Consider the following 121,896-nt stretch of genomic DNA (forward strand, 5'->3'; position numbering starts at 1 on the left):
TCAGATGACAGCTGTATGTAGCGGTGCAAGCTAGCAGTGGCTTCTGTAAAGCATTTTCACACTGATTTGTGGCAGTTGATACTGAATATTTGAAACACCAGTCTAATGCAATATTAAACAATTGAAATGCTTTCAATGCTTCATGTTTCTTCTAACTTGACATAGAAAGTTTTGTTTTGATTGGTTTTACTATTGTACTTTTACAATTACTGATGTAAATAACTATACAAAGCCATTTCAGAGTGATAGCAGGTTCTCAAGTTTTTTCAGTTTTGCTACCACGGCAACCTTTTTCTGTTTATTTATTATTGTTTCGTTGTGAATCTTATTCTAGTTGAAAGCTGGAAAATCTTATTGGGTTGTCAATCATTATTAAAATTCAGAAATGCAAATATTTTCTCTAACAGCGGCTAAAGTATGATGACCCTCTTTGTCCTGTGACTGGGACAAAATGAAGACCTCAAACATCAAGTCAAATACAGGTTTTTTCCACACAAATATTTACCGCGTTTTATCTTTTATTTTATAACGATACATTCAAGAGAAAGGCAGCATGTGAAATATAATTATTTGGGTGGTGAGGAGGCATCCTCCTGGTTTGGGCCGTTCCGCAGGCTGCTCGGATGGATGGTGTTCCCTCTGTAACATCCGCAGTACTGCATCACCACACAGGCTTAATCCCTAGCAGAGCCTTTCCGTTTCACATCAGAAAGATACTTGTGTCAAATAACATGACGCAGGCTTCATTTGCTATTTGTTCCCTTCGACTTTGGGCAGTCCATCCTTGCTGGACCTCAACTGCCCCATTCTGAATACAGCTCTAAAAAAATCACAGGTTAAGCTCCATGTTATACTGATGTCTCTTATAAACACCACAGCTACTGCATGTGTCTACTTGTAATTCCAGCCTGTCCTCCTACAAAAAACGACCAAATAGGTCGATTGTTTAAGCACCAGATTACGACCCATAGCCACGTTTTAAAGTGTAGCACCTCTAGTGGTCGTGTAAGAAACAACATGCTCCCGTTTATTTACAAATAACCCTCTCTGGAAAATCCTAAATTGTAGAACAGTTTGGCCATTAAAATGCTTTTTGATTAGATTTATAGCGAGAAGTGTATATTGTACTTTTATAATCCACGTCCAGTGGAAGTGTAGGATCTATAGTTTGATAGATATTACGAAGATGATTTGAGGTCTCGCCAGGATAACGTGTATATGCGGCAGCTTCCATGTAAAGTTAGCGTGGGTGAAAACAGTATTTCCGGTCTCGAAGTTTTCATAATAAAACCGGATATATTCCCCTCACTGTCAAATGATTACACAGTGATATCTGCATTACTCATCCACTAAAAAACATCAGTTTATCCTTGTTAATTACACAATATTGATTGGTTTAAATGGTGTACAATGCTTTTGTGTTTTTAACCTTCGAGTCAGAGAAACAAATAGTTTTTTAGGAGTTTAGACACTACAGTTTCCGAAGAGACTACACTACCCAGAATCCCCAGCTATCGTTTGGGACTACAACATCCGCCTTGCTTTACAAACCCCGTGATTAGTCATCAAGCCCTGTGATTGGATGTTGGAGTGGCAGTGCGACAAGGTTACGCTGTCAAACAGCTCTTTGAAATGGAATGGAACCACGGCAGACTTTCCAAAACTGGAATTGGACGGGTCCAGCCCCCGGCTCCAGCTTCCCTCCCCCCCCCCCCCCCCCAGAACTACACATGCTGGCTATTGTGTGTTTCGCAATATTTGGCACGTCTCTTTATAAGACGTTTTCGTATTTCCCACAATTAGAAGTTGGCAGTATTAAATGTGTACACCCTGGAGGTTTAGGGGATACGAAACACAGTGGTGTTATCAATTGTAAAACATATAATTAATAAATGGTGAAATAATATACCCACATGACACCTAAGGTCAGAAGAGCTTTATTTAACAGATGGTTTTATGTCTACCCCTCCTGTTGTTCATTGATAAGCCGGAAACATGCACTTGTCAAGGTTCAGAGGCAAATTTTGCAAATATGGCAGTAGCCATCGATCATCTTAAGATAAGATAAGATATACTTTATTGATCCCAAGTTGGGAAATGTTTTTGTTACAGCAGCATGTACTACTTTGTTCTACTCCACTACAATTCAGAGGTTAACCTGGTATTTTTACTCTACTACATTTATTTTTGTTACTTTGCAGATTCTGATTAATGATGTGAAATATAAACAACCCTTAAATCAGACTTTAGTTACACCTGAGTAAAATTCAGCCTTATCAGTTTGTCTGTTTTGCACATCCTCCTGTTAATATCTTTGGACGTCCTGCACTAAACTGTTTTATTGTAGAGATCACTACAGTATCTTCTAGATATTTTCCATTCTATATTTCTATCATTGACCCCTATTTTGTATGTAGGCTACTCTTAATATTTAAATGTTTTCATCAATAACTAAATAAATATAACTTATTCAACAACTACATTCAATAACGTGCTTTAACCACTAGGAGGTGCGGTTTAGACCAGTGGTCTAGTTAATAAAACATAATAATATCGTACATAATATGACTATTCACTTTATTGTGAGTTTAAAACAGAACGGTAAAGGAAAATACAGTTTCAGTCTCTCGATGTGAAGCTTATGCATTGTACCATGAACCTGTATAGACCTGTAACAGTCAACTGCATGAGGAGTTGGAAAGGTAGTTCAGAAAATCAGTAATATCTTTAAAAACTACAAAAAAGTCCCTTTCTATCAGCTGTGCACCGTTATGGTGTAAATACAGACTATCTACTAATTGGATCAAATATAAAAGTCAGCCGAATTAGTGTTGATACTGCAAGGAGACGTATTGTGTGAAAAGAAATGGAAGATGTTGTTTAATTGTTGATATATTTATGGTTCACGTCACGTATTCAGTTTTGGCGGCATCTCTTCCAGTTTGTCAAAAGGTCTTCTGATCAGGGCTCCATAAATAAATATCTACGGCAGATATGTAATATTTAATGCAGCCGAACCGTGTATTGCAATGCCGTTATGTGATGACTTTCAAAGAGAAAAGCAAGAACACTCGGAATAAAGTATTATTATTATTATTTTTAATGTTTTCCGATTTCATATCACATAAACACCATATCCCGACGTGCATTGCGGCGTGATCAAAACCTCTGAAAAAAGAAATGTGTCTCTCAGAATCGAAAGAGAAAAACCTATGGGAAAAACACAAAAGCATTGTACACAATTTAAACCAATTAATGTCGTATAATTAACTAGGATAAACTGATGTTTTTTTAGTGGATGAGTAGTGCAGATATCACTGTTAAATCATTTGATCATTGGTTTTATTATGAAAACGGCGAGACCGGAAATACTGTTTTCAACCCGTAACTTTACATGGAAGCTTGCCGCATATACACGTTCTCCTGACGAAATCTCAAATCATCTTCGTAATATCTATCAAACTATAGATCCTACATATCGACTGGACGTGGATTCTAAAAGTACAATATATACTTCTCGCTAGAAATCTAATCATAAAGCGTTTTAATGGCCAAACTATCCTACAATTTAGGATTTTCCAGAGAGGGTTATTTGTAAATAAACGGGAGCATGTTGTTTCTTACACGACCACTAGAGGTGCTACACTTTAAAACGTGGCTATGGGTCGTAATCTGGTGCTTAAACAATCGACCCATTTGGTCGTATGAGTTGGAGGACTTGTTGTGTAATTCCCCTACTACTCTCAAAAGCCCTCCAGAAGTGTTTGTGAAGATTGCAACCAGATCAGAGTCTTTTCCTTCTTATTTCACATGGCTTCATATTCTTACCATTTATAACATTAACATTTATCAAATGTGTTTTATGGACAGCATGCTTTCAGGTAAAGGGAACATTCACAGGTTCATTGTATGCTACTCATCAGATCTCCATTCCCCGGTGTCTCACTTCCCATCAGATGTAGGTGTACAAATATCTGGAATGGCTTTTCCCACGTAACAAGATACTGCGCCTCTATGGAACGCTACTGAGAATGTCTGAAAGATCCTGTATCCACTGTTCGACAACTGCTTTTTCATTTTCCATATATACAGACATACTCATAAACGTTTCATATTCTCATTTCCACATGTTATTTAATTTATGTTTTAAGTATTTGTTGTCCTTAACGTTTGCCATCATTATTGAATGTATAGTTTGTATATTGATCTTGTGTTTTGTGTACAATGTTGATCTTTGACATTATGTAGGTCGAGGCTCCAATGAGCCGTAGCCTGTACTGTTTTTCATTTATGTTTCTGTGTTTTTAAATTGTGCAAAAACAATCAAATAAAAAAGTGTAACAATAAATGTATTAAAAAGGGAAAGTGGGTATTTTATTCAAATGTATTGTGTGTGGTGTTTTTAGATATGTTGTATGTTATAAATAAAACTGTCTGCTGACCCTTAAAACTGTCTCTGGCCGTGGTCCAAACGGACCTGAATGTCCTGAGCAGTGTTAGACCTAGTCTTCATCATTTCCTGGGGGCGAAACTCCCCCAGGTGGCGGCCGACTTTAAACACCTACCTCACCACTCTGCCACATATGGTGTTAGAGGGAAGATATGATTGGTCAATTGTCCCGTCATTTGACATTACTCTCTCGTTGAGTTACGATAGCGGCCCTCTGTGAATGTCCAGCAGGACCACCGCGCTCTCCCGTCTTCACAGTGACTCGCAGAGACGAGCTTCTTTCATTTAACCCTTCACATTCCAACAGAAATTGAACAGGCAGATTTGAAGGATTTATTTCTTTAGAAATGTTATTTTAAATACAATTAAATCAAGTTATTTTGGTAAAACTAATGAAAAATATAACAAAAAATATATATTTTTAAAATATATTAAAAAAATGTTTTTAATTTGTTTTAAATATTATTTTGTAGAATATCTTACATCTGACATGTTACTGACGGCTCACCACTGCTCTACCGTACATTTCACCTGCTCTTTGCTGTACACCAGGAAGCAGTTTTCTCTTCTCCTGTGTAATGATGCAGGTTATAACAATATGTTATTGTGTTACCCATATCTGTTTTATTTATACTCCATCCAAATGTGTTCAACTGACACATCTTCTTTGAGGAAGTGACAGAAACCCACAATTATAATGAGTCAATGTAGCATTATGGGGGCTGTGGTAGATCTGTCTGTGACAGGACATGGTTATGATACCACATGTCTCTGAGTCTCCGTGAGGCGCTATGTAGACACATGTTCACCATCTTAGGCTACATCCTGACTTATGTGTGTTCACAGACGGTCTGCGTGTGAATGCTGTGGGAAATGGGACCAGATTCTGGTATCGGAAGCTTCCTGCTTTCTGGTTGTCGACTTAAATCCGAGCATTATTAACCAATACCTTTAGTACTTGCAGGTTAAAAGTCTGCATGGGGCCAGACAGGAAGTAACCTTGGCCAGAATGCAGTCTCAGAACCCATCAGCTCTCGTCTGACATTGATTTAGCTTTTAATTGTCTTAGAATTAGCTTGTATAAACTGGCTATTTGAAGATAGAAGATAACCCTTTATTAATCCTCAAGGGGGAATTCAGTGTTTCGCTGTATTATTGTATACACACAGTACAATTACACACATGCATGCCCTAAACACATGGTCTGAATACACTTATAAACAGAAGAGCTGCCAGATGAAAGAGGCTGCCACGTTTCCCAGGTAGTAGTCCAGCATGTCTTTGTTTTGGTACAGTGAGCACATGAACCAGCAACCCTTCCGTTCCCAAGACAAGTCCCTACAGACTGACTTACTGCGCCCCCAAACTACTTGTGATCAAACCAGTCCTTAATGTAATCCCTCACCTCCCTTCTTGAGCCCAAGTTGCTTTTGTTGACTGAAAACAATGAGTACCGGACAGAAACTGAGGCCTTGTCCCAGATATCCACTGGCTACCCCACTCTCCTGGTAATATAGCCCCTTGTGTCCAGAGCCATATCAATTTCCAACCGAGAGCATCACAACATCATGTGAGAAATGACGCTCAATATCTGGAGCGGCCAGGTCGTCTGTCAGGAGCTACAGCCAGGAGAATATCATCTAACTGGGTAACCCACTGGAGAACCAAGGTTACAAGGTTCTTGTATTTTGTTTGTTAATAATTATGTATTATTTAATTAGTTATTTTATAGTATATTTTAGTTTAATGCTCAACTTTTAAGAACAAAGCTCATTGGTTCATAACGCAATCATAATTGCAGTTGGACTAAAAGTCCCGCCTCCTCACTCAGGCTAATGAGGGCACGTTGGGAAAGTGTGTGAGGGAGCAGCGTCACGCGGGAAGAACGGAGACACTTGTTGTGATCATTAGATGCACAAAACAGCGCACATTAAGAGTTTGACCGGGACGGCGGTTGACCAATCTCTGGGGCTGTCGCCGCCTTGGAAAGCGGGAGTTTTGATTATTATTTCATCTCCCTCGGCTGGGTTTCTATGTTACCCTTGGGTAAGAAGATTCTGGATGTTCTGGATTGTGGATTGTAGACTCTGGATTTTCTCCCTGACGAGGGGAAGGCGAGCTACCAGTGATAACCTGAACACCCCATCTTTCCGCTACCAGTGGTAGGACTTTGAGAGGACTTACAGGAACTGAACAGCAAACCATTTTCTTTTGGGGGTTTATTTTCTTTTATTTGGGGTGTACCCAAAGCGCTTTAAAAACTATTGAAAATATTTAGACTGTTGTTTATTCCTGTGCCAATATATATATATATATATATTTTTTTTTATTTATAAAATCTCAGAGTTCACTCCATTGACTGGTGTACGACTTCATTTATTACCCATCCTTTTAGAACCTGGAATACTGGTCCAGTTTTCACACACCTGACAGACTGGTTACATGCATTTAATATCATATCATATCAATTTCAGCAATTTGATCGTGAATGTTTGGTTCAAAGTTTAGCTCTGATATGAAATGACCGAGGTTCTTGTTGCTGCCATTGTTTTAAATTCAAGTTGTTTAAGCTTTGGACCCAGTTTCTCTCTTGTAGCTGCAGCAACAATTATCAAGAGTTTGGTTTTTCACAGCCATCAAATCTAAAATACAGTTTAAAAGGGCATCAATTAGTCTGGAGTATTTACATTGCTGGGGACGCAGCAATGTAAAGCTGTGTGTCATCATAACTATGGAAACGTATGTCGTGTCTCCTGATGACATTTCCAAGTGGAAGCAAATATAGATTAAAAAAATGTAGGACCTATAATTGAGCCTTGGAGAACACCGTAATTCATTTTATATCTCTTTAAAGAACATTCATCCGCATGTACGAAAAACTGTCAGAATGGTAAAAGCTAAGAAAATTAAAACTGTATCATAAATGCCAACACGATTGTGAACTTTACTTGAAAGAACAATCAAATAATTAATTAAAAAACTTAAAAACTTTTTTTTTGTAAAACCATGTTGGGAAAATACTGAAGGTACTCTTTCAAGGGAAGAGGTGCACATAACAACAAAGGCCCAAGTGTTCCCGTGTTCATGACAGGATGTATGATTACCAAGAGAAGCATCACACACTGTTTGAGGCAGATGATAGCGTGTGATTAACATGATGACTCAGCCTCTATGGAGAGAGACATCAAGCATGCTCATTTCTGACGTGGAGCTGATCTGAAGTAAACATTGAGTACTGCTTTCTACTCCTCCATCTTGTGACTGTGTGACTCCCTCTCTTGGATATCAGCATGTGAAGGACACTGCTCAGGAACTAGTCTCTGTATGTGATGACTACTTCCCTTCAGGAGAGGATCACAGACACATGGATCCTGAGGCTCAAGCCGGGGACACTTTACATACAAATTGCAAATGGGACCAACATTTTAGGCATCTCATTAGTTTTGTTTCAGAAGGGTTTTCACCATGTCATGTTAAAAATATCTTCCATAACATAGTTACATATTTATTTAAAAAAGATGTGGGAATGGGATTTAAAAAGCATATTGGTCAAACTTCATTCACACAAAGTCAGCATACATGTTCAGTTCACATGAAATCATGCGTGTTGTCCTCAATCCAAACGAGAGTCATTGTATGAGCTCAAGCTAGTGTTGGTGTGATCAATAATACATGGGAGGCTCATGATGGCATCCTCATGAATTGATCATATGTGACATTAGTGTTACATAATAAGGATTAATATTTCACATGTCATATGACAAGCAGGCTGTCAGAGCGGTGCTTTCTGCCCATCTGCTCACAGACAGATAACAATATGGTAGTGGCATGGTATGGTGTTTCCACACATGCACAGGGGTTCAGAGAATAAAATACAGACATGATAAATACATTTCTCTATACATATACATACATGTGTGTGTGTGTGTGTGTGTGTGTGTGTGTGTGTGTGTGTGTGTGTGTGTGTGTGTGTGTGTGTGTGTGTGTGTGTGTGTGTGTGTGTGTGTGTGTGTGTGTGTGTGTGTGTGTGTGTGTGTGTGTGTGTGTGTGTGTGTGTGTGTGTGTGTGCGCGCGTTATAAGTTAAACTTTCCCAGTGGTAAAAATAAAATATATTTTTTAAATATATTTTTTTATTTATTTTAATAACAATCAAACATGTGGGAAGAGGGGGGGCGGCGCCCCTAGCACCCCTATGGGCCGGCCGCCACTGCTCCTGCACAATCTAATCGGATCCAAATATGGTAATTTCCTTTGTATCAGCAACCAATCGTGAAAGTACAAAGGGGTTTTAAACCAAGAAACAAAATCTCATTGGCTGGTGTCTACTTCTGACAACGTGATTCGTTCAGATGCGTCACGTGGTGTGCTAAAACACTTCCTGGTTAGCTTTCTCCTACTCTGAGTTCGAAATGTCAACTTCAGTAGCACGTAGAGACACCAAACCTTCCAGTTATATTCCTATCAATATTATGAAGGCTTTTACAGAAGGGTTTGTTCATATATCATTCATAGCCTGAATTATATAAGATTGTATACCTAAAAACACAATCGCTTCTGTAAAAGCCTTAGATGCTAATATCACTACAAAATGAAACAAGAATTTTGAACCTGGATTTATCCAAAGTTCAGATTTCGATTCCTGAAATGTGTTCAAATATGCGGATATTTAATGAGATAATGGATCATTTGCATATTTAAATATGCTGTTTCAGAAAACTTGTAATACAAAAAACAATTGCTTTATTGTAAGTAATTAACTGGAGAAATGTCTAGCTAATATCTTTAAGTTAAAAAAATTACCCTATTCACCTGGGGTGTCTCGCCTTAAAGATGCAACTTGTTGTTTTGCATCGTGATATCAAATCGTTGACAGGATAATTGTTATCGAATCGTGAGACCAGTGAAGATGCAGAGCCCTAGTAACTGTAACGGAATACATTTTTAAAGTAACCCTCCTAACCATAAATATAAGCTAGTAAGAGCTAGGTACATACAAAAGATGTAAGAAATAGAAAGAAAATGTTTTTCCAAATAGGTTACATCATTTGCCTGTTGAATTCTTCAGAGATGAGGACTGAGTGGATTCTTCATTCAATAGATCCCAATGTATTTTGAGACTTCACACATAGGCCTACCCACACATTCATAAAATAAGAGATGAGAGCAGCAACATGAGCTTTCTTCACAAGCTTCGTATCTGAGGGGAGACATATCTACACACAAAACCAAATATAAGAACTGATATTCTCACCATTATTTCTCCTTGAAACACGTAGAAACACTTTATTACTCACTGTGTATTTACTGAGTGATAATACTGAAGCTAAAGATGGAAATACATGCACGACATAACAGATGTTATTGATACTATATTGGCACCATTGAGTCTTTGAAACACCTTCAATCTTTTTATTCATTCTTGTGAATAAGTTCCTTCCTGTCTTCTTCTGCTGTGAAAGACTGTAAAAGACTTGGAAGGCAATGTTGTGCATATGACATTTTTAATTAATAATGCAGTGAATCTGTTTATACATACTACTGTGTACTGGTATGTTATAAAGAGGTACAGTATATATACAGTCAGTGCTAGAGCGACACCATTACATGTTACAAATGTAAATATATACAGTATATTTATAAATTAAATGTGTGGCCTGCAAAACTAAATGTTTTTCTTATCTTGGTTAAATTGCTTTGGGCCACTCTTAGTCTGTTCGTAAGATAAGAGCAAAAATAAGAAAACATTGATGACTTGTAGAAATAAATGTGTTCTAACAAATGTGAATAAATGATAGTTACAAACACAAATAAGAGTTTTTTTTTTTCGTACAGTATGTTGCTTCGGGCATAACTGTAACAATGTTTCACTCAAAATCTGTGAAAATATATGAGAGCTCAGATGTCTCTGAATGAGCCCTTCCTTCGTATGTTCACCTCTGCGCAGCCTAGAGCATCTTTATCAACATGACGTCTACAAATGTGTGAACGTTGGCAAACATTTGGATTAAGCCCAGGAACATGAAGTCAAATATTTGATTATGCCATCAGGAAACTATAAAAAGGCCTGACACGTCATGAGATCACCACAATCAGAGGAAGGGATCCTCTGTGCACCATGACTGAGAGTAAAACCTCATGGCAACTGTAAGAAATAAAATCAATGTTGATATGGCGTAATTTAAATGAAATATACTATTTTAATTTAAAGTAGTTTTATTCTGAAAAACCGGAAGTTCACACAACGACTTCCTGCGAGTTTTTTTTTTTTGCTTCAGTTTTAGGTTAGCATTAGCATGTGGCTAAAGACTACGTTTTGAAACAGTGAATTCAAGGTTAAATGACACAGTGTTGCACACTAAAACACTGTCTTTAACTCTCACTTATTGACGCGGCAATACTGTTATTAGGGATGTTTAAATTACATTAGAATATTATAAAATCAAAGAGAAAAACGACAGGATTTGCATTGGACATGCCCCCGTCAACGCCGGCCAATAGGAGAAGACCACAGATGACAACAGGAAGAGCAGGCCAAGATTCGCTCTCTTCCACTCTACAACACGCGCCAGGCAATAGCTAATGCGGAGAGCACCTCCAAGCAGAATCTCATTTGTATATCATCGCATCATTTTGTTTAATTAAATGCTGTTAACTTTTATAAGCTTCCTTGGATTCTTTTCAGTTTATCCTGGTCTCGGGGTTTAAGAATTCCTAACACAACCCATCCAATAGATGTAGACATGGGCGTCACAGCCATTATATGAGGGTGGGACAAGTGGGGGGGGAGTCCCCCCCACTTTTTCAAATGATTAGTTTAGACCCCCCCACTTTTACCATGTGGAATCGGTCTCTCCACTCGCCTCACTTTGTAGAGCGCTGTGTCAGTGCTTCACTATCAAATCCATTCCACTTGCTTATTGAGAGAATGCCCAAATCAATGAAACTCCGTACCATGTTTTCACTGCTGCTTTGCACCAAGGCAGATTCTCACATGGCTCGCTCATGTTCAAGGAGTGTTGTCATAGTTGGACAGCTCAGACCTGTTGTATGAAGCGATGCTGGTAGCGGAGGTAAGGCAGTAAAAGGCACACACACCAAGTGTTCAGGACATTGTTAATACAGCGAAAATCAAAGCTGACGATCTCTTGGTTTGATATGTTTTCTTCCCCAGACAACATGGACATAAGAACAGAGTCAGTTGTATTTACATTCAGTATGACTTGTTATGATTCAATGTGAAAGAGTATACTGCTCAATAGATAATGATCACTTCACCACCTCTCTTGACATCTAGGCGCTTGAGAGAGAGTCAGAGGCAGAACAGGGACAGTGGAGAGAGGTCCGGTGCTGAGGTGAGTGATGAAAGGGAAATGACAGTTTAGAATGTTGAGGAAATCAGTGGGATATTGAACAGGAAGCATTTCAGTCAAGGGGCATCATGTGACCAATATAGACTGAAGAGCAACATTTATTTGAACAAGTCAATGAAAGCATTCCTAGGTGAACTTAACATCTGTATGGAGTCAGATCAGTCTCAATATTAATAAATGCTCACAGAAGGATTCACAAATGTATTTTGCGATTTATATATAAATGACTCTCCACAACAATATCTCTCAATGCACTCACAAATATTTATTGTTGTATATAAATGTACAAAAAATGGGCATTTAAACTGCTTTTTATTAATTCAAAGACAGCTCTGAATTAATAATCAAACATGTTTCCTTTCTTTGCTACTGGATTAAATTACAAAATGTACCCATCATTTTCCTCTTGCAGTATAGCCACATGAAAGTATCAAACCACCTGTTAAAATGCACCAGAATACAGGACATCTATTTTTTTTACGTGGGGGAGGACCCCCACACCCCCCGTTAAAAAGTTCCCCCCCAAAATCAGGATGCTTCCTACGCCTATGGATGTAGACATATCAGTCTGGAGCAAAGTGGCAGATAGGAGCCATGGAGCAATACAGCCATATTGAAGAAAATAAGCTTTGTTGCAAACACACATTCATGATACCTACATGTTTTGTTCTACAGGATAATCTCTGCATATTAACACCACTTTAAGATTTGATCAATTTAAATGCAACCTCCAGAAGTACTACATCACGATTTTTAATCAATTTTGAAAGCTGTTTGTTGGCTTTCTCTAAACGTTTTTTATAGTCAATAAGCTATATAACTTTAAGATCTGCTGCTTAAAAATTTTCAAAATAACAAAAACATGTTGATGTGATTATATAACTGATTATTTAAAAATATTTGTTACGATAAACTGATGCATTTTCTTTAGCCACAGTATAAATGTTTAAAATGACAGTGAATATATTTGTGTATATATACCCAGCCTTCCTGTTCATTGAGGAGGTGTTCCTGAGCTGTGGCGTGTAACTGTAATGTTACAGACACATTATTTTCTCTGAGAGGAAAAACAGCACCAGTCTGCACTGTGCCTTCCCACTCACAGCACTCACCTCAGAAGGGGTCATTAAGATTCAGGGCACTGAGCAGACGACTGAAAGAAAGGACGCTCCTAACGGTACGTCCACACAGCAGCTTTTCAAAAATCTTGAAAATCTTGGAGCTGGTCTGACAGCTTGGGGATTTTTTGCGAGCAATGCGACCAACAACCAATCACATGATTCTCCCGCCCCCGACATACAAAGCAAAAAACCCCGGGGATTTTATGCGAGCAATATATATATATATATAAACTCCCCAAACAGGCGAAAACCTACCAGTTTCACCCACTGTCTCTGCCACCTCCCTCCATGCCTGGTTCCTCCGGTTTGTATCCCGTTAATAGTTCTGGTCGTAAAGAACCGGGTGATTTGCTACCGTAATTTCTCGTTTGGAATATGAGGAAATGAACTGCGGTCTGGTTCTCCCTGCTTACACGCGGTTTGATTGGCTAGCGCTTCTACTGTCAGATTTGCATAAACGTGTTTGATTGGCTGACGCTTCCAGCTCAGCTTCAAAAGTTGAACATTGCTCAACTTTTGAATCCTGGAAATCCTGGAAATCTTCGCTTCGCTCCCCCACAATGCAGTTCGGCGAAAAACGAGGCAAAGTGACGTCATCCCCATTCAAAGTCAATGGGCAGAGAAGCGTTGGAAGCGGTGGAAGATTCATCTAAAGCTGCTGTGTGGACGTACCGTAACGGCCCCTACACACGGCGGCGTGCGTTGCCGCTTGGCGGTGGGCGTGTCTTGAGCTTGGGGAGTCAACGCGAGCAACGCGACCAACAACCAATCACATGAATGTCCCGCCCCGGACATACAAAGCAAAGCATTCATGCTACATCCATGCTGGCTAAATATACTGTCTATGCTTGCTAGCTGTCCATTCAAACGAAGTACACTGGATATAAACTCCCCAAACAAGCGAAAACCTACCAGTTTCCCCCACTGTCTCTGCCACCTCCCCCCATGCCTGGCTCCTCCGGTTTGTATCCCTGTATGTAAATAGGGACTGGTCATAGAGTACCGGGTGATTCCCTACCGCCACGATCATTTTCTCCTCCTTTTGTTGACATATGGGAAATAACTGCGGTCCGGCTCTCCCAACATACACCCGGTTTGATTGGCTAGTGCTTGTACTGTCAGATTTACATACGAGGGATTTGATTGGCTGACACCTCCGTCGAGGCGGCAAAAGTAGAACATTGCTCTACTTTTGCAGCGAGCACCGCGAGAGAAGCTACGCTTTGCTCCCACAATGCAGTTCGGCGAATCGTGACGTCACCCCATTCAAAGTGAATGGGCAGAAGCGTTGAAGCGGCAACGCCCGCCGCCGTGTGTAGGGGCCGTTAGAGCATTCAGAGAACGGTTGAGATGAAGGTGTTTTAATCCATTCCCACTGATGACTGTTTTGGAGGTGTCTCACAGATATTGATGCATGGCAATGAGAGTGGTTGTGTAAGGGCTCTATCTAGGTAAATGTGTCAGAGGTGGGTGACATCCTTTTTTGTTTTCCCTCTTGTTGCCAGACCGGAGAAGAAGCTCATTATGCAGCAGGGAAATGTTGCCTCTCGGCTGCAAACTCCCACGCGTTCAGTCACTCTGCAAATACGCAAATACACACACACACACACACACACACACACACACACACACACACACACACACACACACACACACACACAGACACAGACACAGACACACACACACAGACACACACACACACACACACACACACACACACACACACACACACACACACACACACACACACACACACACACACACACACACACACACACACACACACACACACACACACACACACACACACACACACACACACACACACAGTGAGTGTCTAACTGTGTCCATGCATGTTTGACTGTGCATGCAGGTGAAAACGTATCGATACCAATCCCAAGTGAACCTGCTGCTACACAATCTGCAGGGGAAACATTGATCCCGAGTACCACAACACAGTCTGCAGCACGTGACGCCACAAAGGCAGCAGCTGTTGACCCTGCCGACTGGCCATCCATGTCTGATAAGGTAAGAACAGAGTTTGTGAGCAGAAGACCCTATCGGGCAAAACCACACTTCATTTTTCCAAAAAGACAGGATGGGAGAAGCTGCCACCACCAATACTTTTATAGAAAACTGGTAAATGGGGAAAGAATCAAGAGAAGCTGGCTGTACTCACAGAAAAACGACAGCCTTTACTGTTTTTGCTGCAAGCTGTTCTCCCAGAAGGAATACAAATTAATCAGTGCAGGACTAAGTGACTGGAAACATTGCCACCAATTACTGAAAACACACGAGAACACTCCAGAACATACTAAACACATGGAATCATGGAAAGAGTTAGAGTTTCGATTACAAAAGGGGCAAACTATGGATAGGACTGAGATGGCGCTTACAGAGATAGAAAGGAAGAGATGGCGTGAGGTGGTAACAACGTTGGTCGCCATCATTCAATCATTAGCTGAGAGAAACATGGGCCTCAGGGGAACATGTGACACACTCAACAAACCCAACAATGGCAACTTCCTTAAAGAAGTGGAGCTGATGGCAATGTTTGACCCCCTATAAGCATGTCTATATAACCTCTCACACCTTGTACTTGTTTTTAAGGTTGTCCCATTTTTTTTTGGCTTGGACAGTTTATTTTGTACAATAGTAAAAATACAATTTAAAACAGTCACACAGGGCTATATCCAAAAGGGAGAACTAACAAGGGGGCTGAAGCTTACCAGTGGGGGAGAGGGTCAACGAATGAGTGGAGAGATCCCGCAAAAACAAACCCCAGTCACACGTGTTCCACACTCACACAATCACACGGAGAAAAGATCCAAAAACCCGGGGGAAGCACAGCACACGGAAAGGGGGAAGCCACCACCTCGGACACACCACCACCTTCAGCTCTCAGTAACTAAAACAGGAAAAAAGGGAAAACACAATAAGTGGGAGGCAAAAGCACAGAATAACTCAAAATGAAATAAACCAAAATTAGTCGCAGCCATACGGGAAATCATGCGGCATAAGACTATGCAAAAGCAAAGAAAGAAAACCTAAAACAAAACAGTTTTCATCAATAAACAACAAATGAATTAACCAAAGATATATCGACACTAGATGTAAATAAGCCAAAAGTAAAGAAAGAAAATAACGAAAGAAAATAGGAATAAACTAAATAAACTATTAACCTCTTCTACACTGCACCCCTGATACCGGGGGGAAAAAACCATAGACTGTATATATAAATGGACGTAGGGTCCGTGACGTCACCCATAGGATTCTGCAGAGTTGCCGAGAAGCCCTTAGTAGGCGGAGTCGGCCACTAATGGCTCAACAGTGACGTCAGAGTTCAACTCCCGCCTTCTCCAGCCAGCTCCAAATAAGGGCAAAGAGGCGGAGCCGAGGCGGGACCTGCTGCCACCGAGCTGGAAGTTCCAGAGCTAGCTGAAGCTACCAAGCTAAGCTAACATGCTCCCCATCTGCACACTGCCGTCGCATTTTACGTTTCTAAGGTAAGCGGACATGAAACTATTCAGCAAAACTATAAATAATAATCTAAGTTATTGAGTTTTTAGCATAATACTTCAGAATCTTAAAACCCCTTAACGTTTGTATGCAATTGTGCTAAATTCAACACTGGAATCAAGCAAATATTAATATGTTTGTATGACATTAGTTATTTATATTTTGATATCACTTAACTATACGTTTAATACATTTAAGTCAAGCTAAGGTACATGTGATGGTAGCTAGTTAGTGCTCTTACCTGTGAGGCCTCCTCCAAACAGCATAATAACCAGACTGTATCATTAAAACTAAGTACCAGTTCTAGATCCTTGACTTTAGACAAACAATTCAAAAGACAACATGTATTTAAAGACCAATCTTTATTTTAATGTGCCTCTTAACCTGAGATATTAGTTATACAGTAATAGTATTGACAATCTAAAAAAACTGAGCAACTCAACAGTCAACTTTATGTTTCTTATTGTCTAAAGCATTTATTATTTTAATTTTCCCCCTCTCATATGCAGTGTGGACGGATTGAGACAGCGTGGTGTCCAGAGAGCAGCAGAGACTTCAGGGAGAAACCTCCGTGTGATGGACGTCCTGTCTGTTGGTGTGGAGAGGACTGAGGGTCTTTCCTCAGCGAGGAGGACCAGGCCTGATGGAGGAGCCCATGCTGGGCACAGCTGATACCAACTGCACAGGCCTAGTCTGTCACTTTATTTGACTAAATGTGTTTACTTATACATTTAATAGGTTTACACCTTCTGTCCATATGTGCTTTTTATTTAAAACATGTTTGATTAACTTTTGGTTCACATTTCAATAAATTGTATTTGTATTTGCAATTCCTTTCGTCCATTATTCTTACTGAAAATGTTAGATTACACGTTCACATCCGACTGAAGATTGGCCCCATTTCAGTGTGCGAAAAAGTACACGTCCCACCGTCCGGGACGTGTTATTTAAAATATCGGACAAGTAGATCTTTCAATTGACTTGTCCGGCGGACAAGTGACGTTTTTCGGCCTGATTTATTGACAAATTATTGATACATTCAGTTTACAAAAGGCAGAACTCATTCGCAAATTGTCCGTGTCCACCATTGTTCGTTTAGAAGTGTTAGTTTCGGTTCTGCTTGTCGATTCCTAAGGAAATGCATCTCGCCGCTTTCTGTACAGTTAGACGGGGGCGGGGCGGAGCTCGGCGGGAAGTGTAGCACAGTGGCCGGGTTGGGAAGCAAAACTCTGTTCCGAGTAGGAACAAATAACAATTGTCCGGTACCGGGATTAAGAAGAGTTGTGAGGACAGGAGGCCGAGCCCCGCGGACTGCAGCTCTCTCTCTCTATGCTCCGTATCAGCTGATCGCTGCGCGGTGCCGCTCAGCGTCTCTCTCTCTCTCTCTCTCCACACAGCAGATCCGCTGCCCGTTTAACAGCCTCATCTTTGTCAAACTTTCTTATGTTCTTTCTCTAACACATAATGAAGGTTATTAAGCGTTAATGTTGTTAATATTGTCCGCCATTTCCTTTATGAAGTAAAGCAGCCTCCCTGTCTGTGTCCTCGCGCTGTCCTCACATCCCCGGACCCCCAGACTCGGAGGAGCACAGGGATGTCAGTATTGTTTATGAAGCAGGGTATAGAAAGTACATTATTGAAATGAAAATACTATTTATTTACTTTTACAAACAGTGAGCAGCTGGGCAGCTGCTGCATGTGTATTGCAGGACATGTGTAAGCGTGCAAGTGTCTTTGAGTTGTAGAAAAGCGCTAGGCCTATAGGCTATAAATATAATGTATTATTATTAGGTTTTGTCCTATGTGTTGGAGATGTGTAGTTGGACTCTGTCTCACAAGCAGGTTGCAGTGTAACATCAGAGGAGACTGGGCCAATTGTACATTCTCAAACTGCACCGCTTAGAACTAACTAAACAATGCAGAGAGTATTTTTATATAATTGTATTCAATAACCGTAAGAAATTCAACAGTATGAAGTGATTTGTAAATAGGAATACAGATTTGACTTAATGTTTTCATAAATATATTTTTCTCCCAGTTTGTCATGGGACTTATTTTTACCCTCTCAAAGAACCGGAATCGAGAACCAAAAATAACCGGAATCGAAAAGCAGAACCGGAATCGTTAAAATCAAAACGATACCCAACCCTATGTGTGATGCATTAAAAGCTTACCGCTCACTTACGTTAGCGGTGTCGTAAAAACCGTGGGAAAATGTAAAATACGATGACGAAGAAGAAGATTCCAGTGACCCCAATTTTTGTCCATTCTGGACAAGTGAAAAATGTATTCGGAGAAGTACATTGCCAAACTCACTTGTCCATGGACAAGTACTCTCTAAAAACTTTTTCTCACACTGCATTTATTTGTGACGTTGCAAACTCTGCGGTACAAGGCATAAGTGATGTGAAGCTCATAAAGCGAGGCAAATAGAAATAATCAGCTGATGGAGTGTAGATGTGGAAATAGGTGCATTCGATCAGCTGACTGTGTATTCACAATAAAAGTTTTTAGTTTCTTAGTGAATGTCCTGTACTGGTCTTAACATATCATAGCATCAGCTTTTAATGTTCCTCTTGGATGTTCTTCTTGACCCTCAGAGAAGGAGAAAATGTCGTGTCTTTCAGGCATGTCCTTTCCTAACAAAGATGACAGGAAACATAAAACATATTATTGCAGAACAAGTGTGTTATTTATGAAAGCGGTGTGTTTGTGTGTTTAGGGGCTGTAGATACAATTATTTTGTAATTGTAATGTTTTTTTTTATTTCAACAGTGAGCTACAAAGACAATCAGATTATGAATGAACAGTATGAAGTTCATCAACATAGAAATATATGTTATTATCAAAATAATATTTAACTGTTATCAAAACGTAGTGCAACTGTAGAAGCTTGCTCTGTTGTCTCACTGAAAGAATAACTTTTACCACGTTTTTTACAGACAATATTGAGAGATAAATAGTAGCAGTTCTCACTATGTGTTAAATATCTTTGCCTTCAATACATTAAATTAGAAAGCTGACAAGTCATATTGCTAAATATCTAAATGTAACCTTTTGCATGGAATAAACCCTCAACTTAAGTGATGTGCAGTGATGTACCTGAACGCGTTCAATGAACGATCGTTCATGAACGCGTTCATATTTTGGGCGAACGTGAACTGAACGTACTGTATTTCCGCTAGATGAACGTAATTGAGAACGCGTTCATTCTCAGCGCTGTATAACGGCGTTCAAAAGTGCGTTCATTCTCAGCACTGTATTATAACGGCGTTCAAAAGTGTGCCAGATTTCATATGCCTTTCAGCCGAAAACCCAGTTAAAACACACCGTAAACAGGCTTCAAAATAATGCGGAAAACCACCCAATCTGGCAACAGCAAGCTGCCTGTGACGCGTACGCGCCTGTCACCCCTGGCTGTCGCACTAAAATATAAATATACTAAATATATCAGACTCCTCACAACAAACAATGTGGAACCGCGGAACCGGCGAGCATTGAATGAATGAATGAATGAATTAGTATGGACGAAGCCGAGAGCAGCTGCAGCAGCACTCGCTCAGAGTGAGACTCTACGGCAGGGGTGGGGAACCTCCGGCCTCCGTCCGTATACGGCCCGCGAGACAATATGGTACGGCCCTCGAGGTAATTTATAAACACACGCAAAAAATGAAAGAAATCTAGACCGCAAAAAAATTAAACAAGCTAGTGCCTGTTTTTCCTGGCCAAGGTCAGGGTCCTTGAACACAACACGAGCCTAACGTGTCATCACGTGGTATATGTCTCGACTGACAGGGGTGCAGTTCTGACGGAGAGCACCAGAACGCCACTCCAGCACTTCAGAAATTGCAGTACCGATAAGTCCATACACATGCCGCAGTTTCTGCGTGTCTGTGTCTTTAGTTGAAAGCCCAGAGGCGATCTGCTCATCTGTCATACTGATCAGACAGTCAATAACTGTGTTGTTATCATTAGCATCTGGTTAGCTAGCTATGCTAACGAATATAAGAAGCTTTGTCTACAACCAGTGAGGTAAAGGCACATCTTTATATGATCATTATAGTTATAAAAAAAACAAGAGAATAAAGTAAACAGGTATAAAATACTATATGACAGTTATTAATAAAGAAGAATACAGTTTCAAAAGGGAGTGATTTGTCAAATATCCATAAATTAAAAGAACATCTGCTTCCAGTTGTGTTTGGGTGTTGAGAGATGTGTCCATAGATCTCCTAATGTTGCTCTCATAGTGCAACAAATCTTGCCAGGGGAGCATGCCCCCCGGACCCCCCTAGAGGAGGTTAGGTCCCCCCCACTTAAATCATGTTCACATGGATAGGAAACTAAATACATTTGCACACATCTTGTGTCCATATCTTTCTGTTTTGGTGGTCACGCCACACCCTGCACGTGCATGCATACGCGAGTCATGGTGATATCTGGATTAAGAGGTTGCTTTTTCTTTGCACAGCATGAAATGAATGGGCTGTGATTTTAGTTTTTTTAAGCAGAGGTCAATAACTTGTACGGCCCTCTGAGGATATTGTAAACATTGAAATGGCCCATTAACATCGTACAGGAGACAAATAATAGCTCGCAGCAACGTATTGAAAAAATAACTATGAACTATAAATTAGTTCATTTTTGAAACCATGAACTTTAGTTCAAAATTTTGAATTATGAACTATGAACTGAACTAGTTCATTTTAAAATGTGTGAACTGTGAACTGAACTAGTTCATGTAGAAAGTGAACTTTCCCAACACTGGTGATGTGTAGGTGATCTAGTATTTAGTATTGTTTAATGGAATGTATATCAGTGTATTCAAGTCAATACTTCATTTATTTAAACCAATATCTTTCTTGATTCTTTGTACAGTATGAAAAAAAGAGTCTTTGTACCTGTGCTGAAGTTCACTGCTGTGAGGAGTCCAGTTCTGTCTCTCACTCTCTGGTCCAGCCTGTCTGCATCACCTGGACACCTTAAACAAACAGATATATATGTAAAGTACCATGTGTACAAACAATATAACTGATTCTCTTCTGTTCAACATGTTGGATTGTGTATTGTCCGAGTCAGGGTCCTTTTTATTTTACTGTAACTTTGGAAGTTGTGTTACCAATGCTTACTGTTTATTTGATACCCATTTGGTAATGCAATTTAAAAAAAAAAAAAAAGGTTTGGGTTCGTTCTTCAGATGACTGTGACGCTCAATAATGAACTCCAGCTCAACCAACCATATTGTAATATCTAAGTAATCATCTTGGTTAGCTTGTCTACATACTTGAGCATAGCCAATTTAAATTAACCCTAGCGATGCATACAGTTCCTCCTACATAATAAAATATCTCTAAGTTACAAGGATGTAACCTTATTTTATCAACCTCAAACAGAAGCCAACAGTCAACAGTATTATCTCACTTAACGCTTAACACTTGCCTATTTCGTTTTAACCTTTATATATACAGTCTATGATTTTAACTTGGAGGCTACGATTAGCATCGTTAGCACCGATGTAGCTACCACTTGCTTACACGTTAACCCAAGCCTTAACATTCATTACGTAGCTGATTAAAATCATTAACACATAAATAAAGCACTCGAATTTCACTTACCGCAGAACCGCATTCATGCACCGTCTGTTTTAACCGCAGAGCGAGTCACAATAGTCCGATATATAAGCATGAAGAACAAACAACCACGGCCGGCTTCAAGTTGTGTTTCCTGGATGAACTGACCAGGCAGAGTCCCTGTAGCTAACTTCACGGAGCAGCTAGCAGAGAGACAAGAAGCTAACAGCGGCAGGCACTTGACAGAGCCGTCACTCAATGTGACCACGCCCTAATTTATGCAAACACTTTAAGACCTAATATAAATAAAAGGGTCGTGTTAGAAAACAATTCACTCACAGATCCATAATCATGAAGGTGGAATCTAACTATATTCATAATAATATGTATTGCAGCCAGGGGTAGAAACATGTTTTTTTCTGCTGTAAAGTTGGGCATTTTAACATGGGGGTCTATGGATATTGCTCCTTTCTGCAGTCAGTCCCTATCGGCCAATATATGAACTGCAGTGTGTGGCACTTCCGTATTGCCGCCTGTCCATAGGCATGTGAAATGCACTCGCAGAGCCATCCTCTCAGGCGTTTCTTGGACAGAGCTTTACCGGCAACACCATCCCCAAAGCACACTAACAGCTGCTCAGTGCGCCCAATGGAAGCTGTGCGCCCTACATAACATGCCAGCACACGCAAATTAGCCTCCCTGTCCCCAATATGGGGTGGAAGACTAAAGCATTCTAACTGTATAGCCCTCGACCTGAATAAACTCCTTAGGTTCTAGGGAACAAAGGAGGGGTTCGGTCTGAGTGTCGCCCCGCTACGGTCACCCCGAATCAAAAGGCAACTCGGGTGCCCCGACAGAGCGGTCAGCTCGCACACTCTCTTGGCCAAAGTCAAGGCAAGCAGCAAAGCTGTTTTCAATGACAGAGCCTTCAGGGAGGAGAGCTCAAGAGGCTCAAATGGTTATGTGACCAGAGCCTCGAGCACCAACGGCAGATCCCAATGCGGGGTGGAGACATGCACCACTGGGCGCTGTCTCCTGACCCCCTGCAAAAACCGCGCCATAAGCGGTTGACTAAAGGCTGGCATGCCACCAAATCCCTCATGGCAGGACGAGATGGCTGCTGCATACACCTTAATTGTGGAATGAGCAAGCCCCCTGTCCACCAGTATCTGTAAGTAGGACAGAATAGAGCCCAACGTACATGACAGAGGCTCTAGACTCCTTTCTACACACCACCGCTGGAATCCCAACCACTTTGTCCTGTAACAGGCTGTGGTGGATTCTGCTCTTGCTGCCTGGATAGTCTGAATAACTTTGTCAGACAGTCCCTCCCGTCTCAGCCTGTCCCTCTCAGGAGCCAAGCCTGGAGAGATTGGCCCAGAGTGGGTAACGCCCCTATTGCACCTGCTTCCTGAGACAACGCCCCCCAGACCTGAGGAACCGTCCAGGGCTGTCCCACCATCATCTGTGTCACCTCTGCGTACCACGGCGCCGAACGGCAACCTGGGGCTACCAGGATGACTGACAATCGTTCTTGTCTCACCCTCTCCAGGAGGGGGAGAATGAGACGCAGCAGTGGAAAGGCGTCGAGCATGTAAATAGGACAGAATAGAGCCCAATGTACTGGACAGAGGCTCAAGAGCAGGTGTCAGCAACAGGCGGACCGCGGTCCGATCCGGACCCGGACCTATACGGACCCGGACCTATTGTTACGGTAGAGCGAAGGAGGCAGGTAGGACCCAAATGCAGATTAAAGTCAAAATAATTCCTTTATTTCAAGGCTATATATATATATATATATATATATACATACATACAGGCAGAACAGAACACTCACCGAGGACAAGCCAAATCACAAGACAACCCGACCAAGAGAGACAGAAAACCCAGAACTTAAATACACCCAGGACTAATCACATAAACACGAGACAGGTGAGGAGGGAGGAGAAAACACATAGGTACCAGGTGAACACAATTGGGTAATCAGAGAGGGAAACCGACAGAAAGCAAACAGGCAGGAAACGGGGGTGAACACTTTACAAAATAAAATAGGAAACCCAAAGATAGAAAAGGACAAGAAAAATACTAACACAGACAAATCCTAACAGTACCCCCCCCCCTCAAGTGACGGATCCCAGACGTCCCAAAACAAAAAATCCAAAAACTCAAGCAGGGTGGGTGGAGGGGGTCCGGAGGAGGGACGCATCACTAAGCCACCAGGGTGGGAGGAGGGGGTCAGGAGGACGGGACTGAACTGACCGCCCAGGGGCAAGGCAGAGGACCAGGAAGGGGTCTCGGGCGGACGGCCCGGGGTAAGGCAGAGTCCAAAAAGGGGGACTCGGGCGGACGGCCCGGGGGGCAAGACAGAGTCCAAGGTGGGGACCATGGAGGGGCGAAGGCAGCGGCAGGAAGAGTCAGGGGGCCGGGCCCGAGGGCGAGGACCGCTGCACTCAGGGGGCCGGGCTTGAGGGCGAAGACCAGACAGCTCCGCAGGCCGGGCAGGAAGGCGCTGACGGGACAGTGCCGGAGGCCGGGCAGGACCCGGTGTCGGAGCTGGTGGGACAGGCCTCGGCAGGATCCCCCACGGAAGAGGACCAGGACACGGGATTGGCAGGACCCCCGGCAGGAGAGCAGTCGGCGGGGCTTCCAACAGCACAGGACAAAGGGTTGGCAGGACCCCCGGCAGGAGAGCAGACGGCGGGACCCCCAACGGGACAGGACAAAGGGTTGGCAGGACCCCCGGCAGGAGAGTAGTCGGCAGGGGCCTCCAACGGCACAGGACTAAGAGTTGGCAGGACCCCCGGCAGGAGAGCAGTCGGTGGGGCCTCCAACGGCACAGGACAAAGGGTTGGCAGGACCCCCGGCAGGAGAGTAGTCGGCGGGACCTCCAACGAGACAGGACAAGGAGCTAGCAGGACCCCCGGCAGGAGAGTAGACGGCGGGACCCCCAACGGGACAGGACAAAGGGTTGGCAGGACCCCCGGCAGGAGAGTAGTCGGCGGGACCTCCAACGAGACAGGACAAGGAGCTGGCAGGACCCCCGGCAGGAGAGTAGACGGCGGGACCCCCAACGGGACAGGACAAAGGGTTGGCAGGACCCCCGGCAGGAGAATAGTCGGCGGGGCCTCCAACGGCACAGAACTAAGAGTTGGCAGGACCCCTTACCGCAGAACCGCATTCATGCACCGTCTGTTTTAACCGCAGAGCGAGTCACAATAGTCCGATATATAAGCATGAAGAACAAACAACCACGGCCGGCTTCAAGTTGTGTTTCCTGGATGAACTGACCAGGCAGAGTCCCTGTAGCTAACTTCACGGAGCAGCTAGCAGAGAGACAAGAAGCTAACAGCGGCAGGCACTTGACAGAGCCGTCACTCAATGTGACCACGCCCTAATTTATGCAAACACTTTAAGACCTAATATAAATAAAAGGGTCGTGTTAGAAAACAATTCACTTACAGATCCATAATCATGAAGGTGGAATCTAACTATATTCATAATAATATGTATTGCAGCCAGGGGTAGAAACATGTTTTTTTCTGCTGTAAAGTTGGGCATTTTAACATGGGGGTCTATGGATATTGCTCCTTTCTGCAGTCAGTCCCTATCGGCCAATATATGAACTGCAGTGTGTGGCACTTCCGTATTGCCGCCTGTCCATAGGCATGTGAAATGCACTCGCAGAGCCATCCTCTCAGGCGTTTCTTGGACAGAGCTTTACCGGCAACACCATCCCCAAAGCACACTAACAGCTGCTCAGTGCGCCCAATGGAAGCTGTGCGCCCTACATAACATGCCAGCACACGCAAATTAGCCTCCCTGTCCCCAATATGGGGTGGAAGACTAAAGCATTCTAACTGTATAGCCCTTGACCTGAATAAACTCCTTAGGTTCTAGGGAACAAAGGAGGGGTTCGGTCTGAGTGTCGCCCCGCTACGGTCACCCCGAATCAAAAGGCAACTCGGGTGCCCCGACAGAGCGGTCAGCTCGCACACTCTCTTGGCCAAAGTCAAGGCAAGCAGCAAAGCTGTTTTCAATGACAGAGCCTTCAGGGAGGAGAGCTCAAGAGGCTCAAATGGTTATGTGACCAGAGCCTCGAGCACCAACGGCAGATCCCAATGCGGGGTGGAGACATGCACCACTGGGCGCTGTCTCCTGACCCCCTGCAAAAACCGCGCCATAAGCGGTTGACTAAAGGCTGGCATGCCACCAAATCCCTCATGGCAGGACGAGATGGCTGCTGCATACACCTTAATTGTGGAATGAGCAAGCCCCCTGTCCACCAGTATCTGTAAGTAGGACAGAATAGAGCCCAACGTACATGACAGAGGCTCTAGACTCCTTTCTACACACCACCGCTGGAATCCCAACCACTTTGTCCTGTAACAGGCTGTGGTGGATTCTGCTCTTGCTGCCTGGATAGTCTGAATAACTTTGTCAGACAGTCCCTCCCGTCTCAGCCTGTCCCTCTCAGGAGCCAAGCCTGGAGAGATTGGCCCAGAGTGGGTAACGCCCCTATTGCACCTGCTTCCTGAGACAACGCCCCCCAGACCTGAGGAACCGTCCAGGGCTGTCCCACCATCATCTGCGTACCAATGAGCACCTGCATGTGTATGAGAATAGCCCTGACACCATTTCAGCCCAGATCCAAACTCCTGGCAGGACAAGCTCCAGCTCAATTCTCGCACTGAATAAAACAAAGTGAGTGAGGGACTGCAATATAAGAGGGAAAGAAAGAGAAACTTTAAAACTGTTCGATTGTTATGATGTGTAAAGACTGATACTGTTCTATAATCGGCTGAAACTGTTAAGTCATGATGTGAAACGGTTAACAAAGAAAAAGGGAAACTCAAGCTGTGTCATAGTCTGCTCCATCATTCACCAGTAGTTTTCCATTTACCTGTCTCACCTGTTTTCCACACCCACTCGTTAGCTCACTCTCTTTCTCTTCTGCACCCATTAGCTTCTGCCAGTATTTAAACCCGCACCTTACACACACTCTTTGCCAGATTGTACTTTGCCTCATGCTTGTCTTTCCCGCGTTTGAAACTAGATTGCCTACCCGGTTCCGACCCTGCCTGTCCTCGATCTGCCTGCTCTGCCTGTTCCCTGATCGATCGAGCTCTCTCTCTCTCTCTCTCTCTCTCTCTCTCTCTCTCTCTCTCTCTCTCTCTCGTCTCTCTCTCTCCTGTCTCTCTCTCTCCTGTCTCTCTCCTGTCTCTCTCTCTCTCTCTCTCTCCTGTCTCTCTCTCTCTCTCTCTCTCTCTCTCTCTCCTGTCTCTTTCTTACCAAAGCTGAGCATCGACTGACGTAGTCTTTTCATTATATCTGAGTCAGTGTAAAAAGAAAACAATAGAGAGAGAGAGAAAGTGATGGAAGTCAGAGAGAAACTGGAGTCACACAAAATAATGTAGGCTTAATAAGCCCATCTATTTATCTATCTATCTATATATCTATAACAATAGTCTTCATTTACAATAGGCATAATTTTAAAACATACATCTATTGCAGTTATGATGTCATAATAACATACAATTGTATAAACACAATTTGCTTACATCTTTGTTCTCTTTTGAGAATCAAACAAAACAGATTTAAATAAAAAAAGAATGCAAACAAACAAGTGAAATGAACTAAATGGCTGAATTGCTTTTAATTCACTGGCAGGAGCAACAAGTGAGGAGGAGACAAGTGAGGAGGAGACAAGTGAGGAGGAGCAAACAGTGAACAACGAGGGAGAGGTTGAACAAAGAGAAATGGTAGAGGACAGAGAGAGTAGTGAACAGGAAGAAGACAGAGAGACTAAAGAAGATGGAAGAGAGGCTGCAGGTTATGGAAAGGAGAGAGACATGGAAAATGAATGTTGACAATGTGTTGTGATCATTTTAGCCTCTTCTGCATGTCCAGATCATTAAGAGTAACAATCAACTGATTCTTATGCATCACACTTTCAAAATAATTGATGCTCTGGGGCCCACAACCACAGGTTCTCCGCTGCGCTAAACAAGGCGGCGGAGCTGACTCCGTCCTGCCTGTTGATGAAAGCCTCTGGTGCGGTTGTCGCTCCGCACCAGCACATGTTTGCCCTGTAGTAAGGGTTTGCAGTGCTCTAGGAGCAGTACTACTGCCCATAGCTCTAGAAGGTTGATGTGCAGAGTGTCTGTCAGAGGTCAGCCACCACCTATAGCTCTCTCTAGGCAGGCCCCCCCCCCTTCCTGTCACGGATGCATCTGTGAACACCGTGATGTAGGAGGTCACCCGCCCCAGTGCAGTTCCCCTCCGCAGATGCTTTGGGGACCCCCAGTATCGGAGGTTTCCCTCCACTGAGGGGGGGGGGGGGGGGGGGTGGTCACCAGACGTCGTTTGTGCCTCTTGGGATCTAAACGAAGGCCGGCAAACCACCTCTGCAGGCGACGCATACAGTGAGCAGTAACCCCAGCGGTACCACGAGGTGAGCAGCCGCCATGAGACCCAGAGTCTGCATGATGGTCAATGCTGTCACCGTTGTCCCCTGTCGCAGTCTGCAAACTGCCTGAAGCAGGGATGCCTGTCTGTTCTCTGACAGGGTGGCACGTAGTCTGCCTGCATCGAGCAAAATCCCCAGATACCCCACCTGCTGGTGAGGTATGGGACTGCTCTTCTTCCAATTGACCGCAATCCCCACTTGGATCAATTGGGCTGTGTTTGCCCCTTCCCTGGACCTGGCCATGACTATGAGGTCGTAAAATAAAACCCTCATGCCATGGTCGTGAAGCGGCTGAAGCGCTTTGGCCACACATTTGCTGAACGTGCGTGGGGATAGGGAGTAGCCAAACGGCAGTCTGTTGTACTCGTAGGCTATACCCTGGAAGGCAAAACGCAAATACTTTCTTTGCTTTGGAGACATTTCGACATGAAAGTAACTTTACTGGAGTTGCAGCTGGGTGGCAAGTGTGGGACAGTGTTCTCTCCTCTGAGGATGAGCAAAAAGCAGCATACGGCTAAGCTGCGACTTCTCCTCATCCACGTGACCGAGGAAATCGATCCAAAGAGCCCTTCCGTAGACACGGGGGCTCCCAGGAGATCATCACGGTCTTTTTTTGGAAAGTGCCACGCGGGGTGATCCCACTGTGGGCAGGGACATCACACTGCAAGCAGCGGCGCCCACACCGTGGACCAGGATATTCATTTGGCCGATGCTGCGGCCAAATAATCACTCTGACCCGGTGAGGTGGGGGCATCTTGCGCAAGAGCAATCACCGAGACGCCCAACACACCCGTGTTATTTGCAGCCGCCCTGTCACGCGGCAGCGGGGCAGAGGTTCTCCGTCCAGCCTGCTGCCTGTGGGAGCAGATGGGCTGCCAGCATACTTGCCAACCCTCCCGATTTTCGCGGGAGACTCCCGATTTCATTGCCCTCTCCCGGTTTCCTCCCGGGGTCATATTTCTCCCTTATTTCTCCCGAAATCAGATTTACTCAGGACTGTTTCCACTCGGACCTTAATACAGCTACACCATTGTTTGGTTTCCATGGTAGCGCGTCTCTTTAGTAGCGTGCGCAACTGAAAGTCTGAGAGGGTGAGGCAGATAGTCACATAAAACAGAACAAGAATCGACAACTCGACCCTCTGCTCACTCCTTTCCTGTAAAATACAGGTCCAGCCCACACATATGCTCCATCAAGGATGGTGCTACAGGCTGCAAGACATTGCACTAACCACTACAATAAGCATGTTAATCTAATACAGCTCCGGCGATCCACTACCCACCCCCCCTCCCCGCGGTGGTTTTGAAATGCTCCCGATTTCTGAGGTCTCAAGGTTGGCAAGTATGGCTGCCAGGCTCTCATCAAGAAGGGGGCTGCCAGGCTCTCATCAAGGGGGGGGGGGGGGCACTGCACCCTGGGTGGTGGACTTCCATGGACACCGGACCCGGAAGTGCCCGACAACAAGAAGTCCTCATCATCCTCCTCCCCGGAAAACGTTCGCCCGTTGAAATGGCGAACGTGAATGGCACCGCCTCGGCCATAGCCTGGTCCCCCAAACACTCGAAGCAGAGGTGGTGGGGATCAGCGCCTGCTATTAAGCCAGGGCACGAAGGACAGGCCCGGGTCTCTAGAAGTGGCGACTCCATGAAGGTATTCTACTTTCAAACGTTTTACTTTTCTCTGTCAGGTGTTGTCCTGCTCGCTGAAGAGAAAGGGATGACAGTCAGGAGGCGTAGCCGCCTTATATACTGTGTGCGCATTCAGGTAGGCTCGTAGTCTTCTGCTCAAAAGAAGGACACTGAATGTCCTGACGTGGTAAACATCACAAATATGACTTAAGTCGGAACACAGCAGACCATATGTGCCCAGATATCCGCTTTCAAAATACTACAGATGTAGCGCTTCGTTTCAGACGCCTACCCGTGCGGGTCCGTGATCGGCACGGGGTGGGCCCCTGCTGATAAGGAAGACCCCCCCGCAGGACTTGAAACGCCCCCTTGATAAATACATTTAATTATAATGAAACCAGCTGCAATGGATCATGGATCCACCAGGGGGAGCCGTGAAAAGCTGCCACACTGAAACTCATGTGAAATAAACAGCTGATCTACAGGGATCTGATATAGCGGATATTTGTTAAGATCCATATATGTCACGGATAGGATCATATTCTGTGCTAAATAAGAGACATGTAATCATTTACTAAACATCACCATGTTTTTATTTAACAAAATAATGTTTAATTCACGTTGGCGTAAGTACAAAACCATCGCTATGTTTTTAGATCAGGAAATGCATCCAGGGTCAAACAAACGATGTTCGATCGTCATCCTCGCGATCATTTAATGTATCATATGTTCGCGAGTTGAAATGAATGCACTAAATTTAATCCACGTGAGTTTACAACAATAATCGCTTTGTTTTTATATCACATCCGACGGAGGAAAATGCAGCGGCTCTCACTACCGATCATCCTAATCCCACGGGCAAACAATAATATGTACAGTGTTAATAGTGTACTGTATTATTAGTGTCTAATATTACTGCTATAATAATCACACATTGAGTTGTTGAAATCAGACCGTCGTTTTTTTTAAACGCTCTGAATGAAACGGCAGCTCTCAGGGGATCAGCTGTGTGTTTACACAATAACATATGCATAGTAATTTAATACCTTCCAACACACATTGTAAGAACAGTTCTGTTTCATATGAGTGTTGAGAGCCGTATCCACAAATCTACTAATTTTGCCCTCAGTGCACCAGATTGATGCATTTAACTTCAATTTAAATAAGAACATCTTCTGTTGTAACAACAATAACATTATAAATAGTAACATAGCATGGTATTGCACATTTACTGTAGCTTTGAGTGTTACTGGCCTGAGATTTTGTTATTACATGAATGAAGGTGACTGAGGCTTTTTAATATAGACTTTTCAGTGTCCCACATTTTGCACAGAACTCTCCCACATTAAGAAAACAGATTGTCTGAGACAACTTGGCACTAAGAGTACTAATATGTCTACCATTTCTTGTATGAGTTTAATATCTGCATGTTCTCTTTTGGTTTGATTAGGACACATCCTGGGGATTTCAGAATGTTACTGGATTTTGATTTATTGTATCGGCTTCATGTCGCAATATATTCCCGAAGTCTGAAATGCAAAAATGTTCCACATTAGGGCAATTCACCCTACATTTAATCATTTTGTTTATTTTTAACGAAATAAATGTGGTTTAATCCATCGTGAAATTAATATAGGCTATTTACTTAGTACATATCTGACATTAACGATTAACACACTGTTCATACTGCTCACAGCTGATATCTAGTGTATTCATACCCCTCACTGTTTATTCATCATTCAATTCATTATATATTTTATTCTGTAGATTGTGAACATTACTTTCCACTTCACTGCTTGTTGCACCTGGTTAGAAGCTAAACTGCATTTTGTTGTCTCAGTACCTGTAATCTGTGCAATAACAATAAAGTTGAATCTAATCTTGAGCAGGAACTAATGTAGGCTATTTACTTAGTACATATCTGACATTAACGATTAAATACGTTTGTGCATTCTTTATGAATGCAAACCGAGTCATTTCGTTTATTTTTAACGAAATAAATGTGATTTAATCCACATAATTTACTGTGTTAATTGTTTACTGTACAGTAGTATTGTTTAACTTGAAGGTGCCTGATGTGAACATTTCCAGAATGTATTGTCTTCACTTTTTAAATGCCTCTGTGATGTGCTGCAGACCAACCCAACCCCCCATGTGTCCTATATGTATGTTGGGGACCCTTTGTTTAAAACGAATTGGCCATCGGAATGTGTGTCACATTCCACAGCTCTCCCCCCCCCTCCTGTGATCCCCCGCACACAGAGAGGACAACACACTCTCACTCCCTAAGCGTCCAATAGCGACGTTTGGTCAGTGTCCGTGGCGTCCAATTGTGACGCTCCTAGGCTCCTTCAGCGTCATAAAGAGACGCAAATAGCTTTCAACTGATTGCAATGTATTCCCATCTGCGTCGGGATTTGACGCTCATGGAAGCACAATTCGTTTATGTCGGCTGCCCTTAAAGGTAATGTGAGCGTCCATTCCCAGGAGTAAAGGATGGCAGAAGACACTACACTACCCAGACTACACCATGTGCTCTTGACAAACCCCATGATAGTCCTCAAGCTCTGTGATTGGAGAGTGTGCTCCGAGGGTTAAGCCGATTCTCGAACAGCACTTGAAATGGGATGGAACCACGGCAGACTGTCCAAAACTGGATTTGAACGGGTCCACCGCGTCCCCCCTCCCCCACCCCGTCCCCAGAACTACACATGCTAGGCTTGTTTGAGACACATTGCGGCTCGCCTCGAAAGTAGACGAGAGTAGCCGATCGCAGCCGGGGGAGGTGTCAAAATGCTCGTCTTAAGTCGGACAGCTCGGACTCGGAGTCGGCTTGACTGGCTGGGTTTGCAATGGCGGAAATTGCGTTGGCGTTTTTCGTTGCAGATGAAGTGGATGCAATAGAAATCCCACATGTATTGTATGGAGAATGACATGATCTAAAGGGACTGTGATTGAGAGAAAATTAAATATTTGTTTACAATAAACATGAATATGTCATTTGTTTGATTTGCATTAAAAGACAATACCATTTTTGATTTAAATGATAGATTACCTTGTGCATTTGTTGCAGCCCTTGCTTGCTGCATAAGTGCAGCTGCTAAACTGTTATGTGACAAATAATTTACATCATTTAAAATCATATCCAGATTGTTGGAATGCAATTTAGTTGTTTACTCACCATTTTGTAGTCTTTGGGAAATGTCTTGTGAGACTCTTACAGTGATGTCTCCCTGTCCATCACGCAGTGTAAGCACCACAAATTCCATTTTACCCACTGTAGACAAAGGTGATCTCCATTGCTTTATATAGGTTTGTTAATTCAGTCATGATGAGGAACCACACCAGTGACTGGGTTCCATAATTAGAAATGCTCCTCCCTCTTAATGTTTGCAAAACTGATAGGTGGACAGGCTACAAAGGATCAGTCCTTCAGATCCGCACACATGAAGCTTCATGAGCATGAATTGAACAGACCTGCTGCTGTGTTAATTCTTTAGCTGCCACTTTAAGCTTTATGATGTGTACAACATGGATGTAATTTGATTTAATCTTGCCATTTTAAATGATGTATTCAATAAATAAGGTTAAACCAAATCATTACATTACAATATATTTTATTTTAATGATTTGGTTTAACTTAAAGAGAAACTTCATTGTTATTGCACATATTACAGGTACTGCGACAACGAAATGCAGTTTAGCTTCTAACCAGGTGCAACAAGCAGTGAAGTGGAAAGTAATGTACACAATCTACAGAATAACATATAGAATGAATTGAATGATGAATAAACAGTGGGGTATGAATACACTAGATATCAGCCTGAGAGCAGTATGAACAGTGTGTATGAATATGCTAAGATATATAAAGTATGAAAACGGTAAGCAGTATAGTATAACATATATAGATATTAATTTCATGATGATAAACATTGTGGAACAATGATGAAAAATGGGAATGGATGTGGCGACGTAAAACTGACACAAAACAACAACAAACTTTTGCCAGCCAATTGGAGAGTTTCATCAGCAGCACGTGGTAAAAACCACCAATGAGCGCTCAGCTCGAGATACCAGCGAGCCGTTTCCCATCAAGCATTTCGCTTCCGCAGCTCGTGGAGAGCAACTGCGCCAACTCGCCTCACTCTCAAGGCTGCGGGCGTCTTTGTCCCGCGAGATTTCAAAGTCTCATGTGGGCGAGCCTCCAGAGCAAGTCGGACAAAATGACTAACCATCATGCAACGCACTAGCAAGACGTTGATCGCAACTGCGCAGGTCGTGCTTGTCTCAAACAAGCCTGCTGGCTATTCTGTTTCGCAACATGTTCTCTATGGCACGTCTCTACTGGGAGTTGTAGTTTTAAAAGACGTTTTCGTATTTCCCATAATAAGAAGTTGCCAGTATTAAACTGTGTACATCCCTGGAGGTTTAGGGGACAGGAAACACTCACATTTAAAACATATAATTAATAAATGGGTGAAAATGGCTTGTGCCCATTATGGGCAGTATTACTATATATACCCACATGCCAGCTAAGGTCAGAAGAGCTTTATTTAACAGCTGGTCTTATGTGTGTGACCCCTGTGATAACATTACATTACATTAATTGATAAGCCTGAAACATGCACTTGTCAAGGTTCAGAGGCACATTTTGAAAATATGGCAGTAGCCATCGATCAGCTTAAGATAAGATATACTTTATTGATCCCAAGTTGGAACATTTGCGTTACATCAGCATGTGTAACAGTTAAATATGCAGTTGTGTTTATTTGAAAATCATTTAGTATAATCACATAAATTCTGTGTTTTGTGTCTTAGTCCGTCTCGTCTCATCAACGAAAACTAAATATACATGACATACTTTGTTTTAGATTTCGCATGAGAGCAAAAGGAGAATATCCGTGTGTAAGAGTGAAAATGTATGTATGTAACATGAGAATATATGTGTGTAAGAGTGAAAATGTATGTATGTAAAATGAGAATATATGTGTGTAAGAGTGAAAATATGCTGCATTTTGAATGTCCGATAGTCCACCATTTCCACCGGAAATATCAAACATTTAATAAAAGTGAAAAACAATGAACAAGACTTAAGGTATTCATCATAATTAATTATATTTATTTCGTTTGGATGTAGGATTTTTGACTTTGTTTAGAGCAGTGATCTTCTACTATATGAACATTTTGGACCCAAAATCACAAAAAAAACGTAAAAACAGATTTTGAAAATGATTTTATTCTTCATAACACAAACATACACAACGAAACCATTTAAAAGCTGGAAATATATACATGGGATGTGACTATGATAATGTGAAAGTTTGATTGAGGTAGCATGGGATTTCATTCTGATAAGGCAAAAGTGTTATTATAAATATAATACAAATATATATATATATACACATTATGTACAACAATTTGTTTTTTCTGTCTTTATCTGTGCCACGCTTCAAAGCGATTTCTGTCAACTACATCACAGATTCCTCCTCCTCCATGTCAAAAAACAAGCTTAAAGCTTGACTCACGTTCAGAGTTCTCTTCATCATAGTTGAGTCTTCAAAACTCTAAATCTATCTAACTATATCTAAATTCTCAATGTTTGTCAGTCACTTTACTTCAATCGCAGTCTCCCGCAGCCTCTCTTCGGTTCCCGCCGTCCCTCTTCGTCTCTTTTCGTCTCGTTTCGTATCACTCCGTTTAACTGATTACCTCACCCCCTCCCTGGTAAATACATCCTGTTGAGCAGAATCTACAGTTTCCAGTATTTTCCGTTTCGTAAAATGATAAAATACGGCGAAGATATTAAAATATGTGCTTCCATTATTCATACTTCTGAAATATATCTGTATTAACTTTATATCATTGTATGTCCGTGTGTATTGGGTATTTTTGCATGAAACAAAGACTGGCATATAGTTTCAAGCCAGTACTTTCGACAGAACTACACATATACACCCTGTTGAGCAGGATCTACAGTTTCCAGTATTTTCCGTTTCGTAAAATGATAAAATACGGCGAAGCTATTAAAATATGTGCTTCCATTATTCATACTTCTGAAATATATCTGTATTAACTTTATATCATCGTATGTCCGTGTTTATTGGGTATTTTTGCATGAAACAAAGACTGGCATATAGTTTCAAGCCAGTACTTTCGACAGAAATACACATATATATATCCTGTTGAGCAGGATCTACAGTTTCCAGTATTTTCCGTTTCGTAAAATGATCAAATGCGGCGAAGATATTCAAATATGTGCTTCCATATTTCATACTTTTGAAATGTATTAACTTTATATCACCGTATCTCCGTGTTTACTGGGTCTTTTTGCATGAATCAAAGACTGGGATATACAGTAGTTTCAAGCCAGTACTTTCGACAGAAACACACGGCAATGTTGTCCGGACTGTTGTTTTTATGCGGCACCGGCTTGAACAGGTCATGTGATCTGATCACGCCGGCGTGACGGTCAACTCCAAAGGGTTAATATTAAATACATATAAGTATTTTTACAACTTGTATTTAGAAATACTCTGTTGTAATTATTGATGCATACATGTGTTCATCCATTTAATGTGGCATCTGCTATAATGGAGTTAATGTATGATATTACTTAATAATACAATACATTATAATATATGATATGATAATTACATTTTAGTTTTATTCATTTCTTATTTCATAGTTTCTCATTATTATTATTTTTATCGCTTATCTTATTTTTGATTTTATTAATCTGTGTGAATCTGTGCTGTCCTGTTTTTCACTCTCATCCTGTTGCTGTTTGAACTACTGAATTTCCCCACGGGATTAATAAAGGTCCATCTTATCTTATCTTAATGTATAAATTGATTTACTTCAATCTACTGTACAATATTACAAGAAATATACTGCATAAAGAAAACTATATACTTTATTTGATCTAAAATATTGATGTTTCTACAACGCCCATTGTGTATTTTGTGAATGAAGCGCCATCTCATGGTTAAATCCTGTAATTGAACAAATGGGGAAATTGGGCAACGCCCTCTAGCAATTTGGTAACACCCCCAGCCACTGGCATCCGCTGGGCTTTTGACTGGGACACACCCATTTGAGTCTGATCTGGAGTGCTACATCTGTACGTGTGTTTTGAATGACTTGCTCTTGATTTTCGCCTCCCTCCGCCATTTTTGCACAATCCCCGGTCTCCCACTATTCAATGCGACGCTGCTACAAGGAAGTTATCTGGAACAATATAACTTTATCGTCCAGCTTCGGCCGTAAAATCAAGAAGCAACATTACTACGCTATAATCCTATATGTTTTGTCAATGCATCGATGCAGAATCGTCCACGTCTGCATCGCGATGCATCTTAGAAACGATCACTTTAATCACCACTAACAGTTACCTGTAAAAAATGTTAATCTGTAACCTTATCTGAGTATCTGTTGTAGTCAAGATCACCTTAACCGTGACCAAGACAAGACCAAGACCGGAGTGCACCAAGACCAAGACAAGACCAAGTTAAGACTGGAACCAGACTAGTGTCAATCCAACACTACATAATACACTTACAATAAAATGTGGAAGATACCATAGTCAGTTAGATCAGAAAGATCCACATCATCATAAAACGACCCACATACAAACAGTAAGATATCAATTCAACTTCATCATATTTATTCAAAAAGTCATTATTTTCATTTCAAAACTGTAAATTAGTAAATTAAAATGTTAGAATCAACAACTGCCCCTGTCTCCTCTGATGTTACACTGCAACCTGCCTGTGTCAGTTGGTGACCTTCCAACACATGTCCTGCAATACACAGCTCCAGCTGCTCACTGTTTGTAAAAGTAAATAAATAGTATTTTAATTAAAAAAATGTACTTTATATACCCTGCTTCATAAACAATACTGACATCCCTGTGCTCCACAGAGTCTGTCTCACAGTCCGGGGATGTGAGGACAGTGAGGACACAGACAGGGAGGCTGCTTTACTTCATAGAGGAAATGGCGGTCAGTATTAACAACATAGGAGCTAAAACGCCTAATAACCTTCATTACGTGTTAGAGAAAGAACATAAGAAAGGTTGACAAAGATGAGGCTGTTAAACGGGCAGTGGAGCCACTGTGTGTAGAGAGAGAGAGAGAGAGAGAGAGAGAGAGAGAGAGAGAGAGAGAGAGAGAGAGAGAGAGAGAGAGAGAGAGAGAGAGAGAGAGAAACCTGCGGTCCACGGGGTTGGCCTCCGGACCTCACAACTCTTGTGAAATGTTATTTGTTCCGAATCGGAACCGGATTTCGGTACCCTAATGCACATTAGCCTCCACAGCCTTGGTATTGACCGGTCTTCACATAAGATCTCGAGACCTATAGGTCAGAGACCTATGAAGCACTTTCATGAAGCACATGAGTACATACTGCAGTTTAAACAAGCAGGAATAAAATCTGAGCCGACATAAAATGCTCCGTTTTAGTTGAATACATACTGAAGAATATTTAGCTTGGTAAGGATAATTGGTTCAGGGATAAACATCCAACGCAATGGATTTACAGATGAGCACAGGAGGCAGGGTTTTCAGGTCTAGTTTTGTATTGGGTATTGTGGATAGTTGTTTGATGTAGATCATATACGCAGTCACCCAATCTGAGGTCAGGAGTCTACATGAGGCAAGTCAGCTTTGTTCAGGGAAAGGACATGTCACAGGAGGTGAGCTGGCTGCCTTTATTGACTGCTTAGCTCCGCCCCTCCAGGGTGGCAGGAGGAGGGAGCAGGCAGAGGAAGATTGGAGAGGGATATTCTACACAGTTAAAATCACAAGCACTATTTTATGAACATATACTGTATACTTACCTACTGAATAAAAAATTAACCAAAGAAAGTGTAAACAGATTCAACAAACACAATGCTCTTTTCAGGTATTGTAATCCTGCTAGTTATCCCCAGTCTTTAGAAACGTAACAGTTATCCGATTGGCCCCTTAAACGTTGCTGTGTAATATGTTTTAGGACACCACTGAATGTGACATGAGTTCATCATGTGAAGCCTTTTAGTGGATGATGGTTTTTGGACTAATATAAAATAAGAAAACTTTTGCTAGAAAGACATCAGTTGTTTGTTTTTTTACGTCGGATGTATTTTCGAATTCACACTTGAAGAACATCTACTGTATAGTTTAAGAATAGGAAATACACTATGGCTAATGGATGGTTATGGTTGAAGGAGGTTGGGGACATACCCTTGGAATTGTTTTGAAGAAAATATGAAAAGAAGAGTGTTTGGTCATAAAGGGACTCCTGTTTCAGGGGGGTTCACCTGAACCAATCCAAATCTGTTAAACCACCCAACACTTGCTGTCACAGAGACATCCCTGCAGCAGGGCAGCTATCTCTGTACAAAGACAGTGTGCTGCCCTACTTCCGCCAAAATAGGTCAGATCAAATCACCATAGGCCATAATCTGCATCTCAAAGTGCTAATTATAAAACCCCTCCTCTCATTTTAAGCTATTTCAGTACAATACAGAGACGCTGTGCTGCAACATGTTCACACTGTGCAGACTAAATGCTTTATATATATATACCAATTAATGTAGGGGAAACTGGTGGAGCTGGTGGGTGGTGCTGCACAAAATGAGTACGTCTTTGTTATCTCTGGGAGAAGGCTGAAGAACGCTGTGAAGGAGAATGAGACTGTATTAAGTGTATTATCTCGATGCCCAAGACACATTTCTCCTAAGGGAGACAATAAAGTTTGATCTTATTTCTGTTTTTAAATAGTTTTTATACTTTTATTTTGTATGGTTTTTTTTGTTTTAAAACTCAAAACAATCTCAGAGTCAGAAAGCTATATAGTTTCTGTGTAAGTGTATGATCATAATGATTGGTGCTGGGGAAATTAAATAAATAATTGTTGCCAATGTTGAACAGCTGACTAGTGTTTGAGTTTAGCTGCTGGATGAAAATGATTTTCATTTTTCTTAATAGCTTAAAAAAGCTACATTAAGTCCACCCCCAGGGCCGCACCGTCCACTAAGGCTAAGCTGTAGGAAGTAGTGTTAATTTCGTCAGCTATTTTTTTATTTAGTTTTAGTCTTAGTCCTGTGTTAAATTTTCTTTTTAGTTTTAGTCATATTTAGTCACCTTCATCCTGTTTTTATTTAGTCAAGTTTTAGTCGACTAAAAGTCTGAGCATTTTAGTCTTATTTTAGTCAAAGAAAACTGTTGAGTCTTTTTTAGTCATCAGATTATATAGAACATTTCAGTCAAACTAGTCTAGCCAAAACCAATAATTTGTCATTTTAGGATATATAAATAAATAAGATTATATCTTGTCCTTATCTGATGAAAAACACAGGTTGAATGATTAAGAAAGCAGCTTTGCAGAGAGTATCTGGTCAGGTTTGTGGTGTTTGTACCAGCTGTGTTATGGCCACATTGCTTCCCTTCTGATAAAACAATGCATTCACTTTTTTTCTCCGCCTCATTGTAGCGAAAATGGGCCCAAATATCACATCGTTTCTTTCTCCCAAGCAGTGGTGGCTTTAGACTTTTTCGTTGTCAGTCATTTTGACGGACAGGATCGTAACATTTCCGTCATAATCCATTATTACCCGTCGAGTGCACAATTTATCACTCACTCGCGCTGACGGGGGGTATTCGGTTAACGCGAGTGCGACCACTGCTCCCAAGCCCTGTTGTTGCCAACTGTTAAAAAACGAACTATCAGAGATGTAATGTTATCTTTGATAATATTTAGTCTCCTCATTTTTCGTCAACGAAAGTAAAGAGAGATGTTGGCATAGTTTTTATTTAGTAAACTACATTTTCGTCTCGTCACTTTTCGTCAACGATATTGCATGATGATTTCGTTACAGTTATTGTTTACTGCCGTCGGTGCCGTCTCGTCATCGTCTCGTTTTCGTCATGGAAAAAAAGGTCGTTGACGAACATATTTCGTCATAGTTTTAGTCAACGAAATTAACACTATCTGACACAATACCTGTTTTGCAAACAGGGCGTGTCCTCTCCTGTTATTAGCATTTCAAAATGTAGTCATTGAAGTATGGTACCAGGTGAGGCCCTATAGCTCAGTGGTCAGAGCACTGGTCTTGTAAACCAGGGGTCGTGAGTTCAATTCTCACTGGGGCCTGGAAGCTTATTTTTCAGTGCATGACCTCAGAGCTTGGTGAAAGGTGACACTGTGCCGTGCTGATATGACAGTATGAACTTGAGACTCTGGTCTCAGAACCAGTTGAGCCTCTGCAGCTCTCCTCCCTGAAAGCACTGTCGTGGAAGACAGCATTGCTACTGGCCTTAACGTTAGCCAAAAGAGTGTCCGAGTTAACCGCTCTATCGGTGCACCCGAGTTGTTTGATGGTCCGGTTGGCACTGACAGAGCCAACTGGTAAGGTTGCTCTGACACTAGTGTTAATTTCGTCAGCTATTTTTTTAATTTAGTTTTAGTCTTAGTCCTGTGTTAAATTTTCTTTTTAGTTTTAGTCATATTTAGTCACCTTCATCCTGTTTTTATTTAGTCAAGTTTTAGTCGACTAAAAGTCTGAGCATTTTAGTCTTATTTTAGTCGACTAAAACAGTAAACATTTTAGTCAAGATTTAGTCGACTAAAAGTCTGAGCATTTTAGTCTTATTTTAGTCAAAGAAAACTAATTATTTTAGTCTACTTTTTGTCAATGAAAACTGTTGAGTCTTTTTTAGTCATCAGATTATATAGAACATTTCAGTCAAACTAGTCTAGCCAAAACCAATAATTTGTCATTTTAGCATATATAAATAAATAAGATTATATCTTGTCCTTATCTGATGAAAAACACAGGTTGAATGATTAAGAAGCTTTGCAGAGAGTATCTGCTCAGGTTTGTGGTGTTTTTACCAGCTGTGTTTTGGCCACATTGCTTCCCTTCTGATAAAACAATGCATTCGCTTTTTTTCTCCGCCTCATTGTAGCGAAAATGGGCCCAAATATCACATCGTTTCTTTCTCCCAAGCAGTGGTGGCTTTAGACTTTTTCGTTGTCAGTCATTTTGACGGACAGGATCGTAACATTTCCGTCATAATCCATTATTACCCGTCGAGTGCACAATTTATCACTCACTCGCGCTGACGGGGGGTATTCGGTTAACGCGAGTGCGACCACTGCTCCCAAGCCCTGTTGTTGCCATTTTATTTTCTGTTAAATAAGGTTAGTTAGACCACGAGTTAGACCATGAGTTAGACCATGAGTTAGACCATGAGTTAGACCATGAGTTAGACCCGAGTCTTTCAACAATGTGCCGCTGCCCGGTGTAATTCAAATCTACCGCCGCGCGCAGCACAGACACACAGCTGCTGCCCAGCCGCAGCACCAGAAATGGAACTGCTGGGAGAAAAACTGACTGATCAGAAATGTAACGTTATCTTTGATAATATTTCGTCTCCTCATTTTTCGTCAACGAAAGTAAAGAGAGATTTTGGCATAGTTTTTATTTAGTAAACTACATTTTCGTCTCGTCACTTTTCGTCAACGATATTGCATGATGATTTCGTTACAGTTATTGTTTACTGCCGTCGGTGCCGTCTCGTCATCGTCTCGTTTTCGTCATGAAAATGATGCATGTTAACTATGAAACAGTTGCTGGGGCTTGTGCAGCCAGGCGATTGGTTCACCACCATCGACCTGAAATACGCGTACTTTCATGTAGAAATTGCTCCAGAGCACAGAAAGTATCTGCGTTTTGCCTTCCAGGGGATAGCCTACGAGTACAACAGGCTGCCGTTCGGCTATTCCCTATCCCCGGGCCACGCACATTCAGCAAATGTGTGGCCACAGCACTTCAACCGCTGCGCGCCCACGGCATGAGAGTTTTCTTTTACCTAGACGACCTCATAGTCATTTTCACCTCCGGAGGGGGTCTCCACTGGGACGGGTGACCTCCTACATCACAGTGTTCACGGACGCATCCAGAACAGGATGGGGTGGGACCTGCCTGAAGAGGGCTCTAGGTGGGCCCTGGTCTCTAACAGAGTCTCGACACAGCAACCTCCTAGAGCAGGGGTGGGGAACCTCCGGCCCCCGGGCCGTATACGGCCCGCGAGACCATTTGGTGTGGCCCTCGAGGTAATTTCTAAACACATGCAAAAAAGAAAAAAAGAAAAGAAATCTAGACCGCAAAATAATTAAACAAGTGAGTGCCTGTTTTTCCTGGCCAAGGTCAGGGTCCTTGAACACAACACAAGCCTAACGTGTCATCACGTGGTATATGACTCGTCTGAAAGGGGTGTAGTTCTGACGGAGAGCACCAGAACGCCGCTCCGGGACTTCCAAAAATTGCAATACCCATAAGGAGCTGTACACATGCTGCGTCTTTAGCTGAAAGCCCAGTGGCGATCTGTTCAAGAAAATCTGCTTCCAGTTCTGTTTCATCTGGGTGTTGAGACAGAGATGTATCCATAGATCTCCTAATGTTGCTCTCAAAGTGCACCAGATTGATGCTTTTAAATTCAACATTTAAAAAAACAAATCTTCCCGGGGGAGCATGCCCCGGGAAGGAGGTTAGTTCCCCCCCACTTAAATCATGTTCACATGGATAGGAGTCTAAATACATTTGCACACATCTTGTGTCCATATCTTTCTGTTTTGGTGGTCATGCCACAACCGTGCACTTGCATGCGTGAGTCATAGTAAGATATCTGGATTAAGAGGTTGCTTTTTCTTTGCACAGCATGAAAGAAAAGTGAAATGAGTGGGCTGTGATTAAGCAGAGGTCAATCATGTGTACGGCCCTCGGAGGATGTTGAAAACATTGAAATGGCCCTTGAGAGGAAAAAGGTTCCCCACCCATGTCCTAGAGCAGGCCCATTCAAATGGCGGCCCGCGGGCCAGATGCGGCCCAGAACCAACTCGAGTGGCCCAGCGTAGCCAAATTCATACACTAGTACAGACCATGAATGCAACACTCCGCGTTGCATAGAATCCACTAAACCACAACGCAGCACGTTTTTTGAAAGTGTATCTAGTGGTGCTAGTAACGGTGGTCATATGATAGCAACTCTAAAACATGTCTCTCGGAACTCTGAAGCGTAAACAAAGACAAATCGGTCATTGATCTTGTGGAGCAGATGCGCGAGTCATTGCCCAAGTCAAGCTGGACCTTTTCGCGACCGACTTGAGTACGGGTTGGATGCTGCATTTTCCGACGCTCCACAAACACATCACATCCCCGGCACAAATCACGGATGTGATGACAGATTTCATTGCGAGGTTGAAAGAGAACTTTGCCGGTTGATTGGATGGACTTGGTCTGCCCACAGAGGTGATGGGCTTTGTCAGAGACCCCTTCACTGTTGCAATAGAGGGGGACGTATCAACCAGAGCAAAGGAAGTGGTCCCATGCATTCATCCGTAACCATGGCACAAGAGCAGCGCACTAACGGCCCAGCAAAGTTTTGGAGTGATGTCAAAAAACAGCAGTTCCCTAACGTTCAGAAAGTAGCGATCTGTGTGCTCAGTATGTTTGGATCAACATACAAATGTGAATTAAGCTTTTCACACATGAACTCAATAAAAAGTAGCACTCGCTGCTCCCTGACTGACAGCACTCTTCACCAATGTCTTAGGATTGCATTGACATCCTATGAGCCAAAAATCACTGCTCTTGTTAAAAAAAAAAAAGTCAGCGATGACAAATCACAAATTGAGATGATAGTAAGCACCTAGTTTACTATAGTAGACGTGTAGTGTAGTATTCATTCATGTTATTTACCCTTATCCCTTGTTATGGGTTTGTGCAGGGTTTGACAGTTATTTTTGTATTCATTTAAATGAACTTTGTAATGTGTCTGGGTCAATTGTGACCAAAACGTATGATTTTTTTTGTTATTACTTGAAAAGTGAAAAAATTATAGTAGGCTACTACCTCTTTTTGTTACATTGGAGCTCTTTAACTGTTTGTTAATGCACTTTTTGATGTGCATGTGTCATATGTATCCAATTTTATTTTGTATGTGAGGACATTTATTAAGACTGCTATTATTGTATTCAGTTAAATGCACTTTGTGATGTGCCTGGTTAAAAAAAAAAACCCTGAATATTTGACTTCTAAAGCAAACAAATCTCATGCTACAACTGTGCACTTTTTTTCAGATTCTGTTAAATTAATGCTACTTTGTTGTGTTTTTATGCACTTTTTGATGTACCTTTGTTAGATGAACAATGAATAAAAATTGCATGTTTTTCATCGCAGTAATATGTGTTGGTTTAAAATGTGTCATTACCCGCTTTTTACAGGCCGCTGAATGTCTGGCCCAGCTGAATTTTGTAGTTATAAAATCTGGCCCAACTGAATGTGTAATTGAATAGCCCTGTCCTAGAGCTACGGGCGGTAGTGTTAGTCCTCCAGCATTTCATGCCCCTAATTCAGGGGAGACATGTAATGGTCAGGAGCAACAACAGCACCACAATGGCTTATATCAACAGGCAGGGCGGAGTCCGCTCCGCCGCCTTGTTAACCACAGCGGAGAGGCTGTGGTTATGGGCTTCAGAGATGGTGTTATCTCTGAGAGACCTCCACATCCCGGGACTGGAGAACAGGGGGGCCGCCCCTCGACATGAGGTCGGCCCCCCTGTTCTGCCAGGCGAGTGGGTGCTTCACTCGGAGGTGGTGAAGCAGATCTGGGCCCCGTTCGGGAGAGCTGAAGTGGACCTGTTCGCAGGGGCGGACTGGCCATCGGGACGTTCGGGACGAATCCCGATGGGCCGGTACTGAAGTGGGCCGGTCGGACGATGTGGGCCGGCCGGTAACCGGCAGGGCTCGACATTAAATGGCCCGCTGGCCCGGAAGCACTATTAAGACACCCCGGGCCAGCATAACGTACTTTCCACTTGCCCGCTCGGGCCACTAAAAATATTGCTTTAAAAAAATTGTCCTGTGGTATTGGTATTTTGACTAGCAATTTAGTTAAATTGTTTCGTTTATCAATGCTACAACATAGCGTTCCGTGAGTGGCTTGTCGTTGTTGGGTGAAAAGCAAACAGCTGTTTGCTGCGGAGCGCAGCTCAAGCAGGCTCCTGTGAGCGCGCTCCTTCACTACAGACTATCGCGCCACCTAACCATTCGCCAAAATGTGTTTAATACCAGTGGTAACTGGCCAAGCGCCGGGCAAAAAACAATCTTCAAATAAAAGAAAGTCACCGGAGGAGTTAAAGGAGAGTGACAGGGAGCATGAGAAGAAGAGGGAGAGAAAGTTTCAGCTTGATCGATGGAGTTGGCTTCTAGTGGTGCAGTGACGCGTCCTAAAACCCTTTTATAATCTATCGATTAGATTTATGATTAGAAAATGATAAAAGTAGGGTAGACATGTGGGCCAGTGGTTACAATGGTGGGGCCAGTCATAATACAAGTCTACCTCTGCGGTAAGTCACTAGCACCCCCCCCCCCGTCGACAATTTACTAGCGGTATTTACTTGCGTCCCGGGCTGATTTGTAGTCCCAGTCCGCCCCTGCCTGTTCGCCAGCCGGCGCAACAACCACTGTGCCCTGTGGTTCTCCATGGCCCTGAGCGACGACCCGCCCTTGGGGGTGGATGCGTTTGCACACGAGCCATGGCCAAGGAAGCTGCTATACGCCTTTCCATCGCTGCGTCTCATTCTCCCTCTCCTGGGGAGAGTGAGGCGAGAACGTCTGTCAGTCATCCTAGTGGCTCCGGATCGCGTTGGGGCGCCGTGGTACTCAGAGATGACACAGATGAAGGTGGGCCAGCCCTGGGCGGTTCCCCAGTTCTGGGGGGCGAGGTCTCAAGAGGCAGGTGCAATCGGGGCGTTGCCCACTCTCGGCCAACCTCTCCAGTGGCTCCTGAGAGAGACAGGCTGAGACAGGGTGGATTGTCTGACAGTGTTATTCAGTCTATCCAGGCAGCTAGAGCTGGATCCACCACAGCCTGTTACAGGCACACTTTCTGCGAGGTAAGCGCAGCAGAGTGTGCTCTGTCAGCCCAGACTTCTCCATGGTCAAAACCGGGTGAAGGGAGAATGTGGGGCAGCAGCTGCTGACCAGCAAAGCCGGTCAGGGGCAGTAGGGTGGAATGCAATTGTTGGACGACAGTGTGCGTATACATCAGGGCTCCACCCACTGTACCCATAGAGTCCAGTAGAGGGCGGAGCCTGTGAGAGATATAACGCCGGGTTACGTATTGTAACCCTTGTTATTTTAACACAGACGGAGCCCTCTACTCAGGGCACTGTCTGTCCTATTCTGCTCGCTGAAGAGAGGTGTAGGATGATAGTCAGGAGGCGAGGCCTCCTTTTATACGGTGAGATGGACGCGCATTCAGGTAGGCCCGCCCCAGGGCCGGCTACGTCTATAGAAATCTCAGTAGGTGAATGCTCGCAGGATAAGGTAGTACCCATAGAGTCCAGTAGTGGGCTCCACCTGTGTTTAAATGACAAGGGTTACAATACGTAACCCGGTGTTTCACCGGTAGGATTTCTACGCTCTTGGAGACTCATATGACTCAAAGGACTCGTATGATCCGGATCTCTTCAATGACTGACTCAGAAGACCTTGAGTCCGTAAAAGGATCCGAATTTGCCATCTCTAACGATCAGTATTCCTATATTAATAATTCAGAATCAGAGAATCAGAATCAAGTTTACTGCCAAGTAGGATTACACCTACGAGGAATTGGCTTTGGTGTTTCATGATGCATACATAAACTCAGTAAGAGGAATAAGTTGTAGAAAAGGTAAAAACAATATTATTATTGTAAAACATATTTTTAAAAATGTATAACAAATGAAAAAATAAGATATTTTTACACAAATACTGAGATTTAAAGTGGAGAACTGCACAGATGTTAAAAGAGTAAATGTGCAAAGGAAGGATTCACAGTATAGAAATGAACAAGATCTGTGCACATGGTGTGCGTTGATGTAACGCATAGTGTCTATGGGTAAGAGTCAGTGGTGGTTACAGGCTTATGGTGAGGATGACTGTGTGTGTATGAAAGATGTCTCAGTAACAAACCCACAGAGAATGATCAACATCAGTGCACTCGCCCTCAGATCTGCAGTGTTTAACATCTCTCAGCTCATAGCTTTTGGTTGTTCAACTTTACTGTTTTGCTTCAGTTTGACTGCTCTCATCAGCCTGTGTTGTCAGTGAAAAAGCTCTGGTAAATCCCCCGTACACTACTGCACCAAACAGCAGCTCAAATCCCTACATGAATGTGGAATAGGCAACACGGTTACCAAAAAAACATAATAGAGTAAAATGCTTACACAAACCATCATAAAAATAAGCAAGGTAGCGTTCTCTGTTAGCAATGTATCCTTGAACATGAACAGTGCTCTCCTGGGAACCTACCATATGCAGTCTTTGTCACTTCCTGGTTCAAACGTACAGTACCTAGAACACATCAAGTTGATACAGGTGGAAGCTCTGCCCTCGGTGTCGTGCACCGCTCAAAATTGTCACTGAGCGCTGCACTCAAAGTTCAAATTATTTCAACTTTGACCTTGTTTACTGCTGACCTGTATGTCAGCTGAATGTAACTGGAGGTAACCATAGACACACAACTAGCTGTTTTCACTTCAAGGCCAACAAAGAGGGCAAAGGTGAGCAGAGAGCCAATCATGTATCATGTGCAGGCAGCTTAACTGGTAAGATCCATTTAAAAATAAGATGTAGAAAGTCTAAAATGATTGAGGCCTCATCACAGAGAGTAGCAGGAGAAATGAGAAACAACTGAAAATATCATACTGGTATAATGTTGTGTTTACTTTTCTCTTTACTTCAGTGAAGACACTTTGATTGGCATCTACGAAGCAATGTACACATTTGTACACACACACATGTTTACACACTGCTTGACATAGATCAAATCCTGAATGAGCAAAAATGTCCTTAACCTCAACGAGAGCAAGACAGAGGTAATCTTTCTTGGACCCCAGCCTCCAGCCTCTCCGGTTGATATTCTGGGCTCTCTCAATGAAAACATCTTCCCCTCTGTCATGAACCTTGGAATGACTTTCAATAGCGCTTTTAAATTCGACAAGCAGGTCAGCTCCGTAGTCAAAACTTGCTTCTTTTTTAAAATAAGACTATTGGCTAAGACCAAGTCGTTTTGATCTTTTAACGACCTAGAAGGGGTTATTAATGCCTTTGTCAGCTCGAGAGTGGACTATTGCAATGCTCTGTATGTGGGTATGGACTAGGCCTCAATTAGACGCCTGCAGCTCGTCCAGAACGCAGCTGCGCGTCTTCTGACTGGCCACAAAGCGTGACAACATCACCCCAATTCTGGCCTCACTGCACTGGCTTCCAGTTCGGTTCAGAATAGATTTTAAACTCCTTTTATTTGTTTTTAAAGCCCTAAATGGGCTGGATCCGGTTTATATAGCCGAACTCCTCCATCGCCACACCCCAGCCAGAGCCTTAATGTCGGCTGACCAGCTGCTGCTGATAGTGCCCAAGACCAGGCTCAAAACCCCAGGAGAACAGGCTTTCGCAGCAGCTGGCCCTAGGCTCTGGAACAGTCTGCCCCTCCATGTGAGGTCGGCCCAGACCCTAGGGGTTTTAAATCTTCACTGAAGTCACACTTCTTCTCTCTGGCCTTTTAGTCAGAGCGGAGTACGACACCTGACATTTCCCTGTGTTTTGTCTTTATCCTTCGGTTGTAAATTCTTGTCCTTTCTATTTGTTGTTTCTTATGTTATTGTAGTGGGCTTTTATTACATCTACAGCACTTTGTCTCGTTTTTAAATGTGCTTTATAAATACAACTTTATTTAATTTTTGAACGGACTTCTTTAGCTGAATCTGATAGATAGGTATTATGTTGCACCCACCTCTCTCAAGAAGACAATAATTGCAGATCAGCTAAACTTATAGTTATATTAGCGTAACCTATATAGTTTATATGTTATACTGTGTGTATGTTGTATACATCTGCTCTATCTTATACTGTACTTGTGTGTGTGTGTGTGTGTGTGTGTGTGTGTGTGTGTGTGTGTGTGTGTGTGTGTGTGTGTGTGTGTGTGTGTGTGTGTGTGTGTGTGTGTGTGTGTGTGTGTGTGTGTGTGTGTGTGTGTGTGTGTGTGTGTTTAACATGTAAGGGCTGCCAGGCTGTACAGCCATGAGAACGCTCCCCGCTGCATCGAAATTCAACGAGCGCATTCCGTTCTCAGCTGAAGCGTATGGTGCGAGACGTCATTGCAACACATTATGCTCTTTATATATAGTTTATAAAAAATGACAAAATTGTAATGTTCATACTCTGTGATAGGCCTCGGCGACAGTTAGGCAAACATAATAGGCTTATAGGCATTTGTTTCTCTTATGTGAAGTTGAGATGATGCATGCTGGGTAATGAATTATTTACATGCATGTACGTAATATAGCCAGAAATTGTGTCTGATTTTTAATGCATCACATTTAACATGGCATGACGTAGTATAACTTTTGTACAGATGATCAGTCTTCCTGAAACTTTTTTTGGCCGGCTTTTATAGAAATGAATGTAATCGTAGCTGTCACTGCCCGATCTGTACTGCGCATGTGCGAGATGGTCTCCGGACGGCAACCCAAGAAGGACACTTGACACAGTGGCTTTTGGCAAAGCTGAAAAATAAAACGAGAGAGAGATGAGTTATTGTTATTACAACGTGACTTCACTATTATTTAACAACTCTTTTTATTGGGTTCTTTTATTTGGGTTAAGTACATTGTCAGAATAAGTGAGAAATGGATTTAACTTCTGTTAGACAGCTATCATACTGAATAAATATTTACTGTGAATCTATGCAAAAATGTATGGCACAGATGGGGGAGGGGGACGGATCGGGTCTGTTTTCGGCGCGCACGTGTGACGTCATCTATGCGAGGATTTTAAAGCACATCACGATTTCCAGCCAGCAGGTAAGAAGCACAACAAACATGTGACAGAAATCAAGAAAATCATTCAATATTCAGCACAAGCAGCCTTATGTCGGCCCAATAAGTCATTGTTGGAACATTTGCAAGTGCAGGGTAGTCGTCTTTTTTGCCTGTAAATCATTTTAAGATATTAAAAAAAAAAAAAAGTATAACTTACTAATGTGCAGAATGCTAGCTAGCTGCTACTAGCTATTAGCTAGCACCGAATATGTTGCCTTTGAAGTAATGGGGTTATTTATTAAATGAATGACAAAACAATACAAAAAATCATAAAAGTTCACTAATGCCAAGCCCCTTAAATATTAGGTGACCTGTATTTGTCAGATATGATCTTACAGGTTACAGTCATAGGGAATTGTATGGTTGCCATTAATAATGTATTTCCAGTTACCTATGTTACCATAGCTCAAAACTGTCTTTTTGTAATCATGCTATGTTGATATTGTTCATTCTTTGACAAATATAACGCCACTTTAAAATGTAAGGTGTTCAATTCCTAATTGGTTAGTTAAGTTATTCTGAAAGCCAAACTCCATTACAAGCTATATTAGCATCAAAACAAAGGCACTTTTAAGAGCCACGTCCCATTCGTTTCCCTGTCCTTGCTGTTGTGAAATTGTCCTATCTCTGTTGATGTCTGTGTACCTGTGTATGTGTCTCATCTGTCCATCTTTCTGTTGTTAGTCCCTTTCTGTGTTTTTGTCACCATGAGTGATTCAGAGCACCAAGATCCATTTAAGAGCCTTGATGATTTTCTTGATAATGAAGAAATGAAAAATTAGATGGAAAGTCTTGAAGACTTGATTGGTGAGCTTCAGGATGAGGAAGTAGCAGCACCAGTCCAGACAACTGAACATAAGGTGGACAAAAAGAGATATTGATGGAAACATAATATATTCGGGCCCAAGATCAAGCAGGAACCAGTCAAATGAGGGTCAGTATTGTTTATTATTGGAGAGGGCAGGGGCCCTAACGAGGGCGAGGGCACCCCCACCGGGGGCGGGCCGGAACGGGCCGTCGTAAGGGGGCCGCAGTAGGTGTCGCGGAGAACCTAGCAGGAAAGAGCGCAAGCCGGCCGCAGGCAGACGCACAACGGCGGCAGGCAAGAAGTCCTCGGCAGGCATCGAGGCATCCCCGGAAAAGAGGAGCAGTCCCCCCGGGAGGAAGGAGCGCAACCCGGCCGCAGGCAGACGTGCAACGGCGGCGGGCACGAAGTCCTCGGCAGGCGTAGAGGTATCCCCGGGAAGCAGGAGAGCAACCCGGCCACAGGCAGACGTGCCGCGGCGGCAGGCATGAAGTCCTTAGCAGGCGCTGAGGCATCCTCGGGAAGCAGGAGAGGCCAGACAGTGTCCCGGAGCGTGCCACCCATGGGCCGATGGAGCATGGGCGACGTCCGGAACTGTCGAGGCGAGAGGGGGTCCAGGAGTGCGCCACCCAGGCGCCGATGAACGTGAGTGGCGTCTGGATATCCCCGGAAGGCAGGAGAGGCCAGACAGGCTCCGGAGCGCGCCACCCACGCCCATGGGCGACGTCCAAAACCGTTGAGGCGAGACGGGGTCCAGGAGTGCACCACCCAGGCATCGATGAAAACGTGAGTGGCGTCTGGAACCGCCATCGAGGTGGTGAAAAAGGTGAGAGTGTCCACATGAGGTCAACCGGCTGGTCGAACCTCCTCTCCGGCACCAGAGAAAAAACTCAAAAGGGCCGATAGCCGTTAGCACTAGCCGTCGTTAGCCCCACGTGGTTAGCCGCTAGCTGGCAGCCATGGGTAGCTGCCAGCCGTCGTTAGCCCCACGTGGTTAGCAGCCGGGACGTGCAGCCGCACGCCCCGAAGAACAAACCCACGAGGTAGCAATGGGGTTGCTGGTGGACCCAGCAGGTCGTGCATCGTCCCCCCGTTGGATAGAAAGCCGATGCGGGAATGGCGAGCAACGTCTCCAGCCTTCTGCGGAGCGCGCACCGAGCCTCAGTCCGCGTGCCGGTGGCAGCCACGGACGTCTCCAATCAAACCCCGGCATTTCGAGAAAGGAACTCGAGTTCTTTTTGCCGTGTTCGGCTCCGTCCCGGAAACTTATCAGGGTCACCAGTGTAGTGTCGAGAGATATGGAGTCAGAGGCGGTGTAAGGAAGGTGCAAGAATAGTAATTTATTCACAAGCTGCAAAGGACATGTTGTCGGGTCGCAGCCCGGGTCGACAAGAGAGAGAGCCAAGAGGGCACACACTATTTATAGGTAACCCATAACATGTCCGTGTGGGAACAATAACCGCAACTGTAGTTCCAAGTTTGAATTATGTCCCAGTGGTTAAATAGGTGGTCACCACAACCTTGATGTTTAGGTATCAACATCAAACTAAAACCAATGATAACAATTTTTGACAATCAAAGTCAATTCATTATGATTATGGAGCCTGAACTGAAAATATATGACCGCTTGTGCATTGTGCAGTTATGGGTAACAGGGACAATTTTAATTTTAATCTTGTTGATTTGTTTTTGGTACAGCTGGTCCTTGTCGGAGAATTGATCCTCCCTTGGATGCGCCTGACACTCGCCATGAGTTGGCCTTTGCTCCAGAGACTGTTGGTATGTATTTTGTGTCTATCTAAGCCCTAAACAGAATATTTATATATTTGTATCTGATACTGAATCGGAAATGTAATGTTTGTAATCATAATATATTCATTTTGTAATAATAATGAGCAAAGCCGTTACACCTCTCAAAGCCAGTACACTTTGATATTTTATAAAATAATATTGATTTATCATTCTATCTTTTTTAACAGAGTGTTTTCTACGAGATCTCCAGCACTCATTGAGCGATACCTCAGAGGATGTCCGGGAAGCATCAGGCCGAACTGCTCCTCTCATGGCTTCCTTGGATTGGGCAACTAGAAAAAGTCTCTTTTCAGAAAGGTGGATGACAGAGAGGCCCCGTCTGGTGAACAACACAGTGGAACAAGAAAATGTGGCAAACCACATAATAATAATAATAATAATAATAATAGATTTAATGTGTTAGCGCTTTTACAGGTGCTCAAAGACGCTTTACAGATATCGTGAAGGGAAAAGAAAAGGAAGGAACAACAAATAGCGTAGCATGTGTTGGGGAGTCTGATCTTACAAACTGCTGTGCACAGGTAAATTCACCTCCTGTGGCAAATCAGTTCCCGTTGCATTGAGATTGTACAGCAGACTTCTTTAAATGTTCCAAAAGAGCAACTCACATGTGGAAGATATTGTATAATGCCACTGTCTAATTATAAGCCATGTTTCTTCTCCTTAAATCAGTTTTTTTTAATTTAGGAACCTTTACACTGCTTTATATAAAATCCATGTTATAATGTGGTTATTTGCTTTTGCATCATCAATGTATGAATAATGTATTATACTGATTGCAGCCGTACACATTTCAGTGTCGCAACAATCACTGAAAAACCCACACAAACTGTAAAAATGTCAATATGTCAAAACTTTAGGTCAAAATGTCACTTGGTCCATCAGTTTTGTTTAGGACCAAATACCTGCCAAACTAATGATACTCCCATCAGCCTCAGGGATACTTGTGAATGTTAGCATCCAAAAACTGCTTTCCAGTTTATGGCCACTGACCAATAGCAGAGCGTCATGACAGCGATGACATTTAAGGGAACAGGGAATCATAAAGTCCAAAGCAAAGCAAGTTATCACCGTTACCCATTGTCTGTATTGCACCATCTACATCTATAGGCCATAACACTGCTCTGTTGCAGTATTAACATTCAGTCATCAGACAAGGACCTCTGCAGTCGCCTCTACTTCAACTCACTCTCGGGTTTATTCAACAAATGTAAGTTGTACTTTTTGTGGTTGACAGTGACGGTACAGGACTACGAGTTGATGATCAGATCATGAAGTTACCACATGGTCCAGGTATTAAACTGTCAACATCAGACAAAGCATTAAGAAAGGTGGAGAAGATGGACTCCAGCTACAATCCTGAACACACGGAGCAATGTTGGATTATGGGTCAAATCTGTAGTGCCCAGGAAAATTGCAATTGGTGCGTTTATTACAATAATAACATTGACATTTCGTTCCTCTAACAGCCCTGTCCACGTCTATCAGTTTGATGGAATGACCATTGATGTGTAACAGAGTTTTCCTACTCTGCAATTCTCTCAAAGCTGTAATTCAGGTCAGTTTCCTGCCTGACTGAGTCTGGCAGTGGGTTGGTTGAGTCACCGTTGAACCAGACGGTTCATTCAGCATTTATGAATGTTTATTGACTTGCATATCTATAAAGGGAATCATGTTTGAAAAAGCCAGGATGCAGGATCTGTGTTTAAAGCTGAAGGAAAAAAAAAATCACCTGGGGCCTCATTTATAAAGCCTTGCGTAGGATTGGCGTGGGAAGGTTGCTTACGTAGGACAAAGCAAATAAATACGCACCGACACTTTCCAATTCATAAAATAATGCGTACCGGCGTAGGACTTGCGTACGGCACATCCTCCGCCGGTTTCCCTTTATAAATCACAATCAACTCGAAATGCGGCGCAGCTTTTGCGGGCTTCACGTAACGCCCATATTTGCCTATAAATAGTGAAAGAAACGTCCATTCATTCATTTTGACTGACTGCATGAAGAAGATCGCAGGAAATGATGACAGAACAGCTAAAAAAGACGTCTCACACCGTGTCAGATTGTGGTTCTTTTGGGGAGGTCGAGATAAATCATATTGTCTGGTGGATGCAGTTTAGCAGCATGGAGGTCGGATCGTCACCAACATAAATAAATAAGTGGTCCGAAAAAAGTTAATGACAAAATAAATACACATAGCCTTCCTCAGGCAGTGTTTGTACCGGGGACAGGAGACCCCCCCCTTGATGAGAGACCGTAAGAAATGATCGGGGAACCCTCCGGAGTGGAGTCATGACCAACCTGATCTCACCAGAATGCGTGACACCACCACGACTTATTAACACCACAATGCGTGGTGGAGTCACGAACTTTGTTACATTTACGTGTCGGCACCACGCAAACAACCCCAATGTAAAGTGAATGAGGCTCCTTTGTCGTGGTGCACACACGCATTTCTACAACGTCCCGCAGTGAGCTTTTATTCTATAAAACGTTTTTTAAATCTACTTTATAGCTTGTAGTAACTCACGGGAGGCTTCTTTTATTTTTATTTTTATTCATAATTATCTTTATTTTTCGTCAGAATGTAAAAATTACATTAGTTACGAATTTTTGTTCTCAAAAAACTGCATTGTGTGTAATACAACTGTGATTTTTATTAAATTAGTTAGTTTTTAAGGAAGGCCAGAGCTTCAGCTGTGTCAAATAGATTGTTCCCTTTAGTTAACGTTATTTAAAAGATAATGATCATGTCCCTTCTATTGTATTACGAGCGTCCATTGGATAACGGAGAATTGTACACCCGGAAGTGTATTCTCCTTACTGTCGATTGATTTTACAGTGATATCTGCACTACTCATCGACTAAAAAACACCAGATTATCCTTGTTAATTACACAACATTGATTGGTTTGAATTGTGTACAATACTTTTGTATTTTCCCCCTTCGATTCGGAGAAACAATTGTTTTTTCTGAGTTTTAGGATGGCCGAAGACACTACACTACCCAGAATCCTCAGCTATCGTTTGGGACTACACCATGTGCTTAGCTTGACAAACCCCGTGATCAGTCCTCAACCTCTGTGATTGGATGTTGTGCGCGAAGTTTACACAGAGCGTCAACAAGGACTTTGAAATGGAATGAAACCCATCGACGGCACACTATTCAAAACAGGAATCGAACGTGTCCTACCTCCCCCCCCCTCCTCCCCCCTTAGGTCACAGGCTCCTCCAACAGTGCTACGCAATAAAACAGATACACAGAAAAAATAGTGAAATAGTGCAATAAGAGTCTATATACAAGTGATTGGAATATGATATATTAGATAAATAATTTCAAAGTAGCAACCAGATGAATGTTATGGATGTTGTTTCTAAGTTCAGGTCTTTAATAATCGTATAGCCTGTGGGATGAAGCTGTCTCTGTGTCTTGTGGTTTTAGTCCGGATGCTGCGGTACCGCCTGCCAGACGGCAGCAGACAGAACAGTTTGTGGCTGGGGTGATGGGGGTATTTTATAATCCTGAGGGCTTTCTTTAAGGTTAACCTGGTATTTTTACTCCACTACATTTATGTTAGTTACTTTACAGATTTGGATTAATGATGTGAAATATAAACAACCCTTAAATCAGACACCTGAGGGAAATTCAGTGAAGGTGATTGTCAAGTGCCAACAATCAGGCGAGATATTTGATAGTTGGTGCTTGAGAAGACTAAATATTTATCTGCAGATCCGTTTAAAGCATATTCATTACTCGTTATTCTCTAATAGTTAATTAAAGACTATAATTGCTATTTTGTACATCCCTTTCAAGATTTCAAGATTTTCTAAGTTTTATTGACATATCATATACACAACAGTGTAGTTATGCAATGAATGAAAAACTTGGGTCACAGGTTCCTCAACAGTGCATTACAAGACATCTATCAATATGTGTGTACCTCCACCATTACACTGTCGTATTCTGCACGTTTCTTATACTATCTACATACATAAGATTATAATTAATGTGTATAATATCAGTTAAAATAAGTTCTTCAACATAGTTAACATTGCAGGAAAGTTGATTGTCAAGTTCCTAAACAAACCATGCAATTTAGACTTTGTCAGGCTTAATATTTATCTGTAGATAGATACCCCCAAAGCTTTTTTCCTATTTAAGAGAAGACCTTAACCTAAAGTATTCTTTAATGTTTAAATAAAGCCTTATTAGTTAGCACATCCTCCTATCGGGCACTACACTGTTTTATTCTAGATATCATTTGAGTATCTTCTTAATATTTTCTATTCGATATTTATATCATTGACCTTCTACTTTCCCACAATTTTGTATGTACTCTTAATATTTAAATGTTTTCATAAAATATAACATATTCAAAAGTGCTTTACAAAAATGAAAGACATTAAGAAAAAGGCATTTTAAACAGTCATTAAAAAGCAACACAATCTTCCTGCATTGCAATTACTCTAAACGTGCAATAACGTGCTTTAACCAGTAGGTGGTTTGGGTTAAAAAGCTGTCAAGTTTACAGTGTTAACAAAATAAAATATACTGCTGTTTCCGGTTTAGTTTACGACGAATATTATTTTGTTATTGTTTTGATATTTGTAACACAAAAGCGATGGAAAAAACCCATAGCAACACAGAAAAGATGGCCTTAACATGACCCAGCGGTCTAGTAGTTAATAAAAAACAATAATATCAAAACAAAATATTACTACTAACTTTATTGTGAAATTAAAACAGAACTGTAAAAGAATAGTTTCCGGTCTATTCTGATGCCCGATCTCTGGAGATAAATAAAGAACTACGACAGATGTGTAATATTTAATGCAGCCAAACCATTTATTTAGGGCTGTCAAACGATTACAATTTTTAATCAGATTAATCACAGCTTAAAAATTAATTAATCATGATTAATCACCATTCGAACTATGTCCAAAATATGCCATTTCTTTATGTATATTGTTGTGGGAATGGAAAGATAAATGAAAGCAGGTGGATATATCCATTTAACATACAGTATGTATGTTTATTATAACATTTTTCATGAAAGACAACCCACACACCTATCAATCATCAAACCGTGGGGTCTTAATTCATTACGTGTTGATTTCTATCAACGGGGGAGTACTTCAGGAAAGTCGACAGAGGGCGGGGGGGGGGGGGGGGGGGGGGGGCTAGTGGAGTACTTTGTGACCACGGAGTGTGAACGTTGTGATCAGCTGTTTTAGCGCAGTTCTCCAGTGATGGGGGGAGTCTCCCTCCGCAGCCGGTTGGCGTAGTTTTGGCACAGTTCCGTTGTACAGACCGATGTTAACAGCAGCCTGTCTGCGCACACGGAGACCGACTCTGTCGTCCGGTGATCTAACCGCCTTCTGGAAAAGCTTCACAAGTACGTCGGTACGCAAATGCGCTTTGTGACACAAGTGACGGTACGCATTTCAGATTACGCACATAACCTGCGTACCAGTTATGTGCACCCCTGTACCAGAGCCATATTATTACTATTATATGGCTCTGCCCTGTACTACAGCAAGAGTATTCTCCGTCGGGACTTCCTGCAACAACACCACGCCGTTATCAAAGATGTTCTATTGAGAAGACGATCACTACGTGACAAAAGTTTTCAAAACCGTGGCTACTGAAATCAATCTTACTAACTGCTGTCTGTGCAATTTACTCCGCGCGAGTTGGCAGACTTTATTTTGCTTACTTTAACATCATTTTTCATGGTGGGGCTAAGCCATTTCTTTGTACGGGTGTAGCCTACCCCAGCCATACCCTGGCGCTGCCACTGGTGGCATGTATGGGGCGGGCCATTCTGCACATGCGTTAAATGCGTTAAATATTTTAACGCAATTAATTCAAAAAATTAATTACCGCCGTTAACGCGATAATTTTGACAGCACTACATTTATTACAATGAGATGTAATGTGATGACTTTCAAAGAGTAAAGCAAGCACTGCTGAATAAAGTATGATTTTCTCTTTTACGAAACCTTTTTTTTTCCATATGGAATGCAGTTGGAGGTCAACCAATCAAAGAGCTTGAGGACTGATCACGGGGTTTGTCAACACTGTAGTCCCAAAACGATAGCTGAGGATTCTGGGTAGTGTAGTGTCTTCTGCCATCCAAAAACTCCGAAAAAATATTTGTTTCTCCGAATCGAAGGGGGAAAATACAAAAGCATTGTTCACAATTCAAACCAATCAATGTTGTGTAATTAACAAGGATAATCTGGTGTTTTTTAGTCGATGAGTAGTTCAGCGATCACTGTAAAATCAATCGACAGTAAGGAGAAAACTTACTTCCGGGTGTAAAATTCTCCGTTATCCAATGGGAATGGACGCTCGTAATATCTTTTAAATAACGTTAACTAAAGGGAACAATCTATTTGACACAGCTGAAGCTCTGGCCTTCCTTAAAAACTAACTAATTTAATAAAAATCACAGTTGCATTACACACAATGCACTGTTTTTTGAGAACACAAATTCATAACTAATGTAATTTTTACATTCTGACGAATAATAAAAATAATTATGAATACAAATAAAATAAAAGAAGCCTCCCGTGAGTTACTACAAGCTATAAAGTAGATTTAAAAAACGTTTTATAGAATAAAAGCTCACTGCGGGACGTTGTAGAAATGCTTGTGTGCACCACGACAAAGGAGCCTCATTCACTTTACATAGGGGTTGTTTGCGTGGTGCCGACACGTAAATGTAACAAAGTTCGTGACTCCACCACGCATTGTGGTGTTAAGAAGTCGTGGTGGAGTCACGCATTCTGGTGAGATCAGGTTGGTCATGACGACTGGATCTGAATTATTTTTGTATATTTGGTGGTTTGTGTTCCAGCTGTCGTTCAGCAAATCTATATCCATAATCTACCAGTTCAAGGAAATACAACTAATGTGTTGTGTTATATTAGCTGTACAATTGACCACATATGGTGTTCTTAGTTTCCATACCTCCTGTGTTTTACGAGCGACTTATCAAGTCTTAGCAAACGGCATAAAACACGATTAAACATGATAGTATATAAAACCATGCTCGTATCTACAACCTATAGAAATGCAAAACGGCGTCAGTTTAAAGTAAGTAATGGAATGCTGTGCCACAGCATTCCACTATAGTTCTTCGAATCTTTAATCCCCTTATTATTATTTCAGCCAATACTTTGGCTCTCCATAACTTCAGCTTATTTTCAGCTACAGAAACCATTCGAATATTAAACTATTCAGCCTTTTCAGGAATCGATGGGAAACCTTCAACTTTTTCAAAATATGTTATACTTTTTGAAATATTCAGCTTTTTAAACTCTTTTTTTAACATGGAAGTCAATGGGAGATGCCTTCACATCCTCTTTTCCTACACCTTGCGCCAAATACTACTCCTTCCACATACTTTCAGCTAGACACTTCATTCCAACTTTCAAATGACCACAAGACATTCAGCTATTCAAACTTGATTTTTCTTTTTGATATCTTTTAAACTCTTTGAGATATTGAATTTAGTTTGGAGCCTGGTAGAGAGGCCTTTTTCAGATTTTAACATTGGAGTGGATGGAGCAGCTCGGTAAGTCTAGAGTGCTTTGATCTCAAAACAGAGTGCAGGAGTGCTTGAAATTCTCCCCCAAAAATGTTTTAAACCTGCCATAATTCCCAAACCCTACACTCCTCAGACATATTTTTTCACGAAAAACGTAGGAAAACCTCTCCTAGGTTGGCAAAAAATAAATAAAAAATTAAACAAAATGCCTCTTGAGGGCATGAAGAGACAAAAAGTCCACCTAGCTCCCAATTGATTCCCATGTTAAATTGTTCCGGATCTTTCTTCAGAGCAGAGAGAAGTACACTTTAGACAAACTGCTCCCATCTCCACATTTTACACACAAAACCAAAAAAACAAACATATATCAGTTCATTGGGGTTCCCTGATGCTCACGGTCTGGTAATTTTTTTATAGGAGCCATAGTTTTTGAACAGGTGGCAAAATTGTCAGATATAATCCTCAATGCATTCTTAATGACACTCAGTGCTGCAGCTGGTAAATCGTCATAAGTCGTCACCATGGTAACCTTTGATCTCTGGGTTTACACCAAGCGGCAAACTCTGGGGAAGAGCCAGGACGCCAATACGGAAGTGCCACACACTGCATTTCATATATTAGCCGATAGGCGACGACTGCAGAAAGGAGCAATTCCCATAGACACCCATGTTAAAATGCCCAACTTTACAGCAGAAAAAAACATGTTTCTACCCCTGGATGCAATACATATTATTATGAATATAGTTAGATTCCACCTTCATGATTATGAATCTGTGAGTGAATTGTTTTTTAACACGACTCTTTTATTTATATTAGGTCTTAAAGTGTTTGCATAAATTAGGGCGTGGTCACATTGAGTGACGGCTCTGTCAAGTGACTGCTGCTGCTAGCTTCTGGTCTCTCTGCTAGCTGCTCCGTGAAGCTACAGGGACTCTGCCTGCTCAGTTCATCCAGGGAACACAACTTGAAGCCGGCCGTGTTTGTTTGTTCTTCATGCTTATACACTGAACAAAAATATAAATGCAACACTTTTGTTTTTGCTCCCATTTTTCATGAGATGAACTCAAAGATATAAAACATTTTCTAGATACACAAAATAACCATTTCTCTCAAATATTGTTCACAAATCTGAAAAAATCTGTGATAGTGAGCACTTCTCCTTTGCCGAGATAATCCATCCCACCTCACAGGTGTGGCATATCAAGATGCTGATTAGACAGCATGATTATTGCACAGGTGTAATACTAATACGTATTACACCTACTAATACGTTTGCACTGTGGACCAACACTATACATTGACGGGGAAGGGGGTAGCAATAAAGATAACACCATTTTACCCAACATAACAGAAATAATATCGATAGCAGCGTCTCTAGCAACCACCTTGGTAACAATGAAAACGTTGTATAGACACAATTTCTTGAAGTAATCTTCGTAATAACTAGCAAACTAAAACGTATTTTAATGGCCAAACTAACCTTAAAATAGGCATTTTCCACCGAGAATAAAACGAATGTCGGCCATGTTTTTTTTTTCTGCAGGGAGAAATGTGAAGATCACGTGACATAGACGCCAGCCATTGGAATGAATGGTGAAAAATAACGTAGGCATCTCACAATTTCAGAGGCGTTTTTGTAGAAATACTACGTCCTACGTCAGGGATCATCAACTACATTTGTCCAAGGGCCAAAATGTATCCAATAGACACTATCGCGGTCCAGCGATTTTTACATAGCCCAGAATTTTGAAGTTGTTGACCGGGGGGGGGGGGTGCTAGTGGAGCACGCTCAGGCACTGCGGACCGCAGAAAGCTTAGCAGACTCTTCACGCTAACGAAGGATCACTTCTAGTCAGGGTTGGGAGGGTTACTTTGTAAATGACGTCAGTTACTGAATACTGAATACATGCTCTGAAAGTCATCAGAATACAGTTACAGTTATGTGTCTTAAAAAAGTATTCAGATTACTTTTAGAATACTTTTGGAATACTTTCTTTTTACATAACAGATGGGTATGTTTTGGTGAACAGGAGACACGTATTTTACTGTTTTAATGGCTTATCAAGAACTCAAACACAACATCTTGGTGTCATTCTGGACAGCTCTCATCTGCACCCCACATAAAAAACATCACCCCGACTGCATTCTTTGTACTGTCTTAAAACCTTTCCTTGGAATATGTTATGAATTGTAAGGTGTCCTTGGGTGCTTTGAAAGGCGCCCCTAAATAGAATGAATTATCATTATTATTTATTATTATTATCTGAAACGATGTAATAACTTTTAAAACTTTTCCAGTCACTTGCCCCATGCATTCAGCAGCAGCAGGCCATTCACTTTGATTTCATCCCGTTATAAATGTCATCATTTCGACAATAAAGAAATGCTACATAAACGTTATCTTTCACATTTTATCTAACCATATCCGTTTCTAACTTTCAATATATTTTAAAAGAGATCTCTCTCTCTCTCTCATCTGCGTGTGGGGGCGGGGCCTCAAAGACACGCTGCATCTCTCTCTCGCTCACAGACATGCTGCAGCGCTGTGCAGTGTGGACACAGTTCTGCCGGTAATGAATATTACATTTTGTGAGGAACCTTTTCCACCAATAATTCCAATAAGTATTCCAAAATGTATTCACTTCAGGTTTACGAAAGTAACTGTAATCAGATTACTCGTTTTTCAAATGTAACGCCAGCTGAATACAGTTAGCCTACTTGATTTTTGTATTCTGATTACGTAACGCCGTTACATGTATTCCGTTACAACCCAACCCTGGTTCTAGGCTACTGTCCCGCAGCTCCTGCCTCTCTGTTGGACTCTGTCGCAGCGGGGCTACTGCTGTGGTGTGGAGCGCACAAAGCAGACTCTTCACAACGAAGGATCACTTCTTCTTCAAGGCAGGGAAGGTTTCGCAGTACGCAGTCTACTGTCCCGCAGCTGCTGCCTCTCTGTTGCACCTTACTCACGAGAACGCAGTAACCACTCCGCCAACGCCACAGTCACCCCCGTCGTGCGGGCCGGATGACAATGTCTGGCGGGCCGGATGTGGCCCGCGGGCCGCCAGTTGGTTATCACTGTCCTACGTTGTGGACCAACGTAGTTATTACACGTTTTTTTATGAGACTGGTTTGGTGGAGACGCTGCGTACAGCTGATCGACAGCTGGGACACAAACCACCAAATACAAAAACATAATTCAGATCCAGTCGTCATGACTCCACTCCGGAGGGATTCCCCGATCATTTCTTACAGTTTCTCATCAAGGGGGGGTCTCCTGTCCCCGGTACAAACACACTGGCTGAGGAAGGCTGTGTGTATTTTTTTTGTCATGAACCTTTTTCAGACCACTTATTTATTTATGTTGGTGACGATCCGACCTCCATGCTGCTACTCTGTTCAAACTGCATCCACCACACAATATGATTTATCTCGACCTCCCAAAAGAACCAAAATCTGACACGGTGTGAGACGTCTTTTTTAGCTGTTCTATCGTCATTTCCTGCTCTTCTTCATGCAGTCAGTCAGAATGAATGAATGAATGTGCGTTTCTTTGACTATTTATAGGCAAATATGGGCGTTACGTGAAGCCCGCAAAAGCTGCGCTGCATTTTGAGTTGAACGTGATTTATAAAGGGAAACCGGCATAGTGCTGTACGCACTTTCCTCGCCGGTACGCAATGTTTGGGGAATCGGAGAATGTCGGAACATTTCTGTACCTATTTTTTGGATGTCTACTACGTAAGCAACCTTCCCACTTGAATAATGCACGGCGTTATAAACGAGGCCCCAGATCAGGACTGCAGCAGAGTACCTCCACCGGAAGAAATACTGGCAGTGTGCTCATGAGAGGTGGACAAATGGAAAACCTTTACTTCAGCTAAACTGGCATTACAAAAAGAGGAAAATACTCAATTATAGGTAAATGTCTGGCATTTAAATATTTTTTTCAGAAGATGATTCACTGATTAAAACAAATCAGTTAATCTCAGCTGACTCCTGCATCATTGTCACTGACTGAATCAGGAGCTTTTAGCAGTGCAGCTCCCCTTGCTGGTGACTGACAGTGACACTGTCAGCTACCTTTGACAGTGACCACTGACACTACCAGCTACTTTTAGTTTTATGTAGCCTAATGCAACTGTTATCGCTCACTTTGATGACTTTGGCCATTATAATATGATCTGGATGTATCTGCCCAACGATCGAATTAACCGGTGTACGTATATGCAGTGTGTGTGTATTTTGGTCTAACATCAACCTTACTTGCTGTGTCGGGGCCACCACCCCTCACCTGGCTGCTTCCGCGGCGTGAGGCCCATCCTCTAGCCAAACATCACCGACAACTATGTGGATCAACGAGCTGTTTGTATGGTCTGTTCTCATCTGGACTGCCCTGTCGTTCAACCTAGCGACAGCGGCACTCCAATACACAGCTGCTGAGCTCCTCCGACTACGATTCCACCTGGCCGACACATCACCGGCATTGCACCTCTTTCTGGACATCACTCGTCATCCCCGTCGGAAATATATCCACCGTGGTTCCCGGCGAAGATTTTACATCGATGACTCCAAACCCATACAATCCATCTGGTCTTCAACTCGACAACACCCAAGAAACTCCGCACGCAAAGTTGACCACACTGTCTAAGCCAGCTTAGCCAGGTCGGCTAACGTTAACGTTAGCGCTAAACATAAACACGACCACACTGATGTCAACTTTGGACTATTCAATATCCGTTCTCTTACGACCAAGGGTCCTCTTCTCCAAGATCTCCTGACTGATCGTAAGTTTGATTTTCTCTGTTTGACAGAAACGTGGCAACAACCTAATGACTTTTCACAGCTGAATGAATCTACTCCTCCTGGGTTTGTTTACATCTGTCAACCCCGTGCCACCGGCAGAGGGGGAGGTCTCGCGATGATTTACCGCCAGAGTTTGAAAGTCTCGTCTGTATCTGTGCCTGTTCACGGCTCATTTGAATCAATTGCCTTACAACTCAATGGGCCTATCCCTACCATAGTTGCAAGCGTCTACCGTCCACCTAAGCTTAATAATAAATTCATAAACGAATTTGCTGCTTTCATCACACATCTCTGCTCACTCTCACCTAACATAATAGTGCTGGGAGATTTTAATATACATATGGATACTGTCAACAATGCTCTCACAAAAGACTTCACATCTTGCCTGGACAGTTTTGGATTACAGCAACATGTCGATTTTCCGACTCATTCCAAAGGACATATTCTGGACTTAATCTGCTGTTCTAGTGTCACTCCTCTTAAATGTACTGCAACTGATCTTCCCATTTCTGATCACTCATTAATATCCTTTACTGTCACCTTAACACTGTCCAAACCAAATCTGTCACGTGTTATTTCCTTCCGCAACATCAAGGATATTAATTTAACTACACTCTCCAGTGGCATTGACAACCTCCCCAGCATAAATGGTTCATCCCCGCCTGATGAACTGGTTTCTCATTACAATAACAATCTTCATAAACTGCTCAATACCCTGGCTCCTTTAAAAACCCGGTCTGTTTCCTTCACCCATTCTGCTCCTTGGTTTACACCTGAACTACGCCAACTCAAAACAAAAGACCGTCGATTGGAACGCCTCTGCAAAAAAACTGGACTTGTCGTTCACAAAGAGATGTACAATAACCACAGTCTCCACTACAAGGACACTCTCTCTACAGCCAAATCATCATACTACGCAGTTCTCATCAGCTCTGGTGAAGGGAACACAAGGGTCCTGTTCTCTACAGTGAAGAACATACTACGACCACCGGACTCTCTTGCACCTCATCAGTATTCAACTGTCTACTGTAACTCCCTAATGTCATTTTTTAATGACAAAATAGAAAACATTCACCAGCAACTAACTCCTAACACCACCTGCAGTATATCTCTCCCTGTTTTCACCGACCATCTCTCTCATTCTCTTTCAAGTTTCACACTTCCCTCTGCTGTTGTAATATCTGACCTCATCAGTAAATCGAAGCCATCTACCTGTCAGTTAGACCCTCTTCCTACCCCCCTGGTAAAAGCCTGTCTACCTTCATTGTCCTCCCTTATAACTGTCATCATACACTCCTCCCTCATCTCTGGTCTTGTTCCCTCACTTTTTAAATGAGCCGCCATCACGCCCATACTGAAGAAACCTGGTGCAGACCCCAACAATTTTAATAACTACCGTCCCATATCTAATCTACCATTTCTCTCTAAAATCCTGGAAAAAACTGTTTCATCCCAAATCCATACCCACTTGTCTGACAATAACCTGTACGAACAATTTCAATCTGGTTTCCGCCCCCATCACAGCACAGAAACAGCACTGGTGAAAATCACTAACGACCTCCTCATGGCAGCTGACTCCGGACTATTAACTATCCTCATCCTCCTTGATCTTAGTGCAGCTTTTGACACCATTTCCCACAGCATCCTCATTGACAGACTGACCTCCATCGGGATCACTGACACACCCCTCCTCTGGTTTAAATCATATCTCTCTGGCCGCACTCAGTTCATCCAAATCAAAACCTTCAAATCACAGCCACTTCCTGTCACAACCAGTGTTCCCCAGGGCTCTGTCCTGGGGCCTATTCTTTTTATCATCTATTTACTTCCTCTTGGCAATATCTTCCATAAACACAACATCCACTTTCATTGCTACGCGGATGACACCCAGCTCTACTTGTCCTCCAAACCAACCTCCATCCTCCCTGTCTGACTGCTTACAGGACATCAAATCCTGGTTTTCCTCTAACTTTCTCAAACTTAACGACAGTAAAACCGAGGTTCTCCTCATTGGCACAAAATCCACCCTAACCAAACCTGACAGTTTCTCCATTACTATAGACAACTCTTCAGTCTCCCCCTCCCCTCAGGTTAAGAGTCTGGGTGTCATCCTCGACGGCACACTTTCATTCAAATCTCACATCAGTAATATCACTCGGTCTGCCTATTTCCATCTACGCAACATCAACCGCCTCCGCCCGTCCCTTAACCCTAAGACCACCGCCATTCTTGTTCACACCCTGGTCACTTCCCGCATCGACTACTGCAACTCCCTTCTCTTTGGTCTCCCTCTCAAATCCATCCACAGACTTCAACTGGTTCAGAACTCTGCCGCCCGCATCATCACCAGAACCCCCTCCATTAACCACATCACTCCTGTTCTTCAGCAGCTTCACTGGCTCCCCGTCAAATCCCATATCGTTTTTAAAATTCTGCTCCTCACCTTTAAGGCCATCCATAACCTCACTCCTCTGTACCTCTCCGACCCCCTGCACATCAACATACCCATCCGCACACTCGGATCTTCTGCTTCCCTCAGCCTCGCTGCACCCCCCTTCCGTTTAACCACCATGGGGTCTAGAGCCTTCAGCCGCTCTGCACCCCGCCTCTGGAACTCCCTCCCACCTGACATCCGCTACACTGACTCTCTCCCCATTTTCAAATCACGCCTCAAAACATATCTCTTCACACTCGCATATCCACCCTGATCATTATCCATCACACATCCTCTGTTTTTATTTATTTGGTTATTTGATTGATTTATAAACTGCATTGTCTTGTTTATGTCTCTTATGCTGGTGTTATGTATTGTGTATCTTGTTTTTTATGTGTTTGTACGGCGACCTTGAGAGCTTTGAAAGGCGCCTATATAAAATAAATAAATTATTATTATTATTACTGACAGAGCAGCTGGGATTCACGCTACTTTCTTGAAAAACAAAGACTGCAACAGCCACATAATCAATCAATCAATGTTTATTTATATAGCCCAATATCACAAATGTTACATTTGTCTCAGTGGTCTTCACAGTGTGTACAGAATATCAGTATTATAATACGACACCCTCTGTCCTTAGACCCTCACATCGTACAAGGAAAAACTTCCGAAGAAAACCCAGTTTAAAGGGAAAAATGGGAGAAACCTCAGGGAGAGCAACAGAGGAGGGATCCCTCTCCCAGGACGGACAGACGTGCAATAGATGCCGTGTGTAAACAGAAGCAATCATAATCTGTTAACTAAGCCATAAATAATAGCTATAAGCTCATAAAATGACTTCTGAACTGAAGGCAGTCACAATCTACACTGTATGCAGGGCTGTATTTATTGTGGCACATGACCGTGATCCCTTCACTCGTATGTAAGGAAACATTTAAAACCGTGGTGTGACCACTCAGTATTGGAGAAATTCACAATGTGATTGTATGTTTTGCATTTCAGTAACTATTTGCATTTTAAATGAGGGAAGTTTCATATGATTTGGCTAAGGTCGCATTCACACTTCCGCTTCTTTGGTACACACCGCGCAGACGCGAGTTTGTTACATTGTTTCATTTTTCAGAAGGTTCGGTTTGCACAGGCAAACCTCAGACGGACTATAAACTGTAAACAACAGTATGGAAATGCTATTCAACAATTGGTCAGACATTAAGCGGGTAAAAACGCAAATTCCGGCAATTTTTACCGTAGCCTCCACCATGGAGCATCGCCAGGTTATTTTCATGCTGCTGTTAATCTGGAGAGCATATCAACCGACTCTAGTGGACGGCGCATAGGATTATATAATCAGACACGTAAATAGTACACTTACTTTGTGAAAGCTGAACCTGCTGCTCCTCACAGAGAGAAGAGGGAAGAGGCTGTGAATGACTTTACATTGTGGATAAGGGTGGATAGCCCCCATTGTTCTGTGTGTCAAAATGAAAGACAGCCCACACACCTATAAATCATCAAATCGTGGGGTCTTATTTCATTACGTGTTGATTTCTATCAACACGTAATGTTGTATTGATGTATATAGAGATGTACTACAGCAAAAGTATTCTCCGTCGGGGCATCCTGCAACAACACGCGTTATCGTGATTCCGATTGGCCAGAAGACATTATCAAAGATGTTCTATTGAGAAGACGATCACTACGTGACAAAAGTTTTCAAAACCGTTTCTAGTCTTCGGTATTTCCAGACAGGTGGCTACTGAAATCAATCTTACTAACTGCTGTCTGTGAAATGTACTCCGCGCGAGTTGGCGGACTTTCTTTTGCTTACTTTAACATAATTGTTCATGGTGGGGCTAAGCCATTTCTTGGTATGGCTGTAGCCTACCCCAGCCATACCCTGGCGCCGCCACTGCTGCCCGTCCCTGAAACCCCTGTTATGGCGCATTTCCACTGCAGTGGGGTAGCCCCGTTTAAGCGTCCCTAAGCGTCCTCGCTCAGGCCTCAGGCTACCTCGCTGGCCGTCCGAGGCCGTGGCGCATTTCCATTACAGTTTAGGACCTGGGGTAGCAACGCAGTGTAGGCGGGGCGATCGGCTTTTTGGGCGGAGCGACGCTGGGTAAAACTGCAGTGGCGTCATCTTCAATGCGACACAACTCACAAAACACACACAACAATGGAGAATGTGGAAGCGATCGTTTACTTGTTTCTGGTGAAATCCATGGTGCTGACATGCTGTGCTCTGCATAACCTCTGCGAGAGTCATGGAGAGGACTATGATGATGGGTGGAATGCACCAGCAGCAGCAGAGCCAGGGGTAGCAGTGGCACAAGGTGCAGAGGAGGAGGGCACTGACATCAGAGAGGGTTTGATGCGCTACCTGAATACCTAAATATGCATTGTATTGTATTCATTGTATTGAACATAAATAAATCTTTTTTTTTTCATATACATGTGTTTGTCAAATGTTTTAAACAAATGTTATCTGAATTGAATATCTAGTAATTTTTTGAATTTCAAGCACCAGTAAGTACTGCCCCATAATAAGAACATTTGAGGAAATATCAGATCATGAAAAGAAAATCTTTCTAATAAATTAAGCGAATATCAAAGCTGACTATAAACATAAATACTAAAGTATAAAACACAGCAAAACTATATTCATAAATGCAAGTGTAAAATAGTGTGGACAATTGTAAACATGGATGGAGGCTAAAGTATCCACAACATAAAATAATATATTAAAATATAACCTCAATCTTTCTTCTAGACATGTTAAAAGCTTGCTTGAATGGGTTATAGGTGTCTTTTGTTCTCTCGTCTTTGAAATATATAAGGAATGTGTTGTTTGAGTCTAGTAGAACGAGGGTATTACAATTGAGCAATTTCTACATGTATTATGTATTTATCATGTATTCTTAATACTATTACAAAATAAACATGTAATAATGTTTTAGAGGAGGACCTCAAGCTAGCAAACTCAATTTCTTGCTTTAAATCTATTAAAAGTAAGGGGCTTTTTCCTAACTGATGGTGTTTCTTATTGCTTTATAAATTCATGTATGTTTATATCTTCTCTAAATCAAGATTATGTGAATCTGATTTTTTTCTGTTGGGTGCCATTCATTATCAACAAGAGATAAGATAAGTCAAATAAGTACTTTATTGGTATAAAAATACAATACAAATGGCATTGTAAAAATAAATATAAAATGAACATTTTAAAGAAAATAAATAAACAAGGAAGTACAAATGCATTTAAAAATTAACTAGATAAAAAAGATATAATATGTACAATAACTATTAAGGTTTTTTGAAGTATCACGGAGGAGACGGGCCACGTCGGCTGCCCAGTCATGGTGCCGTTCCTGCTGGGCCCGATCCTCTCCTCCTCCTTTCCTCTTGCCTGGGTGACAATAAGATCATAATTAGCAATAAGGAAAAAACACTGGACAGGTACAGGTCACACAAGGATATAAGAATAACGTGTATAAACTAGTGCTGTCGCGTTAACGGCGGTAATTAATTTTTTGAATTAATTGCGTTAAAATATTTAACGCATGTGCAGAATGGCCCGCCCCATACGTGCCACCAGTGGCAGCGCCAGGGTATGGCTGGGGTAGGCTACACCCATACAAAGAAATGGCTTAGCCCCACCATGAAAAATGATGTTAAAGTAAGCAAAATAAAGTCTGCCAACTCGCGCGGAGTAAATTGCACAGACAGCAGTTAGTAAGATTAATTTCAGTAGCCACGGTTTTGAAAACTTTTGTCATGTAGTGATCGTCTTCTCAATAGAACATCTTTGATAACGGCGTGGTGTTGTTGCAGGAAGTCCCGACGGAGAATACTCTTGCTGTAGTACAGGGCAGAGCCATATAATAGTAATAATATGGCTCTGGTACAGGGGTGCACATAACTGGTACGCAGGTTATGTGCGTAATCTGAAATGCGTACCGTCACTTGTGTCACAAAGCGCATTTGCGTACCGACGTACTTGTGAAGCTTTTCGAGAAGGCGGTTAGATCACCGGACGACAGAGTCGGTCTCCGTGTGCGCAGACAGGCTGCTGTTAACGTCGGTCTGTACAACGGAACTGTGCCAAAACTACGCCAACCGGCTGCGGAGGGAGACTCCCCCATCACTGGAGAACTGCGCTAAAACAGCTGATCACAACGTTCACACTCCGTGGTCACAAAGTACTCCACTAGCCCCCCCCCCCCCTCTGTCGACTTTCCTGAAGTACTCCCCCTTGATAGAAATCAACACGTAATGAATTAAGACCCCACGGTTTGATGATTGATAGGTGTGTGGGTTGTCTTTCATTTTGACATGCAGAAAAATGTTATAATAAACATACATACTGTATGTTAAATGGATATATCCGCCTGCTTTCATTTATCTTTCCATTCCCACAACAATATACATAAAGAAATGGCATATTTTGGACATAGTTCGAATGGTGATTAATCATGATTAATTATTTTTTAAGCTGTGATTAATCTGATTAAAAATTGTAATCGTTTGACAGCCCTAGTATAAACAGAACAACAGTAAGGTGAACTAAAGAAAGTTCTGGCCCTAGATGTTTACAATGATTGTGAAAGTGAATTACATTATGTCCAGCCTGTTGATAATGAATATAAATATATGTATATGATTGGATGTCACACACAACTGTACTAGCTGCTTACTAGCTAAGACTTTACTTGTAACAGAGCATTTCCACACAGTGGTATAGCTTATTTTAATTACTGACGATGGATGATCCAAGGTTTAAAAAAACAAAACACAATTCCAGTCGTTTTGCCATTTCTATTTCTTACCTAGAACCACACGCTGCGGTGTCGTGATGGCACTCGGTGTTGGTGGTTGAGTCGGGTTAGGGTCTTCGGCTGGGGTCCGTTCTGGATTCAATGACGATGTGGACGGAACACTGCCATCACCCGTTGTTCGGGAATGTTCCTCCTCACGAGTCCCAATGTAATCATCTAGAACAGCAAAATGACTTGTTAATTCCACAAACTACTGCAGCACAATACTAAATAGCAACAACAACTATAGAAAATAAAAACTGAACATAAACAATGGCACATATGGTGTTAGCAAACAATAGCTCTAGCTAAGGCTATCTGCCTTAGCTAGCGATGGAGCTCTTCGGGGCTCCATAAAAGCATGGGTTGTCGAACATTAATGTAAGGATAAAATAGACTTCTTTGTTAGAAGTGAGCGTACCTTGCAGGGACTCCAGTAAAGCCGTTGCAGAGTCCAGGCCTCCTTCCCTCCCAACGTTGGCCGGTCTATGGCCGTAAATCTGGTCCAACAAGTCGAAGCACTTCCATTGTTTGCGACCCGCACCACTCGTTTTGTTGTTGTCCTTTATTATGCGATATTCACTCTTCATCTTTTTCAGTTTTTCCCTACACTGCAGGAAAGTCCTCGAAAATCCGCGTTCGGACATCTGTGCAGAGACATCCTGGAACACTTTTACATTTCGCGTTGTTCCGTCGAGCTCCCGCTGGATTTTATCATCCCCAATGAGATGAAGGAACGTCATCACCTCCTCGGTCGACCACGGTGTGCTTTTCTTAAAAAACGTAGCCATTTTTGTAGCTCCTCCGTTTACAAAATGCTGTTTATAAAAATGCTGCAAGCTTGCTTCTAAATATATATGCGACGCAAGGGATGAACTCGCGCGCGATCTTGTGACGATTCTCTCTGACCAATCAGCAGTCGAGAGTGTTTACGTCACAGCCCTGGCCTGGCCTGATAGAACTACGATTTTATGGGGCCGGAAAAAGAGGGGAAAAGTACCCGCTAGCCGGTACTAGGCTATATGGAAAGGCCACCGAAAACTGGCCTGGCCGCTTGAGGACGGTTAAGGACGCTTAAACGGGGCTACCCGCTGCAGTGGAAATGCGCCATTAGTGTTTGTATGTGTTTGTTTCTACTGTGTGTCTCTCCCTCCCCACCCCCTGCCTGCTGGTCTGCTCTACACGGCTGGGAGCAATCTCCAATCAACCATTACATTGCATTGAGCTGACGCTTTTATCCAAAGCGACTTACAATAAGTACATTCGACCAGGTTGACACAACCTTGAAGAAAACAGAATCATATAAGAACATCAGGTGTCATAGAGCTAAACATTTCAAGTGCTACTCAACTGGCTTTAGGTAAGCCAGCCCTTTATTATATTATTATATAATATTTATTATATTATATTATTATAAGTGCTTTGTTAATAGTTCTATCGCTCGAGGTGGAGTCGAAAGAGATGAGTTTTCAGTCTGCGACGGAAGGTGTGTGAGCTTTCTGCTGTCCTGATGTCAATGGGGAGCTCATTCCACAATTTTGGAGCCAGGATAGCAAACCCACGTGTTTTTGCTGATGGGAACTTGGGTCCCCCTCGCAGTGCGGGTGCAGCGAGCCGTCTGGTTGATGCAGAGCGGAGCGTACGTGCTGGGGTGTACAGTTTAACCATGTCCTGGATGTAGGAAGGGCCAGATCCATTCGCAGCATGGTACGCAAGTACCATTGTCTTGAAGTGGATTCTAGCAGTTACTGGAAGCCAGTGAAGGCAGCGGAGGAGCGGAGTGGTGTGGGAAAATTTAGGAAGGTTGAAGACCAGACGAGCCGCTGCATTCTGGATGAGCTGCAGAGGTCGGATGGCACATGCAGGTCGACCAGCCAGGAGGGAGTTGCAGTAGTCTAGGCGTGAGGTGACGAGAGCCTGGACCAGAACCTGCGTGGCTTTCTGGGTCAGCTGGGGACGCATCCTCCTGATGTTGTAAAGCGTGTATCTGCAGCAGCGGGTTGTAGCAGCGATGTTTGCAGTGAAGGACAGGTTGAAGAACGTTCTGGGAACCAAAATAAATCTTCCCGCTGAAAGCATTCCTAGAACAGTGAATGGTAACATTCTCAGAATGTTTTTAGAACCAAACATTTCTAGCTGGGAAGGTTCCTGTCTGTAGTGGTGCTTACCACAGATCCTGATGCACAGAGAAAACATGACTCCCCAGCAGGAAGTCACTGATCCACAGGTGACCGTGCCTTTATGGGGGCTGCTTGATGTGCTGCTGTTATATTGGGGCATCAGACGGTGGGTTGCCATAATGAAGAAGCTCACCTATCATCTATCACAAATAGAACTGTCCTAACACAAACAGGAAACATCCAGCTAATCCATGACTCCTTCCATTTTTATACTCCATCTGGATATGATTTGGCTGTAGCGGGGAGAGACATGCCACCCCTACCATGCTGAGCCAAGAAATACTTTTCCTATTCGCAGGAAAAACTTTTCCCTCCTTGGGCAAATATTCAAGACCTTTAAGTTTTCAGGGGGGAAAAAGGAGAGCGAGCTGAGCAATGAAGAACAGACCACAGAGAAAAAACCTTTGGGATAGTTTAAAGAGAAAAACCTACAAAGTATGTTAGAAAGCTGTCTTCACTGTCCAGGGTGTCCGCGGGGTCTTAAAAAGTATTAAAAGTTGATAAATCAATTTAGCGAAAATTAAGGCTATTAAAAAGTATTAAAAAGTATTAAACGGCATTTTCCAAGGTATTAAGAAGGTCCACAGCAACGACAACATGAAACACCCTTTAATTTACTGAAACAACATGTCGGGAAACCCCCTCAAGGCGGCCCCATGCATAGCGTGCCATAAAATGCTGCTTCTTATTTGAAGTTTCGTTGCCTTGCTCCGCTCTGTGGGGGGGGGGGTTAATCTGCTGGTGGACTACCTGAGAAATATACAGCAGGAGAACACGCCGTCCACCGCGGAGAATAAACAGAAGGGCGACCATGACAACCATGCTCCGGGGTCTTCTTCGCTGCTTTTGGTGTATTTTGTGGCGGCAGCAGCGCCACTTACAGGCCTGGCATATGTACTACATACGTACTACTTTTTGCATTTGCATTTTTCTGTATGAGGCCCCTCGTGGGGCCGGGGTCTAAGCCAAACTATATCCGGTCACAGAGATCTGCTATTTTAAAGTAAGGTCAACACATATCTATATCTACCCTAAATCCGCAACAGCGGTTATTAAAGTGTAAAAGTCTCAAAATGCAACAACTACTGTCACAGACTGGATGAATGATGTATTTTGTTAAAGGAGGATGAAAGCGTAATTAAGGAGCACTATTGGAGCGACTTTGATGGATATTGGACTCAGGATTCATTCATTTGGATTCCCGCTGTATGAAGAAATGAAAGGACGGCGCAAGTGGAAACAATTCACAAAGGGATTAAACTGTTTGAAACACATGCTCAAAGTAAACCGGATTTTGCCGATGTGTTTATGTGGATTCAAAAGTCGTAAATAATCTACAAAATGGAGGAGACCGATCTGATCAAATAATCCAACTGAAACCGGCATGGACAATGACTGTTTTAAAAATGCGCTTATCCAGACAAGCCTGGTTTGGAAACTTTACGCGCAGAAGAAACATTTATATTAAAGAAATAATTATACATTTCTGTGTTTGTATGCCTATAATAGCTACTAACTTGAATTTGTATTCAAATTAATTAATCAATTATTTTTTATATTTTATTGTAATGTAGAGACAAGGCTTTTAGTGACAATCATGTATTGCATTACAATTATATGTAATTGTATGTATTTGGCCTCAAATCATCTGAGGCCCTGCGATCTTTGGCGCCCCCCAGGTTGCGAACCACTGCTTTACACGATATTCGCCAATTCTGAAAAGATGTTTCACTTTTGAAGATTTGATATGTATCTGTTGTTAAAGTGTTGAATGAACTGAGAGATTTGAAATGGACTGTTTCTGTTAGTAAAGCTGTTATGCTTGCAAGCTGAAGTCTGCTAAATGTTTTCCTGAAGGAAGGGGAGAAAAGAATAAAAAAAATAAGACGGAGGGGAAAAAGAGGACATTTGGAAGGAAAGGAAAGCATCTGGTTGTGATTTGCATGGAGAGGTATCTCCTCTGCTTCTCTCCCACAGTATTGTGCTTTCCTCTGACAGACTGACGGAGCTGCAGGAGGTGAGCGCTGCCAGGAAAAATAAAAGTACAGCAGCGTGTTTGGGAGTGAAGGCTGAGAAGCAGGAGGGGGAGACGAGAGGGGTGAGGGTTGGGGGTGGTGCCGGGATACTGTGAACAAAGGCAGTCAGTCAGGCCAGCTGCACAGAGCTTGAGTAACATATAGGGCGAAAACAGGACATAACATAAACACAGGACCAGAAATGGATGTCTGGCTGGCACACACGCTCGGACCTACATCTGGAGGTCGAAAGAGTTTCTATCATTAGACATCATTACCGCTGCTCCTCCCTGCATGCTGAAAGCTCCACTGTGAGGGACAAACAGGAACATCAGATCGAGTCTCTCTCTGGGTTTCAGGCTGTTACTCTCTGATGATATGTGTGTGCTTGTTAGTGACATGTTTAGCCCTGCTCATTAGCCACAGAGAAGCCTGAGTAATTGAGAGTAAATCCAGCGGCTGCCTTATTTATGTCCTCAGACCCGTTTCCTACCCAGGCCAATTTGTATTTTGTTTGCTACCTAATGCTATTGCAACGAGATACGAACATTATTCATGTCATCATTAGTGGCAAAAACACTCAGCTACTGATGTGGTGTACACTACTGAGGTCATCATTAATGGTTGAAGTTACCAACAGCTATTGACCTTTACTCACTTTCACCCATACTGCACGTTGTCGTCTCACTGCTTCTTTGCTTCTTTCCTCCCCCTTTCCCTGGGGGAGGAATATACACATGCTTATCCTGGGCTAAGGTATCAGTATCTGGGGATGCCTAAACCTCAAATTCCTGGATGGTTTGGTTTGACTGGACTGGACTCAACGCAACCCACTTTGTATAGTGTTAGTTTATGGAATCAGATTTGTTCCAATACAATCAGGCAAACATGTTTCAGAATCACGCAAAAATAAACAATTGCGAGAAAAAAATAATCAGGGAAGCAAAACAAATCTCAAAAGTAAAACGTATAACTTGCAATCCAAAAATGTATGTAATAATTTAAACTAGTTTTTTCCTTTTTTATAACTTATCTTTTTGTTTACACTTCCCTTTGTTTCGTTCTCACTGAGCAGACTTTTGCAAGCTTTTCGGTTTCGCTGCATCTCTCTGGTCTGCGCTCTGTCACTTTTTGTTTGTGCTTCTGCAACAAACCTTTCATGTGGCCAGGTTTTTCTGGGGTGTATTAGCTTTGTTCGTTATTCTCGCATCCAGGGGAGAAGCTTTCAAAGTAAGGAGACCAATGGAGTCTCTGAGAAGGTTCAAATTGGTACTTTAATTCAAATGGCGCGGTAATGTTACAAGCAGCGATATGGTTCAGAGAGAGGAGCTGCAGCTCCCTCCAGAAAGAGAGTCCACAAGGCTCATTTGGCTCCGCCTCTTCAATGGCGGCTGTGGCGTAATCTTCCGCCCTCCTTTCAGCAATGTCCAATATCGCACATAACAGGATTTTGACATTGTACATTCAATACATAACTAAACACGCCTTTCCTCCTCATATTGTCTTTCATGACTTTTTCATTTATTGCATTTTAAACGTTTAATCAACACTTTAATAATACTGGAAATACTTTACGGCAGTTATCATTTACGGTAGTCCCGGATGTTGTCATATGCTACCCACGTCTGTAAACAAAACGTATTAAAATAAACTATAGCCTACCTTCATTTGATATTCAGCAATAATGATATCTCGACGTCTATAGTTGCAGTGTTAAAATCAGTAGGTTTCGGTGTGCAACACTCAGAATAAAAGCTTGACATCAAACATTGTGCGTGAGAACTTCTGGTTTTTCAGTATAAAACAGCATTTAAACTGATGGTATGTTTAAACTAAATTATGCCATAAAACATTGATTTCTAACAGGTGCGCCCCTATTGGCTACTCACATTATGAGTGACAGCCCTGTACCCCAGAGATTGTTCAGTGCAAATGCTGGTGACCTCGCTGCCGTGTTTATGTTGGTCCTTTCTGGGGAGTGTTGAAAATATCAGACTTATCTTATGGTTTGCTGTGAGGTTAAAACAAATCGTCCATTGAGGCTGTTACATATATGTTGGCTATAATTATTTTAGCTAAAGAATATAGCATTGGGTTAGTAGTCGAGCAAAACGCACGTCTGTGCTCACGATGCTAATGGTTGCACCAGGTCAACTGTTAGATGTTAATTCCTGCATTTTAAGTAGATACTGTGCAGTTCACGGATACAGACTATTAGTTTAGATGATTTGTCATTATGTGTTATCCACTGCATGCAGTTTTTGTTACCATTACAACAAAGCCAAGTCATACTGGCATGACAACATCTCCAACACCGCAATTGCTGACTCCTTTCATCAGCAACCAAATAGAAGAGCATCTCTCCGATTGTACAGCAGCACTACAACTCTATTGCTTAGTACAAGGACACCATGTTCCCTTGAGAAGTGCCTTAATGTGTAAGGTTATGGCAAAATGCAGCTATTCTCAATAAATATAACAGACAGCTCCCTAAGATGCAGCCACCTGAAACGTCCCTCCAAGACGACTGCTTTAAAAATCCCAGTAACTGGGAGTCTTAAGAATGACAGGTCAGATGGTTAAGCTCAATACATGTGTTTGTTATGCTATAAAAAAACATTATCCTATAGCACACTACACGAAAGGGAAAATCCCAAAAAGCACAACATGGTCTCTTTAACATTGTTTAGCAGTCTTATTATAATATATTATATCTTATAAAATCTTATTAATACATAATAACTGTATAAAACATCTTCTTAGAGCTTCCAAGGGCTTTATTACCCATACACCAACTGTTATTACATGGACCTTGAGACAGGGTGCGAACTGGAGGGGAGCAGGGGGAGCTATAGCTCCCCTAGTGGTGACATGAGCTCCCCTGGGAACATGGTTTGTGAAATTTGGGGGAGCTCTCTAAAATACTGATATGATGACCAAATAAATTCCATTTTGGGCATGTTTTTTTTTCAAAGGTGTAAAATAAGTGAAATGAAATTATATTTAGAGTTTATGATTCATGAAAAAAGTGTCGCCTGCTTGCACCGTGCACGCTGCCCGCAGCTCCACCCACTACCCACTCACTCACAAGCTCGTTTAGTTGGCACTGCATGTTTACCAGGCATTGTTGCTGCTGCTGACATGTCGAAAAGAAGAAAAAAAACGTACCTTGGGCAATTTAAACCAAGTCAAATGTTACATTGGTGGTCCGTGGATTACTTATTATCAAGTTGATTGAAGTTTGCGTAGCCCATACATGCTCGGGAAATCTGTTGACATGAACATGATCCATCGGGACGTTTCATGTAAATGTAGACCTGTGGCACCACCCCGTGTGCAACAGATGTTATCTATATAATAGGCCTATGTCTGTGCTGTTGCTATTAATGCACGGATCAGCATTTACCCCCCCCCCCCCCCCCCCCGCAAAAAAAAATCTCGGCTCCCCTGGTGACCGTGGTATAGTTCGCACACTGCCTTGAGATGAAGCGTTACTGTTTTCCTGAACCATTTCATCTTCTGTTTAGTGTGTGGATTGAGTCCTTTTACAATATAGTTCAATGTGTGCAGTGCTACGTTGACTTGCACAGAGTCCCAGCAGTGAGTCCACTGGCAGCAGAACAGAGTGTGAGGGAGACTACACCTGAGACGACACCGATCACAGACAGGAAGCTCATTCATCAGAACCCTGCGGCTGCTGGGCCATTAATCACATGCATATTATTCTAATCTGTTTGAAGACACAGGAGTTTGATTTCATCTTCTTTATTAATCCTCTAAGAAGAAGGAGTTCTCTTTCCTCCCTCGGGCTGGTTCAGGGTCAGTGGAGGACACCTGCAGGTACAGACAGAACAACAACAGGGTGGAGTTGGGGATTGGCCAGCCTCATTAAGCACCAGACCAGACTGAGTCATCGATGCTATCTATCATAGAGCGCACATCCACTGGGACTTCTCCTCGGGATTAGTGTTCATTTCGTCAGCTATTTTTTTATTTAGTTTTAGTCTTAGTCCTGTGTTACATTTCCTTTTTGGTTTTAGTCATATTTAGTCACCTTCATTCTGTTTTTATTTAGTCAAGTTTTAGTCGACTAAAAGTCTGAGCATTTTAGTCTTATTTTAGTCAAAGAAAACTAATTATTTTAGTCTACTTTTTGTTAATGAAAACTGTTGAGTCGTTTTTAGTCATCAGATTATATAGAACATTTCAGTCAAACTAGTCTAGCCAAAACCAATAATTTGTCATTTTAGTATATATAAATAAATAAGATTATATCTTGTCCTTATCTGATGAAAAACACAGGTTGAATGATTAAGAAGCTTTGCAGAGAGTATCTACTCAGGTGTGTGGTGTTTTTACCTCCTGTGTTTTGGCCACATTGCTTCCCTTCTGATAAAACAATGCATTCACTTTTTTTCTCCGCCTCATTGTAGCGAAAATGGGCCCAAATATCACATCGTTTCTTTCTCCCAAGCAGTGGTGGCTTTAGACTTTTTCGTTGTCGGTCATTTTGACGGACAGGATCGTAACATTTCCGTCATAATCCATTATTATCCGTCGAGTGCACAATTTATCAATCACTCGCGCTGACGGGGGGTATTCGGTTAATGCGAGTGCGACCACTGCTCCTAAGCCCTGTTGTTGCCATTTTATTTTCTGTTAAATAAGGTTAGTTAGACAATGAGTTAGACCACGAGTTAGACCACGAGTTAGACCACGAGTTAGACCACGAGTTAGACCATGAGTTAGACCCGAGTCTTCCTGACAGTTCACAGTGTGCTGCTGCCCGGTGTAATTCAAATGTACCGCCGCGCGCAGCACAGACACACAGCTGCTGCCCAGCCGCAGCACCGGAAATGGAGAAAAACTGGAGAAAAACTGACTATCAGAGATGTAACGTTATCTTTGATAATATTTTATTGAAACAATTCAAAGATGATTGTTGTTTCTTGTTTCAGAGTGGTGTTATGTACATGTTAAAGGAGGAGCTTGCCAAAACAATGAATTCAATATTATGAAATTAAAATATGGCAAGGCAAGAAAGAAAGTAAGAAAGGACTTGACTTCAACATCATCTGGAATGCAGTTCTTTCAGTAAGCAGTTGTTTCAGCGTTATGAAACAGATATAGCTTCCAGTGAGCAGTGACAACCCTTAGCAAAAAAATCTATAACATCCTATAGAATCCTATAGAATCTTGTAGAAATCTATAGCATGTTATAGAACATAGTCGTATTTGTAAGCCATGCTAAATAATTCTATAGAATACTATAGACATTTCTAGATCATTCTGTAGAATGCTATAAATGTGTACTTTTCTATAAACTTCTATCATTAAAACTATAACAATTTAAATAATTCTATAGGACAGAACCGACTCATGACATATCTGTAGAAATCTATAGAAATTTGTAGAAATCTATAGCATTCAAAGAAAACATGCATGACATTTCCTCTCTGGTGCAACCTATACTACATTCTATAGAATTCTATAGAATTCTATAAAACTCGTCTTTAAATTGGAATAGAGAAAATCATAGTAATCTACATCATTTTGTGGAACTGAGCTGCTTTGCAAAAGCTGTATGGGTCCCTTTGAAATCTTTACAACTGTATACTGGATTATGTGCCCAATTAAATTATGTAACCTATACATAACCATATACAACCATACAACATATTGGAATGGAACTCTAAACTGAATGAATGTCACTGTCCTTGTATTCTGATGTAAATGCTCCAGAATTTCTGTGACTGCATCTGTATGTATACATTGATCACTTATGTTATGTAACTAATTATCTGTTACAACTGGAGATTAAAGCTAAGTGACATAACAATATCTATTGTTAGTGTGAGTCTGTTATAAACAACTCATTGGAGTCTGCAGTACTCTACTCTGTTTTGCAGTCTATTATACACTGTAAAAGAAGATTGGAATTTTACAGGAAATAACTGTAAATGTTTATAGTAATTATCATGTTTTTTTAAATAACTTGCAAAATCCTGTAAAATGGCAGATATTAAAGGTGGGGTAGGTACGTTTCAGAAACCGGCTCGAGATACACTTGTTGTTATATTCCATGGAATGCTCTTAACATCCCGATAGCAATGAATATCTGAAGTGCTTTGACAAAAAATCCATAAAAAAATCTGTAGAAGCCGTAATACTGTAAAAAGTACAATCCATTTAGCCTGGCCTACCTGCCTGTCAGCCTTCCATCGGGGCACAAACTTATCTCGTGCCCTCATTGGTCATGTGCGCGTTTGTGTGTGTTGGAGGAGGGGCTCTATAAGGAAGTGGCAGATTTTCTCCAGTTGTGTATTTTCAAATTCTAGCGATCTCGAGCCGGTTTCTCAAACTTACCTACCCCACCTTTAACTATAAATTAACTACCCAAAACATTATTTTCAGTATTTTGACAATAACCACAAATAACGTTTATTTCCTTTTTTTTTTACAGTAAATTTACTATATAATATTTACAGTATTTTTGCACTTTCAGAAAATAAATGCAGATGTACGTAAAATAAAAAGTATTATCTGTAATTAAATATTTAACTCGTAATATAAAAGTGTATTACTATTATAAGACTTTAAGATTTTCTTTGTAATTTTAAGGTAATCATAAAACTGTAAAAAAAAAAGCGTCAAATAAAAAAAACGTAAAATGTAATTTAAACCTTTTTACATAAATCATTTTCTCAATATTCGATTGAATCCACCACAAACACAAAATATCCAATGTTGAAACAAAAGTAAATAAATATGTTCTCATTAAATTGCTAAATTACTATATTGTAAACATCTACAGTTGACAATATCATTAAAACAAATTAAAATTATAGAAAGTGGAGACATTTCTGCAGGGAGGACCAAGGTTTAAAACACACACTGTTATTTACTCAACAAGTCACAGTTATTCTTGTTTTATTTATGTTGCTGTTTTTTTCCCCCCATTGGTCAATATACAGTAATAATAAGCCTTAGTTTTACAGTATAATGTATGGTTTTCGGATTCTGGCCGACAGCCAGAGCTACGGCACTTGAAATAGAATTCAGCCAAAACACGGCAGACAAGTCAGGCATGTTTGGAATGAGTCCACAGCACTCCTGATTGGTTAATATAAACGTAATTGAAGAAACCTGCCAATGAGAACTGTCCGCGCCTGTCGTTCACATTTCAATCAATCAATCAATCAATCAATGTTTATTTATATAGCCCAATATCACAAATGTTACATTTGTCTCAGTGGTCTTCACAGTGTGTACAGAATATCAGTATGACAATACGACACCCTCTGTCCTTAGACCCTCACATCGTACAAGGAAAAACTTCCAAAGAAAACCCAGTTTAAAGGGAAAAATGGGAGAAACCTCAGGGAGAGCAACAGAGGAGGGATCCCTCTCCCAGGACGGACAGACGTGCAATAGATGCCGTGTGTAAATTGAAAAGATAATACATTTGCAACATAGGTAGTCCAAATGTTTGGAAATGCATGTGTGTATAATACATTTGAAACATCCACGTCAGTTTGAGTGGGTCTCCTCCTGCGAGCTACAGCTGTCTGTCTGTATGTCTGCTGCAGGAGTTTATGGATTAATATCGGGATCGTTTTACACGTTAAATATGAGCATCGGGACGTCAACAAAGAACAGAAGACTTGAGATCTGATGAGTCCTGCAACTGTAATGGAGTTAAATATGTATTTAGATAATCCTTAGTTTGTGAATGTTTTATTTTTTATTTAAGGTTACGTTTTTTCTTCTAGTTAGCTGAGTTTCTTCCCGTTAAGTTGGTATTCATATATATATATATAGTAAGGTATAGTAAAGAAACACTCAGCCATGCATGAAATAACATAGCAAACATAATACGGGTAATGTTTGACCCATGTTGTGCCTTAGAAGTGTAGTGATACAAACATGATTTTTATTCAAAAAGTAAGAAAGGGAAAAATACAAATTGGTGTTGATCCAAAACAGGTTAATTGAGGAATACCTGGAATCCTGAATGGTTAAAGTAATTTATTGCAAATATATTTACAATTAAAACTAATTCGGGTCACTTTTGACACATGTTGGTTGTATGTTGTGTAACAAAGGGTTAACATGACGGCTGTGATGTTCACTCTTTTGACAGAGCACCAGTGGACAGTGAGGACTATGGAAGAGAAGATGTGATGGCTTTGTGTGGAAAGCTGCTGAAGCCAGCCTGTGTCCCTCTCATCAGTCTCTCCAGGCAGCACCCAGCTATTCTTCCATCTTGCAGATGAAAATACTTTGATTTGTGAGTAATAACTAACTTGTGTTAACATAGTATTGAATGTGGTTTAGGAAAATATTTGAAAATACCCCACATTGTGCATGTACAGGAAAATCAGACCTTGTTCAACAAAGATCATCAGACAATTGTTTTGTCTTTGAGGTACAGCCGCAGCAGAGAGTCTGAGTTTGAAGAAAGCACTAACATTTTATTTAGTGTTGTTTAATCAATCAATATTTACTGGTCTTGAATTTCCTCACTGGATTACAAAATGCTCGAATCTTATTGTACATGGACATTATGCAGATTTAATCACCTGAAGATGAAAATATAGATTCATCGATATGTACTGTACCAGATATGTACAATTTTAAGGAAATAGACTGTTAGTGGTATTGACCGAAGCTCCGCAGCTGTAGCTAGGCGCTGCTAATGAAGACTCAAGTGCTCAATTTGTTGGTTTTTCTTTATTATTAAGAATTGAGCAAGCATATCTTCCTCTTCGAAATCCCAGTTGTACTTCGCTAACACGCAGTGCCTGGGAGGGTGTGTTTGATTGTTCCCACCCTTACCTCACTTATGGACTAGGTCATGTTAGACAAGCAATCCAGTGGTTAGTTTTAGGGTCACCTCCATTGTTTTATTTTTTATTTATTCACTTTAAGAGAAAGGGATTTCAGAAACAAGTCTCACAAGTTTGGCTCGAGGTAAAATTAACAAAAGCTAACTGTTGTTAGACTATGTTCCCCCCTTCTAAACTTATGAAATAATTAATGCCCTGATAATAACATCCATCATTATGGTTTACTAATAGTTATCACTTCACTTCCTCCTCCAGCACCTGGACACAGCAGGAACCTATTCCAGGATCCTGTTTGTGGACTTCAGCTCTGCCTTCAACACAACCCTCTGGCTGGAGGCTGCGCACCATCAGGACCAACACCTCTCTCCATCAGGACCAACACCTCTCTCCATCAGGACCAGAACCTCTCTCCATCAGGACCAGAACCTCTCTCCATCAGGACCAGAACCTCTCGGCACCTCAACAAGGCCCGCCCCCCCCACTGACACTTTACCTCAGCCACAACGCAGACTCTGCATGGAGATCACAGGATGGTAAATAATGCAATGTTTAAATATTGCTTACTGCCCATATTTTATATTCTATAATTTATTGCATTCTATTTCTTAATATAGTTCGCTATCTGTGTAGTTTTTACATTTTTTTATTTGTATTTACGACACCTCCTCATACGTGTGAACCTACCTGGCAATAAACCCGTTTCTAATTCTGATCTTTTTGTCCTCTAGGTTGCACTGCCACGTCTACAGTAGCGCAGAATGGACAGAGGAAACATGATTGGGCCTCAAGTTTTTTGCAGCCAATAAACATTATCCTACAAACTTGGGATAGGAGGGTGAGTGAACAAGTTATCCATTGGTTGGAACCTACATCCCCATTGTTAGACGTACTAAATCCTGTACACTGCTCCTTCAAATTGACAATGTGAACATATGTCGCCATTTTGCCATTTCTGTTATTTTCAGTTGAGAATGTTTCAAAGTAATCTTAAAAGATTCAACTTACTTTTTGTTTCTACTGTTTATAAGTATGATGTTTAAATATGAAATGCTGTATTCATTAGTTGTACTATAATTCTACAAATATTTTTATATTTTAAGTTTTCAGAGTAATTGTTTCCTACAGAACATTTTGTGATGTCATTTTGTTGAACCTGTTTGATTGGAAAATGTTAGAAAACTGTAAAATAACAGTATTCTCCCTGTAGAACTTTAGTTTCTGTATTTATTTTAGTGTTTGATCATACAAATCTAATAAAAGAAAATGTAAAAAACTGTTTTTCTCATCAGAACTTTATTTAAGGTATTTTAATGTAACATTTTAAAACAATGGATTTTGAAAAGAGAGGAAAGTTTCCTCTAAAATCTTTAAGGACAATTTCTGTATACTAATTGCTTTTGCACTTTATTTCAGTTAAAGTATTTTTACTTTAATTTTATGGTTTTTGTTTGGCAGCCTGCTGCCAGTCATTTGACCGTTTTTTTACGGGTTTTTTGCCCGTAGAAGTTTTAGTGCTGTACTTTTATTAAAGGTTATTGACTAAAAAAAGAGCAGATACATCTGTAAAATTCTGTAAAACCTTTAAGGACAATTCCCGTAAATTAATGTTATAAGTTCTGCAGAACAATTTTATAGAAAACAATAGCAATTTTCTATAGGATTCTATAAATTATTTGGTGGAATCTATAGTAAAATTCATAGGGAAATTATATAGAATATTTGCCAATATCCTGCAGTATATTCTACAGAAATTCTATAGAAACATCAATAGATTTTTCTATAGATTATTTTGCAGAATCTATAGTAAAATCCATAGGTAAATTCTATAGAATATCTGCAAACATTCTATAGTATTCTTCAAAGAAGTTCTATAGAAATGTCCACAGATTCTATAGAATATAGGTCACAAATTCTATAGTATTCTACAGAATGGTATTCTACAGAACAGTTCTATAGAAAGCCTTCATGGGGTTTTCTATAGGAGTCTATAGACTATTTTCTACAAAAAAAACATCTACACAGTATATATTTTCTATACTATAGTATTCTATAGATTATTTCCCATAGAATCTATAGTAAAACACGTAGGCAATTTCTATAGTATGTCCGCAAAAATCCTGTAGTATTCTACAGAAATTTTCTATAGAATTCGTCCATAGATTTTTCTATAGTATTCTATAGATTTCTTTGCTAAGGGAATGGAGGACCAATGACTTTACACAATTAATTTTACCTTTAGACAACATTATTTTACTTTCACCGTCACATGTGGTTTTGCCTTGATTCTTTTATGTCTTACTTTTTACTCTACACTGTAAAATGTTACCATGATTTCACAATATTTAGCTGTAATATTTTACAATAAATTACTGTTTTACCACTTTACAGTCTTTCCCTGTAATGTTCACAATATAATACTGTCATTTTGAATTTCACAGTGAAATCAATGCAGGCACAGTTAATTACTGTGAATGTACAGGATCAATGATTACCAGGATTTCACAACATGTTACTGTATTATTTCACAGTAAAATACTGTATTCAGACCATCCTCTGTGATAACACAACAAATTAAGTGATTTTCTTGCTTTTATCGCTCTTGCTTGGCTTTAATCTCTTTCTTTGGTGCAGGTTTTACTTAAATTGAAAGGGGCACCGCTGCATGTGCCTTACAAATGTAAAAATTGAAATAGTTGTCTTGGCTTATTGTTTTCAGGTGCTTCCTGGGCATTAACCTTGAGACGCGCTCGAAAGCCAAAAAGAGGCATGGCAATTTAAACCCCCATGTCAGCACATTCTTCAGAAAATTGTTGACTTCGAGTGGATGTCTGTGTAGACATGTGTTAAGTGGTCCCCTCCTTGTTTTCTTTTCTGTCTCCCTGCTGCCCAGGTGCACCTGGTCTGCCCCTGGCTCCGCCTCTGCCCAGGTGCACCTGGTCTGTCCCTGGCTCCGCCTCTGCCCAGGTGTTCCAAATTCCACTCAGCTGTGTATATATAAAGAGAAGCTGGAGGAGAAGGATGTCTCGCCTATCGCATGGGAGACACTCCTTAGAATACCTCTTTGCCATTTTGAGCTATGAACCTCTTGAACCTCTTTGTGTTTCCCGTTTCACTTGTGTGAGCAAACGGCTGATATCAATATATGCTCGTTACCAAGTACCGGTTATTGCGTGTATTCTTTCATGTTGCGGGTCTCAGCACGAGCCACTACCGCGGAGTAGAGATTGGGGCCGTAACAACATGTCCAAGACACTGTGAAATGTACTTTGCACTTCAATGGAGTAATACAAAGTTAAAATGGGCATTTTCTTTGTTTTTCTTTGTTGATTGAGCTGATTGAATTGTGTAGCTATGGTAAAATCCCAGTTAACTAGTCAGATTTACAATATATTATCGTATTTTTTATATTTACAGTAAATGACTGGTGCCCGAAGGATGTCACCTGGGCGCCTCCCTAGGGAGGTGTTCCAGGCACGTCCAGCTGGGAAGAGACCAAGGGGTAGACCTAGGACCAGGTGGAGGGATTATATCTCTTCGCTGGCCTGGGAGCGCCTTGGGATCCCCCAGTCAGAGCTGGTTGATGTCGCCAGGGAAAAGAAAGTTTGGGGCTCTCTGCTGGAACTGCTACCCCCGCGACCCGACCACGGATAAGCGGGAGAAGATGGATGGATGGATGGTAAATGACTGGCTACTGTGTTGCATTACTTCTACATTAAAAGTGTGATAATAGAAGTAATTACTGTAATTTATGTAATTTATGTAATTTATGTACAGCAAGGTACCATAATACCACAGCTCTGTACTGCTATAGCACAGTAATTCCATGGGCATGGCAACTGTAAAGTCACATTATTTAGTTGTACTTGTATTATAATTTACTGTAAAATATCTACAGTAAATTACTGTGAAATCCATGCAACTAGTAGCCAGTAATTTACTGTAATTATACAGCCAAACATTTTACAGTGTATGGGCCCAATTATAATTGCAAAAAGTGCAGCACAAACAGCAAAAATGCTAGGTAAGTGGGATATGGATGGAAGGGTGTAGAGATAAATAATGTACTCTACTCATTGCTCTAAACAGCTGATCTGAGGACGGCTGAGCCAATGAATGGATGAGTTGCAGATGAGAACAGCTCATCATATAGAAAGAGGCTTGCTTGAACAGTTTTTTAGGCTTCAATTCATAACTTTTATTTGTAGGCCTTAATCCTCAATCTCACATTGTAAATTGTCACTTATTTTTGTAAAAGTTTGATGTGGCAACGTTTGCACTGTAATGATTTCAAAAAGGTGCAAAAACAAAGGATGTAGTATAGGGACAGTTTAGACATCCTGAATCCAAAGTGTTGTGTCCTCCACACATATAAAAATGAATATTCTTAAAATATTCCATGGTGTTGTCTGATAGAGAAAAGTAATGATCGATATCCACAGCTCAAGTTAAATTGACCGTACTTCTTTCTGCGGATTGATATGACTGCACATTGTCACTAGAGCCTCCTTCTCCATAGCAGCGGTTTGTTAGCGAAAATGAGCAGACCTCTGTAATGTCCAAATTGACCAATCAGAATTGAGAATTCAACTAAGCCGAATCAGTTACATGTCAGCAATCAGTAGATTGTGATGCCTATTAAACATATGAACACATCCACTGGTTGAATGTCAAGTTGTTTGTTTACATTTATGTTGTTCAGGAATAGCATCATCACCAACGTGGTAGTGCATTGACTTTTGGTTCTAAGAAATATGTTCTCTGTGTGACCCTTAAATCCCACCAAAATACCTCCTGCTGTGCTGGACACTAAAGTTCCAGTCAAACAAGCAGAGGCAATTTCAAGGTGCTGCTGGTTGTTCCAACACGGTGATAGAACCTAGAAAGGTCCAGACCAACTAATGTTCCTTACTTTTTCTTGTGCAAGAAAAACCGACGCAAACGGCATCAAACCTGAAAGAAGCCTTCCTCATATAATCTTTATGAATACATTCATGTGTTTTTTTAATTAAAGTTATTGTGATAAGGGCAATAATGCAGAAAAAAAGGTTGTACTTACTCCCTTCCAGACTTTACCTCAGAACTGCATAACTGTGATTGTCAGCTCTTACGCTGCCTCGATGCTTATCATCATGCATAAGTGGGCGTGGTCAAATCTAAACTGCTGCAGGGTCACCTCTCCACTAGCACCTCCATAGCTCCAGCAGAATGTATTCAACACTTATAACGCTTTATTGCTATATTATGTCTTAAAGGGAATGCATAAACAGAGCTTGTGGCAGTGTTACAATACACAAGGGCCTAACTTTATCCTCACACAGAGTTTAGGTGGCACTTATTAAAGTTAATAAAGAGCAGATGTTATGCTGACACTTGTTATTATAGCCGAAGGTGGAACTAGCCCAATGTGGGAATGAGGCGAGTTTATCGAAAGTGAAACATGCTGTGCGATCACATGTTCCTGCATGATCGTGGTTTGGTTTGAAAAGGGGAAGTGATGTCTGGGCATCCGGAGCTAAATGGCAAAGTGACTGCAGGATCATATCATTGATGTGGGTTTGAAACTGCATGCCAATTGACACTAGCAATCGAGTGAATCTGAGTCTTCATCATGTCTTCACATTTAACAGTCTTTTGAAAATATAATTGAATGTACATTTGATTTATATCTGTAGTTTCTTTTATTGATCAAGTTCAGTTGATTAAAAGTCAGTGAACCAAATTGTTATCATGTACTTTGAGCATAAGTCTTCATGTCTTCATCATGAGCCTGAGTCTTCATCATGTCTTCATCATGAGCCTGAGTCTTCATCATGAGCCTGAGTCTTCATCATGTCTTCATCATGAGCCTGAGTCTTCATCATGAGCCTGAGTCTTCATCATGAGCCTGAATCTTCATCATGTCTTCACCATGAGCCTGAGTCTTCATCATGAGCCTGAGTCTTCATCATGAGCCTGAGTCTTCATCATGTCTTCATCATGAGCCTGAATCTTCATCATGTCTTCACCATGAGCCTGAGTCTTCATCATGTCTTCATCATGAGCCTGAGTCTTCATCATGTCTTCATCATGAGCCTGAGTCTTCATCATGAGCCTGAGTCTTCATCATGAGCCTGAGTCTTCATCATGTCTTCACCATGAGCCTGAGTCTTCATCATGTCTTCATCATGAGCCTGAGTCTTCATCATGTCTTCATCATGAGCCTGAGTCTTCATCATGAGCCTGAGTCTTCATCATGAGCCTGAGTCTTCATCATGTCTTCATCATGAGCCTGAGTCTTCATCATGTCTTCACCATGAGCCTGAGTCTTCACCATGAGCCTGAGTCTTCATCATGAGCCTGAGTCTTCATCATGAGCCTGAGTCTTCATCATGTCTTCACCATGAGCCTGAGTCTTCATCATGAGCCTGAGTCTTCACAATGAGCCTGAGCTTCACAATGAGCCTGAGCTTCATCATGAGCCTGAGTCTTCATCATGAGCCTGAGTCTTCATCATGTCTTCGTCATGAGCCTGAGTCTTCATCATGAGCCTGAGTCTTCATCATGTCTTCATCATGAGCCTGAGTCTTCATCATGTCTTCACCATGAGCCTGAGTCTTCACCATGAGCCTGAGTCTTCATCATGAGCCTGAGTCTTCACCATGAGCCTGAGTCTTCATCATGAGCCTGAGTCTTCATCATGTCTTCACCATGAGCCTGAGTCTTCACCATGAGCCTGAGTCTTCATCATGAGCCTGAGTCTTCACCATGAGCCTGAGTCTTCATCATGAGCCTGAGTCTTCATCATGAGCCTGAGTCTTCACAATGAGCCTGAGCTTCACAATGAGCCTGAGCTTCATCATGAGCCTGAGTCTTCATCATGAGCCTGAGTCTTCATCATGTCTTCACCATGAGCCTGAGTCTTCACCATGAGCCTGAGTCTTCACCATGAGCCTGAGTCTTCTCCATGAGCCTGAGTCTTCATCATGAGCCTGAGTCTTCACAATGAGCCTGAGCTTCACAATGAGCCTGAGCTTCATCATGAGCCTGAGTCTTCATCATGAGCCTGAGTCTTCATCATGTCTTCACCATGAGCCTGAGTCTTCACCATGAGCCTGAGTCTTCACCATGAGCCTGGGTCTTCACCATGAGCCTGAGTCTTCATCATGAGCCTGAGTCTTCATCATGAGCCTGAGTCTTCATCATGTCTTCACCATGAGCCTGAGTCTTCACCATGAGCTTGAGTCTTCATCATGTCTTCATCATGAGGCTGAGTCTTCATCATGTCTTCACCATGAGCCTGAGTCTTCATCATGAGCCTGAGTCTTCATCATGAGCCTGAGTCTTCACCATGAGCCTGAGTCTTCACCATGAGCCTGAGTCTTCACCATGAGCCTGAGTCTTCACCATGAGCCTGGGTCTTCACCATGAGCCTGAGTCTTCATCATGAGCCTGAGTCTTCATCATGAGCCTGAGTCTTCATCATGTCTTCACCATGAGCCTGAGTCTTCACCATGAGCTTGAGTCTTCATCATGAGCCTGAGTCTTCACCATGAGCCTGAGTCTTCTCCATGAGCCTGAGTCTTCATCATGAGCCTGAGTCTCCATCATGAGCCTGAGTCTTCACAATGAGCCTGAGCTTCACAATGAGCCTGAGCTTCATCATGAGCCTGAGTCTTCACCATGAGCCTGAGTCTTCTCCATGAGCCTCAGTCCTCATCATGTCTTCATCATGAGCCTGAGTCTTCATCATGACCCTGAGTCTTCATCATGAGCCTGAGTCTTCACCATGAGCCTGAGTCTTCATCATGTCTTCATCATGAGCCTGAGTCTTCTCCATGAGCCTCAGTCCTCATCATGTCTTCATCATGAGCCTGAGTCTTCATCATGACCCTGAGTCTTCACCATGAGCCTGAGTCTTCTCCATGAGCCTGAGTCTTCATCATGAGCCTGAGTCTTCATCATGAGCCTGAGTCTTCACAATGAGCCTGAGCTTCACAATGAGCCTGAGCTTCATCATGAGCCTGAGTCTTCATCATGAGCCTGAGTCTTCATCATGTCTTCATCATGAGCCTGAGTCTTCACCATGAGCCTGAGTCTTCATCATGAGCCTGAGTCTTCACCATGAGCCTGAGTCTTCTCCATGAGCCTGAGTCTTCATCATGAGCCTGAGTCTTCATCATGAGCCTGAGTCTTCATCATGAGCCTGATACTTCAGACGGGCTCTGTGCTGTGGGGGTCTCGTTATTCTAATATGGTGCAACTGTCACAAAACCTAATTCCCCCTGGGATTCACAAAGTGTTTTGATTGACTGATTGATTAGTTGTTTTTTTACTTTCAACCATTTATTTGGAATTAGTTTCATAATGACTACGTAGCAACACATTTCTGGCTTTGCTCTACCGTTTTGTATCTTTCTCTGTAACGGTATTTCTTTGCTGCTTTTTTTAAAAGTCCAGTTTCATAGCTGGCTGTCAACAACACGAGAGAACCCACACAGCCACATCACACCGGGACTGACAGCTGTCAGAATGAGGTCATTGCTAGTGCAGACAGCTGACAGGTAACCGCTGTAACCGGTCTTCAGCGCACACACTTTACTGAACAGAAATCCAACATTCTACCTCAGCATCTGAAGCAGGCTGGAGCTCCCATGGGTGCTGTCTCCCTTCTTCTAAGTGGGTCAGTGGGTCCAGTACACTCCCCAGCTAAGTGCCGTTTCTGCTGCAAATGTAAGAAGATAATGAGCAGCAATTAGCAGAGCTGTCTTATCAGCTCCCTCATAGATCTGCACTCTAACCCCCCGGGGGCTGCAGTGTTTACATGTGCTGCTCTTTATTCTCTCCTACAGGATGTGAATGCTTGTGTATTGGTCAGTGCTGCGCAGTACATTGCAGCAGGATGCAGCCAGACAGAGCGGGGGGTAATCTGAGGTAGAGAGAGAGAGAGAGAGAGAGAGAGAGAGAGAGAGAGCACTCAGCTAGAGTAGAGATAGAATAAGAAGAAGATAGAGCTCATATATAGGAGAGAGGAGAGAGAGAGAGAGAGAGAAGAGAGCTTAGAGCATAGAGAGAGAGAGAGAGAGAGAGAGAGAGAGAAAAAAAAAAAAACACGGTCACTATGTCAATATGTGAGCTGGAAAAAAGATCCATGTCCTGCGTGAACCACGCCTTTCTGCCTGTGTGTCTGTTTCATTCATGATGAGCACCAGCATCAGACGTCTGCTTAATCTAGCTGCCAGAGATCAACGAGAGGAGCCAGGCCTGACAAGAATAATAATACAGTTACTCACATGATAACAGCAAAGCACATATTTAAAGATGTGTTTTATTGACTGTGTGTGGGGGTGTGTATTCATGCTTTTTCTTTGGTGTCCTACAGTCTCTGAAAAGTAGTCATAACAGTAAATGAAGAGAAATGAAATGAGAGTGGAAACAGACCCCGCCCAACAGAGTGTACAGGACAGCACAGGACTGCTGCAGTAAGACAAAACACACATGCACTCTCACACACATCCATGCACATGTACACACACACACAGAGGATGCACAGAGCAGTGAGGAGAAGGTCCCCACCCCTGTCTGTCTACATTGCAGCAGTGCTGCAGTCAAACAAAGAGGAACAAAGGTTTCATAACAGGGAGGCAGCGGTGTCACAGCGGCCCCTAGTGGAGAGCACTGAACATCCAATAATAACCACTGGGAGGGAGGATTGTGTCATTGTTTGGATATTCGATCATATCCAGGTTTGGGGAGTAACGGGATTACATAATCATGATACAGAAATGGTATTCCTTTACACTTACATAAGAAAACATTTATTCAGATTACTTTTACATGAAAAACATCTGTTGTTTTACATAATACACATAAATAAAAACATATTGATATTTATTTTCTCTTGTATTTGTTTGCATTGCATTTGATATTGAGGTAATCCAAAAGTAAAGGAAAGTAATCAGATTACATTACAGAACATCACTTGCTTTTACAGGTAATTAGTAATTGTAACGGTTTACACTTTTAAAGTAACCATCCCAACCCTGTTGGGATATTAGTTTGGTACTGCAGAAAAATAAATTAAAATGTCAGTTCTTTGTTTGTTTTACTTTTGAAAGGTTTTACAACGAGATGTTAGCTAACGTTGACAAGTCACTGTGAAAGCTCAGGGTCAGGATTATGGCATTACACTTGCAATAAGGCCACTTTGAAAGCAGACCTAGAAATTGACAACAAACAGATGCTTTTGTACACCGATCCACATTCAACCAGATACTGTCTCACATTGTTGTCTGGATGGATTTGCAGTTCATTACAAATCTGGGCCCTTGTGCAGCCTCTGAAGAGATTTGTTTAAAGGTCAAATGTGTTGTTTTTCCAGAATATTAACCTAAAACAAAAATAAACATTAACAACAGAATGTGAAGAGGTTAGTGTTGAAAGTATTTCAAAGATGTCTGTGTATTGATTTGCAGAGGTATCCACTGAAGTTAGCATGCTAACTAGCTCTGACTTAATTATTTTGTAACACCACTTGTTCCTATAGAGGCGATAGTGAGGAAGAAACAAGTACAAGAATCCCCCCTAGTCTCCAAACCAACCTGGGGCCTATACTGCGAACCTGGTTCAACCTAACCTGGATATGTTTGAGTTAGCCGGTTGGCTTAATCCAAAACATACGCGCTCTCGCTAAACTGTCCTACGACGCTGGTTATCAAGTGGATCGCTCAAGCCAGCCGTGTCCTATCTAGTTAGGTGCGCGTTCACATGAAAGGGGTGGTATTTGGAGCATTCGACCAATCACAAACATGGAGAAGCGCACTGACAGCGCAGCGTCATACTTCCTGAATGAAAAGTGAACTTTAATACTAGTCAAAAATGAAGAAGTTAAACTTTAAACATCCATGACTTAAACACTTTATCCAGGATAAAAGCCACATAGCTGCACCTGCAAGGTGAATACAGCTGGTAACAGAACAAGTGTTTGAATGCGTACATTAACAGGTTTATGATATCATTGCCCGTCTAAAACACGATCTGACTTCAATTACATTTGTCTCGAGTGTTTCGTCAACTTATGTGTTGCTTAAAATAATACTTCTGCATACAGTATGTGACACTGTGAGTGTTGCACGGCCAGATACGGCTCAGCTGACTCAGATAAGGAGATATGTAATACATTATGAAGTGATATGCCGCGGACTGTACTTAATGTACTCTGATCCGGTTACTTATGTTGTGGCAGCTATTTAATTAAGCTTTCTTAACGCTAATGTTATAATAGTCAGATTGCTCTGAAGATGGGAGGTGATATTCTATTAATGTTCACGTTCACACAGTCGGTGATTTTTGCCGGCCGTCTTTCCTGCGACGGCAGTTTTTCTGTATTTCCTTTCTCCTGTAATATGACTTGATCGCTTTAAACTCCGCACACTGAGCTCTGATTGGTCAGCAGGCGGTGCTTTCACTGAGTTGAGCTCTTAGCCTGCAACCTAACCTGGTCCCGACCAGGTTAGCTGCTTAGCATATATTACCATGGAGATCTAGCCTGCTAAAAAGAGAACCAGCTTCGTAGGACCGGAAAGCCGGAGTTTTCCCTGAATTTAGCCGGCTAAGCGAAAATCCTGCTTCGCAGTATACCCCCCTGGTCTCACCAGAATGCGTGACTCCACCACGACTCCTTAACACCACAATGCGTGGTGGAGTCACGAACTTTGTTACATGTACGTGTCGGCACCACGCAAACAACCCCAATGTAAAGTGAATGAGGCTCCTTTGTCGTGGTGCACACACGCATTTCTACAACGTCCTGCAGTGAGCTTTTATTCTAGAAAACGTTTTTAAAATCTACTTTATAGCTTGTAGTAACTCACGGGAGGCTTCTTTTATTTAATATAAATATGTTTGTCTTTTTTATTTTCCTGCGATGATGGTTCTTCAGGACTGCTTCTTAAGCTCTAATCACACTCTCGCAGACTTTTCCGGTGTTTCTAAATTAGATGACAATGTATGTGTGTCATTTAAGAGGAAAAGATGCCTGGTTTTTTTGTTGTTATTACTGTCAGGAAATGTACAACCTAACCCTGGTCCGCCCAGTAGTAGTAGTCAGATCGCTACTACTGCTGATTTTAAAGCTAGGTCTGGGTTGGGTTTCATCCACTTGAATGTGCGCAGTCTGTTAGGTAAACTAGATTTTGTCCGTATCTGGGCAAAATCGACTGACGCTGACGTCATTGTTTTATCAGAAACATGGCTAAACAAGTCTATTTTGGCCTCTGACATTGCCTTAAATGGTTTTAATGTGTATCGTACCGACCGGCCTAATAAAGGTGGTGGCGTTGCAATTTATGTTAAGAATAAGTTCAGTGTAACCACATTAGTTTCCAAATCGATCAGTAAGCAATTTGAATTGTTAGCCTTAAATATAGAAGTGGCAAAGGGTCAACAGGTCATGGTGGTGGGCTGCTACAGACCACCCTCAGCTGTCAAAGACTCCTTGTCTTCACTAGCAAATCTTTTATCACAACTAGACTACAAGGAAATAGTGCTACTTGGAGATTTTAACTGGGACTGGTTAACTGCAGTGTCAGAGGATTTTAAAAACCTTTGTATCTCTTTGAATGTTACTCAGATTGTGGACAGTCCTACTCGCCCAAATATTAAGTCCCCTAATAAATCCTCCCTAATTGATCTCATTTGAACTAATGTTCCCCATAAATATTCTTCTGTGGGAGTATTTGCAAATGATCTGAGCGATCACTGTGTTGTAGCCACAATCAGGGACACGAAGGTCCAAAAGGTTAAACCTCGCATTATCATCAAGAGAGACATAAAACATTTTGTGGAGCAGGGTTTTGTGCATGATCTGTTTGGGTTTGATTGGGGTAAAATCGATCTGTGTGCTGATGTTGAAACCGCATGGTCTTATTTTTATCTTGGTTTTATGGAGATCATTGATAGACATTCACCCCTGCGTAAATTTAGAGTAAAGGGACGAGACAATCCTTGGTTTTCTGCTGAGCTGTCTAGTCTCCTTCATGAGAGAAACAAGGCCTGGGCAAAGGCTAGGAAATCAGGCTCAGAGATAGAATGGCTGCGTTTTAGGCAGCTAAGGAATAGCTTCACTTCAAATGTCAAAAGTGCAAAGTCGAAGTACTATTTGTCAGTTACCACAGAAAACCTAAATAATCCTAGGAGATTTTGGAAAGCAATAAAATCGATATCAACCAGTGAGATCCGTAATGAGCTACCTCCGTGCCTTACCACAGCATCTGGCTCTATATCGCACAGGGCCACTATGTTAAATTGCTTTAATGAGCATTTTGTGTCTTGTGGTTCTCTATTTGATTCTGTCACTAACTCTGCTTCTGTGAACACCACAGTCCGTGACTCTGAACAATGTGGTCTGGAAAACCCTTTCAGTGTTACCCCTTTTACTGTTGATGTTGTTCATGAAGCCTTATCTAAGCTAGATCCTAGGAAACCGGCTGGCCCGGACAACTTAGAACCTTTCTTTTTAAAGATAGCTGCAGATTTTATTGCTCCACCTCTTACTTCTCTTTTTAACCTCTCCCTCAGCACAAATACAATTCCAAAAGTATGGAAGTCTGCTTATGTCTTGCCTTTACTGAAAGGAGGGGAGGCAACTATTTTAAATAACTATAGGCCAATCTCTAAATTGTCAGTTCTGGCTAAGGTTCTTGAACGCCTAGTGAGTGAGCAGGTAAAGGTGTTTTTATGTACAAATGACATCCTGTCTAAACATCAGTCAGGCTTCAGAAAGAAACACAGCACCATCACTGCCACAATGAAAGTGGTGAATGACATTGCTGGTATTTTAGATAATAAGCATAGTTGTGCAGCTCTGTTTATTGACCTTTCCAAAGCGTTTGACACCGTTGATCATCACATTTTAAAGCAGAGGCTACTCAGTATTGGCCTATCCAGCCTTGCAGTGGGTGGTTTGTGAACTACCTCTCTGAAAGGTCCCAATGTGTTCATTTTGATGGACTGTCTTCTGAGTGGTTAAACATTTCTAATGGTGTACCACAAGGTTCTGTTTTAGGACCACTTTTATTCTCCATATATATTAACAGCGTAGGTGAAAATGTGGATGAAGCTACTTTACATTTTTATGCGGATGATACTGTGATGTATTGTGCAGGTCCCACCATTAAGGAGGCTGTTGTTAAATTACAGGCTGTTTTTAACACTATTCAGACTCAGCTCTCTGAACTAAAGCTTCTTTTAAATGTGGATAAAACCAAGGTAATGCTCTTTTCAAAAGCAAAAAAGACACCAGAGCCTGTTTTAGATATTGTAACTACGCAAGGAACAAAACTTGAAGTTACAAATACCTTGGTATCTGGCTTGATGATTGTCTCACTTTTAAACTTCATGTCAATAACCTGCTAAAAAAGCTGAGGGTTAGGCTAGGTTTCTTTTTCAGAAACAAGTCCTGTTTCTCGCTTGAGGCCAGGAAAAGGCTAGTCACTGTGACCTTTTGACCTGTGCTGGACTCTGGGGATCTGGTCTATATGAATGCACCTGCCCATTGCCTGGTCAAGTTAGATGCTGCGTATCACAGCGCACTGAGATTTGTGACAAACTGTAAAGCATTAACCCATCACTGTACCCTGTATGCAAGGGCTGGTTTGCTTTCACTAACTGTACGGAGGCTCAGTCACTGGTACATTTTTATATACAAAGCCATGCTAGGGAAACTTCCATCTTATATCTGCTCCCTGATCTCACGGAGAATTGTAAGTGGCTACTGCCTGAGATCGAATGCTGTGGTTTTATTAAATGTGCCAACTGCTAGGACTGTCTTAGGGAAGACAGCTGTTAGATGCGCAGCTCCTCTGTCTTGGAATAGTCTGCAAATTAAATGGAAACTGAACAATCTGGTGCCACTAAATGTTTTTAAAGCTCGGTTGGATGCTACTCAATCGGAAGCTGTTGGTACCTGCTTATGTGGATACTTTTGTAAATGATGCTGAATGATGTCCTTTTGTTGTTCTGTTTATGTTTTTATGTTTCATGTGGAACTACTTGAGCAGGTCTCCCTTGGAAAATAGATCAATGATCTCAATGGGATTTTATCTGTATAAATAAAGGTTTGAAATGAAATGAAATGAAAAAAAATTATTTGTATTCATAATAATTTTTATTTTTCGTCAGAATGTATTATGGTGCATTAGTTACGAATTTTTGTTCTCAAAAACAGTGCATTGTGTGTAATACAACTGTGATTTGTATTAAATTAGTTAGTTTTTAAGGAAGGCCAGAGCTTCAGCTGTGTCCAATAGATTGTTCCCTTTAGTTAACGTTTTTTTAAAAGAACATTATATTCCGATTTGATCATGTCCCCTTTAATGTATTACGGAGAGCAATGTGAGCGTCCATTCCCATTGGATAACGGAGGATTTTACACCCGGAAGTAAGTATTCTCTGTACTGTCGATTGATTTTACAGTGCTATCTGCACTACTCATCAACTCAAAAACACCAGATTATCCTTGTTGATTACACAACATTGATTGGTTTAAATTGTGCACAATGCTTTTGTAATATTCCCCTTCGATTCGGAGAAACAAACATTTGTTCAGATTAGGATGGTAGAAGACACTACACTACCCAGAATTCTCAGCTATCGTTTGGGACTACACCATGTGCTTTGCTTGACAAAACCTGTGATTTGTCCTCAAGCTCTGTGATTGGATGTTGGAGTGGCAGTGCGCGAAGTTTACGCTGAGCGTCAAACAGCATTTTGAAATGGAATGAAACCCATCGACGGCACACTAACCAAAACAGGATTCGAACGTGTCCTACCAGGAGGTTATCTGTCTGTCCAGCTGCAGGTGGAGAGGGGGGTTATCTGTCTGTCCAGCTGTAGGGGGAGAGGGGGGGAGGTTATCTGTCTGTCCAGTTGCAGGTGGAGAGGGGGGGGTTATCTGTCTGTCCAGCTGCAGGGGGAGAAGGGGGGGGTATCTGTCTGTCCAGCTGCAGGGGGAGAGGGGGGGGGGGTGGTATCTGTCTGTCCAGCTGCAGGTGGAGAGGGGGGGGTATCTGTCTGTCCAGCTGCAGTTGGAGAGGGGGGGGGGGTTATCTGTCTGTCCAGCTGCAGGTGGAGAGGGGGGGTGGGGTTATCTGTCTGTCCAGCTGCAGGTGGAGGGGGGGGGGGTTATCTGTCTGTCCAGCTACAGGTGGAGGGGGGGGGTTATCTGTCTGTCCAGCTGCAGGTGGAGAGGGGGGGGGGGGGTTATCTGTCTGTCCAGCTGCAGGTGGAGAGGGGGGGTTATGTCTGTCCAGCTGCAGGTGGAGAGGGGGGGTTATGTCTGTCCAGCTGCAGGTGGAGAGGGGGGGGTATCTGTCTGTCCAGCTGCAGGTGGAGAGGGGGGGGGGTTATCTGTCTGCCCAGCTGCAGGTGGAGAGGGGGGGGGGGGTTATCCATCATGGACAACAGCCTGTTCAGTGTCCTCCTCTCCAACACAGCTTCAAAGGGGTCCAGCTTGATGCCGATGACAGACCCAGCTTTCCTGATCAGTTTATTGATCCTGCTGGTGTCACCGACATTGACCCCCCCCCCAGCAGACCGCAGCAAAGCAGAGTGCACTGGCCACAACAGACTGGTAGAAGATCCCAGCTTCCTCAGAACATAGAGTCTGCTCATCCCCTTCTTGTACACAGCGTCAGTGTTGATCCTCCAGTTCAGCCCATTGTGTAAGTGCACTCCCAGGTACTTGTAGTCCTCCACAGCAGCCACATCCTCTCCCAGAATGCAGCTGTTGTGCCAGACTGCCAGCAGACAGAACACGTTGTGGCTGGGGTGATGGGGGTCTTTTATAATCCTGAGGGCTTTCTTTAAGGTTAACCTGGTATTTTTACTCCACTACATTTATTTTAGCTACTTTACAGATTCTGATTAATGATGTGAAATATAAACAACCCTTAAAGCAGACTTTAGTTACACCTGAATGAAATTCAGGGAAGGTGATTGTCAAGTGCCAACAATCAGGAGAGATATGTGATAGTTGGTGCTTGAGAAGACTAAACATGTATCTGCAGATCTCTATAAAGTATATTCATTACTCGTTATTCTCTACTAATAGTTCATTAAAGACTGTATATAATGACTATTTTGCACATCCCTTTCAAGATTTCAAGATTTCTAAGGTTTATTGACATATCATATACACAACTATGGTGTAGTTATGCAATGATGACAACAACAAGACATCTATCAATATGTGTGTAAACCTCCACCATTAAACATATTCTGCACATTTCTTATTCTATCTACATACATCTTATAAGAGTATAATTAATATGTATAATATCAGTTAAAATAAGTGCTTCAACATAGTTAACATTGCTGGAGGTATACACACATATTGATAGATGTCCTATAATGCACTGTTGAGGAACCTGCGACCCAAGTTTTTCATTCATTGCATAACTACACCACAGTTGTGTATTATGATATGTCAATACACCTTAGAAAATCTTGAAAGGGATGTGCCAGATAGTCATTATATACAGTCTTTAATTAACTATTAGTAGAGAATAACGAGTAATGAATATACTTTATAGGGATCCGATTAATATCTAATAATACAAATAATGAAATTCAATAACATGCTTTAACCACAAGGTGTCCCTTTATATCAGCTGTGCACCTTTATGGTGTAAATACAGCCTATCTACCAATTGGATCAAATATAAAAGTCAGCCGAATTAGTGTTGATACTGCAAGGAGACGTATTGTGTGAAAAGAAATGTAAGATGTTGTTTAATGGCTGATATATTTATGATCCACGTCACGTTTTCAGTGTTGGCGGCAGTTCCTCATGTTTGTCTAGAAGTCTTCTCATCAGGGCTCTATAAATAGAGAACTACGGCATATATGTAATATTTAATGCAGCCGAACCGTGTATCCTGTCCGTGTCAACAGGAGTGACAGTCCGCAAAAAAGCCGTTTTTGCTTCTGCTATAATTGCGGTCTTGTGTGTGGGAGGATGATTATTTTTTTGTTAATTCCAATTTAAAGTCCATCTGTCTCATCTGCAATGCGAGCGTGGCTTTACCGAAGAAGGGTAATATAGAGCGGCATTTCAAAACGGTGCACAAACGCTACGAGACGGAATTCCCTCCTAATTCTGCCCTACGCTCTTCTGTTCGTTGCGTGCATATTTAACAGAGTTAAACATGTGAATACATAATTATAAGTTTGTGAATGTTTAATTCATAATACGTTGTGAATTTTAAGAGATGAGATTGTTTCATTTAATATTTTAAGTTTTGTTTCCCGTGGGAACACCGTCCCATTGCACGTCTTTTTTTATTTTCCACCCTCCGCAGACTGGCCATCTGTAGAATCTGGAGAATCACAGAACAGCCGGTCGTCAAGGGCCGGCTCGATTCGCTGACGGCCGCCACCGCCCTTAATTTTTTTAAATGGCATCATTGAAGTTACACCGACAGAGGTCGGCCGTTTCACCGCAGCGAGGCTCCCCCCAGTTCGCCAGCGCCCCAGCCCCCCCTCTCTATTTGGACTGGTAGATCTCGGCAGACTGGCAACTTTAAAAGTAGCATCTTGGTTAAAAAAAGGTTGGACACCCCTGGCCTACAGCTATTTGTTTACGTGTTTAAAAAAGCACCAGAAGCTTATATATACACATCTAAGTTGTTGGTGCCCCACAACTTTTGTACATATAAAAACGCCACTGTAGGTTTAGTTTATAGTCCTTTTTGTTTCAGAGCCCTTCACTTCCTGCCTTTGTGTCTTTTCCCACTTGTGGTATTGTCAATCCCACCCTTGATTGTTGCCACCTGTGTCACATTACGTCTTGTATTTATTATGTTTTTACAGTCTTATATTTTGCCCTTGCCACGTTTTGCCTTTTTGAGTCATTGCATTTGAGTCGAAGTATTTCTGTCACGTTCCTGACAACGAGGTTCAACTTCCCCCTCTCCTAGCAGCCCTGTTCCTACAACCTGATGCCCTGTGTCTTCTGTTAGTGGAGAGGGAGAACTCTGCGCCTGGTCCTGACTCTGGGAGGTAGAGAAGTGAGTCGAGGCCGCTCTGGAGGACCAGCCTGGTCCTCGCTCCTGCCCTCCTAACTGCCTTTCTGTTTCATTAGATCCAGAGGTCTGATGTCTTGCAATGGGCTCACAGCTCCAGAGTCCCCTGCCACCCCTTGACCCAGCGGACCAGGGAGGTTCTGCAGCAGAGGTTTTGATGATCCACCCTAGAGGAGTTTGTAAACGCCTTCCCTGTTTGTAACCAGTAACAGCTCGGTCGGGAATCGATGGCTGTTACTTTTCTCATTCATAACCTTCATAATTCCAGAGATACATCCCATAATACATCACATTTGTAACATTGAAGTCAATGGAGAAAATCTTCAGACTTCAACAAATCTTCATGCGACTTCAACTGCTAACTGTTCATTCATACTTTCACTCAGAAACCTCATTCCAACTTTAAAATGTTACAAATCTTTCTGACATTATTCCTGTAAAACAACTTTTAAATATGATTCTTACTTTTAGAGATATTAAACATTGTTCAGACTTTGTTAAAGAGGTTTTCTTCAGATTTTAACATTAACTAGAGTGTGTGATGTCACAGCTAGAGTGTAGAAAATCTTGAAATGTGCCTTCATATATTTTTTTTAAACTGCCATAATTCCCAAACCCTACATTCCTGAGACATAATTGTTCATGACAAACGTAGGAAAACATCTCGTAGCTTGAAATATGACAAATAATTAAGCAAAACAATTAAACAAAATGCCTCTTGAGGGCATTAAGTGACAAAAACTTTCAAAATGCCTCCATTAAAGCCCATTGTAATTTCAGGCAGATATTTCCTCACGGTAGCAGCTGCACATCTTTACAAAACTCACAAACTACTTGAGCAGGTCTCCCTTGAAAAAGAGATCAATGATCTCAATGGGATTTATCTGTATAAATAAAGGTTTGAAATGAAATGAAATGAAATTTAGTTAAACTGCCAAAAATGCCACATTATTAACCCGAAAGTACACAAAAATTACACTTCAGATACTCAACTTCCTTGACATGCTTCACGTTTTGAAATTTCACAGATATACGTTACGGTTCTTCCACAAAACGTTCACATGTAAGAGGTTCATCTCTCATTCAGAACAATGGAAACCTTTGATCTCTGCACACCTCGTTAGCTCAAATAGAAACACCTGTGTAATGGAACACGATGATGTCATCACTCCACCTGACATGCTCAGAGCAGCAGACTTCAGATAGCAGTGTGCTAACAGTACAGCCGTGAAGACATCTACGGGACAGTTTTGAGATTTCTTCAAATGCCGTTGCCATGGCAACACAATGCTCGCCATGAAACACGGCTTTCTCATAACTTCAGTGAAACTGCTCCAAACGCCCCAAAACTTCACAGGTGTGGTAACAATGCAGCCATCAACGCATCTAAGCGTATTATGGGGTGTCATCAAATGCAGACAGATCATTCGCCATCAAGTTAGTTCAGAAGTTTGCAGTTCAAATATTCTGCTGCTTTTCCAAGTCTTTTTACTTTCTTTTCTTCTCTCATCACACATTCAAGCCCCCTGTGTTCATGTATCATTTCAATCTAAATTCTTCACTTTCTTCTTACACAGTACATTTCAGCATAGCAATTTAGCGTCAGACTTTCAGCATAAAGCATTCCCACTAGCAATTTCTTCAGGAATTGCATTCTCTAGTTTCAGGCTGATATTTCCTCACAGCAGTCGCACACCTTTAGTTAATCTGCCAAAAAGGCCACATCATTGACCCGAAAGTACACAAAAAGCACACTTCAGATGCTCAAGGTCCTTGAGATGCTTCACGCTTTGACATTTCACCGATATCTGTTACGGTTCTTCAACAAAACGTTCTCATGTAACAGGTTTATCTCTCATTCAGAATAATGCAAATGCTCTCCTCTCACTGATTACTGCACATTGACACGTCGTTAGCTCGAATAGAAACACCTGTGTCATGGAACACGATGATGTCATCACTCCACCTGACATGCTCAGAGCAGCAGACTTCAGATAAAGGTTAAAGGTCCTGCCCTCAACAGCTCTACGTCAATTATGGGGTGTCATCATATGCCGTTTCCATGGAAGATCAAGAGAAGAGAGAGAGGGCGAGTAAGAGAAGAGAGAGAGGGTGATCAAGAGAAGAGAGAGAGGGTGATCAAGAGAAGAGAGAGAGGGCGAGTAAGAGAAGAGAGAGGGCGAGCAAGAGAATAGAGAGAGAAGAGAGAGAGGGCGATGAAGAGTAGAGAGAGAGTCAAACTAAAGTGGAGACATGGCAGAAACCCTACAGTGAAGTGTTCTCCTGTGAGAGGGTGATCAAGAGAAGAGAGAGAGGGCGATAGAAGAGTGAGAGGGCGATCAAGAGAAGAGAGAGGGCGATCAAGAGGAGAGAGAAAGGGCGATCAAGAGAAGAGAGAGAGGGTGATAAAAGAGTGAGAGGGTGATCAAGAGAAGAGAGAGAGGGCGATCAAGAGAAGAGTGAGAGGGTGATCAAGAGAAGAGAGAGAGGGGGAGCAAGAGAAGAGAGAGGGCGAGCAAGAGAATAGAGAGAGAAGAGAGAGAGGGCGATGAAGAGAAGAGAGAGTCAAACTAAAGTGGAGACATGGAAGAAACCCTACAGTGAAGTGTTCTCCTGTGAGAGGGTGATCAAGAGAAGAGAGAGAGGGCAATCACGAGAAGAGAAAGAGGGTGATCAATAGGAGAGAGATAGGGTGATCAAGAGAAGAGAGAGGGCGATCAAGAGAAGAGAGAGAGGGCGAGCAAGAGAAGAGAGAGAGTGTGATCAAGAGAAAAGAGAGAGGGGGAGCAAGAGAGAGGGCGATCAAGAGAAGAGAGAGAGGGCAATCAAGAGAAGAGAGAGAGGGTGATAGAAGATTGAGAGGGTGATCAAGAGAAGAGAGAGGGCGATCAAGAGAAGAGAGAGAGTAATGTAACCTCCTAATGTAATGTATAACTCCTATGAAAAAGTTCAAAAAGTGCTCAAAATGCACATGTGTGCTAACAGTCCAGCAGTGAAGATTTCTACGGGACATGTCATTGCCATGGCAACACAATGCCCGCCATGAAAGTTGTTCATAACTTCAGTAAAAATGCTCCAAATGGCCCAAAACTTCACAAGTTTGGTAACGATGCAGCCATCAACGCATCTAAGCATATTATGGGATGTCATAAAATGTCGTTGGCATGGCGAAATATCATTCCGCATCAAGTTAGTTCAAATATTTGCAGCTAAGATATTCTGCTGCTTTTCCAAGCCTTTTTACTTTATTTTCTTCTCTCATAACACATTCAAGCCCCCAGTGTTCATGTATCATTTCAACCTAAATTCTTCACTTTCTTCTTCCACATTACATTTCAGCATAGCAGTTTAGCGTCAGATTTTCAGCATAAAGCATTCCCACTAGCAATTTTTTCAGGAATTGCATTCTCTAGTTATTACATGTTACTTGTTAGACGCTTTTATCCAAAGCAACTTACATACTCAATACTGTGGATAATCCCCACAGGAGCAATTTGGGGTGAAGTGTCTCAGGGACACAACGAAATGCTGACTGCAGTGGCATTTACATTTAAACAGAGAAATACTGTAAATCTAAAAATGTTTTTCAGTTAGTCTATTTTTCTGGAAGAATTATGGGTGTTCATTCATATGCTTATGACAGACATGGCTTTTTTTCCCTCCGTCTGTTCTCTCTTGAAAATAGTATTTCCTCAACTATGCATTTTAATTCATTTTATTTATTTATTCTCTTTATTCAATTGTACTTATCAAGTTATATTTTCTGTGTTTCTACTTCTAGTTCTCCCGTTCTCAGGGTTCTGATAGTTCTTCAGAATGCTATAAAAAGATGAGTCAGAGTTCACAGAGGGTTCACTGGCATCGCCTCTGACTCCATCAACTGTCTTTCATGTATTCACAGTGGGTTGGCTGCAGTTAATGCAGTCTGTTTGAACATGCAGACTGCATGAGGAGCATCTCAATGCTGATGTCTCCAGCTGTTCATAAATCAAACCTATGAGGGGTAGATTAACACATAAACACAAATCAAGTCAGTCTCTCTTTGTTAGTCATATGTTTAAACATAAGTTACAATGTTCTTAACTAATTATTGACAAAAGAGCTAAAGTTATTCAAAGCATTTCTTACACTGACTTCAACTGCAAATGCATTTGACAGAAGTCCAAATGCTTTGTATGTTGAAAGAATGTCTGTAGAGAATGAATGGGAATACAACATAACGCGGGGGGTTACTTATTGTAACCCTAGTATTATAAGCAGAGGCGGAGCCCTCTACTGGACTCTATGGGTACTACTCTCATCAATGATACGCGAGCATTCACACACTGAAGTTGTATAAACGTAGCCGGCCAATCAGGGCGCGCCTACCTGAATGCGCGTGTGGGCACAAACTATATAAGGCTGCTACGCCTCCAGACTGTCATCCTACACCAGGGATCACCAACTACATCTGTCCAAGGGCCAAAAAGACTCTATGGGTACAGTGGGCGGAGCCCCGATGGATAAACGCCCTGTCGTCCTACAACATCGATCCGCCACACTGCCCCTGATCGGCCTTTGGTTAAGGCCCTGTCACACTGTCCCGAAATTGACACCCGATGGACACACGATAAAGGAAATGTTCAAATTCGGCTGTGATCGTAGCAACATCGGGCCATTCGTGAGGGCATCTAAGCCATCGTATGACCGCCGGTGGAGTTTCTCAGGCTCCGGCAGCAACTTCGTGAGCGGCAACTTCGTAAGGCACTCGTGAGGGCATCTTGTCAAATCGTGTCATCTTCGTGTTATTATCGGTGCATTCACATTCACTCTGATCGGGGCGAATGCCCGATGGCACCGAGGATAACAAGATGCCCTCACGATGGCCTTACGAAGGGCAAAATTGACACACGAATTCAACACGAAAATGAACCTTCGCAAGGTCCTTCGGCAATTTGTTGGCATGCCAAAGATTTTGCCTCCGCTCACGAAGTTGCTGCCGGAGCCTGAGAAACTCCGCCGGCGGTCATACGAAGGCTTAAGATGCCCTCACGAACGGCCCGATGTTGCTACGATCACAGCCGAATTTGAACATTTCCTTTATCGTGTGTCCATCTGGTTGTTTTATTGCACAACAAAATCATGTAAATATATTATGTAAATAACCCAATTTGTGTTCTGTGAAACTAAAAAGGATATAATATATTATTTTGAAGGACAGTTGACAGGAAATTGTTGTTGTTATGGAAACAACATTACGGAGAAAACGTAATATTTTCTACATATAAAGACGGATAAAGTAAAGAACAAAGTCTGAAGATATCAGTACAGTATCATAGTACTGTAACATAATTGTTTTTGGTACTTTCATTGCAGTTGTATGTCTTAAATGTAATGTAAATGTTGCCTTCGTGTGTGGTTCGGGGCCATTTTCGTGCGAAATTCACAATTCCATATTCGTGTGTCCATCGGGTGTCAACTTCGGGACAGTGTGACAGGGCCTTTAACAGCCACCGCACCCCAACTTCCTATCATCCGGTTGTGACCGTGGAGAAGTCGGGGCCGCAGCTTACCTGGCTGGGTAGAGCCTAATTGGTCTGAATAAGCCCATAGCTCCACCCTGCAGGTGCCAGCGCAAGAGACTATACACTGCGCACTACGCCTCCCGGGTCCCTAAGGAGCACGGTTAGAACGCAAGTGCACTATGTCTCACACGCTTACCTTGTGCAGAGTGTGCATGGACCCTAGTGGGGAAGGCAGCGGGGAGAGTCCTCCAGCCCTGTATGGGGCTCACCATGCTTCCCGGGTCCCTAAGGAGCATGGGAAAACATAAGTGCATTATGTCCAGGGGGGTGGTCAGATATCAACTGACCCACAGCCCCCCCCCCTCACCAGTCCTGTGTTGCCCCAGCAAGCACAGACGATGAAAAGGAGCCAGACATGTCCAAGAGATAAAACCTTATGAAGGGGCCTGGCGTAGACCAAGACGCCGCTGTGCATATGTCCTCCAAACTCACGCCGTTGAACAAGTCTGTTGATACAGCCATACCACGTGTAGTGTGTGCATGGACCCCAGTGGGGAAGGCTCTCCCCGCCTGTCCATAGGCATGTGAAATGCACTCGCAGAGCCATCCTGTCAGGCGTTTCTTGGACAGAGCTTTACCGGCCACACCATCCCCAAAGCACACTAACAGCTGTTAAGTGCGCCTAATGGAAGCTGTGCGCCCTACATAATAATAATAATAATGGATTACATTTTTTAATTAGAGCGCTTTTACAGCTGCTCAAAGCGCTTTAGAATTACATATTACACATATTAGACATGTAAATGGAATTACTGTGGACATTACCCACAGGAGCAAATGCGGGTAGAGTGTCTTGCCCAAGGACACAACGGCCTGACGCAGTGGCCAGCGCACGCAAATTAGCCTCCCTGTCCCCAATATGGGGTGGAAGACTAAAGCATTCTAACTGTATAGCCCTCGACCTGAATAAACTCCTTAGGTTCTTGGGAACAAAGGAGGGGTTCGGTCTGAGTGTCGCCCCGCTACGGTCACCCCGAATCAAAAGGCAACTCGGGTGCCCCGACAGAGCGGTCAGCTCGCACAATCTCTTGGCCAAAGTCAAGGCAAGCAGCAAAGCTGTTTTCAATGACAGAGCCTTCAGGTAGGAGAGCTCAAGAGGCTCAAATGGTTATGTGACCAGAGCCTCGAGCACCAACGGCAGATCCCAATGCGGGGTGGAGACATGCACCACTGGGCGCTGTCTCCTGACCCCCTGCAAAAAACACCCACCATAACCGGTTGACTAAAGGCTGACCTTCCGCCAAATCCCTCATGGCAGGACGAGATGGCTGCTGCATACACCTTAATTGTGGAATGAGCAAGCCCCCTGTCCGCCAGTATCTGTAAATAGGACAGAATAGAGCCCAACGTACATGATAGAGGCTCTAGACTCCTTTCTACACACCACCGCTGGAATCCCAACCACTTTGTCCTGTAACAGGCTGTGGTGGATCCTGCTCTTGCTGCATGGATAGTCTGAATAACTTTGTCAGGCAGTCCCTCCCGTCTCAGCCTGTCCCTCTCAGGAGCCAAGCCTGGAGAGGTTGGCTCAGAGTGGGTAACGCCCCTATTGCGCCTGCTTCCTGAGACAACGCCCCCCAGACCTGAGGAACCGTCCAGGGCTGGCCCACCATCATCTGTATCACCTCTGCGTACCACCTGGGTCTACCAGGATAACTGAATCGTTCTCGTCTCTCCCTCTGCAGGAGGGGGAGAATGAGACGCTGCGGGGGAAAGGCATAGAGCATGTAAATAGGACAGAATAGAGCCCAATGTACTGGACAGAGGCTCTAGACTCTCCTCCTCGCACCAATGTTGGAATCCAAACCACTTCGTCCTGTAACAGGCTGTGGTGGATCCCACTCCTGCTGCCTGAACAGTCCACCCTTTCTCAGCCTGTCCCTCTCAGGAGCGTAGCCTGGAGAGGTTGGCCCAGAGTGGGTAACGCCCCTATTGCACCTGCGGCGGAAAGGCGTAGAGCAGCTATCTTGTCCATGGCTCGTGTGCAAACGTGTCCACCCCCAAGGGTGGATTGTCCTGCAGAGCGAGGGAGAACCACCATTCATCTGGCAGGGTCCGCCTCTTGACATGAGGCCGGCCCCCCTGTTCTCCAGTCCTGGAATGTAGGGGGCCTTTAGAGATAAAAACATTCTCTGGGGCCCACAACCACAGGTTCTCCGCTGCGCTAAACAAGGCGGCGGAGCTGACTCCGTCCTGCCTGTTGATGAAAGCCTCTGGTGCGGTTGTCGCTCCGCACCAGCACATGTTTGGGTTTGCCGTGCTCTAGGAGCAGTACTACTGCCCGTAGCTCTAGAAGGTTGATGTGCAGAGTTTCTGTCAGAGGTCAGCCACCACCTATAGCTCTCTCTAGGCAGGCCCCCCCCATCCTGTCACGGATGCATCTGTGAACACCGTGATGTAGGAGGTCACCCGCCCCAGTGCAGTTCCCCTCCGCAGATGCTTTGGGGACCCCCAGTATCGGAGGTTTCCCTCCACTGAGGGGGGGGGGGGGGGGTGGTCACCAGACGTCGTTTGTGCCTCTTGGGATCTAAACGAAGGCCGGAAAACCACCTCTGCAGGCGACGCATACAGTAAGCAGTAACCCCAGCGGTACCACGAGGTGAGCAGCCGCCATGAGACCCAGAGTCTGCATGATGGTCAAAGCTGTCACCGTTGTCCCCTGTCACAGTCTGTTAGCAGGTAAGTTAACCCCTTACCTGCCATATGTGGCTTTAGGTGCAAAAGTATTACTTTAATATACGAGTTTAGATTCACCCAAATTGTCTTTTTCTGTTTTGTTCAGCACTTCCAGTTATTGATGCTGAATTATCACTTTAAATTTGCCGTTATTATTTTTTTAAATTCTAGTATTTCCTAAAGGCAATTTGATTGGCAAGGGGTATCATGCCATCAACAAAATCTGCACTTCGTTCGTAATGCGCCTGGGGTGAATATAACACGAACCGGTCCCAGTTCTATTGCAATGTTTTTTCTGCCCTGCAATGTTCATTGTTCTGACTAGCTAGGTCTGACAAAAACAACTGCATAGTGGAGTACAACTTAGTCCGAAACGGAAGCATTTGCACCTTCCACTACATTGTGTCTTGCATCCACATTTCGTTAACTCCTGGCAGCTTTTAGCTATGGGAGCAAGGGCAGTCCAGAAGAGCTTCCACGAGTCATCTTCTTTGAACCAACCCCACTCGGACGGACACTGAGGCTCTGGCTGGCGGACTATTGCCTGGCTCCAAATGTGTCCTGCTTCATATGCAGCTCGCTTGGCATGTTCCTTGAGAGCTCCTTGTGTTGGTGGAATTAAATCATATGACCTCTGCTTTCGTGCAAAGAGAGCAAGCCTCGCCTCATTCACAGACGCAACTGAACTTGATCTGTCATACATCAGGACCACAACTTTCTCCAGGATTTGTAGATCAGATTCCTCAATCTTTTGATGGGCACTGACTGAGTTTCGTGAAGATGACTGATGCTTCATTGCATACATTCCATGTCTGCCATGCTGTCTTTTTCCCTTTGCCATTGAAAGATGATACAACATCACAACCGGTGAAGGCATGGAAGAAGAGCATCCCACTCGTTTTCTCTGGTCCTATGGCAGACACAAGTTTGTGGATAGGGATCCATCTCCTGTGCTCCCCTTTGCCAAATGCAACCCACATTTTCTCAAGACCTGTGCGGCAAGAGAAGGCATAAGGGATATGGCAATAACTACAATGTCCGTGTCATTAGCTTCAATCATCAGAGACTTGTATCCCTCGGTGGCTGCATGCCGAGCATGTACGAATATTCGCGTGTCCGCTTCCTCATGGGTACATGGGGCCACTTCCTCCAGGTTAACGCTGGTGTCACTGGTGGTGGTGATGGCATTTTCTCCTTTAGTCATGATAACTGGATTGCCCGTTGTCATTTCAGCCACTTTGTCGGCAAGGAAATGGAATAGCTCTGTTTTGTTGGTGCTATCTCTAAGGAAGCTCTGCCAATTCGAGGGAGTTTGACTTGTTGCTGTTACTCTCCTTCTGATGCAGTCACTCTCTTCTGTGTCCTTTGTAGCTTTGTGTTATTGAACAACAATCTACAGCTTTGGTGATATTTTGCTCTGTTTCGCATCCGTGTGTCTTTTATACCACCACCTTCATCTAGTCTGGCTGGGTTAAGTGGAATCGGCATATCATTGATGGCATGAAACAATGGCACATTGTTTGCAATGTTGGTATAACCAGCATAGTCCTGTTCCCTTTGGAATGAACTTAGTGGTGACATTAACTTTTCCTCTGTATCATTCTGACAGAGGCAACATTTCGTCCAGTTTGTTTGTGGTTTTGATTTTGCTTGAGTATCCATAATTTGTAACTAAGAATGGCAAGGTCGAGGGTTCATCCTTTTACCACTTTGCGTTAGTGCAAATTGATGTATGGGATACAGCTAGGTTCATGCACTTGCCCTACACCTAGCCCGATCGTTCATCCAATGTCATTTAAATCCCGTGCGATCTGTACACCATCCAGATAACTACATGTAAAACCCCCGTTATCCTTGGCTCGGCTCTCCCGCGCTGGCACATCCTGTCGGTTCAGGTGCGGCTATCTAACATCTGAGGGGTTCATTAGATAGCATTTGGGATACTAAACCCACGGTTTAGCTGACATTGAACCCCATGCTGAGTTGCACAGCAGTGTATGCCACCAGTGTGCCCTGGTATTGCATGACATACACTCTCTTTTTTTTCTGTGTTTAGTTGATATTGGCTGGTGTCCACCATCATCGCTGGTTACACTGTGATGTCTGGGTCCTATATATCCTTGTGACTGCATTTCGGTCGCAAGTGGTTTTATTTCGGAGTTTTCCATCTCCTAGATGAATTGCTATGGAAGCAAACAAGAGAAAGAAGTATTCGAATTTTATTAGACACCGAATTTATAGCATTGGAAATAATTACTTTGAAAATCATGAATCTGAATTTTTTTTCCTCCGAATTTATCTATGTGAAATAAAAATGTAAAAATTCAAGTTAAAAACATTTGAATGTTCAAATTCAGATCCCAAAAATTCAAGTGAAAAAAATTCGACGTCAAATATTTCGGTGTTTAAAATTCGATGTCAAAAAATTCGATGTCAAAAAATTCGGTGTGTCAAATTCGATGTCAAAAATTGCGATGCAGCATCATCCGGGCTACTCAGACAGGATAAGCAATAGAGCCCTAATGCAATCAAACCGACTTCTGGCCTATCAGAGCACGGCTTTGTCAGTCATGTGATCACAACAGCCCGGGAGAAAAATGACGGAGAACAGCGGAGCTCGGGTAAGTAGTCAGTTTGTGCTCTTTATTTTACGAGCAGTGAGGGCTCGACAGCATTTGTATCTTACATTAGTTAGCTAAATGAGTGATGTAGCCTTGTGCCTTTCTGTCAGTAAGCTCCGTAGTTATCATTCAAGTGAATAGCGACGTTACCGTGTCCTCGTGGGTGTGTGTGGGTGGGGGATGATCCCGCCTGATGGTTTTCAAAGTAACGTTACGATACATAACGTCTCACTTCCGTTAGATAAGTCAAATTGACTAGTTAAAGGGGGTGCAAGAACATCCATAAGTTGTTAGAAGTAATCGTGGTGAATGAAGTTTTCAGATAATTTACTTCAGTAAAATTACTAGTGCTACATTGTACAACATCTCACTTACAAAAGCCCTGCATTTAAACATGTTAATTCAAGTTCAGTAAACTAATTCAGTTAATTAATAATAGTTCAGTAATATTTTCATTCAGCGTGTGATGTTTTTCTGTGCCATATTTGTGTTAACAGGATAGTAATGCTGAGATTCTAAGATCAGTCAGACACTTGATGTCCTTGATAAGCCCGTCTGAAAGAGGAGGGATTGCAGCTAGTGGCAGTGTCCCTTGCCCCAGTCAAGAAATAAGGTTAAGTGTTAAAAATACACTTATAATTACGTACACATAGATTATTTTTGTTAACTTAACAATTACAGGCTTTGTTTACTGATTATTTTTGGAAACAATCCTGCAGGGAACAGAGGTCAGGAGGCCAGAATGAGAGGCCAGGAGGCCAGAATGAGAGGCAAGGAGGCCAGAATGAGAGGCAAGGAGGCCAGAATGAGAGGCCAGGAGGCCAGAATGAGAGGCAAGGAGGCCAGAATGAGAGGCCAGGAGGCCAGAATGAGAGGCCAGGCCATCAGCCACCAAGACCTTCTCTTCAAATGGAAATGACAAGGTTCATAATTAGATTCTGCACATTAACTTGATCAGATGAAAACTGATAGTATTAGTAATTATATATTTATGTAGATCACATTTTAACCAAGGCCGGGCAATATATTGATTTATCGACATCTTGATTTGAGTCTAGATATCATAGTAATAATAAGTGTCTTGTCCAGGTTTTAAAGGTTGCATTACAGTTAAATTATGTACTTTCTGAACTCTCCAGATTGTTCTAGCTGTTCTATTATTACCCTCATAGTCATTATATCTACATTACTGATGATTATTCATCAAACTTCTCATTGTGTAAATATTTTGTGAACGCACCAATAGTCCACACTACAATCTCGTCGCAATATCTTTATGAAGGTATTAGGTAAAAAATATTGTGATATTTGATGTTCTATGTACACATACTAATTTATTTATTTATTATTTTCCACAGATCCTTTCCAGGTATGTTCACTAAGGGAAGAGGGAAGAGGCGTTTTCCTGCAGCGACTCTTGTTCCTGCCAAGAGACCCAAACCCATGGAAGTTGCTTTCCACCTGTTACCAAAGACGTATGAAAAAACTCCAACAGGGCCAGAGCAACTAGTGCACTTGCAGGCGGGGCTAGGCCGCAGGACTGCTAACTTGGATGAGAGCACAACACACAATGAGGTAAGCAGATGCGATAGATGAGTTATAGTTGTTGCTATAGTTGTACGTAACATATGAATAATTCTGTTAATTAGTGCTACTGTACACCACTCCTATTTGAGATGTGGCAACTAAGACTGCCAACTATTTAGTGCAATTGACTGGAAAAAACCTACTCTGGCAGTGAGCCATCTCCTCTGAGTTTACACTGGCATGACGATGAAAAGATAATGACTGAATCTTAAATATTGGGTGACCTATGCCTTTAACATATTCTGCTTGAATGTATTTGGAAAGTTTTTGGCCTGGGCTTTAATTCTCCAACCAAGCTAACTCATTTGAAATTATTATGCTTTAATGCATTAAAGCAAGACTGACATGCTCGTACAATGAGCTTTCATCTCAGCAGATTTCAGAAGGAATTCATGTTTATTAATTGTGAACGGTTGGCTTTTTTAACTAAAACTGTTTTGTGTTACTGTTTTTCTTACAGTTATGTCATACACTCAAAGTTGTATTTCCAAAACTGGAGAAAATAACTGGTGGTTGGCTGCTTTACAAACCAGCAGGTTTTCATTACACGCAGATGCCCTAAAATCACAATGCATGGTAAGGACACATGGCTTGTTATAAAATACAGTTATGACATAATGCAGTGGTTCTTGCTGACCTCTGATTTTTGTTCATCTTTGCCAACTTAAATGTCACAGCACCAGAGCAGCAGCCCTGTCCTCTGTGCATGGAAATGTATCAAGCTGACTCCATTGAGGCACATGCTGCTTCATGTGGGGAAAGGTATATTATATATACTTTTTTCAATAACCAACAGATGTAAAACATTAAATCAGTCTAACAAATAGAATATAAGTGTAGAAAAAGTATGTTGTGAATGTTGGCAGTGCAGGAAATGAGGTGTTGGATAGGATTACTGTCATTGAAGAACAAGCAGCAATGCCTGGACCATCCGGAAGTAGCGCAGCAGTTACAGAAGGTAGGTCCTAATCAGGGTTGCTGTGGGGCAAGAATGTTAGGGAGGGTAAACTGTGGTGGTGCAGTAAAGAGTAGCATATCCAACATGGCATAGTCTACACCTTATTGGTTTAAATTAAATACTTTTCTTAAATGGTATCCTTGCTAAGGAAAGGTCAAAAGGTACATTCTGATAAATAGGGAGCTGTAACTGATGAACTGTCTACTGAATGTATTTCTCAGAGCTGGCTTTCTTTACAGGCAGGTCTGACGTGAAAGCTTAACTGATAACATTTTTATTTTGTCTCTTACTAGAGTGGCTCACTGTCCAGGATCCTACCAGGGCCATATCTCAGTTTCGAGATGATGTTCTGAGCATTCATGAATCGAAGAATCCCTTACTTCTCAGCATGGATATTAGAAGCAGCCCTGCGGAACAGGACGCTGCACTAATCTGCTTCTATAAGAAACCCAACGTTGAATGGGGACGACCCTTAAAATGCAGACTTGAAGGTAGCTTCAATTACATGTCATAGTAGTCTAGGAAAACTTAAACCTATTGCTTTTGCCTTTTACTATAGACCATTTCAGTTGTAAACTTTTAACATTCTAAATGTGTCCCAGTTTATTTCCAGTTGCCGTGTATGTGAATGTCATCAGTTGACAGGAGGTAAACATCGATATAAGCTGTTGCCAAGCAATGCAATTCCGTTTAAATGGTCTATATCAAACCCTGAATTGTGTTACAGGTGATGCAGCCATTGGAGAGGGTGTTAGTCGCTTTTTCTTCTCAACCTGCATGGACAAGCTGAACTCTGGGTTTTGCATCAACTTTGGTATGTAGAATGCAGCTTTGTGTAAGATGAATTGTAAATAACTATTTACAGTTGCTTTGCAGGAGCATGTCTTGTGTTTAAAATGTTTTTTAAATATAACCTACATTTCTGTTGTTTTTTTATATTTTTGCTCACCTAACCATAAAAGTTCTAAAAGTCATAATAAATATGTTATGCCTACAATGGCAAAACAATTGTAATCTTAATAAAAATGTTAAAATAAATACAACTACCCAATGGTAGTGTTGGATGTAGTACTTAATTTAACTTTGTTTCAATGTAACATCTCTTATACAGCAAACACTGACGGAGCACGGCTCTTTGATGGAGAGCCAGGCCATTTAGTGCCCTCAGCCTCTCACTTTCTCGTTGAAAGTGACATGTTCATCATGGCTGGGAGAATGGTGGGACACTCCTTCGTGCATGGAGGACCATGCCTGTCGGGGCTCAGCCCTGCTGTTGTTCATGTCCTGCTTGGAGGAAGTCCTGAAACTGCCACTGTCACACTAGAGGACTGTCCAGACCTAGACATCCGGGAAACAATCAGGCTTGTATGTTTTCAATCCAACCCCATTATTTCTTCACTTATTTATACACTGAAGCAAGAAAGTCTCCACCCTTTTAGCTATTTTTTCTGTGTGCTGTATTATATTGTGGAAAAAAAGCTAAAGGGTGGTGAATTTCTACACCCATCGTGTAGTGTCCGACGTCCGTCACACATTTTTTCATTCTATTTCCTCTTCCCTCTGTGTCTTTAAGCTTGAAGGGGAATCCGAAATCTCTGATGAGGGTAAAAGAAGTGTCCGGGACTTGGCCTTCGCATGGGACCTCCCTTGCCTTACCGGAAATAACCGCAGATGGCTTTTTGAGAAGATGTTGATCCATGCTGTGCGTGAAATGTTATGATATATTGACAATGCAGAACTTTATCCCAAAGCAATTTCTGTGGATGAGATAAAAAGTGTTCCACCTTCTGTCTGTTATTGTCAATGACAGGTCATTGGACGTGTCATAAGACAAATTAAGCAGCTCAGACGTGGTCTTAAGGAGACGCCAATGTGGGCCATGCTGAGTCAACGCCCTGACACAGTGGCCCTGCTATTTCCACAAGAGGGAGCAGTGGATTATAGCCCTGCGGTAAATTTGTCCAATTTTATCTTTTTGTATATAATATATATTCATATCATGTAATATTTTTAAATCCAAGCCTTTCTTGAATGCTATTATATGACAGAGGTTTCATATCTTTATCCAGTATCAGTCATTGTGCCTGTAATCAATCTTTTATGATTAGTTCCTAGTTTTGTTTAGGTTCGTCAAACATGGCTCGCTTGAGGAAAAATGAATCCCATTTTAAGACAAATTTCTCACACTAGTGTCCGGTAACCATGTTGTTATTTTATATGGCTGTCAATGTAGGTCATTCTTCAGCGCATCACCTGGCCTCGTGATGATGATGATGAGGACGATGACTGTTCAGTTGACACAAAATGCCGTGTATCAGGATATCTTCGCCGCTTCATTGAAAATGGTATGTTTACAGTTAGAAATAATGCCAACATGCTATTGAAGTAAAGTATGATGATATTAAGTATAAGACCTAATATGTTACATTCCTGATCTTACAAACCTGTGTGCGCTCCACTTTTGGATATGCTTTCTACTTCACTCCGACACAACTGTCCTACACATGCAGGTGTGCAAAGACACTCAAGTAAAAAAAGCTACTTTACAACTATTTCTTACAGTACAGATAACAAATGTGATGCTTTAATTGACTACTAAAAATTATTTGAATTTCCTAACTTACTTTTCTTTTTTGTAGCAACCATTCATTTAAACAACTTTTGGTTAATCCACAGCGTCACCTGATGTAATGGCCAATCTGGTGAAATTCTGGACCGGGTGGGAGATTCTGCCACGGAATAATCTGTCCATTGAGGTGGTCAACGGCAGCTTCCCCACTGCCTCAACCTGTTACGAGACCCTGCGCATCCCAGGGCATTACAAGGACTATGCATCTTTTGAAAATGTAATGCTGGCTTGTATTGCAACTTGTCAAACAGGATTTGGCCTTGTGTAATGTGTTGGTAGAAGGCAGAGGTGTTCATTGACTCCAGTGTTAAGTATTTTTCTGCTGTGGAAATACTAAATAAAGTCCTCCCTTTCTTCTGTTCAGAATCAGCCTGTTGTATATTGGACAGCCCAGTATATGTATTAGTGATGCACAGTATGGATGTTTTTTCAGCAGATTACAGATCACTACCTGCTTCTCATGGCAAATACTGATAACTTCATAACCTGTAGTTTAC

General features: G+C 42.2%; 2 long non-coding RNA genes and 1 other non-coding gene across 3 annotated transcripts; all 3 read left to right on the forward strand.

Annotated features, from left to right (window-relative positions):
* The first annotated feature begins 41,185 nt into the window (after positions 1-41,185).
* Positions 41,186-41,258, forward strand: trnat-ugu (transfer RNA threonine (anticodon UGU)). Its single transcript has one exon. It is a non-coding gene; the product is annotated as a tRNA-Thr (tRNA).
* A 17,740-nt stretch (positions 41,259-58,998) lies between these two features.
* On the forward strand, positions 58,999-117,789 carry LOC117462028 (uncharacterized). The gene is made up of 4 exons (XR_004553789.2): positions 58,999-59,048; positions 116,723-116,838; positions 116,945-117,148; positions 117,584-117,789. It is a non-coding gene; the product is annotated as an uncharacterized lncRNA (long non-coding RNA).
* Positions 117,790-119,098: 1,309 nt separating this feature from the next.
* Positions 119,099-119,901, forward strand: LOC117461964 (uncharacterized). Its single transcript, XR_004553774.2, has 3 exons — positions 119,099-119,261; positions 119,498-119,584; positions 119,882-119,901. It is a non-coding gene; the product is annotated as an uncharacterized lncRNA (long non-coding RNA).
* The last annotated feature ends 1,995 nt before the right edge of the window (positions 119,902-121,896 follow it).

The sequence above is a fragment of the Pseudochaenichthys georgianus genome, chromosome 3, assembly GCF_902827115.2.
Source record: "Pseudochaenichthys georgianus chromosome 3, fPseGeo1.2, whole genome shotgun sequence".
NCBI lineage: Eukaryota > Metazoa > Chordata > Actinopteri > Perciformes > Channichthyidae > Pseudochaenichthys > Pseudochaenichthys georgianus.